The following is a 139,561-nucleotide window of genomic DNA, read 5'->3' on the forward strand; positions in this document are numbered from 1 at the left end:
CTGGACCCTGGTTTTATGGACAAACAGATTATCTACTGTGCAATATCTGTCCAATACGAAAAAACTGTTACATTTATTGGCCAAACTTTAAGGGCCTCAAAATGAGCAGCAACGCTATTCGGGGTGTAAACTCTGGATTTGGAGTGCTCATTGGATTTAAGATGTGCTCATTGGATTTAAGATGATTGGCAACAATAACCAATGTTCTATAATTGTCGCCATAATTATTAATTGAGAAAGTACACAGGACGGGACTCTTATTCTGAAGGACTCCTAAAATCTGTAACCCGGAAATAGTGAGTTATTCTTGCCTGCTTCACAGCGGTGTCAGTAAGAGATGACCCATAGTGAACAGCGAGAAACTACGACGTATCCTAGCTCAAGCATAGGAACCGAAACATTTCATACAACGACTGGTGAGTTTATGCATATATATTCCATACATTAAAACAGAGGCGTGACACGTCTTGCGATCGATAAACTGCGTGCATTCGATCAGTGAGTGGGCTAATAATGCCAGGTTCTAAAGCCAAACCATGATAAACTGCTGGTGCCTGGAAGGGGTGATCCATCCAGGATTATACCGAGATACGTCATTGTTACACCTGTCATGCTGAATATCAATAGCATATGTATCAGTATGATTATAATGGTAGATATTTCCTGTATTCAGCCATAAATAATTGTCATTGTCCACTGCGCAACCTTGGCTACTACTAACGTCGACTGTGAGGCAGGTTTTTAGAGATTAGTGGCTTGCTTTGCCTATGGCTAAATTCAGCTTGTAAACCAAAATTGCCTAACTTTCTTATGGGCCATAATTCTAGACTTCTAATTCGTGTTTATTATACATTTTGTTTAATTTGCAGGGTTTGAAATGTATATTAATAATCTCAATGTGTCGTCATTTCAAACGAGGCAGCGCCAAAGACTTGGGCATTCTGTCATCTGAGAAAGTGCTCCTCTGAATTGTCTGTCTACAGCAGCCAATAGTGGATTTACGAGTGATTTTTTTTTTCTTCTTCATTAGCCTGGCTGAGAGAATGGGAGGAGGAAGAAGGGAAAAGCCAGTGAAACCTTGCCCGGATCTAAAGTTGACCATCGCATAGATCCTTGTTTGCTTTTTCCCTCATGAGAACTTGCGTCTAAAAAGTTGACGACAGAGGTGGCCTCCCAGTGACCGCGTCACATGGCAGAGGGAGGGTACCTCTGCAGGCACCACGTCACGACTGATCTCGAGCCACCGCGCTGCCAAAATGCAAATAAACAATTATTTAGAATATCTGATAGCTAAGTATTTTTTTTACCTGTGGATGTTTGTGTTATATGAAAGCAACCTAGAAGATCTGGAACGAAGCCATTTGGACTTCTAAAGCCAGAAACAACTTCAAAAAGCCAGGCATTTTTGACAGCTGTCATCGCAGTTCGTTTCATTATCAGGATACAACTGTTGATAAGACTGAGGCGGATGTAAGTGTGGCAATGTCTGCTTGCTGTAATGCGGATCCGAGAAATTACCAATATCATGCAGGTTTGCTTGTCATGTAAAGTGGGAGGTTGATATTAAATGACTTTCTAGCGCAGCAGTTGCCACATACTCTCAGTTCGATAATCAGTCAGAAAATGCGGTGTGTGTGTGAGAGCCTATGCTCCATGCTATGGGATTGCTTTCTACTCCAACCTGAACTAAATGTGCTCATGCTGCTCTCTGTTTTGTTTTTGTTTCTCTGAACTTCCTGTAAGAACTTGCTGAGGAATTGTGAAGGGAAAAAAATAGTAGCCTACTGCTATTCTACTTGGGTTAGATTTTCAGCATGTGGCGAGCGTTCCACCTTTTCTAATTCTATAGGAGGATAATAGGCATAACACTGAGTGTACAAAACATTAAGAACACCTGCTCTTTTTCCATGACAGACTGACCAGGTGAAAGCTATGATCCCTTATTGATGTCACTTGTTAAATCCACTTCAATCAGTGTAAACAAAGGGAAGGAGACCGGTTAAAGAAGGGTTTTTAAGCCTTGAGGCAATCTTTTCAACCTCCTTTCAACCTCTTTCTTTAACCACCAGATGACAGAAAGTGAAAGAATTTAAACAGTATGTCAGTGGAAGGGAGAACAGTAGCAGGTGACCCAACTGTGGTTTGTGACTGCTATGTATCCAATTCAATTTGGTAACAGAATTTTAAGTTTTAATCGCTTAATTCATAAACAAGTTGATATCAGTAAAAACACTGATTTAATTGATAGGTATACATTTACATGTTACTTCTGTGAATTTTCATTTTCCTCATGAGGGCGAGAAATATGAAAATATCTTGAAGAAATGTGTGATTTTGGTAACAGTACTTCAAGGCAATGTTTCCCAAATTTACAGAAGGTGTATTTAAACAAAAAACAAAGTCCTAAACTGAACATAAGTGTTGATAGTAGTTGGCAGCAATGTTCCCTCTAAATTGCGTGCATAACCAAACATTTCTGTAAAAACCCAACAATAAAGCTTTGTTCCAAAAATGTTTTATTCGTTTTGGGCTGTTTTGTGGAAGGTGCACCCGATTCTGCTGCCCTGCGAACTGTTCCAATTTTGAAACATTTCATGTGACTGTAGGTCCAAATTCTACCTTCACGAGAGCCAATCAAGTGCACTGTAGGCCTACCGCTGGCCAGTCGGATGGCTCAGATTACCGTGTCTGCAGTAACGTAGCAAGCACAAGAAATCTACAGCAAAGTTGATACTGTGAGATTTCAAAACATGTAAAACCATGACTACAGGGAGATTGTCAAGGAATACAGCAAAAAGCTGCTGTTTTATGAGTGAGTTCATGTTCATTGCCACTCAGCGCTACAACAAGCAGTGCAGCAGTAATGAATGAGTAGGCAAGTGTATCTATAGGCTTGCGTTGTTATTATTAGCGACTTGGGTCTTTTTTTATATCAAGGAATATTTCACTTTCTCTGTTCACGGGAGTAACAACATGAATTTGTGCACGAGGCAGATATAATGCGGTGCGACTCAAGTTTCGCCATCCGCTGGAAGACGGTGTCCCTTTTTGGTCAGTGTCAGAGGAGGAAAGTCAGAGCGGAGGGATGTTGAGAGACGGACCCTCAGTCTGCTGCTCTCTCCCTCCGCTGAGACTGACCATCAGATGTAGGCACCATCAGCCCAGTAAAATAGAAAGCAAATTATTTAAATGTATGCTCACTCAGGGGTGCTTCATAAGTAATACAACAACGGATCTATTACTGGTGTTCATATAGCTCAAAACAATTTATATAATACAAAAGTTTACTATAGTTTACTGCACAAATCTCATTGCTACAGTACTGTTTTTCATTGGTTGATGTTGCATAGGTTTACATTTTAAGTCATGTCAACAACAAAAAATCTGAGTGGCAGATCTCCGCTTGCATTTTGACTCAAAGGGATCTTGGTTGGTGACCACTGTTCTAGAGTTTTCCCTGTTAACACTATCGACTTTTCCCTTTACTGTGCCAATTGTGATTGCATCAACACAATATTAACCACTTTCAATGTAACATACTGACACAAAACAAAGTTGTTTTAGGCAAAAAGCATTGGAGTAGGATTCTATTGCATTGACATGCTTGACTCAGCCGTACTCTACACAGACCGGAGTGGCATAAACAATCAGAGCTGCAGGAGGCCTATATGCAAATAGACCATTGCCATATATGGATCTGTGCCATTTACTTTTAACTGGACTGTGTTTACAGCATGAGCGGTTGTGAGTAGATGCGCTTGTTTTGAGATCAAAGCGAGAGCTGCATGTAGGCATGGGTACATTTTGTTCTTCTCCTTTGCTAGTTTGTTATTTATTAGTCAGTTATAGATCATTTGTAGTCGGCAATAGGGGAGTGATTGCTTCCAACAAGAGCACAAAATGTGTACATTTTCTAGACATCTTTGAAAAGCTAGTCGGGTAAAGAGATTCTTTTTTTGAAACGTGCAGTGTTGTATTTTGTGGCGTTCAAAGTAGGCCTGCAATCCATGAGACTTTCCATGAGACTTTCAAAAACAAACACGCAGGGCTTGACATTAACCTGTTTATCCACTTGACCTTCAGACAATGAGACTGAAAATGTTGTGTTTGATGCAAGAAATCACTTTACAAAATTAAATGTATTATTGCTCAATCTAATTCATGCTGATAAAAAAAAGAAAAATCCATAGGCCTAATGGATATGCTCAAACTCACACACGTTTGATTGCCCCTATAAGTGTATCTGTAGTTCTTACATCCAGTTTTGGGATTTACAAATTATTATTATTTACAAAGATATTATTATACGTAATAGAAAGCAATAGGTTATAAGAAGCCAACATAACCATCCCATAAAGTAAAATGTAACATCCATGTATGGCCATTAATGTAAACCTTAATATTGGTTAATCCTGCAGTAGATGTTGTTCAATTGGTAACATACATTTTGTCTTCTTCTAATGCATCTTAAGGGGAAAGTAATCTAAAAGTAACAATGTAATCAGATTACTTTACTGAGTTTTGGTAATTCAAAGGTTACGTTACTGATTGCAATTTTGGACAGGTAACTGGAACGGATTACATGTAGAAAGTAACCTACCCAACCCAGGTGTTTTGATGTATTTATAATGCCTTTTTTAAAAGTGTCAATCAGCAGTTCAAAATAATAACAGTGGTCCCCGCCCCTGTTTATATAAAAATTTGAGGGATTGGGCAGGGGAAATATAACTACCTTAAATACTAAATGTATCTACCTCAAATACTTCATACCCCTGCACATTGATGTGGTACTCGTACTCGCTGTATATAGTGCCTTCGGAAATGTATTCAGACCTCTTGACTTTTTCCACATTTTGTTACGTTACATTTTATTCTAAAATGGATTAAATAAAAACATTTCCTCAGACCACACCCCATAAGGACAAAGTGAAAACAGGTTTAAAAAAAACCCAGATACCTTATGTAAATAAGTATTCAGACCCTTTCCTATGAGACTCGAAATTGAGCTCAGGCGAATCCTGTTTCCATTGATCATCCTTGAGATGTTTCTTCAACTTGATTGGAGTCCACCTGTGGTAAATTCAATTGATTGGACATGATTTGGAAAGGCACACACCTGTCTTAAAAGGCCCCACAGTTGACAGTGCATTGGTTTTTACCAAGCCATAAGTTTGAAGGAATTTTCCGTAGACAGAGACAGGATTGTGTCGAGGCACAGATCTGGGGAAGGGTACCAAAAAATGTCTGCAGCATTGAAGGTCCCCAAGAACACAGTGGCCTCCATCATTCTTAAATGGAAGAAGTTTGGAACCACCAAGACTCTACCTAGAGCTGGCCGCCAGGCCAAACAGAGCAATCGGTGGAGAAGGGCGTTGGTCTGGGAGGTGACCAAGAACCCGATGGTCACTCTGACAGCGCTTTGGTGTTTCTCTGTGGAGATGGGAGAACCTTCCAGGAGGACAACCATCTTTGCAGCACTCATCATGCTGTGGGGATGTTTTTCAGCAGCACGGACTGGGAGACTAGTCAGGATCGAGGGAAAGATGAACGGAGCAAAATACAGAGAGATCCTTCCAGAGCGCTCAGGACCTCAGCCTGGGACAAAGGATCACCTTTCAACAGGACAACAACCCTAAGCACACAGCCAAGACAACGCAGGAGTGGCTTCGGGACAAGTCTCTGAATGTCCTTGAGTGGCCCAGCCCGAGCCTGGACTTGAACCCGATCAAACATCTCTGGAGGGATCTGAAAATAGCTGTGCACTGATGGATCTGCAGAGAAGAATGGGAGAAACTCTCCAAATACAGGTGTGCCAAGCTGGAAGCGTCATACCCAAGAAGACTCAAGGCTGTAAGGTGCTTCAACAAAGTACTGAGTTAAGGGTCTGAATAAATTTGCAAACATTTCTAAAAATATTTATTTGCTTTGTCAATAAGCGGTATTGTGTGTAGATTGATTGAGGGGGAGAAAAAAACAATTTAATCAATTTTAGAATAAGGCTGTAATGTAACAAAATGTGGAAAAGGTTAAGGGGTCCGTATACTTTCCAAATCCACTGCTTAATTTGTATGTATTTTATTCCTCTTTAAATCAGCATCATTGGGAAGGGCTCATAAGCAAGCATTTCACGGTAAAGTCTACACCTGTTGTCTTTACTGCATGTGACAAATAAATGTAATGTGCAAAACAAGCTTATATTTTGGGCTCTGATGGAGTACAACAGTTGATCTAAGCTCATTAGGCATTTATGTTGGATTCTTTTAGAATCAATGGGTTCATATCGTTAATTTATTAGTTCAAAAATGTATGTAGCAACTGCATTTTGGCCCTTTAAGACTTTTTCTGGGAGATGTTTTCGAAGACACCATCTGTTTGACAAGAAATCGAAGCCTTTGCTCATTCCTAATTATTTGGATGGAAAATGGTAGAAAAAAATGTATATATGCCTTTAGTTTTTATTTGACATGTTCCTATGAACTTCACACGTTGGTGCTTATGGGCCCTTTTACCAGTTACAAAAACGGACTTCTTCAAGAGCAAAAATATTATTGTTGGAAACTCTCCACATGTTGATGTCGTTTTTGAAAGGCCTTTTTCATCATGCGTGTTTGGTACCTGCTGACATTTTATGTTTTCAGAATTTAAAAAATCTTATCGAGGATGGATACAGATAGTTTTCAGCATAAAGACTAATAACCGTTGTAAAATGCAGTCCACCTGCTGTTCTGCTGTCCCTTCAACATTTGAAATGTGCCTTAACCACATTCCATCAGCACCTCACCCTATATACTATAAACAATGTTCAGAAGGAGAGTGCATGGAAATGAACGCTGAGGTCAGTGGCTGGAGAGACAACACCGACGACTCCTGTCAGGCAGATATTTAACCATGCTCATGATTCTCTCAAACAGAATTTCTGTTAACCCGAAGCCTGTTACAAGTGCTTATAGAACAGCCACTCATTACTATGTTATAAAACATCTCCGGGAGAACCTCTTTCTTCTAGAGGTCGACCGATTCATCGGAATGGCCGATTAATTAGGGCCGATTTCACGTTTTCATAACAATCGGAAATTGGTATTTTTGGGCTCCGATTATTATTGTTTTTTATACCTTTTATTTAACTAGGCAAGTCAGTTAAGAACACATTCTTATTTTCAATGACTGCCTAGGAACTGTGGGTTAACTGCCTTGTTCAGGGGCAGAATGGTTTTCCGGTCACAACTTGCAGGCTTGTTTTCGAATTGCTGTGCGTTTTGTTGCCAACCTATTTTGCTACCTGACAACTTTACGGGTTTCACTTTTTAATTACCGTTCATATATTTATTTATTTTTTCCTCAACTTTTTCACTCCGGACGCTTTATCTGGACACGATTCGTCAGGACCTCCAACAGCCGAAGCTAAGTAGTAACATTAACATGATGCCTTCTAATTGTAGTCGCTGTGCTCGCCTTACGGCGAGGATAGCTGTACTGCAAGCCCAGCTTCAGACGCAATCGTTAGGCAAGGGTAATTTCAGCGTAGGAAAGGATGAAACAGCGTCTGTGCCACCAGTAAGTACAGATAGTAGTATACATCCCCTGGCACAGTCCCCGCAGCCGGACAACTTTCTCACGGTTTCTGGAAGGAAATGCTGTAGGAACGCTCAACCGGTGTCGCTCATTCAGCAGACAGAAACTTTCAACCGGTTTTCCCCATTAAGCAGCGGGTCGGAGTCAGAGACCGAGTCTTCTGGTCTCTACTCCTCCCGTTACGGGGTCTGAGACGCCGAAGCTTCCCACCATTAGCTCTGACAAATTGAAAACTCTAGTCATTGGCGACTCCATTACCCGCAGTATTAGACTTAAAGCGAATCATCCAGCGATCATACACTGTTTACCCGGGGCAGGGCTACCGACGTTAAGGCTAATCTGAAGATGGTGCTGGCTAAAGCTAAAACTGGCGAGTGTAGAGAGTATAGAGATATTGTTATCCACGTCGGCACCAACGATGTTAGGATGAAACAGTCAGAGATCACCAAGCGCAACATAGCTTCTGCGTGCATATCAGCTAGAAAGATGTGTCGGCATCGAGTAATTGTCTCTGGCCCCTCCCAGTTAGGGGAGTGATGAGCTCTACAGCAGAGTCTCACAACTCAATCGCTGGTTGAAAACTGTTTTCTGCCCCTCCCAAAAGATAGAATTTGTAGATAATTGGCCCTCTTTCTGGGACTCACCCACAAACAGGACCAAGCCTGACCTGCTGAGGAGTGACGGACTCCATCCTAGCTGGAGGGGTGCTCTCATCTTATCTGCCAACATAGACAGGGCTCTAACTCCTCTAGCTCCACAATGAAATAGGGTGCAGGCCAGGCAGCAGGCTATTAGCCAGCCTGCCAGCATAGTGGAGTCTGCCACTAGCATAGTCAGTGTAGTCAGCTCAGCTATCACCATTGAGACCGTGTCTGTGCCTCGACCTAGGTTGGGCAAAACTAAACATGGCGGTGTTCGCCTTAGCAATCTCACTAGGATAAAGACCACCTCCATTCCTGTCATTACTGAAAGAGCTCATGATACCTCACATCTCAAAATAGGGCTACTTAATGTTAGATCCCTTACTTCAAAGGCAATTATAGTCAATGAACTAATCACTGATCATAATCTTGATGTGATTGGCCTGACTGAAACATGGCTTAAGCCTGATGAATTTACTGTGTTAAATGAGGCCTCACCTCCTGGCTACACTAGTGACCATATCCCCGTGCATCCCGCAAAGGCGGAGGTGTTGCTAACATTTACGATAGCAAATTTCAATTTACAAAAAAAATGACGTTTTCGTCTTTTGAGCTTCTAGTCATGAAATCTATGCAGCCTACTCAATCACTTTTTATAGCTACTGTTTACAGGCCTCCTGGGCCATATACAGCGTTTCTCACTGATTTCCCTAAATTCCTATCAGACCTTGTAGTCATTGCAGATAATATTCTAATCTTTGGTGACTTTAATATTCACATGGAAAAGTCCACAGACCCACTCCAAAAGGCTTTTGGAGCCATCATCGACTCAGTGGGTTTTGTCCAACATGTCTCTGGACCCACTCACTGTCACAGTCATACGCTGGACCTAGTTTTGTCCCATGGAATAAATGTTGTGGATCTTAATGTTTTTCCTCATAATCCTGGACTATCGGACCACCATTTTATTACGTTTGCAATTGCAACAAATAATCTGCTCAGACCCCAACCAAGGAACATCAAAAGTCGTGCTATAAATTCACAGACAACACAAAGATTCCTTGGTGCCCTTCCAGACTCCCTCTGCCTACCCAAGGACGCCAGAGGACAAAAATCCGTTAACCACCTAACTGAGGATCTCAATTTAACCTTGCGCAATACCCTAGATGCAGTTGCACCCCTAAAAACTAAAAAAATGTCTCATAAGAAACTAGCTCCCTGGTACACAGAAAATACCCGAGCTCTGAAGCAAGCTTCCAGAAAATTGGAACGGAAATGGCGCCACACCAAACTGGAAGTCTTCCGACTAGCTTGGAAGGACGGTACCGTGCAGTACCGAAGAGCCCTTACTGCTGCTCGATCGTCCTATTTTTCTAACTTAATTGAGGAAAATAAGAACAATCCGAAATTCCTTTTGATACTGTGGAAAAGCTAACTAAAAAGCAGCATTCCCCAAGAGAGGATGACTTTCACTTTAGCAGTGATAAATTCATGAACTTCTTTGAGGAAAAGATTATGATTATTAGAAAGCAAATTACGGACTCCTCTTTAAACCTGCGTATTCCTCCAAACCTCAGTTGTCCTGAGTCTGCACAACTCTGCCAGGACCTAGGATCAAGAGAGACGCTCAAGTGTTTTAGTACTATATCTCTTGACACAATGATGAAAATAATCATGGCCTCTAAACCTTCAAGCTGTATACTGGACCCTATTCCAACTAAACTACTGAAAGAGCTGCTTCCTGTGCTTGGCCCTCCTATGTTGAACATAATAAACGGCTCTCTATCCACTGGATGTGTACCAAACTCACTAAAAGTGGCAGTAATAAAGCCTCTCTTGAAAAAGCCAAACCTTGACCCAGAAAATATAAAAACTATCGGCCTATATCGAATCTTCCATTCCTCTCAAAGATTTTAGAGAAGGCTGTTGCGCAGCAACTCACTGCCTTCCTGAAGACAAACAATGTATACGAAATGCTTCAGTCTGGTTTTAGACCCCATCATAGCACTGAGACGGCACTTGTGAAGGTGGTAAATGACATTTTAATGGCATCGGACCGAGGCTCTGCATCTGTCCTCGTGCTCCTAGACCTTAGTGCTGCTTTTGATACCATCGATCACCACATTCTTTTGGAGAGATTGGAAACCCAAATTGGTCTACACGGACAAGTTCTGGCCTGGTTTAGATCTTATCTGTCGGAAAGATATCAGTTTGTCTCTGTGAATGGTTTGTCCTCTGACAAATCAACTGTACATTTCGGTGTTCCTCAAGGTTCTGTTTTAGGACCACTATTGTTTTCACTATATATTTTACCTCTTGGGGATGTTATTCGAAACATAATGTAAACTTTCACTGCTATGCGGATGACACACAGCTGTACATTTCAATGAAACATGGTGAAGCCCCAAAATTGCCCTCGCTAGAAGCATGTGTTTCAGACATAAGGAAGTGGATGGCTGCAAACTTTCTACTATTAAACTCGGACAAAACAGAGATGCTTGTTCTAGGTCCCAAGAAACAAAGAGATCTTCTGTTGAATCTGACAATTAATCTTAATGGTTGTACAGTCGTCTCAAATAAAACTGTGAAGGACCTCGGCGTTACTCTGGACCCTGATCTCTCTTTTGAAGAACATATCAAGACCATTTCGAGGACAGCTTTTTCCATCTACGTAACATTGCAAAAATCAGAAACTTTCTGTCCAAAAATGATGCAGAAAAATTAATCCATGCTTTTGTCACTTCTAGGTTAGACTACTGCAATGCTCTATTTTCCGGCTACCCGGATAAAGCACTAAATAAACTTCAGTTAGTGCTAAATACGGCTGCTAGAATCCTGACTAGAACCAAAAAATTTGATCATATTACTCCAGTGCTAGCCTCTCTACACTGGCTTCCTGTCAAAGCAAGGGCTGATTTCAAGGTTTTACTGCTAACCTACAAAGCATTACATGGGCTTGCTCCTACCTACCTCTCTGATTTGGTCCTGCCGTACATACCTACACGTACGCTACGGTCACAAGACGAGGCCTCCTAATTGTCCCTAGAATTTCTAAGCAAACAGCTGGAGGCAGGGCTTTCTCCTATAGAGCTCCATTTTTATGGAACGGTCTGCCTACCCATGTCAGAGACGCAAACTCGGTCTCAACCTTTAAGTCTTTACTGAAGACTCATCTCTTCAGTGGGTCATATGATTGAGTGTAGTCTGGCCCAGGAGTGGGAAGGTGAACGGAAAGGCTCTGGAGCAACGAACCGCCCTTGCTGTCTCTGCCTGGCCGGTTCCCCTCTTTCCACTGGGATTCTCTGCCTCTAACCCTGTTACGGGGGCTGAGTCACTGGCTTGCTGGGGCTCTCTCGTGCCGTCCCTGGGGGTGCGTCACCTGGGTGGGTTGATTCACTGTTGTGGTCGGCCTGTCTGGGTTGCCCCCCTTGGGTTGTACCGTGGCGGAGATCTTTGTGGGCTATACTCGGCCTTGTCTCAGGATGGTAAGTTGGTGGTTGAAGATATCCCTCTAGTGGTGTGGGGGGATGTGCTTTGGCAAAGTGGGTGGGGTTATATCCTTCCTGTTTGGCCCTGTCCGGGGTGTCCTCGGATGGGGCCACAGTGTCTCCTGACCCCTCCTGTCTCAGCCTCCAGTATTTATGCTGCAGTAGTTTATGTGTCGGGGGCTAGGGTCAGTTTGTTATATCTGGAGTACTTCTCCTGTCCTATTCGGTGTCCTGTGTGAATCTAAGTGTGCGTTCTCTAATTCTCTCCTTCTCTCTTTCTTTCTCTCTCTCGGAGGACCTGAGCCCTAGGACCATGTCCCAGGACTACCTGACATGAGGACTCCTTGCTGTCCCCAGTCCACCTGGCCATGCTCCTGCTCCAGTTTCAACTGACCTGAGCCCTAGGACCGTGCCCCAGGACTACCTGACATGAAGGCTCCTTGCTGTCCCCAGTCCACCTGACTGTGCTGCTGCTCCAGTTTCAACTGTTCTGCCTTATTATTATTCGACCATGCTGGTCATTTATGAACATTTGAACATCTTGGTCATGTTCTGTTATAATCTCTACCCGGCACAGCCAGAAGAGGACTGGCCACCCCACATAGCCCGGTTCCTCTCTAGGTTTCTTCCTAGGTTTTGGCCTTTCTAGGGAGTTTTTCCTAGCCACCGTGCTTTTACACCTGCATTGTTTGCTGTTTGGGGTTTTAGGCTGGGTTTCTGTACAGCACTTTGAGATATCAGCTGATGTACGAAGGGCTATATAAATAAATTTGATTTGATTTGATTTGAATGACAGATTTTCACCTTGTCAGCTCAGGGGTTTCAATCTTGTAACCGCATAGTTAACTAGTCCAATGCTCTAACCACTGCACTCCACGAGTAGCCTGCCTGTTACGCGAATGCAGTAGAAGCCGAGGTAAATTGCTAGCTAGCATTAAACTTATCTTATAAAAAACAATCAATCATAATCACTAGTTATAACTACTAATCCAGTTTAGCAGGCAATATTAACCAGGTGAAATTGTGTAATTTCTCTTGCGTTCATTGCACGCAGAATCAGGGTATATGCAACAGTTTGGGCTGCCTGGCTCATTGCGAACTAATTTTCCAGAATTTTACGTAATTATGACATACATTGAAGGTTGTGCAATGTAACAAGAATATTTAGACTTAGGGATGCCACCCGTTAGATAAAATACAGAACGGTTCCGTATTTCACTGAAATAATAAACATTTTGTTTTCGAAATGATAGTTTCCGGATTCGATCATATTAATGACCAAAGGTTCGTATTTCTGTTTGTTATAATTAAGTCTGATTTGATAGAGCAGTCTGACTGAGCAGCAGCAGGCCCGTAATCATTCATTCAAACAGGACTTTTGTGCGTTTTGCCAGCAGCTCTTTGCAAGCACAGCGCTGTTTATGACTTCAAGCCTATCAGCCTAATGGCTGGTGTAACCAATGTGAAATGGCTAGCTAGTTAGCTGGGTGTGCGCTAATACTGTTTCAAACGTCACTCGCTTTTAGATTTGGAGTAGTTATTCCCCTTGCGCTGCAAGGGCCGCGGCTTTTGTGGAGCCATGGGTAACGATGCTTCGAGTGTGGCTGTTGTCAATGGGTTCCTGGTTCGAGCCCAGGTAGGGGCGAGGAGGGGGACGGAAGCTATACTGTTACACTGGCAATGCTATAGTGCCTATAAGAACATCCAATAGTCAAATGTATATGAAATACAAATGGTATAGAGAGAAATAGTCCTATAAATACTATATTAACTACAACCTAAAACCTCTTACCTTGGAATATTGAAGTCTCATGTTAAAAGGAACCACCAACTTTCATATGTTCTCATGTTCTGAGCAAGGAACTTAAACGTTAGCTTTTTTACATGGCACTTTTACATGGCACACTTTGTTTTTTCATTATTTAAACCAAATTGAACATGTTTCATTATTTATTTGAGGTTAAATTGATTTTATTGATGTTTTATATTAAGTTAAAATAAGTGTTGATTCAGTATTGTTGTAAATGTCATTATTACAAATTAAAAATCATTAAAAATCGTCAGATTTAATCGGTATCTGCCTTTTTGGTCCTCCAATAATCGGTATCGGTATCAGAGTTGAAAAATCATAATCAGTCAACCTCTACTTTCTTCCCCCTCTCCCCCAGGTTGCTCTCTCGTCTGCCAGGGCAGTAGGGGGTCAGAGGGAGTGTCATGTTGAAGCTGCTCTTCCACATAGTGCTGGTGTTGACCTGTCTTCACCCTTCACCTCACCTCCCTCCCCACATAAGCTAACTCCAGCTGCTCTCAGTCTCCACCCTCTTCCACCAATTGGCCAGGAGGTAAAGGTAAATGTACTGTAAAAGATTGTGACCTTAACGCACGCAATTTAGCTGGGATTTACAGAAGAGATTGGGCTATTGCCTGGGGTAAGTGAACTGAATAGTCACGCAAGTTGAGCTTATTCTGAGATTGCTTCATTGGGCAGGTGATTGTCTTTTTAAAGAAGTGAAAACCACCAAACTGCAAAGTAGCCTAAAACTGATCTTTCTGGTTCCGCCCCATTTGTTTAAGTGAAAGACAGACAATTTATGGCAGTCAGAGCCTTTACAGAAAACAATCAAAATACAAAGACTTTCAGTACTGATCTTTCTGATTCCTCCCCTATGTGTAGGTGAAAGGCAGGCAGTATATGGTTCTTCTGTGTGGAAATAGCTCATTTACATTTTTGCAGAAGTGATCATCATTTTCGGGGCAACCAAAAATACTCCTGACTTGTCTATCAGACTTTAAAAAAAATAGACTTTTTACCACTTTTCTCCCAAATTTCGTGTTCTCCAATTGGTAGTTACAGTCTTGTCTCATCGCTGCAACTCCCGTACAGACTTGGGAGAGGCGAAGGTTGAGAGTAGTGCATACTCCGAAACACAACCCAGCCAAGCCACACTGCTTCTTGACACAATGCCTGCTTAACCTGGAAGCCAGCCGCACCAATGTGTTGGTGGAAACACCGTACACCTGACGACCGTGTCAGCGTGCACTGCGCCCTGCCTGCCTGTCACAGGAGTCGCTAGTGTGCTGTTGGACAAGGACATCCCTGCCGGCCAAACCCTTCCCTAACCACGACAATGCTGGGCCAATTGTGCGCCGCCCCATGTGTCTCCTGGTCACGGCCGGCTGCAACAGAGCCTGGACTTGAACCCAGAATCTCTAGTGGCACAGCGATGCAGTGCCTTAGACCACTTTACCACTCGGGAGGCCTCCTTTCAGACTTTAAATGTCAATCTCTGCTTAGCGCCTGGTTCGTGCCGGTGTTGAATTACATCAAGGTGGTGTAATGTTGTAGCCTGGAAATCCAGACTGAAGCATACTACGCTTCACTATTGTTTTACTATTGAGAGGAATTTGGTCTGGATTTCCAGGCTAGTAATGTTGTACAATCCTGACAACTGTTTCTGTTCTGTCCAGGTCCTCGGTCCTCGTGGAAAATGTCCTATGCATATCAGAACCTGTTCAGCTGGAGTCGACCTCGATTGACACAGCCACATCTCCTCTTCCTATCACTGAGCTTCTTGTGCCGCTTAGTTGCTCCCGCAGGTAAAACGCACCAATACATTTGTCTGGAATTATTTGCGATGTCACGATTGTCCAGGATGTTAGAATGAATGAGATCTATTCATTGAGTTGATTATTTTGTTATACTTACCTTAGGCTTTATGGAATCTGAGACATTGCAACATAAATACCAGTGTCTAACAATAGATGCTTGTCTTTATTACATAGTTTGTGTCATAAGTCATAGTTTGCGTCCGCATGCTCCTCAGCCGAAACAGTTCGGTAGAGTTCGTGCATACATTATGAGGACATTTTTGTGACGTTTTTGTACGTTTTGAACTTCGGTGAGGGTTATTTTAGCTGTTCGGGGAACACCTTTTTGGGGGTGATGCAAGTCGAAGTTCAAATCCGAAGACTACGCCCCTTCGTCAGTGATTGGTCAACAGTAGGAATTCTTCAATAAAGTTTTTGTTGTTGTTGAACAAGAGACGACTCGTTGGCATGCACATTTATTTATTGAAAAATACTTAGTTAAATGTAAAATTGTGTGACTAACATGCTGACTAGACCGGGCACGAGCGTGCGTCCGCGCATGTTGATTTTGTCCATCCACACCAGACCGATCAGGGCATGAATGTTGAAATATCAAAACGAACTCTGAACCAACTATATTCATTTGAGGACAGGTCAAAAGCATGAAACATTCATGACCATTTAGCTAGCTTGCTGTTTCTAGCTCATTTCTCCTGGGATATAAACATTGGGTTGTTATTTTATCTGAAATGCACAAGGTCCTCTACTCCGACAATTAATCCACAGATGAAAGGGTAAACCTAGTTAGTTTCAGTCTTCTTCAGACTTTATATGGAGGTTGGCAACCAACTTTAAGGTGCATTACCACCACCAGTTGAACTGGAGTGTGGACCTCAGTTCAGCTTTCGCTCACCAACGTGGGTATATGCTCCTATAAACCAATGAGATGGGAGAGGCGGGACTTGCAGCTTGTCCAATATAGAACCAAGTTTTATTTTAGTGCCTCGCTACGCAGACGTGTGCAAGCAGTTTGGATGAAATGATTGAATAACATGTACAGTTGAAGTCTGAAGTTTACATACACTTAGATTGGAGTCATTAAAATTCATTTTTCAACCACTCCACAAATTTCTTGTTAACGAACTATAGTTTTGGCAAGTCTGTTAGGACATCTACTTTGTGCATGACACAAGTCATTTTTCCAACAATTGTTCACAGACAAATTATTTCACTTATAATTCACTGTATCACAATTCCCGTGGGTCAGAAGTTTACATACACTAAGTTTGTAAAATTGTCATGGCTTTAGATGCTTCTGATAGGTGACATCATTTGAGTCAATTGGAGGTGTACCTGTGGATATATTTCAAGGCCTACCTTCAAACTCAGTGCCTCTTTGATTGACATCATGGGAAAATCAAAAGAAATCAGCATAGACCTCAGAAAAACAATTGTAGACCTCCACAAGTCGTGTTCATCCTTGGGAACAATTTCCAAATGCCTGACGGTACCACGTTCATCTGTACAAACAATAGTATGCAAGTATTAACACCATGGGACCACGCAGCCATCATACCGCTCAGGAAGGAGACGTGTTCTGTCTCCTAGAGATGAATGTACTTTGGTGCGAAAAGTGCAAATCAATCCCAGAACAACAGCAAAGGACCTTGTGGAGATGCTGGAGGAAACAGGTACAAAAGTATCTATATCCACAGTAAAACACCATCCCAACCGTGACGCATGGGGTGGCAGCATCATGTTGTGGGAGTGCTTTGCTGCAGGAGGGACTGGTGCGCTTCACAAAATAGATGGCATCATGAGGGAGGAAAATTATGTGGATATATTAAAGCAACATCTTAAGACATCAGTCAGGAAGTTAAAGCTTGGTCGCAAATTGGTCATCCAAATGGACAATGACCCCAAGAATACTTCCAAAGTTGTGGCAAAAGGGCTTAAGGACAATGAAAGTCAAGGTATTGGAGTGGCCATCACAAAGCCCTGACCTCAATCCTATAGGAACTTTGTGGGCAGAACTGAAAAGAGCGTGTGTATAAATATATTTTGCAACGCTCGCGCACATAATGCAAGCGGTGAGGTCATCATGTAAGATCTCAGCAAAAATGTGTTGATGACAGATTGGTTGAGTTATCTTAAATTATTTCGGACTGTTATGAGGAATTATATACTGGCTATGGGTCTCAAAATGGGCAAACGGTACAATTATGTTTTTTTTGTTGTTTTTTTTCAAGCGAAGGTCTATTTAAGGGAGTATGCGAGCACACTTGTTTGGTTCGCCTAGCTGATTTCAGCTAGACACCAGTCGAACTGAAGCATACTGTGTGTTTATCGGGTTGTTCGTAATTGTTTGTACTGCCTGCTGGTTCTGAGGCGTGCGTGCATATTTCAGTGGTACTTCCACTCCGAATGGCTGTTTTTACAGTGTGGGTGAGTGATGCCACAAGGCCTGGGGGGAGGAAATGACTAAACAGAGACAAAAGGGCCCATTCTCTAAAAGAAAGCAGAAAGGCTCAATCGCTGCAAGCAGTTTTACAGAGAGTTCAAGTTACACCCACATCCCATAATATTCAGCTCTGGAGCGTCTGGAGCTATGGCAACAATAGCCATGGGAATAGGTGCGCTTTCAGTGAGTTGATGGTTGGTGCCATGTCTTGTCTGGAGACACATCAAATCATATGTATCTATAAAGCTCTTTTTTAAATCTGCAGATGTCACAAAGTGCTTATACAGAAACCCAGCAATGCAGATGTACATTCGAAGCACGGTGGCTAAGGAAAACTCCTTAGAAAGGAAGGAACTTAGGAAGAAACATGGAGAGGAACCAGGCTTTGAGGGGTGGCCAGGGGGGGGGGATTATTAGAGTACCTGGCCAATAAGGCCAGATCGTTCTTCAAACGTTCATAGATGACCAGCAGGGTCAAATAATGATCAGTGGTTGTGGAGGGTGCAACAGATCAGGAGTAAATGTCAGTTGGATTTTCGTAGCCGAGCATTCAGAGGTCGAGAGAGAGAGGTCGAGAGAGAGAGGTCGAGAGAGAGAGGTCGAGAGAGAGAGAGAGGTCGAGAGAGAGAGAGGTCGAGAGAGAGAGAGTCGAGAGAGAGAGAGGTCGAGAGAGAGAGGTCGAGAGAGAGAGAGGTCGAGAGAGGTCGAGAGAGAGACAGAGAGAGAGAGCCAAAGGAACTGAATAATATTAAGAAATGCTACAGAAGGAAGGAAGGTAGTGTGGAAACCCACCAAAAATCAATTAAGCAACAACAAATTCAATCCCTTTTAGACAACGTCCGGGACAACTTGGCAGTAGAAAACCTAAGCGGTATATTTTACCTCTCAGCTTCCCTATCAAATCTAAAAATGTCAAGCAGGCAACCTAAGAAAATGAACAACAATGGCAAATGGTTTGATGAAGAATGCAAATGCCTAAGAAAGAAATTGAGAAACCTATCCAACCAAAAACAGAGACCCAGAACCTGAGCCCACACCTTCACCATGGTGAATCACTAAAACAATAGAGAAATACACTACGGAAAAAGAGGAACAGCACCTCCGAAATCAGCTCAATGTAACTGAAGAATCCATAGACTCTAACCACTTCTAGGAAAATTGGAACACACTGAACAAACACAGAATGGAGATATGGATAAACCACGACTCCAATCTTTTTGACCCAATAACAAAGAACAAACAGCAAAAACATATACATGATCAAATACAAATCTTAGAATCAACTATTAAAGACTACCAGAACCCACTGGATTCTCCAATTACATTGAATGAACTACAGGACAAAATACAAACCCTCCAACTCAAAAAGGCCTGTGGTGGTGATGGTATCCTAAATTAAATGATCAAATATACAGACTACAAAATTCCAATTGGCTATACTTAAACTCTTTTAACATCATCCTCAGCTCTGGCATCTGATCGCCCCAATCCACAAAGTGGAGACAAATTTGACCCCAATAACTACTGTGTGATATGCGTCAACAGTAACCTTGGGAAAATCCTCTGCATTATCATTAACAGCAGACTCCTACAGTTCCTCAGTGAAAAGAATGAACTCGTCAAATTGTCTTTTTACCAAATGACCATATGGCAGACCACGTATTGACCCTGTACACCCTAATTGCCAAAGAAACCAATCTAAACAAAAGCAAGGTCTTCTTTTGCTTTGTTGACTTCAAAAAAGCTTTAGGGCTCGGATATTTTCTGTATACTGCCTTTTTGTTTATGTTCTTGAGCGCTGGTGATAGGACTTTTGACCTTGGTGATAATGTAGCCTAATCTCTGTATTTTGTCAGGGAAAGGTCTCCTTTCCCTTTTACCGCTGTGACTTGGTTGAGCAGTTGAGCTCCATGCATTTCTGGAGTGTTACTGTATGTTAATAAATTGCGTTTGCAAGCTACATATGGCTATAGAAAGATAACATGCTAAGCTAAACGCTTGTTTCAAGTTTAAAATGGTATTGTTTAAAAAAACGCAACATCCATGCCTTAAATCTGTGGGGCGCAAAACCAGTGTCACCTGCTTTTCTCATCTGCCTAGCACATTAGTGTCACTGATTGCTCTGACTGCATGCAACTGGCTTTCCAGCGCTAAGCAAGAAGGAACTAAAAGCAACACACTCAGGGGCCCATGTATCTGAAATTACCATCCTTGACCCAGTTGGCACTGATCACATCCTCTTATACACACACTGTATCAACTCTCTTTCCCTCTCCAGGTGTATCTGCTGAGATCTGCAGGGTGACGGGGGGAGTGTTGGGGATCCACTGGAGCAGCGTGGTCGATTTAGGCTGGCGCCCCCTGGCCGTGGGGAGGGGCAGCGCCAGCTGCTGGGACTCCTGCTGCCTTGAGCCAGCCTGCAGCGCCGTCTGGAGCCTGGGGGGGCACTGTGTGCTGCTGAACTGCTCCAACAGAGGAGTCTGTGAAGTCACATCTCTCCCCCAGCCCCACACTGAGTCCCTGGGGCTCCTACAGCTATTTTCAAAGGGCACCACCACAGCTCGGAGGAGAAGGCTCAGGCGGGCACAAACAGGAAAGGGAAGTGAGGCCGTAAGCCAGAAACATGGGTCGGACCACAAACGTTCTAGCACTGTGAGTCAATGGAAAGTTACTGTTCTGTAGTTGAGTCATAAATGACGGTTTACCTCCGTTCTTCCTTCCAGGATCACTGGGACAGAGTAGATGAATGCACATACTAAATACCTTCATATACATTTCTACATGCATATGACAACCTTATTTCCCTGACTTGTGTGTTATGGAATATCATGCAATCTCTTAACTGCAGTGGTTGACGTCGTGAAGGCTATTGAAGCCTGTACAATGTAGCCAATGCCTTTAGTCCTCTTTCCATTCTCATCTGAAGTACATCCATGTCTTGGCAGGGAGTTTCCAAGGATGAAGAGCTTCCGGCTCCAACAGTCGGAGGCACCAGCGGAGTAGCTTTCCCTCAAACATCTAAGAATAACAGCCAGCTAACTGATGGAAGTGGAGAAGCGCCATCACCCTCACAGCAGAACTCTAAATCAGAGGACACCATAGGCCCAGCATCTTCCAACAGCAGCTCTGTGCTTCCCGCTAATGCTCCTACAATCACTACATCACCAACCCAGGCTGGTAAGGCAGTGGACACGGAAATCTTGACCTAGTATTCCTCAAAACCCACCCTCGGCAACTTTTGGGTTAATAACATACTAATCACAAAATGTATGTGTTGAGGTATGTACTCACGGCAGGTAAAGCATTTGCTCTAAACATCTACTCCAGCTCAAAAACTGGCACCTGCTGCAGATTTCTGTCTACTTTGAATGAACTGCTGTTTCAGTTGCTCCGTCCTCCAGTTTAGTCCATGTCATGCCTCTGGTTTCCATGACAGTCCGGGAATTGGTGGTGTCGGCAGGCGAAAGTGTGGAGGTCACGCTACCGCGCAACGAGGTAGAACTCAACGCCTTTGTGGTGCCAGCGCCCCAGCCAGGTACGACTACTCAACCTACCTGCCTTATTACTTTGTTTTACTGTATCATACACCTGTATTATACACACCCTCTGTAGTCCATGTGTCACCCCTAATTCTACATACGCTTATCTGTTGAAGTTGGCATGACGATGACAAAGGGGAGAGCTACTGCAGAAAACAGCCTGGTACTAAGGCTAGCTCTGTATCCCTGCATGTCATTCCTCGGCTTTGACTCGCCCCTCTCTCTTTCTCACTTCTCGAAAGGGACCGACTATGCATTTGACTGGCTCTTGAGGACTCACCCCAAAGACTACAGTGGAGAGATGGAGGGGAAACACAGCGAGACGCTCAAACTCAGCAAGGTGCAGCTCCTTGAATTAGTTCAACCGTTCTCTCTCTCTCTCTCTCTCTCTCTCTCTCTCTGTCTCTGTCTCTGTCTCTCTCTCTGTCTCTCTCTCTCTCTCTGTGTCTCTCTCTCTCTCTCTGTCTCTCTCTCTCTCTCTGTCTCTCTCTCTCTCTGTCTCTCTCTCTCTCTCTCTGTGTCTCTCTCTCTCTCTCTGTGTCTCTCTCTCTCTGTGTCTCTCTCTCTCTCTCTCTCTGTCTCTCTCTCTCTCTCTGTGTCTCTCTCTCTGTCTCTCTCTCTCTCTCTGTGTCTCTCTCTCTCTGTGTCTCTCTCTCTCTCTCTGTGTCTCTCTCTCTCTCTCTGTGTCTCTCTCTCTCTCTCTGTGTCTCTCTCTCTCTCTCTCTGTGTCTCTCTCTCTCTCTCTGTGTCTCTCTCTCTCTCTCTGTGTCTCTCTGTGTCTCTCTCTCTCTCTCTCTCTCTGTGTCTCTCTCTCTCTCTCTCTCTCTCTGTGTCTCTCTCTCTCTGTCTCTCTCTCTCTCTCTCTCTCTCTCTCTGTGTCTCTCTCTCTCTCTGTGTGTCTCTCTGTGTGTGTGTTCAAACTGAAATTGAATTTGTGACTAGAGCCATTTATACAGTACTGTAATACAATGAGAAACAATTCCTATAGTATTTGCTCTAATTCAACCTTTCTCTGGCTCTTGTTCCTGTGTTCAGCTGACGGTGGGACTGTATGAGTTTGAGGTGACCGTGGACGGTGACGGAGCACACGGAGAGGGCTATGTCAACGTCACAGTCAAACCCGGTGGGGGTTAAACTAACATGACTCGTATTGACTGTGTTTGATATGCTCATTAGTAGGAACGTGCAAACTGTAACATATTAAAGGGCACCTCCCCTGACTCTCCCATTAATGGGCTAATACTGAACTGTCGACAATGACTCATACCTGGGTCATGTTCATTCGAACCAAATGTAAGATAACAGACTGAAACAGTGATGGATTACCTGGAGTTGTCCAATAAGAAATGCTTATTTTAGTTTTCCATTGCAACAATGTTTTGCTACGCGTTCGCTAATGAACACAACCCAGCAGTACCATTCAGCCAATTAGCTAACCTCTTCCACATCACAGAGCCACGGGTAAACAAGCTCCCCGTCGCTGTGGTTTCCCCAAAGTTCCAGGAGATATCCTTGCCAACCAGCTCCACCGTGATCGACGGCAGCCGTGAGTACACCTGGCTTTTTGGTCTCAATCAAATCATATAAACTAGAATTGCACCATCTGTTGATGATGTCAAAAGGGGTCTTATGTTGCATCTTGTCTAGTTGTTTCCTGACAAAAAAAGACAGATTTGGTCAAGGGTGCCTTTATTTAGTTTATAGCTCTACTAGCGTACATTGAAATTATAGCTTGACCATTTTAGGTCAAGAACCGGTATTTGCCCTAGAATACTAATGTTGATCTTTAGCTTGGTGCAAAGGTCCTCCAAACAACACCCTGGGCAGTTTTTACAGTATCACCTTACATAAAACAATGGAAGAGAAACTTTAGTAGTCAGGGTTGAGACCGGGGCAAAAATATAGGCAGGGTAGCCTATACATTTAACCGGTTCTTTTCCCCTCTTCTTCCTCCTCTCTTCCTCCTCTCGCTGTGTGCGGTCCCTCAGAGAGCACAGACGACGACAAGGTGGTGGCGTGGCACTGGGAGGAGGTGAAGGGCCCGCTTAGGGAGGAGAAGGTCTCTGCAGACACCCAAATCCTCACCCTCACCGGCCTGGTCCCAGGGAACTACACATTCAGGCACTGTTACCTTGTCTTCTCGATGGGCAATGCGTCATCTTGTATATTCTCTACATATTGCTTTATATTCCTTGAGGTACTTCTTTCTATTTTTGTCCCTATGGGGCATGCTTTACCTTGTATTCCCCTTCTATCTCTTACTTGAGATGTTTTCGTCATACCATATCACATGCATTCGCCCACGCCCCTCACCCCCTCTCCCCATTTCAGCTGTAGGTGAAGGCTACTGTGGGTCTTAGAAGCAAGGAGGACGTTAGGAATTTGTCTATCTGTCATAAACTCGGACCTTCCTGCACGGTACTCAGATTAGCATCTCAGATGTACACATGCCTGGCACAGTACCAAGTAGTTAGAGATTAGGGGTTGGTTTAGAATTAAGAGTAAGTGTTCAATTAAAACCGTCCTCCTTCCGCATCCTTCAATATCACACCTTTTTACTTCACCTCCAAACAAATGAGTTGGTGTGTTTTTGAGTTTGTAGTTTTTATCTGTCCCCTATTTTCTCCCCTTTAGTCTGACTGTTACGGACTCGGACGGGGCCCAGAGCTCCACCCAGGCCACGCTGTCGGTCAACAAGGCCGTGGACTACCGGCCGGTGGCCAACGCCGGGCCCAACCAGGTCATCACGCTCCCGCGCAACGCTGTCACACTACATGGCAACCAGAGCACGGACGACCGCGAGCCGCTGGCCTACGAGTGGTCGCTCAGCCCCGAGAGCAAGGGCAAGGTGGTGGAGATGCAGGTGAGAGAGGAGCACCAGGGGACGCTTCAGTTTGTCAGAGACCATGCACAGGGCCTGTCTTAGCAATCAAGGGGATTCTGTCTTTTTTATTTTTATTTCATTTTCACTTTATTTTCATGATAGCCTTATTGTGGCAATTGTTGTTTTGAAGGTGGACATTTCTTTGTTTCGGGCACCAAAAAAAAAAAGTGAAATTCTTCTCTGCCGTCTTGATAGCATTCTCTTCGTTCGATAGGGAGTCCGGACTCCCGCTCTGCAGCTGTCTGCCATGCAGGAAGGAGACTACACCTTCCAGCTCACTGTCACAGACACAGCCGGACAGCAGGACACGGCACAGGTCACTGTTATCGTCCAGCCAGGTAAGCCAGCAGCATGTGTATCATGTGTGTCTATGGCTAATGTCAACACCAATGCTATTGTGTCACTTATCTGAATGTGTGTTGGCTTAACCTTGTTGAGGCTTACATTGGGAATAGCATCAAGAGAAATGAATGGAAAATGCTGTTACCTCCCTTGTGTGATCTTGCAGTTGCGTGAATATCATACCTGATTTACATGAAATAAGCCACACATATTTTCTCTAATTCTTTGCTATTATATAACATATCTGAATGGATGTTGGTTTACCCTTGATGAAACATACATTGAGAATAGAGACAGGCAAAACTAGCACGATTCTGTATGTGAAAATGCACTTCTATATGGATATTTTCCTCCCAGCATGTCACCAAAATCTATGTTCTCCTGAGCCTGCTTGTGTTCCATCCTCCTCAGAGAACAATAAGCCCCCAGTAGCAGACGCCGGTCCAGAGAAGGAGCTGACCCTACCTGTGGACCGCACCACTCTGGACGGCAGCAAGAGCACGGACGACCAGAATATCTCCACCTACAACTGGAAACAGAGCAAGTCAGTATTCGCAGACAGACAGACAGACCAGACCAGACAGACCAGACCAGACAGACCAGACAGACCAGACAGACAGACCAGACAGACAGAACCACCCACCCACCCAACATGCACATAGACGCACACGCACTCAACCACATTCATGCTCACTTTCGCTCACGTACACACTCGCATACGCACACACTCCCGAATAAACACAGAGCACCCTTTGGCAAATGACAGACTCGCTGTTCTCTGTATATGAGATTGACACTTGGTTCAACTCACAGAGGCAATATGTTGAGTGGGAGAAGACTCTTTGGAGCTCTCTTCTATTCCATCTCTCATGATGTATGGCCCAGTTCAGCGCTATGTGCTGACAGCGGAGAGTGGAACTGCTGTTTCTCCACTTGTCTGACTCTGTGATGGTCTGTCTGTCTGTCTCTCAGGGGTCCGGACGGAGTGAAGATCGAGAACAGCGATGGCGCCGTTGCCACGGTGACGGGGCTGCAGGTGGGCGAGTATGAGTTCAGTCTGACCGTGACGGACGAGAGGAAGCTGGCGAGCACCGACACGGTCACGGTCATCGTCCGAGAGGGTAATTCTCCCGTTGTGTGTGTTTTTGTTTAAATTCTCTTTCCTGATTTCGTAAGAGTAGGTTTTTCCTTAGCCTCTGATTTATTTCTGGGTGCTGAGATTAGTTTTTACCAGACAAACACAGTTATTATTTGAGTGTGCAAGAAAGGCATTTCACTGTACTTGTGACATTAAAAACTTGAAACTTTATTTAATGTAGAATTGCCGACAAAGAAATGTATCAGAGATGGAACTCTCTGGAAGCTTTCAGAAACAGGCTAGATGAGGTCTCACACGAGACGCACTCAACTATTCAAAACCCCTTTGAAGTATAACTGAAGCATAACTCACACACCTATATTATTACCAGGTGTATGGAGAGAAACAGCATTACGTAGTATTTCAGAATACTCTTTGGCACGGCAATATCCTTTAAAAGTGTCTGGTCTTCTCTTTACCAGAGTTAGACCAACCCCCAGTAGCCCATGTCCAGTCCAGCCCGGCCATCTCTCTGCCCCTGCGGACTACAGCCCTGGACGGCTCCCACTCCACAGACGACAAGGGTGGAGTCGGCTACTTGTGGACCCGTGACGACAGTAGTCCTGCAGCAGGGGTGAGAGAGAGTCCACTCCGTGGTACTATAACGGATAACAGAAATATTTACAGAACATATTATTAAGTGCTAGGGGAGCAGTGGCAAAAATACAAAGTACCTATAGTAAGTCAACAGAAAATGTACAATGTAGCATACATTTCCCTCTTCATTGTTGTATTAGGTAAAAGCATTATGATCAAATGCAATCTGCTCTTGCATTTCTCATGATAAACATTCTACTTAATAATATTTGCGTACAATGACCTACTACTGGAAATATTTTGAACAAGTATGTGTTCTGGTCAGACCAGTTTTCCACTTTTCTTTTTGCAGTAGTGTAGGCCATTGCATGCAGCTCGAAAATACAACGTTCTGCAATTATAACATAATTCAATGTCTTCAACGTCTTTGAATTAAGAAATGTGTCATCAACATAAGACAAGATATATTTGTAATTGATCAAATACAAATCAAATGCATCTTGTCTGAAGAGTTGTGTTGTCTTTGTCCCCCAGGACGTACTGAACAACTCTGACCACCAGGCGGTGCTGTTTCTCACTAACCTGGTGGAGGGAAAGTACAGCTTCACCCTGACTGTGACAGACAGCAAGGGCCAGAGCAGCTCAGACAGAGGGACTGTAGAGGTCAAACCGGGTTAGTGGGCTCCTTATGGACTACAAACACAGCCCCAAATCAACCCCTCGACACTTGGTCTGAAATAATTCAATGGATGTGGCTATAGCTACAGCTAGCCTGTTGATACACTAGGTTTATTTTCCATTATATTCCTCCCTCCCAATCCATTCAGATCTATGGGAAGAAGGAGAAATACTATATGGATAACACACACAGGCAAAGCAGAAATGGGTCCTACACATACTATCATTATCCTAATGTCTTCCTCTCCTCTCCCTCACTCTGTCCTCCACCCTCTCTCTCCTGTCAGACGTGTGGCAGCGTGACCTGGTGGAGCTGGTGCTGGAGGTGTCTGTGTCCCAGGTGTCCCACCGCCAGAGAGACATGCTCCTCAGACAGGTGGGCGTGCTGCTGGGCGTGCTCGACAGTGACATCATCGTACGGGAGGTCAGCGCCTTCAACGAGCACAGGTCAGCTCCTTTCCTCTGTTTCGGTCTCTTCATTTCAACTCACTCGACTTTATTGGCACAGTAAGTTACTTAATTTCAATGTAAGTGCAAGAACACAGGAATTCACTCTTTCTCTGACATACTCTTTCTTGTACACGTTTTAGCATGTGTTGTTTTGAACAATGTGTAATTTAAATTTTTTAAATTGCCACGTTTACAATGTGTAACTTTGTTACCACACTTATGAGAGATTCTTTGTTACAAAACTAGGAGTCAATGTTTATAATTACTAAGAATTATTCGTAATTAGGCTGGGTGTGGGAATCTATTAATTTCCTCCCATCTCCATTCCTCTCCTCTCAGTACTCGACTGGTGTTCTTGGTGTCTGGGGGTCCGGGTCGCCCCCCACTGTCCGGTCACAGTGTGGCTCTGGGGCTGCGCAACAAGCTACGCAAACAGAAGAACGACTTCCTCATCTTCAAGGCACGGCGGGTGGACACAGTCAGTGAGTATCCAGACACGTGACAAGAGAAAATCATGATATGGATGGAGAAATGTATTAGGAGACTTAGTTAATTTACATGACAAGCACTTATTGAGAGTTTGAGAGTTTGCTGTGAAATTAAACGTGCTCTATGAATGAAATATGTATTTTTTTAATATTGTTTTTACATTTGTGATATTTAGTATGGGCAATTTAGTTTATTTTGACTTACCCTTACCTCTCTTTTTAACTTACAACTTCAAGTTTGGCTTAATATATTTGTTTTATTCATCTCCAGGTTAGATAGACTAGTCTTAAAAGACAGTTAGGATACGATTATCGTCTTTGACCAAGAAGATGTCAAGAAGACTCTAGAAAACCTGTGGCCTGACGGAATTCGAAGTTCACGTCTCTTAACGTCTCTCTTCCCCTTGCAGTCTGCCAGCTGAACTGCTCCAGTCACGGGGATTGCGACTCGTTCACGCGGACCTGTATCTGCCAACCCTTCTGGATGGAGAATTTTATCAAAGGACAGCTGTGGGACCAAGAGAGCAACTGTGGTGAGGAGCGGAGTGGACACTCGTGAAATTGAAGATGATGACATTATACATTAGGATACTGTGAAGACTCATGTGACTGCATGAATTTACTTCCGAGTATGACACACAGTGGAAAGCGACGTAATGGAAATATCAAGTGCTGAATTTGCGCTTTCTCATTCTGACAACCTGCGACTTGTATTGACCCTCTCTCTTTCAGAATGGAGTGTGCTGTATGTGACCATAGCATCCTTCATGATCGTGGTTGCCATCGCGACCTTAGTCTGGGGAATGGTGTGTTGTTGCCGCGGGTAAGAGTGCCATTAACATTTGAGTTTGACATTTTTGTACATTAATATTATGTTGCTTTGTTTACATTGCATGGCGTGCAACTCTGTTTTAAATACGTGCTTGTTGTCCATCCAGTAATGTGGAATAAGCAGACTGACAGCACTGTGTGTTTTGAACAGGCGTAAGGGTAAAATGCGCCACAAGAGCAAAAGCCGCTATAAGATGCTTAATGGCGAAGAGCAGGACGGCCTGGAGCTACACCCACCCCGAGCTGGTAACACACACACTTTACATAGCCTCTGTGCCTTATCATCTTAGAATATGTTGAAAACAGCACATTCCTATTCCTTTCCCTTTCACCCCCACCAGGCCGAATGAAGCCGGCCCCCGCCCCCTCGTCCTCAGCCCTCATGCGCTCTGACTCAGACTTGGACAGTGACGACGGCCAGGGAGGGGTCCCATGGACAGACAGGGAACGAGGACACCTCCTCCGACCCCACAACGGCACCCTGGAAAACGGCCAGGGCCCCACCAGGAACAAAAAGCAAAGAGAGGAGCTGCTATAGCAACAGAGGGTGGTGGAACACCCCTCCCCACCCCTAATCCCTCACCACCCACTCTCTTTCACTCTTCTCCACCACACAAGCCGGACACCTCTCCACCCATAGGACACTCAAGACATATGGGTCCTGGAGAATGAGAGAAAACCCTGTTGGGCACAGGGTCAAGCCTCCCACCCACACACCCCCGTATTTAAACTTCCCTGCGCCCACACTGAGCCAAGATTAATGAAATTATGTTTAACCTCTGAGAAGGACAGACCATTTAAAGGAAAGATTTGTGGGGGGGGGGGGAGACACTGAGAAAGTACCCCCCCCACCCCCCAGGAGAAAACGGGAGACTGCTAGTGAAGACTAGCCTGAATGTTCCTACTCTACTCTGACAGGTTACAAAATGGTTGACAAGTGACTTGTCTAGATGAAAACAAATCTAGATATCTGTGCATGAGAGCACAGTTGTGATATGTATTCATGTTTGAATGGTGGTTAGGTCTGCATGAATTATCCATGTTGTGTGTGCCTGGAAGTGTCTAAAAATTGAAATATGTGCGCTTTTGGTAATTGTGCCAAAAGTTGTTTCAGTAAAGCTTTGTGTGTTTGACACTTAACCAGCATTGAGAGTCGAAACTGCTTTTGTTGCTGTCAGCCATGCTATTCAGAGGATCCTGGGAAATGCTGTTTTTTGAGAGCCATGCCTCATACTGTATGAACACACTGGACTACACAACATTGACGCCCCCACCCCTATTACTGGGAGATGATGATGAAGACACCAATGACACATGGGGAAGAAAGGGGCAATGCTTCCTACTCACCTCAGATACTAACGACTGTTCGAACCTGAAAGACCACTTACGGTCTTGTTTGTTTTTAAGATTTGTTTTGGCTGACCATTTTGATCCTGGCGCACTTTGTTTTTCACGCTCACTGTGGCCATGTCTGTCTGCATCTCCACTGCTCTCACAGGCTGCGAACTGAACAAGTGCTGATCCACACACATTGATCAGATTAGCAATTTATTCAGTTCAGCCGTAGATACAGAGCGGTGGGATTCTCCATTGCCCGACACGTACCTCCTCCAAACTCGAGTGGTGTTGTCACTTTGCATGAAGATTACTGTGAACCTGACCCTTCAAGTCTGACTTTAGAGATGGTTTTTTTGGTTGTTGAATGTTTAAGAGGAAAGCCCCCCGATCTAATCGGAGGAACGCTCTGTGAAATAAGCAATCATTTCTTTACCAAACCTTTCTCAGTGCAAAGTCATCTCATGCTATTCCTCCAATGCGCTAGTTGAGCACATTTTTATGAAAAATTGGCAGCATTCTGGGAGTCCACTGTGGCAGCAGAGAGGGCGCAGCCACGAAATGAAAGGGATTCTGTGTTCATTTCATTGTTAAATAACAGTCATTTTAGTGAAGGATTCTCCTCACTATGAGACCAGACCTTATCAAACTGGATTATCTGTAAATTAAAATCAAATATGTTTTACTTTGTCCACCTTTTATTTTATTTTTTTGTCAAGACTCCCAAAGTTTTTAAAGCTATGGCTAATCTAAAACATCCGCAAAAGTCTAAATATGTCATTAGCTCTCTGACCAAGGAGAGACCAACTGTGAACCGCTGAGAAAACACTGCCGCACAGCTATCTATTCTATTGCCACTTACAGACTTCACATTCTCTTTTATGGCTGACCATTACTGACGGTGGTTCCCCTTTAGTGCTTCATAACACTAAATGATGAGATGAAGCCATCTGAGACGTTGGCCGCCTGTGGTCTCGTTAATGTTATTCCGCCTGCTTGACATTGATCTCTCCATAGACTAGACAGGGTGCAGTTTGTACATCTGTTTAATCATCACACCACTGAGTGTTTACCTAATTGGCTTTCAATACCCACTCCGTAATGAGATTGAGAGTTCGAGATTCTCTGGTACTTGTGTATGCTTTTTAGCCAGTAGTTCTGAAAGTAGTGCTCATGAGCCCCAAAACGGAAGAGTGAAAAAGACTTGGTAGTTGCCAAAGTTCCAGAGCATGCCTTTCAATCTAACTCCCATCAGAGATTTTGAGTGGATGGGCTAACAACCAAATTGGTACTTGAAAGTATCAATTCGACAGTCTCTGATCACTGTTATTTGGATGCAAGGTGATTTCTAGATCAGCCAGTCTGTCGCTAATACTTTTAAACACTGCCGTTGTTTCAGTTGGATTGGTGTGTCTTGTTATCCCCTAACCTGAAACAGCTACACAACAGAGATGTGTTCAGACAAGAATTAGGGGGAGAACGCTGTGTTCAACTATTTGATTTGACTTGTTTTGATTTAAGAGACTACTTGTAACCAATGATGTTTATTAACCAATTTATTGCAACCTGTGAAACTACTAACACCAAGCAAATCTTGGCTGTGATACTGATCAAATATATTTACTGGTTGTTATGGCAGCCTAAGGTGAGAAGGGCAGTGGGGATCTATATGCTGCTGTCTGGGTTTGAACCTGGGTTCAACAAGACTGTTGGCCAATAAAAAAAAAAACATTTGAAAATTAAGCTGATTATCTTGATGCCTTCTGAGCTTAGACCTGACCTCTTCAAGTTAAAGGTTAGGTGTCACACTGCAGGCCTCCTCTCCACATTGACCCCGTGATATGCTGCATCAATTGACCGAATCCCTACTCTTTGTACATTCATCAATTATTCTGCACTCTCTTATCCTTATATTTCAGGGAAAGGAATTGTTTGTTCTATTTCATGCGAATAAGAAATAAGAGCGGAAATTCCGCGCGGTGACAACTGGGAACGTCCACAATCATTCCACAGAGTTTCTAAACCCAGAGGCGCAACATCGAGAGACTTTCGGGAACGCGTGCGTTACAGACCAAACAGAGCAGGGTCGGGGTTTTGGGTTTGAGAAGTCAATGAGAGAAGGGAACAATTCTTCCTTAGTTGTTAATTTTGTCGAAATCTAAAAGCACAACTTAGATTTCGAGCCAATGTCTTAAGTAGTTGCACATGTTATTACTCCAACCGTGTGAAAGTGTCAAACTGACACGTTTTCATTTTCGTAAAAACTATTTTATATCGAAAGAATGCCTTTGATTTGACGGCTTGCACGTGCGCAGTTTGACACGAGACGACCGTTAGACCCGATGACGTGTTTCTGCGCATGACCTTAGCTAGCCAACGTCGCCATGACATCGCCTGCAAGCGTGATCTGGGATTTCTATTGGAGAAGCAGTTTTAGCCCATCTTCATACTGTACTGTCTGTTTTATACTGGAAGAATAGGCAGAGCAGTAAGTCTGCTAGCTCCTACACACAATTGACCGTGATTAAAGACCTAATCAGTGCTTGTCCAATTTAGCAGGTAAGGATGAGGTTTTGTTACTCTGTGGGACTATGCTGCTTTATATTATTCCTCTGTAAATTGTTTTAGGTGCATAATAGTCCATATGTCATAATGCGCCCTCATTGCATGAAGGAATCGTTCCGAAATTATCGTTATGATTTAACATTATGATTGCTGTCTTGATGTCAAATTGTATTAGCTAGACATTATTCCATGACGCATTATTGAAATAGTGTTGTGAATTTCAGTATGTTAAAACGACTCAACCCAAATGTGAAGTTATTTATTTTCGCAGACTAGTGTGCAACACTACAAGGGAGGGGTATGCATTAAAATACAGGAATGCCGAAAGACAGGGAGGGGGATCGAGCTGACTAGCTAAATCGTTAGAGGTTGTTGTTAACCAACCCATACTCTTACTGTCAGAACAGGGTGTTGTAAGTATACATTGCGGAAACCGTTTACGTTACCGTTTAAGAACCAAAGAGTAAACCGAGAGTTTCTATTGGGACAAATTCAGGTTTCAAATCCCGTTTCGTTCGGTTTGCTTCCTTTCAATTAAGGTTTTGCAACAAAATCTGCATAATGAATACGCCACAGCTAACGTTAGCTATTTCATTGTTTCCAGCTAGCTACCTAGCATAGCTACCTCGGTCGACTCCCAATCTCATTATCATCGGCTTGTGAAGATTAGCGGTGCTTCGCTAGCGAGCTAGCCATGATAGCTTTATGGAACATTGTCTAGCCCAAACGGTGTGTAAGACTCTGGATACTGGTAGGCGCAAGACGCCGGCGTATATTTGCCATAATTTTCTAATTACTAAAGCAGAAAAGTGTTGTTTTAAAAAAAAATGTAATCCTTGACACAGCGCAGACAGACTGCGCCTAAACTCCTTCTCCCTAGTATGTCTGAACGCACGTCTACCCCGAGTGTGTTGGGAAAATTGTGTAACATACCAAAATCCCTCATTCACAGGGTCTGATATCTATGCTGAAAAGTGAAACAATGTGTTATTGCCAATGATCCCTTGAATAATAGAACGCTCTTGAAACCTGCAGATGTATTTTCCTTGGACAGGCTAGTTTCCAGGTGCTCATCACTTGGAGGACTTCCAACCGTCCGTAGCTGCAGTGCGCAATTAGGCAATTAGAAGATGTCTTCTTCTTACTTTCCATGTGCACTTTAAGCACTGTTTCCTAACTGTCCATATAAGCAACACAAGTTGACCCACCCTGCTTTAACCACAGCAGCAGGCCTAGGTTGAGTCATTGCATGGAAGTAAAATAAATTGGACTCGGGGTCCACCAGCCCTTGAAGAGCCTTTTTTTACAAGCACAATGCCTAGCCCATAAATTTAGGTCAAGGGTATGCACTGACACCAAATTTGACAAGATAAGATTACTTTATTAAGCACATGGGGAAAGTTTGGTTGCGGTTCTGCATACATAACACATTTAAAGATGGGCAAATGATATACAGTGCATTCGTTAATGATTCAGACCCCTTGACTTTTTCCACATTTACGTTACAGCATTCTAAAATTGATAAAATTGTGTTTATTCCTCAATCTACACACAATACCCCATAATGACAAAGCAATAACAGGTTTTTAGAAATGTTTGCAAATGTATATAAAAAAAAAATGTAAAAGACATTTACATAAGTATTCAGAACCTTTACTCAGTACTTTGTTGAAGCGATTACAGCCTTGCCTCTTCTTAGGTATGACGCTGCAAGCTTGGCACACCTGTATTTGTGAACTCCTACTTTCTCCTATTCTTCTCTGCAGATCCTCTCAAGATCTGTCAGGTTGGATGGGGAGCGTCGCTACACAGCTATTTTCATGTCTCCAGAAATGTTTTATCGGGCTCTGGCTGGGCCACTCCACGACATTTAGAGGCTTGTCCTGAAGCCACTGAGTGGTCTTGACTCAGTCTGCTCTGGAGCAGGTTTTCATCAAGGATCTCTCTGTACTTTGCTCCGTTCGTCTTTCCCTCGATCCTGACTAGTCTCCCAGTCCCTGTAGCTGAATAACATCCCCACAGCATGTTGCTGCCTCCAACATGCTTCACGGTAGGGATGGTGCCAGTTTTCCTCCAGGCGTGACGCTTGGAATTTAGCCAAAGAGTTCAATCTTGGTTTCATCAGACCAGAGAATCCTGTTTCTTATGGTCTGAAAATATTTTGTGCTTTTTGGCATACTCCATGTGCCTTTTACTGAGGAGTGGTTTCCATCTCGCCGCTCTACCATAAATGCCTGGTTGCTGGAGTGCTGCAGAGATGGTTATCCTTCTGGAAGGTTCTCCCAGCTCCACAGAGGAACTCTGTGACCATCGGGTTCTTGGTCACTTCCCTGACCAAGGCCCTTCTCCCCAGATTGCTCAATTTGGCTGGGTGGCCAGCTCTAGGAAGAGTATTGATGGTTCCAAACTTCTCTCATTTAAGAATGATGGCAGGCCACTGTGTTCTTGGGGACTTCAATTAAAGTTAAATAAAAATGCTGCAGACATTTTTTGGTACCCTTCCCCAGATCTGTGCCTAGAAACAATCCTGTCTCGGCGCACTACATGCACTGTCAAGTGTGGGACCTTATATAGACAGGTGTGTGTGCCTTTTCAAAATCATGTCCAATCAATTGAATTTAACACAGGTGGAATCTAATCAAGTTCTAGAAACAGTCAAATCAATGGCAACAGGATGCGCCTGAGCTCAATTTGTAGTCTCATAGCAAAGGGTCTGAATACTTACACTACCGTTCAAAAGTTTGGTGTCACTTAGAAATTTCTGTGATTTTGAGAGAGAAGCAATTTTTTTTGTCCATTAAAATAACATGAAATTGATTAGAAATACAGTGTAGACACTTTTAAAAAAAAAAAATGGAATATCTACATAGGCGGCCTATTATCAGCAACCATCACTCCTGTGTTCCAATGGCTCGTTATGTTAGCTAATCCAGGTTTATAATTTTAAAAGGCTAATTGATCATTAGAAAACATTTTTAATTGTTAGCACAGCTGGAAACTGTTGTACTGATTTTAAATGAGCAATAAAACTAGCCTTTAGACTAGTTGAGTATCTGCCGCATCAGCATTTGTGGGTTTGATTACAAAATGGCCAGAAACTGACGTATTTCAGAAGAAAGTTCTTTGTTTCTAGCCATTTTGAACCTGTAATCGAACACACATGCTGATGCTCCGGAAACTCAACAAGCCTAAAGGACAGTTTCACTGCTTCTTTAATCAGAACAACAGTTTCCAGCTGTGTTAACATAATTGCAAAAGGGTTTTCTAATGATCAATTAGCCTTTTTTAAATGATAAACTTGGATTAGCTAACACAACATGCCATTGGAACACAGGAGTGAAGGTGGCTGATAATGAGCCTCTACGCCTATGTAGATATTCCATAAAAATCTGCCATTTCCAGCTACAATAGTCATTTACAACATTAACAATGTCTACACTGTATTTCTGATCAATTGAATGTTATTTTAATGGACAAAAAAGTTGCTTTTCTTTCAAAAACACAGACATTTCTAAGTGACCCTAAACGTTTGAACGGTAGTGTATATAAATAAGGTATTTCAGTTTTTATTTTTAAATTAGCAAACATTTCTAAAAACCTGTTCACTTTTTTCATTATGGAGTATTGTGTGTAAATTGATGAGGGGGGGGGGGCATTTTAATCAATTTTAGAATAAGGCTGTAACATCACAAGGGGTTTGAATACTTTCCAAATGCACTGTATACAGTCAGTAAATACAGAAAGTGCAGTTTGAGTGATCAATGATCATCTGTACACTATACAGAACACAAATGTTTATCTCTAACCAAATCAAGAGCCATTGAATCATTTGGTAGCGTTTTGCATACCCTGTCCTATGTCACAAGCATTGCTTTGCTCTGGGAAAGTGAATGGTGAGGGTATTATCCCAGGAGAATAGAGCGACATGGACCCATTGTCATTAATGGGATGAAGACTGTGTTTCCACTCAGCTGACAGTACCTGAGACAGTCAGTCCGATGAAAAGGGGATCCGTTTTCTATTACACAATGTCAGCCTATAGGGTGTGTCTGTGTGTGTCTGCACTCCTGCAAGGGCATTTCACAACAGTAGAGAGGCTCTAACAACACTTATCACTTCCCACTTTGTCAACACAGAGGACTGTTGATGAGTATAGATTTAGCTGTGTTCAATTAGCCTAGACATGCATCAGGTCCCATTGAGCATGTTTAGGATGTTCTGGATCGGCGTGTACGATAGCATGTTTCAGTTCCCGCCAATATCCAGTAACTTCGCACAGTCATTGAAGAAGAGTGGGACAACAGGCCACAATCAACAGCCTGATCAATTCTATGCGAAGGAGATGTGTCGCACTGCATGGGGCAAATGGTAGTCACACCAGATACTTACTGGTTTTCTGATCCAAGCCCCTACCTTTTTTCTGATCCACGCCCCTACCCTTTTAAGCTATCTGTGACCCAACCGATGCATATCTCTTTTCCCAGTCATGTGAGATCCATAGATTTAGGACCTAATGAATTTATATCAATTGACTGATTTCCTTATATGAACTGTAACTCGGTCAAATCTAAAAATTGTTGCATGTTGCGCTTGATATTTTTTGTTCAGTGTAGTTATGAGTGGTTGCTTTGGTGTAATCTGGCCCAGGTGAAGGTTGTGTAATGGGAATGACAGGGAGGGAAGGCCAGTATTATTCCCTGCATACCTGTACTCAGGAGGTCTTGTCCCCAAACCCCATTCCAGTACTCATTGTTTAATCACTAGGTTGGTTAAAGTTACAATTCGTCTTCCCCCTTTTGGTCGTTCTCTGTCCAGTTGGATCTATGGCCATGATCTCTGATTTGTATTGCCAAAATAGCAGTAGGCTGCCTATTTTTTTTTTTATAGACAATGTATGAGTAACGGAATGACAAAAGACAGACTAACATACCGAGACAAGTAGGCGTACTAATGCACAACTTAATGAACAACTTTAAATGAAAAGCCAACATGATTCAGACAGTCTCAACCACTTGCTGTCAACGACCGCTTGTGATACTTTTATAGTAAAACGAGCAGTGACCACTGAGCCCATCAGCTGATGTGTCATCTGTCCCCAGGAATGGCGGCGTTGGCAAGTCTGGTGCAGCGGCTGGAGGTGGCTGTGAGTCGTTTGGAGGCGGTGTCGGGCGGTGGAGGTGGCGGTGGCTCTGCTGGAGGCTCTACTGGAGGCTTTACTGGAGGCTCTGGAGGTAACCTTTAGGATATTTCATATTGTAACCCTTTTCACGGAAACACGGATGCGAGAAGTCAGGGAAAGACTGAGACTGAATTGCGAGTCCTGGTCCTAATAATGCTAAAGAAACTTCCACAGTACCAGTTGTCATCGTTTGTTTTGTCTTAGATAATGGAGGTAAAATTAAAACATGACTCACAAGCAGAACAAACATATCATTTTAACATTGGTATCTCTGCCCGTTGCCACCCATTCCTTGCAGTCGTGGCAGCTTACGTGGAGGCCTATGATGCCATCATCACGGGATCTGTTGGCCAGTACATGACCCTCAGCCAGCAGATAGGGGGCGACGTCCAGAAGCATGTAAGTTGAATTGCACTAGAGGGAAAAGTTGGCTAGTAATGCTCCTCAGGTCTCATGTCACGCTTATTGGTGGATGTGTACGATTCAGTTAGCCAAACCTGGACCTTTTCTCATCCCTTTCTGTCTCTCCCTCTCTCAGGCGGACATGATGAAGCAGGCGTTCTCATGTCAGAGACAGCTCCTTGTCACCGCCTCCGGCTCCCAGAAGCCCTCTGATGTGAGTTGGTTCACCCGTCAGCGATCACCTTGACCCTGGACATGACATAGTTTTCAACAGAATGTCATTATTTAGATCAACTCAACAGTGCATTTACTGTAGTTGTCTCATTAACGGACATATTGGTATTGAATCAGCAGTGTAGCAATTAGGTTAACTGATTCCAATGGCATGGCTTTCCTACATTCTCTTGCCACATATATTATTCAAAGTAATTCATTGCACGTTATTCCACCCTGGTTGGTGATTTATATTTGGTCTTCAGGTGCAAATACATTCCTTTATTTGCATCTCTAGGATGTTATGATTTAAGTAATGGTTATTTTCCCTCTATAGGCATCCTTGACTGCTCTCCTGACCCCCGTCTCCAAAGTGATCCAGCAGGTGCAGACGTTCCGCGAGCAGAACCGCTCCTCGCCCCTCTTCAACCACCTCTCGGCCATTAGCGAAAGCGTGCCTGCCCTCGGCTGGGTTGCCATGGTGAGTGGAGGGCCTTGGCGTTGTAACCTGTGTGTGTGTGTGTGTGTGTGTGTGTGTGTGTGTGTGTGTGTGTGTGTGTGTGTGTGTGTGTGTGTGTGTGTGTGTGTGTGTGTGTGTGTGTGTGTGTGTGTGTGTGTGTGTGTGTGTGTGTGTGATTGCTGGAAACAAGCACGTCTTTCATTCTGCGGAAGTCCTGAGACGGTTGTTTGGCAGTGAAATTGAAACAGTCCCTTTTAGCAACAGTGCATCAGTGTTGAAACTCTGGAATTCTGCTGATAATTTTGAGTAATGAAGATGAATGAGAACTGCTGCATTTTAGTCTGATCAATAATGAACCAAGTTAAACCTAGACTTTGGTATGCCAGTGGATGCAATGCACGCATCTAATAAACGCTCGTAAGCCACACAGGCTGTTTTGAAGAGCAATAAATCTCCTGCGACGTTCTTGCTCTTCCAGGCTCCTAAGCCAGGTCCCTATGTGAAGGAGATGCAGGATGCTGCCCAGTTCTATACCAACCGGGTGCTCAAGGACTACAAGGAGAAGTAAGGACCATCTGCTGTTTGTTGGCCTTTTAACCTTTTTCTGACTGCCAAGTGGGTGGCAGGTAGCTTAGCGGTTAAGAGCGTTGGACCAGTAGGTGAAGAATCTGTCGATGTGCCCTTGAGCAAGGCACTTAATCCTAATTGCGCGCCGTAAGTCACTCTGGATAAGAGCGTCTGCTGAATTAAAACCAAAACCGCATAAGGTTTTGGTTTTAATCTCATAGTTGAATACTGTATATTTTCTTCATCTTTTTGGTCACCCTCCTGTTGTGCTAAGCTAAATTGTTGTGTGTCCTACTCCTCAGGGACCAGAAGCATGTGGACTGGGTTAAGGCCTACCTGTCTATCTGGACTGAACTTCAGAACTACATCAAACAGCACCACACCACCGGACTGGCCTGGAGCAAGAGCGTGAGTCATTTTTACCCTATTCTCACTCTCTCTTTACTTCTCATGTCACTACAGGAGGGATACACGTTATCAGCTGCTCATAAACAACAGACTTAGTGCTGGGGGTTATCGGCTGCTCATAAACAACAGACTTAGTGCTGGGGGTAGGGAAAGGTGATCCAAACCGTTACCATATGAGTGAAGTAATGACATGGGCGTGTTTAGGAAGGCGGAACGGATGCAAATAGAAACTTTCTAATTCTGTTTATCTAACATATGTAGATCTGTCATGCAGAGTCAGACTGGGCTCTGTTTGACTTGTCTATCAGCACAGTACTCAACATCCCACCCAGTTGTCAAGTAATGTCTTTAGTTTTATGTGCAACAAGAAGTCTGTTTGTGTGATAGAGAGGGCGGATGGTAAAATCACCAATGTGTTGATTTCTTGTCAGCCGTTACTATTCTCGCAGTTCCAAACATTGCGCCTTATTGGATTAGACCCAGTTGTTAAGAAAAGGAAATGACCATGTCTGGGCATGTGTATAACCAATGTGCTGTCTGTTTTTTGTCCATCCCAGGGTCCAGTAGCCTCGGCCTCTGCAGCTCACCCTGCCGGTGGCGCTCCTCCTCCCCCCGGCCCTCCTCCCCCTCCCATGGACTTCAGCGGGTCGTCTGGCGGTGGCGGAGACCAGGGGCCCGACACCCGTAACGCCCTCTTCGCCTCCCTCAACAAGGGAGCTGACATCACCAAGGGTACATATCGAATAATGCATCAGCAAAAATTCAAGAATCAGAAGCTCAATTGATTAAGAAGTACTTTGAAACATACAGGGCTCACTTGAAAAAGATGTGGATCTCAATGTGACTTACTTGGTTAAATAAAGGATCGAGAAAATAATACAATGTGAGAAGCAAATTGACCCCAGCCCTTACATTCATTACATAGTCTTCCATTATGTAAAGGCATTTCTCCTTGTCTACCAGGACAGTAGCACCATGTCTGACCCATCTTACAGTATATTTGTGCTTACTATACTGGATAATAGCCTCTGGTAAATGTCAGTATTTGTGTTCCCCTCTCCTTTCTACCTTTACTTTTTGTCCCTAGGCCTGAAGCACGTGCCCAAAGACCAAATGACTCACAAGAATCCCAACCTGAGGACCCAGACCGGTCCGGTGTGCACAGGGCCAAAGCCCTTCAGCTCCCCCAAGACAGAGGCCACCGCCGCCCCCTCTCGCAACCTGCCCCCCGTTCTGGAGCTTGACGGCAAAAAGTGGAAAGTGGTGAGATATTGGTCCTTGTCAAGTCGTTTACACTGGTATACAATAATTTAACTTGTATAGCGCTTTTCATTACAGAAAAAAATCTCGAAGCACATAAAAAGCAAAACAAACAACATTTTAAATTGATATGGTAGAGATGGAGATTGAATGTCTATATTTGGCTTCAGATGTAAGGCTGGGAGTTGAGGCAGTTAGGATTGGAAAGGCAATGTAGCTTCAGTGGAGCGGCCTTGACGGTTCAGCCAGAGAGAAACAAAGACAGTCTGACAAACAGGCCCAGAATGCTGCGTCAGTGCACCACATCGGCTTCTCTGACAGCCAGTTCCTCCTATTGGAAAAAGGTTCCTATGGGCAATGTTCTCTCTCCAGAAGCCCTTAACCTCTACAGGATCGATGTCCCCCCCTCCCTCCAATGGTTGAACTAATGTGATTTAGCATGAGATTGAAAGTAACAAAAAAATGGCCCATGACATCGACATATCTGATATGGGCAGAAAGCTTAGATTCTTGTTAATCTAACTGCACTGTCCAATTTATAGTAGCTATTACAATGAAACAATACCGTGCTATTGTTTGAGGAGAGTGCACAATTATTAACTTGAAAATGTATTAATAAACCAATTATGCACATTTGAGCAGTCTTGATACAACATTGAACAGATATGCAATGATGCATTGGATCAGTCTAAAACTTTCCACATGCCCTGCTGCCATCTAGTGGACAAAATCAAAATTGCGCCTTGGCTGGAATAATACATTATGGCCTTTCTGTTGCATTTCAAAGATTAATTTCAGTGAACTCACAAAGGGCGCATTTCAGATAAGTGGGCTGTTGGTTTACCCCTGAGCTGAATGCACAGGTTTCGCATGCACTGATCACTACAGTCCTGAGACATTTGCATTTTCAGGAGTGGAGTGTATTTCCTCTCTAACCCCTAACCTCTTCCTCTGTGTAATGACAAATAGGAGAACCAAGAGGGTGTCCAGGGCATGGTGATCAGCGACACAGAGCTCAAGCAGGTGGTCTACGCCTTCAAGTGTAACAACAGCACCCTGCAGATCAAGGGCAAGATAAACTCCATCACTTTAGGTAAGGACGTACCCGTGTGTGGACACATTTTAAAGTCAAAGGTCAACGAAGGGCATTTGTTAATAGGTTTCCTCTCTTGTAGACAACTGTAAGAAACTGGGTCTGGTCTTTGACGACGTCGTGGGCATCGTAGAGGTTATCAACTGCAGGGACGTCAAGGTTCAGGTGTGTATTTCTAATCTCCATCAATGAGAAAATGGACACCGTGAAAGAAGCTGGTCGTACAGTCAATGAACATGGCGATATCACACAACGGTGACAACTGATCAGAATAGCTTTTGTCTGATTTAATATGTGAATGACAAAGTCTCCAGTTTGATTGTGGGTGTGACATTTTACAGATTACTTTGCATGTTTACTAAACGTATGGCTGTTTTATCTCTGCACGGTACCAAACAGATTTATTTAATCATAGTAGAATCACACTTGACCCTCTGGTGTGTTCAGGTCTTGGGCAAGGTTCCCACCATCTCCATCAACAAGACTGACGGTTGCCACGTGTACCTGAGCAAAGATTCGCTGGAGTGTGAGATCGTCAGCGCCAAGAGCTCAGAGATGAACGTGCTGGTACCTGGTAACGACGGAGACTATGTGAGTACATCTATGGGGGAATCTTGTCTAATTGGCATTATAAAGGCAATTATGGAACAACATGGTAATACATGTGATGTGGAAAAGTGATGATAAACTACCATTTTTCCTTTGTCTCTCAGACTGAGATCCCTGTTCCTGAGCAGTTCAAGACTGTCTGGGATGGCAAGAAGCTTGTCACCACTTGTACAGAGATCGCTGGATAGAGGCGCAGCACTCGAAACAGCCTCCCCTTTGCAAATGCCTACCTGACTGATCAACCGACCAGCTAACCAAACCACAAAGTAGACTGAGATGCCAACCGCACCCATATTTTTCCATTCTGCCAATCAAAGCTTTAGCGGTTTCCTCCTTTCAGCCAATGAGAGGACTGCTTGTTTTATCTGGAGCATTCCTTCAGCCAATTGCAGGGAGCGGCTTGTTATTCGATTCGGTTATCCTCATGACCAGTGAGTGTATTCAAATGGGTTTGCCAACAGCCAGGTTGATTTTTGATTTCTTGCTAATGATAAACGTAATAGCGAACGTGAGGGAGCAAAGCTTTTATCACACCTGTGGTTAATGCATCAGCCAATATTTCCTAAAACCAATCGTTAATTGGCTCTGGTCAGGGGGAGGCATGTGTTTAGGGGTCCAAGGTTTCAGTTCCATTTATGCAATTCAGCCGTGAAGCACATGTACAACCAACCCCTCTTTACAGTCGACAATGGTAGAGATTGACTAAATATAACATTCGTGTCATCACTCTTAAAATAGGTCAAATGACAAGTTACGTGCAGGATCACTGTCTTTTTTTATCATAACACTGAAGCAAAATGGTGAAAGATGAAATGTAAAAAAATAAATGTTAATTCCTTGCTCAACCTCCAAGACACATTCCATATTATTCAGACAATATGGAGGTGAATGATGTGGAAGTGGTTTTAGCGACAAGACGTCAAAATACTGTTTGATCGGTAATGGTTAAGTTTGGGGTTGCCATGATTTTTGGATTATCTGCTGTAATCATCTGTATAGACATTTCTTTTTAATGCTAGTTGTCTTAACCCCACTGTCGCCATCATCAACCCACCTATCCACTTATGTCTCTACTACAACCTCTGTGGTTATCCTGTTCTTGTAGCTGTCATGCTCTGATGTGGAGTTTATTTCATTTGGGTCAAGAATCTAAATTTTGCTCATTAGCACTGGAGGAAGACATTAAAATAATGTTGCAATATAAGTCGGTCTTGAGTCTGATAATGTGGGGGATTTTTCTTTATTGGCTGACTGGACAGTAAGAGCAGGCCAAATATGGGGATGATGAGCCCTTATGTTTTGCTCTATCTGGGAAAACGTGCCACAAGGAGAGCTTGATAATTAACTCTGTTCAGAACCAGTGATTTCTTAACATATTAGTTCCATGTTATTTACCATTACACTACTGGCAAAGAAACACCCACCACACTTTTATTCCAAAATACAGTGCTAAGCAAATGATCCTACATTTAAACTTGAATAGAGATCTCCAAATTAGACTCATGCATCTCTGAGAACCAACTAACACCAACTTTATTTCGCTGTGGTAGTACGTTAACTGGGTAAAACAGTTTTTAAAATCATAAATAGTGCATTATTTGATTTAAACAGCAGGATGGTATCGGAATGATCAGTGCAATAGTAATGTGTGCGTACGTCAACTCATGTCAGTGTAGCTAGCTAGGTGGTTTTAGTGCAGGTATGGCACTAGTTTGGCATTGAACCACTCATCGGTGAACTGAAGGTGGTCTCCTTCTGTGGCCAGGAAATCCAGCTTCCCAGCTGCCTCCATCGCTGCCAGTCCCAGACGATCCTTAAAACCGATACCATTTATCAACACAATATCACAATCTGTATTAATGAAATACGTGTCTGTTTGAAGATGCGTAAACATGATGGGGTTTTACCTCTTTATACAGGACACTCTCCTGAAGGGTCTCGGTCTCTTTCGCCTGACCAGTTTTCAGAAAACCAAACCACTACGACAAAGAGATTGCAAATGGAAAAACATCTTGTTCATAAGCAATTACAGTGTAGGAGGAGGACGACAGTACATCAAAAGAGATTGTCACGATGTGTCCAGTATTTACCTCGGTGTCAACTGGATCAACAACGCTGTCCTGCAAGAACTTGACCATCACAAACTTGTCCAGCAGTTGGAGGTTCTTCTTGTAAGTCTCGTTCACCACCTGTGAGGTGAAATGCAGCAGATTATTTGAATTAAATTGGAATACAGTTATGGAGAGTTCTCAGGAGAATGAAGACAAACAGCACTGTATGAACAATCAAATAACGTCCAATTCTGAAAACGAGCACCATACTAACCCGCTCCTGATTGATATCAGCCAGGAATAGGCTGTGTTTTTTGTACAGGTCGTCATTCAGTGGGTCGTGCCAGTACTGTGCCTGCACCAAGCTGATAAAGACAAGGATTCCAAATGTACCACTAGATAACAGCCACAATACACAAAGCACTGTCTTTTCTTTGCGCATCCTCTCAAAAACATACAGTAACCATGTCATACTGATTACCTGGGTACTGCAGACTTGTCTCAAACATAACAATTTCCTTCTGAGTTGAAAGCCTACACTCACTGTTTTTGCACAATATCGGTATAGGCTCCTGAGTTGAGTTCCTTGCGAATCCAGTCACAGATATGGGAGCTCTCTCCAGGGCATCTAGGGAGACCATACACCCCTGTGAATGTAGAGAATAGAATCATTACACAACTGTCAGGAAGTGAATGAAAAACAATGTTGCTGAATAGAGCCAAGGCACTGTTGCCATGGTGCCGTTACCTTGTTGTTGTCCCCCAACAGAGATCAGGGTTTTCATTGGAGGAGATGGACAGCGCTGCGCCACTGCCCTCCTAGGGGGAAAAGAGGTGGAAAGGTGAAGAACTGAGAATGACAGCTTCTTGTATAAAGTATATTCCTCCGCTTACCAGGGATGGGCAACTCCTTGAGGACCGGAGACTCCGCAGGCTTTTGTTCCACCTCGGCTATGAGACACCTGATTTAACTACATTGGTTGAATAGGTGTCAAAGTGTACTGCAGCTCTCCAGAACCGGAGTGGCCCTTCCCAATCTCTAACATTCTATTTAAAAAAAACATTCTGAGAGGCTTTGCGAGTACGGGTCCAGAGATACTTACAGGAACTGCCCTCCCTGGGAGAAGCCCATGGCATTGTAGCCATCCTTCAGCTTGGGATCCTGGGCCAGCTGGCTGCACACCATGGACACCTGCTCATTGACATCCATGAAGAAACCATTCTCTGTGTCCTGAGGGGTAGATATGAGGCAAGAAAGTTCATGGTGGGAACGTAACAAAGTTGGCAAACAGGAATATCACATTTCAGAAAATAGGTCAGAGGTGAGCTATTTTACCCTACAAAGGCCGGTGAGTACAAGCACCGCAGTAACACACTTGATTCTACTAATCGACTTAAATCAAAGCTTTCATTAGTAGGAACGTGTGCGTTACTGCTTGGCTGGAGAAAAGGCAAGCATCCACACCGGTCACCGCAGGTATTGACTGTCCACCACTGAGCAGGGCCGGAGTTACGGACAGGCCTTAGGGGGCCTGGCCCACCTTACCGTACCTCCTTGCCAGTCTAAATAATTATAATTTTTTTGACCGAGATGTGCGCCGACAGAAGACGGTTCAATCACAGAAAAAGCATCTTCAACTGTACAGGGTTTACACATACTGAGGCCATGCTGTCTCAGTATGTGTAGACCATGTACAGTTGAAGTCGGAAGTTTACATACACCTTAGCCAAATACATTTAAACTCAGTTTTTCACAATTCCTGACATTTAATCCGAGTAAACATTCCCTGTCTTAGGTCAGTTAGGATCACCACTTTATTTTAAGAATGTAAAATGTCAGAATAATAGAGAAAATTATTTATTTCAGCTTTTATTTCTTTCATCACATTCCCAGTGGGTTTAGAAGTCTACATACATTCAATTAGCATTTGGTAGCGTTGCCTATAAATTGATTAACTTGGGTCAAACGTTTTGGGTAGTCCACAACATGTTGGGTGAATTTTGGCCCATTCCTCCTGACAAAGCTGGTGTAATTGAGTCAGGTTTTTAGGCATCCTTGCTCGCACACGCTTTATCAGTTCTGCCATTTTGCCACAACTTTGGAAGTATGCTTGGGGTCATTGTCTATTTGGAAGACCCATTTGTGACCAAGCTATAACTTCCTGACTGATATCTTGAGATGTTGCTTCAATCTATCCACATAATTTTCCTCCCTCATGATGCCATCTATTTTGTGAAGTGCACCAGTCCCTCCTGCAGCAAAGCACCCCCACAACATGAGGCTGCCACCCCCGTGCTTCACGGTTGGGATGATGTTCTTCGGATTTTTGTTTAATCAGACCAGAGGACATTCATCCAAAAAGTACTATCTTTGTCCCCATGTGCAGTTGCAAAATGTAGTCTCGCTTTTTTATGGCGGTTTTAGAGCAGTGGCTTCTTCCTTGCTGAGCGGCCTTTCAGGTTATGTCGATATAGGACTTGTTTTACTGTGTGTGTGTGTGTGTGTGTGTGTGTGTGTGTGTGTGTGTGTGTGTGTGTGTGTGTGTGTGTGTGTGTGTGTGTGTGTGTGTGTGTATATATATAATTTTGTACCTGTTTCCTCCAGCATCTTCACAAGGCCATTTGCTGTTCTGGGATTGATTTGCATTTTTCGCACCAAAGTACGTTTATCTCTAGGAGACAGAATGCATCGCCTTCCCGAGCAGTATGACGGCTGCTTGGTCCCATGGTGTTTATACTTGCGTACTATTGTTTGTACAGATGAACGTGGTACCTTCAGGTGTTTGGAAATTGCTCCCAAGGATGAACCAGACTTGTGGAGGTCTACCATTTATTTTCTGAGGACTTGGCTGATTTCTTTTGATTTTCCTATGATGTCAAGCAAAGAGGCACTGAGCTTGAAGGTAGGCCTTGAAATACATCCACATCTACAATTGACTCAAATTATGTCAATTAGCCCATCAGAAGCTTCTAAAGCCATGAATTTCCAACCTGTTTAAAGGCACAGCCAAATTAGTGTATGTAAACTTCTGACCAACTGGAATTGTGATACAATGAATTAAGTGAAATAATCTGTCTGTAAACAATTGTTAGAAGAATGACTTGTGTCATGCACAAAGTAGATGTCCTAACCAAATTGCCAAAACTATAGTTTTTTAACAAGACATTTGTGAAGTGGTTGAAAAACGAATTTTAATGACTCCAACCTAAGTGTATGTAAACTTCCAACTTCAACTGTATCTGATACTGTCTGGATCAAAAGAGTATGGCATGTCATACTATTTCTGGCCAAACAGCATCAGATACATGGGCTACATATATTAAGACAGAGGGGCGCTGTTTCGCTAACAGATGCTTTTGCCGGTGAGAAAGTTTCAGCAGAGTAAGAGAGGGCTCACTATTTGCGAAAATCTGTCCAAAATAAGCCTAATGCGTTTCTATGGGCATAATCTGCAGACCTAAGCTTGTCGCCTGCCTTCCTGCCTCTGGGACGACTCCCGTTGTTAGGGCGGAGACATGAGGATCTCGTCATAATATACAGATCTCAGGTTTCAGCCTCTTCAAGAGGAAAGGAAAGTTGCCATGTGCACAGTGCACTGTTCGGACAATGGCTTCCCCTAACGTATGTTTTGCCAAAATTATATAATTACTCCTGTCTAAATACAATCATTCAAAATCCATCAACCACAGAGCACGACTTAGCCACAGGGGATGATTAGCTTCTTAGGCACATGCCTATTTAGGCAGCCAGTATTTGGGCAGCACGCGTGACAATAAGCCTAGCTGATTATTGAGTTGTCAGTGAACAGCATCTAAATGATGTGTTTAGATAATGTCTTGAGTATCATTTTAAAATGTTGAGAGAAAAAAAAAGTGGAGGGGTATGGGATGAAGATATGGCACGTCTTGCTCAAACGAATGTACTTGGTTCTCTAGGATGCGCGCAGCTGTCTCCCGTCAATTCTTGCGCATTTCCTTGTGTGAATTGTTTGCCCATTGATTGGGAATTGATCCAAATAAACAATTACATACAGTGCATTCAGAAAGTATTCAGACCCTATTTTTGCTATATTATAGTGGCCAGTATAGACATCGATCAAGTGCACAAGATTACATATGTGCAAAAATAATGTTCACTGAGTAAAAACATATATAATCCCTCCTCACTCTCACACACAGTTCAACACAACAAAAACTATATATTTGAGCTACACTGCACATTATTACATTGTACATTTTTTGCTTGTGGACATCTGTTCTACAATGTGCCAGCAGAAGTGAGAAAGTGTGTGGTGTTCCTTTCACCTCCATAGTGGCATCCAGCTTAAGCCAGGACCGGCATCAGCTACACTTGATCCCTGAATCGACTTGTTTAACAAGCAATGCCTCATTTTCACCTAATTCTCTCATTCTGAAAATGAACCACACACTGTAGAGGGAAAACATTAGTTAACAGATAGTGGTTAGTTTGTTAGCTTGTTAACATTTCACACAGATTGCCAGGGTCCAGTAAGCAACTAAAGCATTATAACTTGAGGAACGATGTTGTGCCGAAAAGCTCCTCCCTGCCAAAATCCCCCCCCTTCGCGTGAACGCGCACGCACTCAATTCTTCATTGCTGAAACTGGCTTTCTAGTTGAGATTTCTGATCACGTTAGACTGCGTTTAATTTGATATGTTGGTTTGATCGTGGGGGAGGCACTGGTAATGTCTGCAGTTTTCGGTTTGACTAATTGTTTCAACAGTATTAGTCTATAAATAAAATTCATCATCTCTCCCATGTCTTATTCTACTAGTATATGTTCTGAAATGTTTATTGCTTGCCTACATTTTACACCCTCTGTTTAATATAACACACATACATTAATTATTCATTTTGGTTGCCTACCCTGACGAAGTTTGTTCTATAGAACGTTTTTGACTCTGTGCGCCACAAAGTATTTTACTCTAGCCACAAAATTAAGGAAATTGCATCAAACCCTTCGTACGCAGCCTCTGGTCCACATTTTATAAACCGACATTAAGTCAACAAAGTCCTTTTTGTTTTGAGTCATTGGGAATGATAATAGTTCCTCACAATATTTGAAAAATCTTCACTAGCTATAGCTCAAGTCAAGACAGATGGTAAGAGAGGCAGGGTACAGAGATGAATGCGATTGAAAGAACCTGAATATAATCAGGATTTTTTTCTGTTTTTATTTGTTTGCTTTAGGTTTTATTTTACTTAGTTGACAATGGAAGTTACAGGCCTACTGCTGCATTGACCTACAGGCAATCTCTGAGATCCATGCGCTCATTTCTTTAGCTGCCAACGGCTCACGGTGTATCAATGTGTCCATACAGCTCTCGCATTAGTTGAATTTTAACTTTGAGATTTGTATCATTTTTAATTATGATTTTTATGATTAACTACGTGACAATGATTTTGAGAAACAAAAACATTATAGAAATATAACTGTTCCACAAAAATGCACATATAAAAATAATCATAACTGGCACACAGATTGGTAGAAATGGTAGGGTAAATTGTAAGCTTCACCAAATTTGAAACTGGTCTTTACTATAACAACCATTTAAAAAAATAAAATCACATAGGAAGTTCGTCCGAAAAAACTAGCCTGCCTATGGAAATCAAATGCCCGTCCAACTTATTCATTTTGGCGCTAGCCCTGCCACAGAGATAGGTTCAAGGAGAGTGGAAAGTACCTGAATGACAGTCTTGCCAATCATCAGGGACAGGACGTCAATGCCAGGGATTGCTTCCTCGATCATCTTCTTTATGGAGCCCATGCTGAGAGGGTTGCAACAGCTGTCTCCTGTATTCAAACAGAAACAAGAACAGGGTCTATATACACTATCTGACATAGCATGACTTATCTAAGGGCCACAGGCAAATATAGGAAGTGGCCTCCCCTTCCTTGCTTAGCCATTCTGCCAAACTGAGAAACATCATTGCTGTATGTGAAAACATAATGTTCTAGTATTATGCATCTAAGTGCTTACCCATTCCATGCCACATAACCAATGGGAGGGTGGCATTGTCAGATCCATGTACTGGGCTGAGGACAAGTTGTGACAGCAGGGGGCCGGCCCCCAGGAGCAAGCGGAGAAGTGTGGTCATCTTGAACCCTGAAATCAATATGAAGAAGAGGACCAGAAGTGAACTAATGCAAATTCAAGGCTATCTATGTAATCAGTCATGTGATACAACAGGAAAGTTAGTGGGCTATTAGCGGTGTTAAACGGAACAATATGTGTTAGTGTTAAAAGGCACAATGTGTAATTGTGTAAGTGTAATTGTTTGGTAAACTGAGCGATGGGGCTGAGGGAATGTAATCTCTCAGATGCAGACGTAGTTATTATGAATGCAAGGTCTGGCAGAGTGTGCCTTTAAAGCCGCGATTCTTGTTTGGTAGGGGTCTTCCATGTTGTCAAAATCATGGAATATGCCTGCGAGAGCTTCCCAAAATCAAAGACAAGTTTGGGAGGTGCCTTTCTTTTATAACAAACCAGTTAACGTTAGCTAGCACGCTACGCTAGCTTCCCAAATGTGGGAAACGAGGGACGTTATTTTCCTAGCTTGATAGGTATCTATGTCTGACCAAGCAACTGTGTACATTTCTTGCTAGTCGTGTTTCACTGAATATTGAAACAATACACATTTGTTGAGCAATAAACACTCAATCTGAAACCGAGCAATAAACTACTACTTACTTTTCAGAATCGCCACAGTTTGTCACATGACATGCTAGGTACCCGGAAGAAACTTGAGAAACAATCATCAACTTCCACATCATACGGAGCAGCATATCCTGCGATGTGTACATTAGTTTAGTTTATCTTGTGTTGTAGAGTTCAGTGTAAATAAAAAATAACGTCACCGAATAAAAAAATATTATTTATCATGTGACTACCGCTTTCCCTGAATCGCAAACAGTGTACACAACACTTTTACCAGTTTTTACTTGGTCTGTGCCAAGTGGAAAGGCTACAAGCAGTAAGGACGCTACACCGCTATAAGGCAAAACAAAGAGCTCTTTACACATTTATTAAACACGACAGGTGCAACGTAAACCAGAGGTTTGTGTTGAAGAGTCCATTCGTTCTAGGTAGGTTTGCTCTATAGCTCAAATTCAAATAAAATGCACTAGCAGCTGTACTATTTTGGATCTACTTATGAGACCTATCTAGCTATCTATTCTCGTTATGTACCAATGTGGCCAGCTGTTTCAAGTTAATGTTTCGATTCACATGCATGACTGACTGCTTATAAGCCTCCAGTGTTGTAATAACCTTGTTTTATTATTTTTATTTTATTTAACCTTTTCTTGGCAAGTTAGTTCAGAACAAATTATTATTTACAATGACGGCCTACCAAAAGGCCTCCTGCGGGGACGGGAGCTGGGATTATAAATACAAATAAATTTAAAAAATATATATGGCAAAACACACATCAATACAAGAGAGAGAGCAGAACACTACATAAAGAGAGCCCTAAGACAACAACATAGCATGAGAGAAACACATGAAAACACAGCATAGTCAGAAGCCATAGAAGTCAAAGAAATTCCTATATTCCTGTCGGTCTGTCATGTAAAAGAAAACAAGTTGTCACGTAATGAGGCTATTGTAATGTGAGCATAATTCATTGCATTGTTTGTTGTCATTATAGACAGTGATGGCGTGTGATACCCATTAGTTATGTCGAACGGGTTGGATTTAAAATCCCCTTTCCCAAATCTAATGTCAGAAAATGGAGAAGTTATGATTGAAAGAAGAAGCATAGAGTTACTAAAACTACACACAGTTATTATACCAACTTTGGAAGAAGTGAACTTTACAGATAACACACAATCACATACCAATTCCCATGTTTATTTTGACTGTGTCCGTTTGTAATGGGAATTTCCAGGTGAACAAAAAGGAGAGCAGTCGTTGATCACATCAATCAAAATAATGTTGCTTTAATTACAAGATGCAACAGGGAGACACCTCTAGTACAGAAGCAGAGAAAATGTCTAACGGGCCTCTTGGAGACAGGCCCTTTATATTCAGACAGTGCCAAATGTTCTCTTAACATCAGTCCGAGAGGCTTGTGCGAAGTCAAAACAAAAGACAGTGACTTTGCCTGCTGCTACAGAATCACACAGTGCATACTGTGCATAATGCAATCAATACAATTAGAATCAGTGTCCTCGGTCCTTTTGCAATCTGTAGCTCTGGCGTCAATCACTATCAAACCATATGAGAAGAATCCATAACATTCAGTACAAAAATCTAGTGACTATCAACTCAGACACAAATATGTCACAAATAGAACACTGGAAATTATGTATATTACAGAATAGCAAAAACATATAAATATGCTAAGCATTGTGTTAATCACTCTAAACTGAATAAGAACTCGGGCTCCTGAGTGGGGCAGCAGTCTAAGGCAATGCATCTCAGTGCTACAGGCATCACCACAGACCCTCGTTCAATTTCAGGCTGTATCACAACCGGCCGTGATTGGGAGTCTCATAGGGCGGCGCACAATTGGCCCAGCATCATCCGGGTTAGGGTTTGGCCGGGGTAGGTCATCAGTGTAAAGAAGAATTTCTTCTTAACTGACTTGCCTAGTTAAATAAATCAAATCAAATCAAATTGTATTTGTCACATACACATGGTTAGCAGATGTTAATGCGAGTGTAGCGAAATGCTTGTGCTTCTAGTTCCGACAATGCAGTGATAACTAACAAGTAATCTAACTAACAATTCCAAAACTACTGTCTTATACACAGTGTAAGGGGATAAAGAATATGTACATAAGGATATATGAATGAGTGATGGTACAGAGCAGCATACAGTAGATGGTATCGAGTACAGTATATACATATGAAATGAGTATGTAGACAAAGTAAACAAAGTGGCATAGTTAAAGTGGCTAGTGATATATGTATTACATAAGGATGCAGTCGATGATGTAGAGTACAGTATATACGTATGCATATGAGATGAATAATGTAGGGTAAGTAACATTATATAAGGTAGCATTGTTTACAGTGGCTAGTGATATATTTACATCATTTCCCATCAATTCCCATTATTAAAGTGGCTGGAGTTGGGTCAGTGTCAATGACAGTGTGTTGGCAGCAGCCACTCAATGTTAGTGGTGGCTGTTTAACAGTCTGATGGCCTTGAGATAGAAGCTGTTTTTCAGTCTCTCGGTCCCAGCTTTGATGCACCTGTACTGACCTCGCCTTCTGGATGATAGCGGGGTGAACAGGCAGTGGTTCGGGTGGTTGATGTCCTTGATGATCTTTATGACCTTCCTGTAACATCGGGTGGTGTAGGTGTCCTGGAGGGCAGGTAGTTTGCCCCCGGTGATGCGTTGTGCAGACCTCACTACCCTCTGGAGAGCCTTACGGTTGAGGGCGGAGCAGTTGCCGTACCAGGCGGTGATACAGCCCGCCAGGATGCTCTCGATTGTGCATCTGTAGAAGTTTGTGAGTGCTTTTGGTGACATGCCGAATTTCTTCAGCCTCCTGAGGTTGAAGAGGCGCTGCTGCGCCTTCTTCACGACGCTGTCAGTGTGAGTGGACCAATTCAGTTTGTCTGTGATGTGTATGCCGAGGAACTTAAAACTTGCTACCCTCTCCACTACTGTTCCATCGATGTGGATAGGGGTGTTCCCTCTGCTGTTTCCTGAAGTCCACAATCATCTCCTTAGTTTTGTTGACGTTGAGTGTGAGGTTATTTTCCTGACACCACACTCCGAGGGCCCTCACCTCCTCCCTGTAGGCCGTCTCGTCGTTGTTGGTAATCAAGCCTACCACTGTTGTGTCGTCCGCAAACTTGATGATTGAGTTGGAGGCGAGCGTGGCCACGCAGTCGTGGGTGAACAGGGAGTACAGGAGAGGGCTCAGAACGCACCCTTGTGGGGCCCCAGTGTTGAGGTTCAGCGGGGAGGAGATGTTGTTGCCTACCCTCACCACCTGGGGGCGGCCCGTCAGGAAGTCCAGTACCCAGTTGCACAGGGCGGGGTCGAGACCCAAGGTCTCGAGCTTGATGACGAGCTTGGAGGGTACTATGGTGTTGAATGCCGAGCTGTAGTCGATGAACAGCATTCTCACATAGGTATTCCTCTTGTCCAGGTGGGTTAGGGCAGTGTGCAGTGTGGTTGAGATTGCATCGTCTGTGGACCTATTTGGGCGGTAAGCAAATTGGAGTGGGTCTAGGGTGTCAGGTAGGGTGGAGGTGATATGGTCCATTTAATAAATATACTTTATTAACCTTAAATGGCCACTACACCATGTCAAAAGGCACTACATTATGTCATTCTATTCCACCCCCCTCATCAGCTGACTTATGTAACACACTCTCTGTTCCTCCAATTTTAACCTTTTGAGTGTGAACGTTTTATTAGTCAGCAGATACACTAGGTTCACATCTGCTTTTAATCAGTCTGCACAAGTCACAGTCAGAGTGAAGGAGAGGCCAAGACCACTGGTTTATTTCATTTAGCGGACAGACCTGTATTCTGAGATCAGATTTATTGCGTACTACTGGTCCAGTTCTAAAAGAGGTAGCTATGAAAAATCATTGAATTCATGATTCTGTGACTGACTTTACATAGGCCATAATTCACAGACTGGTATTTGTTTTCCATCTTGTTTTTTTCTTCAGGATCAACATGTATAAGCCACACCACCAGCCAGCCTAAAACTATTTGGAGCATCATCTGAAGAAGAATGTATAATGCTCCCCAATCCTATGATCTAGGTCTAGAAATTCAATAACAGCAAGTGAGTAACATTCTGGTCCAACCAGTCCTACTTGTGATAATTGGTCAAACCTTTTTCTCTATCTAAACCAGGGCTCTCCAACCCTCTTCCTGGAGAGCTACCATCCTGTAGGTTTTTGCTCCAACCCTCATCTAGCGCACCTGATTCTAATAATTAGCTGGTTGAGATGCAGAATCAGGTTCGTTACAACTGGGGTTGGAGTGAAAACCTACAGGTGGGTAGCTCTCCAGGAACAGGGTTGGAGAACCCTGAATTCTGAACATTCCTCAATATAAAGAGCTAAGTCTACTGTTATAATGCATGTCTACAGTATATTTGATTTCTTTGACTTAGTCAGGTGTTTTGTAATGGTTGCTCAAGCACCCATGGATTTATTTGAACACCATAAGGACCATTGACCTGTCAGGTCATGGTCATTCTCATATCCAGCCTGTGTGTGTGTGTGTGTGTGTGTGTGTGTGTGTGTGTGTGTGTGTGTGTGTGTGTGCTTGCGCGCTTGCGCATGAGACTGAATGTCTAGCCATTTTTCCTGCTGACTCTTGCTCTCTGTCTGTCCTGCATATTTTCTTAGGACACTATGGTTAGGTGACCTCAGATCACAACCACTTCATTCCATCTCTGGCTGTCACCTGACTGGTGGTTGCCATGGCTTTACAAAATGGATTCTCCATCAACTCCACCCCACTGGACGAGAGTGGAGAGACAACACCCCTACTTAAAAAACAAGTGGTGGATGTTGATGATTCAGGTGTCTACTATTTTTGGGTTGCTCTTTTGCATAGTCAGCACTCAGCAGCATGGATGTGCAAGAGGGTGATTTATTATGTAATGATAACTTTTTATGATAGTTGAAGGAAGTCATATTAAGTGAAAATTTGACCTACCTGGAAGTTTGGATATGTCCCTCCCTATGCTTTAGCTTAGTGCTAGTGAAATAGGTCATTTAAGTGTCAAGTACTCCTCGTTTGGTAGTGTAGATGTTCTACCAGCGCTGTTTAAATAGTCATCTTTAAAGTCTAAGTGTTTTCAGATCGATTGTGAGGTGTGATCGTGCACTTGTTGTCATCATGTCTACCAGTACCTCCACAATGTTGCTCTGCACGCTACAATCTGGCCATCATGATGTTCTTCGGATTCTCTGTTGTCTACGGTCTCCGTGTCAATCTAAGTGTTGCCATGGTCGCCATGGTCAATGGGACCAATAGCCAACCAACTCTCAACAGCTCAGTTGGCCATGAGTGCCCAGTGTCCTCCCACGGGAACAACAATGGCAGCCAAACCCCAGACCAACCAGACGGGGTAAGTACCAGCTTTTCCAAAGTATCCACAACTAGACCTATAGTATACTGTACATCCATATTAAAGCTCATATATTACAGTACATCAATATGCTTCACATAAACATGATGCATGCGTACTGGACATACTGCACATGCAAAGTATGCACAGTAGATACAAAACACTCACAAACTAATACGTAACACTATTGCTCATTTACCCCTGTCTCTCTCTCTCTCTCTCTCTCTCTCTCTCTCTCTCTCTCTCTCTCTCTCTCTCTCTCTCTCTCTCTCTCTCTCAGATACCTCAGTACTCGTGGGATTCTCCAACTCAGGGCCTGCTGCTGGGGGCGTTCTTCTTTGGTTACCTGGTGACTCAGATCCCCGGGGGTTACCTGGCCGGCCACTTTGGAGGGAGTATCTTCTTGGGGGGAGGGGTGCTTGGCACCGCAGCCCTCACCCTCCTCACCCCCCTGGCAGCCCAGCTAGGACCCTACTGGCTGTTTGGCTTACGGGCACTGGAGGGATTTGGGGAGGTAAGAGGCTTCATGTGTGCAGAGTAGGGGTCAATCTCATTCTGTTATCAGCATTGAACTGGATTAGCTTAGCATTCGATTTATGGTATACTTACAGTATAGCCAATTTGGCCATGTGGTCATTATTTTCTCTAAAACTCCAAGGTATATTGTTAATTTAAGTGACATATCAGTGTGTATTGCTCTGTGTTTGTGTGTCGTCAGGGGGTGACATTCCCGGCCATGATGGCCATGTGGGCTCGCTGGGCTCCCCCTCTAGAGAGGTCTCGTCTTATTTCCCTGTCGGGGTCAGGGGCAAACTTTGGGGCTTTTGTAGCCCTGCCCCTCACCGGCTTCATATGTCACAGTCTGGGCTGGCCCGCTGTTTTCTACATGTGTGGTGAGAGTTGGATAGCAATTACACTCCCCAAACATTTACACTGAGTGTTCAAAACAATAAGGACACCTTCGTAATATTGAGTTGCACCCCCCAACCATATACATTCCCCCTACACACACCATTATCTGCATTGTCAGCTCTTATTTTATTCTCCTGTTTTCACACACATTATACTTTCCTATTTTTGGATCATTCACAATTCTTCTCTGTACACTCAATCAATCAAATGTATTTATAGAGTATTTCTATTTTTTTACAACAGTAGTTGAGAAGAAAAAAAAAGGTGCTTATACAGAAACTGAGCCTAAAACCCCAGAGAGCATGCAATGCAGATGTAGAGGCACAGTGGCTAAGAAACACTCCCTAGAAATACAGGAACCTAGTTCAGCACAAACACTGTTCCTACATATCCTCTTGCTTTATAAAGATGTCAACATAAACAGTCTTTTCTCTCATTCCCTCCCTCTCTCTCCCTCTTTCTCTCGTCACCAGGGGGTGCTGGTTGTATTTGGGCAGTTTTCTGGTTCATTCTGGTGTCTGACCAGCCTGGCACTCATCCACGAATCAGCACAAGAGAAAAACATTACATCATCAACTCCATAGGAAAAGATGTAACAACAATATATCTGTGGTATCCTTTATGCCACTTTATCAAACATTTGTCAATCACTTTACAGTCAATCCCCTTTCTCTCTCTCGCTCTCTCTTTCTCTATGCCTCTTAACCCAGGGTGGTGCCCATGGCTGGTCAGTGCCTTTGTTACCCATGGTGCTCTCTGTTCCCCTGTGGGCCATCATAGTGTCTCAGATGTGTGCCAACTGGGGTTACTACACTCTGCTCACCTCACTACCCACCTACATGGACACTGTGCTTCACTTTGACCTCCGACAGGTGAGACCCAAAGAAATTGTACATTAAGTCATACATCATAGATATGGACATATGATTTCTATGGATGATGCCAGAAGAGGGGAGAGACAGAGTGAGATGCTCAATTCCAGAGTGCGGTCAAGACTAGATAACTATAAGAATATGGTAATAGCTCTACTGGGTGGCAAACTACCTGCCCTCCAGGACACCTTCAGCACCCGATGTCACAGGAAGGCCAAAAAGATCATCAAGGACAACAACCATCCGAGCCACTGCCTGTTCACCCCGCTATCATCCAGAAGGCGAGGTCAGTACAGGTGCATCTAATCTGGGACCGAGAGACTGAAAAACAGCTTCTATCTCAAGGCCATCAGACTGTTAAATAGCCATTACTTGGTGGCTTCCACCCGGTTATGTAACCCTGCATGTTAGAGGCTGCTGCCCTATATACAGAGACTTGAAATCACTGGCCATTTTAATAATGGAACACTAGTCACTGTAATAATGTTTACATATTTTGCATTACTCATCTCATATGTATATACTGTATTCTATTCTACTGTATTTTAGTCTATGCTACACCGTAATGGTTCATCCTAATATTTATATATTCCTTAATTCCATTCTTTTACTTTTAGGTTTGTGTGAATTGTGTGTATTGTTGTGAATTGTTAGATACTACTGCACCGATGGATCTAGAAACACAAGCATATCGCTATACCCGCAATAACATCTCCTAAATATGTGTATGTGACCAATACAATTTTATTTGATTTTGATATAAGGGAAAGAGGGATAGCTAGTCAGTTGTACAACTGAATGCCTTCAACTGAAATGTGTCTTCCGCATTTAACCCAACCCCTCTGAATCAGAGAGGTGCGGTTGGCTGCCATAATCGACATCCAGGCTCCATAGATAGAGTTGTGTCATATTTCTTAGACAAGTGTATACATACTTTAGGTGGTAGGACTAGAGAATGACTGACTAAGATTTAATGTCGTATCAGTATATCACACTGTACAGGGATAGTACAGGAGTCTCTGGACTTGAATCATGTTGTGTTGTTACCAATGCCTGTGCTGCTGTAGCAATGTTTGAATAAAACATTGGTGAAAGTGACGCCATCTTATCGGGATATTTTATTCCTACAATGTAGTTGCAATTCTTTTTGTCGTTGGTTAATATTGTCTATTTCTTTCTGTTTCTCTTTGTAGAATGCCTTTCTCTCAGCTCTGCCCTATCTGGGTGGCTGGGCCTTCTCAGTGATATCAGGTGTAGTAGCAGACAGCCTCCTGGAGAAGGAGCTGTTGAGTGTAACAGCGGTCCGCAAGATCTTCACTATCACAGGCAAGGAGGGGACTTTTATTTTTAAAGGAATTGGTCTTGGTTACTTATGGAATGGGCTTTACCAGATGTTGATTGATTGGCTGTTAAAACGTAAAAAAGTTTGCAACAATTTTTTTCGGGATTCTTTGGTACTATTTCATACTATTTCGTTGATATTTTAGTCTGTAGAAATATGTTTATTAGCAAAATATGAATTTATAGAGTTTTACATTTTATATTGACATTTTAGTGATTTATCAGAAGCTCTTATCCAGAGCAACTTACAGTTAGAGTATTTTATATATATATATATATATATATATATATATATATTGTGTGTGTTGTTGTTGTTGTTAATTGAATGAATGAATGGCCACACTTATATGTCTCTTATCAATAGAAAGTAAGTGCAGTGTTTGAACATTCAACATGTGTATTGATGTATATTGTTGACTCCTCCTCCCTCAGGTCTGCTGCTGCCTGCAGCGTTCCTGGTTGCTGTGGGCTTCTCCGGCTGCAGTGGGGTGTTGGCTGTGACCTTCCTCACCCTCTCTACCACTGTTGGGGGCACCAGTGCAGCCGGGGTCTTCATCAACCAGATAGACATTGCTCCACGGTGGGTGTTTCTCTATTTGACATGTCGTCTCTTCACTTGTTTCTCTTCACTTCTCTCCTTTACTCACCAGTCTTTTCTGGCATATTTTGGACCTTCACTGAACTCTCTTGCACTCATTCTATCACACTCTCAGTCACTTACTCAGTGCCTTTTCACTGCTTTTGGATGTATTTGAACCTCTTTGTCTCACTCTTCCTCTCATATTCAGGTATGCGGGGGTGCTTTTAGGAATCACCAACACTTTCGCGACTATCCCAGGTGTTGTCGCGCCCATCATCACAGGTTATCTCACCAAAGATGTACGCTTTAGCTTTTCCCTCATCATCAAATTGATTAATTCTGAAACTGCTTTTCAAAAGAATTCTATATATTTAATATAGCTACTTAAATACTTGTTTCTGTAAAAAGTATTCGACCGAGGCTGCGTCTACACAGGCAGTCCAATTCTGATCTTTTTTTCACTCATTGGTCTTTTGACCAATCAGCTCTGAAAACGATCTGATGTGATTGGTCAAAAGAACAATTAGTGGAAGACAGATCAGAATTGGGCTGCTTGACACGAGGACAATGCAATGGCTCATTTCTAAAAGTTACTGCACCCTTGAAGACTGTTATACATACGACTGTGACTCATGTCTCCCCTCCCTCCTCAAACAGCACTCCTTGGCGGGATGGAGGAATGTGTTCTGTCTATCAGCCGGGATCAGCGCCGGAGGAGCGCTTGTCTTCACCTTGTTTGGCAGCGGGAAGGTCCAGAAATGGGCCCTGGCAGAGGAGGAGCAGGAGCAGGCAGAAACAGAGAGAGATGGGTTAATCCCTACATGACAGACAGACAGACATGACCTAAAGGGAATAGGGCCTGTAAGAAATAAGCTGACCTCAGGTTAACTTAACTCCCCATCAGGTGGTTTTAAAAAGGATGGACCAGTGCATTTTAATAGTCTCTTAGTACACTGTGTTGGGAATGGGACCCTATAAATAATACATTATTCATGATATAATTAGGGACTTTTTAAAATGGCTTCTTTATATTCCAAATGCCTTTCTTTAGTATTGTTTACAACAATCTGTTTCTGACCACGTTTCGTATTTATACTGAACAAAAAAATATAAATGCAACAAGTAAAGTGTTGCTCCTATGTTTCATGAGTTTAAATATTTCTCAGATATTCTGCACAAAATTTGCCAAAATAATCTATCCACCTGACAGGTGTGGAATATCATGAATCTGATTAAATAGCATGATCATTACACAGGTGCACCTTGTGCTGGGGACAAAATGCCACTCTAAAATGTGAAGTTTTGTCACACAAATGCCACAGATGTCTCAAGTTTTGAAGCAGTGTGCAATTGGCATGCTGACTACAGGAATGTCCACCAGAGCTGTTGCCAGAGAATTGAATGTTCATTTCTCTACCATAAGCCGTCTCCAACGTTGTTTTAGAGAACAGCCTCACAACTGCAGACCACATGTCACCATGCCAGCCCAGGACCGCGACATCTGGCTTCTTCCCCTGCTGGATCGTCTGAGACCAGCCACCCAGACAGCTGATGAAACTGAGGAGTATTTCTGACAATAATACAATTATTTTGTGTGGAAAAAAAGAATTCTGATTGCCTGGGCCTGGCTCCCAAGTTTGTGGGCTTATGCCCTCCCAGGCCCACCGATGGCTGTGCCCCTGCCCAGTCATGTGAAATCCATAGATTAGGGCCTAATTAATTTATTTCAATTGACTGATTTCCATATATGAACTGTAATGTTTTTTTCTTCAGTGTATATATATATACAGGATGAGTCATTATACATTTTTTTACTTAAATCAAAGAGCTTTACATTTAATAATGGGCTACCCCTAGTGGTATAAGGAAATACACAGGCAACTTCTAATAAACTAGATTATTCTTTAATTGATCACTTTTAAGTGCTCTTATACTTTTATCTGCCACATTTTATTAAAAAAATACCTGTGCTCTTCCCAGGATTCATTGCCTATGATTAGCCATTGTCTGGTCTGTTGGCTATATAACAATTACTGCCCCAAACCATTTGTGCTTTGAATATTTTTTTATTGAACGACAGACAGAGGTACTTACAGAACTTGAACAATTTATATTTTACCGCTACCTACTTGACCTCCCGGCACTTTGCCCTTAATTAAGGACATTGCTGCACAAAAAAAATGTGGTTACCAAAAATATATAATTTGAGGAAATGTACATTCATGTAAGAATGTTTTGTTGGTCAATGTAAATTCATGCAAGAACATTTTGTAAGTGTTAGGTAAAAACAAATCAATGTGAATGTTCATAACAGAAAAAAATCAGTGAAATCAAAATGTCATGCTATTTCCAGTAGCCTACTGGTTTAACTTCCCATTAAATAATATACCAAATGTTCACATACGGGCTTTTTGGGTTGTCATGTGTTGTCATTTTAATACTTTTGAATAATATATTAGTGGCAATTTTATCCTAATTGTGCTATACATTTTTTATTCGCATTTATATTGCGTCAAATATTTTTATTTTGAAGTTTTCAAGCTCCATAACCTGGTTCCCATTTTAACTTCCAACCCGGATGTAGTTAGTTGCTAGCGTGAACGTGACGGAGTGAAACGAGTGCTTCCTTTACATTTTCAGACTGCAGGGCAATAACATTTTTGTACGTTGTTTTTTTGCGGGGAGGCAGTTTTCGGAATACTCCAACTACTAAAAAGGCATCACCTTAACCCTGAGTATAGACATTATAAGAAGGCTATACGAAAACGCGCAGCTGAGGCTCATGAAATGCCCCCAATATTGAAGACGATTTAGATTCCAGCAGTGAATCTGAGCCTGACAGTGATGTATTTTGGACTAAACTTCGTGAATGTTCCACTGGTAGTGAGGACAGTGAGATGGAAGCGCCATCAACCGAGAAACCTCGGCTGAAGAACCCAGTCACTTCAACAGGAAAACCGGTTCCTCCAACAGAAAATGGGGATCATGAGACTGGCAAAGATGGCACCGTTCCGCGAGGATTAAATCCCATTGGAGAGGCAGTGGGCCAGAGAGTAACATGTTTTCATGGTCGCTCCAGGGCCAGCAAAAAGCGACATAGACAGCAGCCCACTCAGCGCCGTTCATTGCCTGTTTGACATCAACATGTTGCTCCACATCAAAGACTGTACAGTTGAAGAAGCGCGCAGATGCACTGATGACAGTTTTTATGATGTCTTTGGATGAGCTTCAAGCCTTCATTGCGCTCCTTTACGTTCGTGTGGCAATTGCGCGAAGATGGAGAGCTTTTGGAATGACCAGTGTGGGGTGATTCTATTTGGACAAACAATGCCAAGGAACAGATTTAGAGACATCATGCGATATTTATGTTTTGGCCAAAAATAAATAAAGATTGAATGTGTTAAAAATGACAAATGTTCCCCCTTGTCACACGTTTTGAACAGTTTTGTCAAAAATAGCATCACCTGCTACAACACAGGGCCGAATATTGCTGTTGATTCGCAGTTGTTTCCTACAAAAGCACAGGGCGTTTTCTCGCACTTCATGGGAAACGAGCTCGACCGTTATGGAATCAAGTTCTGGCTGGCAGTGGATGCTGACTCCAAATACATCGTGAATGCTTTCCCGAACTTGGGGAAAGAAGATGACTTCCAGACAACTGGACAGCGCCAGTGTGGTGCTGAAGCTGATGGAAAGGAAGGAATGTGACCACTTCAGTTCAACTGGCAAATAAATTGCCGCATGACGCGAAGCTGTGTACACGTGTAAGCCAATGAAGACCATCAGTGTTCTCAGCACCCTGCACCTGTCTGTTGGCACAAGTACCTGCAGAAAGAAAACCCCAGAATCTCTGCCTTTCAACAACTTCACTAAAGTCGGGGTGAATGTGTTGGATAGGCATGCGCGCACGTAGTGTGAAGGGTGGCTCCCAGTGTTGGCCGAAGGCCGCCTTCTACAACGTCCTGGACTTGGCAGCCATCAATGCCTATGTGCTTTACAAAGAGTGCATGTGGGACACTATGCGATATATCCGGAGAGAGTTTATCCTGAACCTAGCATCAGCGCATCGGGCAAACTATGTGATGCTAAAAGGAGCTATAAAGTCAGATCCCGATCCCCGCCCTGCCAACGAGGTAGTGAAAAGAAAGAGTTGTCAGGGGGCTAGTACTCAATGTAGGAACGTAACTCTTGAGGGATGTTCAGAATGCAGGAGATATGTTCGTGGGAAGTGCGCGAAGACGGTAAAGAAAATCATTCTCTGTCACAGATGCTTGTCGCAGGACACTTTACAAAATCCCCAAATTTGCGGCATGTGGTAAAGCGGGCGCCCACGAACTGTGAAGACATATGTTAATGCGTTGGCTGCATTTTCATCGACATACTACCTACCTCAACATGACTTCAGCATATATATTTGGCAACGCGTCATGAATATAAAAATACAGTATAGGCTACAGTGTTTGATGGAAGAAGTTATGTGTTCATGGTTTACATTGAATTTACTGACTGTAATTTGTAACCAAAACGAGTCAACAAAATGTATTTGATTCCATTAATGTTACGCATTTAAAATCAAAGGTGTTGTAGATTACTTTTGACTAATATTCATATTTTAATCTCTCCCCCCAAAAAAGAGATTAAAGAGTTGACACCAAAAAATGAAATAGTTTAATCTCTGACGAACTGCACATTATAAAATAAAGATACATTTTGAGTAATCAAGAAATAAGATATGCTCAAGGTGGGCAGCAAGGCTTCTGTCTTTCCAAATTCAAAAGTGTGTGTAATTTTGAGATGGTTAGTGCTATTCGGGACCCTACCCTAAACCTTAACCATAACCCTTACCTAACAATTTTAAATGTCTACTTCAATGGGTTGACGTCAGAGTTGCGACAGTTGCTAAAACTCTCAAGCGGGCTATGAATAAATACATTTCTATGGCTGTGCATCAGGCACTTGCCTCAGATTTAGTGTGAATGATCTGGATGTACATTGCGGTAAACTTCACTGAGCTATAATTCAGCAATAAGGCCAGAGGTGTGGTATATACCAATTTAACATGGCTAGGGCTATTCTTACGCATGATGCAATGCGGAGTGCCTGGATACATCCATTAAATGCGCTGCATGGTCAATCCGATGTCTGCAGTGCCCATACAGCATTTTCTGCCATACAACCTCTGCAGAAGTCAGGGCATTCATACTTGTTGAGTTTCGCATAGCAAAGCTGTTGTGAAGGAAGTTGTCAAGGAAGTGAGTTTGTGTTTATACTGGACCCCCGCCCCCACCTACCGTCAACCAATCATGGCAATGCAGAGAGTTATATGGAGCCATCCACATTGTTACAAATAAATTGGGCGGTGCCCATGCAGTACAGAGCTCAATTTGGCCTCTGCATGCCTCCAGAGGCTTCACACCATCCATATGGCACATTCAACCACATTTTGATCAAGCATAAATGGTCTTTTAACCATTGGTATATTGGCCATATACCACAAACCCCAAGGCTCCTTATTGCTATTAAAAACTGGTTACCAACGTAATTAGAAAAGTCAACCATTTTTGTTTTTGTCATACCCCTGGTATATGGTCTGATATACCACTGCTTTCAGCCATTTAGCATTCAGGGCTTAACCCACCCAGTTTATAATCATAAGAAAAAATGCATAAGCTATTCGTATTATATTGACAAGACAGTGGAGTGACCTCTCTAACAATGAAAATACAGTGCCTTTGGAAAGTATTCAAAACCATTGAGTTTTTCCACATTTTGTTACATTACAGCCTTAACATAAAATGTATTAAATAAAACCAAATCATTAGCAATCTATACACAATACCCCATAATTTACAAAGCGAAAACAGGTTTTTAGAAATATTTGTAAATCCATTTTTTAAAATTAAAACAGAAATACCTTATTTACGTAAGTATTCAGACCCATTGCTATGAGACTCGAAACTGCTCAGCTGCATCCTGTTTCCATTGATCATCCTCGAGATGTTTCTACTTGATTGGAGTCCACCTGTGGTAAATTCAATTGATAGGACATGATTTGGAAAGGCACACACCTGTCTATATAAGGTCCCACAGTTGACAATGCATGTCAAGAGTATAAACCAAGCCTTGAGGTTGAAGGAATTGTCCGTAGAGCCCCGAGACAGGATTGTGTCGAGGCACAGATCTGGGGAAGGGTAGCAAAACATTTCTGTATCATTTTTTAAAAAACCTTTTAACTAGGCAAGTCAGTTAAGAACAAATTCTTATTTACAACGACTGCCTACACCAGTCAAACCCGGACGACACTGGGTCAGTTGTGTGCCGCCCTATGGGACTCCCAATCACGGCCGGTTGTGATAAGCCTGGAAGCAGTAGAGAATGTGAGGTGTTGGTACTCCGCTCCGGTGAGCTCCTGCCCATGTCAAGCACTGCCTGTCACGTATTAAACCAGATTCACACTACAGGCAAATGGTTACATGGATGTCATCAATAATAACAGAGAATGTGACTGCACTTCCTGATTTGGCATGGTTTTAGTTCTGGTCAGAGAGGAAGAGTTGACACACGAGAGGATTTATTCTGCCAAAATTTGTCTGCGTGAGAAAAGCCCTTTTTTTGTATGGAGGTCGATAAATTAGTGCCAAATTACGTGAGGTTTACTTGATCGGGTATAAGTTTTGTAATGTTTAGGCTGTTACAAATGTACTGTTAAGTGTATGCATGTTGCATTCTGGCAATTTTGAGAAATAACTTAGTTGTGCCTGTTATTCACACGCGTATCAACCCTCTCATTGGCTAGAATGGTCCCACCTGACCTCACTTGCTTTTGCTGATTGAGGACATGTATTTCCATTGTTGGAGCGGTCATTCGGCAAGATTGGCAATATAATAGATCATCTTTGATTTGGTTCATTAGGAAATGCTCCTTTCATTCCGACATACCATTTTTTTCCTATCATCTTACAAATCTCCGCTTTGAACACAACCGCAAGCTGCCCAGTGACACGAGCCTACCAGATTAGATAAATGCCATCTATGCTCGCTTCGAGGAGAGCAACACTGAACCATGCATGAGAGCACCAGCTGTTCCGGATGACTGTTCACACTTTCCTTAGCTGATGTGAGTAAGACCGTTAAACAGGTTAACATTCACAAGGCCGCAGGGCCAGACAGATTGTAGGATGCGTACTCTGACATTTTTCTTTTCTTTTTCTCCCCAATTTTGTGTTATCCAATTGTTAGTCTTGTCTGCAACTCGCTGGCACTCCTGTGTGGACTGGGGAGAGAAGGTCGAGAGCTGTGCGTCCTCCGAAACACAACCCTGCCAAGCCGCACTGCGTCATACATTTACATTTAAGTCATTTAGCAGACGCTCTTATCCAGAGCGACTTACAAATTGGTGCATTCACCTTATGACATCCAGTGGAACAGCCACTTTACAATAGTGCATCTAAATCTTTTAAGGGGGGGGGGTGAGAAGGATTACTTTATCCTATCCTAGGTATTCCTTAAAGAGGTGGGGTTTCAGGTGTCTCCGGAAGGTGGTGATTGACTCCGCTGTCCTAGCGTCGTGAGGGAGTTTGTTCCACCATTGGGGGCCAGAGCAGCGAACAGTTTTGACTGGGCTGAGCGGGAACTGTACTTCCTCAGTGGTAGGGAGGCGAGCAGGCCAGAGGTGGATGAACGCAGTGCCCTTGTTTGGGTGTAGGGCCTGATCAGAGCCTGGAGGTACTGAGGTGCCGTTCCCCTCACAGCTCCGTAGGCAAGCACCATGGTCTTGTAGCGGATGCGAGCTTCAACTGGAAGCCAGTGGAGAGAGCGGAGGAGCGGGGTGACGTGAGAGAACTTGGGAAGGTTGAACACCAGACGGGCTGCGGCGTTCTGGATGAGTTGTAGGGGTTTAATGGCACAGGCAGGGAGCCCAGCCAACAGCGAGTTGCAGTAATCAAGACGGGAGATGACAAGTGCCTGGATTAGGACCTGCGCCGCTTCCTGTGTGAGGCAGGGTCGTACTCTGCGGATGTTGTAGAGCATGAACCTACAGGAACGGGACACCGCCTTGATGTTAGTTGAGAACGTCAGGGTGTTGTCCAGGATCACGCCAAGGTTCTTAGCGCTCTGGGAGGAGGACACAATGGAGTTGTCAACCGTGATGGCGAGATCATGGAACGGGCAGTCCTTCCCGGGAGGAAGAGCAGCTCCGTCTTGCCGAGGTTCAGCTTGAGGTGGTGATCCGTCATCCACACTGATATGTCTGCCAGACATGCAGAGATGCGATTCGCCACCTGGTCATCAGAAGGGGAAAGGAGAAGATTAATTGTGTGTCGTCTGCATAGCAATGATAGGAGAGACCATGTGAGGTTATGACAGAGCCAAGTGACTTGGTGTATAGCGAGAATAGGAGAGGGCCTAGAACAGAGCCCTGGGGGACACCAGTGGTGAGAGCGCGTGGTGAGGAGACAGATTCTCGCCACGCCACCTGGTAGGAGCGACCTGTCAGGTAGGACGCAATCCAAGCGTGGGCCGCGCCGGAGATGCCCAACTCGGAGAGGGTGGAGAGGAGGATCTGATGGTTCACAGTATCGAAGGCAGCCGATAGGTCAAAATAACTTTGTCATGACACAATGCCCACTTAACCCGGAAGCCAGCCACACCAATGTGTCGGAGGAAACACCGTACACCTGACGACCGTGTAAGCGTGCACTGCGCCCGGCCCACCACAGGAGTCGCTAGTGCGCGATGGGACAAGGACATCCCTGCCGGCCAAACCCTCCCCTAACCCGGATGACGCTGGGCCAATTGTGCGCCGCCCCATGGATCTCCCGGTCGCATCCGACTGCGACAGAGCCTGGACTCTAACCCAGAATCTTCAGTGGCACAGCTAGCGCTGCGATGCAGTGACATTTTCAACCTCTCCCTTACCCAATCTGTAATACCTACAGGTTTCAAGTAGACTGCCATAGTCCCTCTGCCCTAGAATGCAAAGGTAACCTTAAAACCATAGTGCGTTCAAAGCTATTTATTAAACTAAGGACTCTGGGATTAAACAGGTCCCTCAGCAGCTGGATCCTCGATTTCCTGATGGGCCGCCTCCAGGGGATGAGGGTAGGCAACAACATCTCCACCACGCCTACACTCAACACAGGGGCCCCTCAGGGGTGCATGCTTAGTCCCCTCCTATATTCAGTGTTCACCCACTCCAACACCATCATTAAGTTTGCTCACAACATAATGGTGGTAGTCCTGATCACCGACAATGATGAGACAGCCTACAGGGAAGAGGTCAGTGACCTGGCAGTGTTGTGCCAGTACAAACACCCCCGATGTAAGCAAGACAAAGGAGCTGATTGTGGACTGCAGGAAATGGAAGCCTGAGCACGCCCCCATTCACATTGACGGGGCTGTATTGGAGCGGGTTGATAATATAATAATATAATAATATATGCCATTTAGCTGACGCTTTTATCCAAAGCGACTTACAGTCATGTGTGCATACATTCTACGTATGGGTGGTCCCGGGAATCGAACCCACTACCCTGGCGTTACAAGCGCCATGCTCTACCAACTGAGCCACAGAAGGACCAAGTTGAAGGAGCTTCAAGTTCCTCTGTGTCCACATCACTAAGGACCTATCATGATTCAAACACACCAACATTGTCGTGAAGAAGGCATGACAACGTCTCTTCCCACTCAGGAGGCTGAAAATATTTGGCATGGGCCCTCAGGTCCTCAAAAAGCACACTGACTTGGTACCCGCACTCATTGTTTATAGCCTCATTTAAAAATATACAGTTGAAGTCGGAAGTTGACATCACTTAAGTTGGAGTCATTAACTTGTTTTTCAACCACTCCACACATTTCTTGCGAACAAACTATAGTTTTGGCAAGTCTGTTAGGACATCTACTTTCTGCATGACACAAGTCATTTTTCCAACAATTGTTTACAGACAGATTATTTCACTTATAATTTACTATCACAATTCCAGTGGTTCAGAAGTTTACATACACTAAGTTGACTGTGCCTTTAAACAGCTTGGAAAATTTCTGAAAATTATGTCATGGCTTTAGAAGCTTCTGATAGGCTAATTGACATCATTTGAACGGTTTGCAACTGCACATGGGGACAAAGATCGTACTTTTTGGAGAAATATCCTCTGGTCTGAAATAAAAATAGAACTGTTTGGCCATAATGACCATCGTTATGTTTGGAGGAAAAAGGGGGAGGCTTGCAAGCTGAAGAACACCATCCCAACTGTGAAGCACGGGGTGGCAGCCTCATGTTGTGGGGGTCCTTTGCTGCAGGAGGGACTGGTGCACTTAATAGATGGCATCATGAGGCAGGAAAATTATGTGGATATATTGAAGCAACATCTCAAGACATCAGTCAGGAAGTCTTGGGTCTTCCAAATGGACAATGACCCCAAACATACTTCCAAAGTTGTGGCAAAATGGCTTAAGGACAACAAAGTCAAGGTATTGGAGTGGCCATCACAAAGTCCTGACCTCAATCAAATAGAAAATTTGTGGGCAGAACTGAAAAAGAGCGTGTGAGCAAGGAGGCCTACAAACCTGACTCAGTTACACTAGCTCTGTCAGGAAGAATGGGCCAAAATTGTCTCAACTTATTGAGCTTGTGGAAGGCTACGCAAAACAATTTAAAGGCAATGCTACCAAATACTAATTAAGTGTATATAGAATTCTGACCAACTGGGAATGTGATGAAAGAAAAAAAAAGCTGAAAGAAATCATTCTCTCTACTATTATTCTGACATTTCACATTCTTAAAATGGTGGTGATCCTAACTGAACTAAGACAGTGAAATTTTATCAGGATTAAATGTAAAAAAAATTAAAAAAAATAAGAGTTAAACAAATCAAAATATATTTTAGAATTTATATTCTTCAAATAGCCACCCTTTGCCTTGATGACAGCTTTGCACACTCTTGGCATTCTCTCAACCAGCTTCATGAGGTAGTCACCTCAATCATTTCAATTAACAGGTGTGCCTTCTTAAAATTACATTTGTGGGATTTCTTTCTTTAAAGCGTTTGAGGCAATCAATTGTGTTGTGACAAGGTAGAGGTGGTATACAGAAGATAGCCCTATTTGGTAAAATACCAAGTCCAAATTATGGCAAGAACAGCTCAAATAAGCAAAGAGAAACAACAGTCCATCATTACTTAGACATGAAGGTCAGTCAATCTGGAAAATTTCTATAACTTTCAAGTGCAGTTACAAAAACCATCAAGCACTACGATGAAACTGGCTCTCATGAAGACCGCCACAGGAAAAGAAGACCCACAGTTACCTCTGCTGCAGAGGATTAGAGTTACCAACTTCAGAAAGTGCAGCCTAAGTAAATGCTTCACCGAGTTCAAGTAAGACACATTTCATTAACTGTTCAGAGGAGGCTGCGTGAATCAGGCCTTCAAGGTCGAATTGCTGCAAAGAAACCCCCTACTAAAGGACATCAATAATACGAAGAGACTTGCTTGGGCCAAGAAACATGAGCAATTGACATTAGACCGGTGGAAATCTGTCTTTTGGTCTGATGATTACTAGTTTGACATTTTTGGGTCCAGCCGCTGTGTCTTTTTGAGATGCAGAGTAGGTGAACGGGTGATCTCCACATGTGTGTTCCCACAGTGAGGCATGGAGGAGGTGTGGGGGTGCTTTGCTGGTGACGCTGTCAGTGATTTATGTAGAATTCAAGGCACACTTAACCAGCATGGGTACCGCAGCGATACGCCATCTCATCTGGTTTGCAGTCCCAGTATCATTTGTTTTTCAACAGGACAATGACCAAACATACCTCCAAGGCTGTGTAAGGGCTATTTAAATATGCTCCGCATATTTGGGAATTCCTTCAAGACGGATGGAAAAGCATTCCTCATGAAGCTGGTTGAGAGAATGCCAAGAGTGTGCAAAGCTGTCCTCATGGCAAAGGATGGCTACTTTGAAGAATCTCAATTTTAAAAAATAGTATGATTTTGTTTTAATGTTTTTTTTGGTTACTACATGATTCCGTATGTGTTATTTCATAGTTTTGATGTCTTCACTATTATTCTACAATGTAGAAAATAGTACACAAATAAAGAAACCCTTGAATGAGTAGTTGTGTCCAAACTTTGTCTACTTTACACAAAAATACTAAAACAAGCGTATACTTACAGACACATGCAAACAATGGCTACATTTCTTCTGCTCAGACCTGCATGCTCACACCCCCATCCCTAGTGCCTGCATTATAGTTTGCCACTTGGTCTTAAATTGTAACGTAAAATGTTTAAATACTACATCATTAGATTTTTCCATTGTGTCAATGATGGCGGATTGATTGACTTCCAAGTATTTTGTATACGTTTTTTCGTAATGAGAAAATAATTGTCCAGCCTCCTGGGTATCTCACTCCACCCCCATATGTCATGTCTTGAAATATGCAGACAGACGAACTGAAAGTTTACATTGCAATACTTCTATTTATTGAGTCATTCTTTTTTTACTTGAGAATTGACTCTGCAGTCATGCTGTGGAATTTGTGAATTTTGTCTCTTGTATAATAAATTCTATACATTTGTTTATACTGGATCAAACATCCTTTTTTTCTCTTAAAAAAACCAACTAATTTCATTAGTTATGCTCTAACTTTCCCTCCATCTTGTGCCAACATCAGCACAACTCTGCATTGTTGGGAAAGGGCTCGTAAGTAAGCATTTCATGGTTAAGTCTACACCTGATGTATTTGGCGCCTGTGACACATTTGATTTGACTGACTTCATGATCAAAATATATCCTATTTACACTTTGTAGTCAATTTTGACCTGTTTCGGATGTATACATTTTTCTGACTCATGTCTGTCACGTAGGCCATTTTCAAAACAAGAAGTTGCTTTTTAGGAGCAGTCACTCTAAGAGTACAGTTACATGAAGGCTATGAATGAGTGTCTTTAATGTCCTTTTATTCTTCACTTCTTGTGACAACCTTTTTTATTATGCATAAAATCATAGTGAAAACATCATAGGCTATTGATTTATTTTCATCAAGAAAAGTATGCAAAACAGGACATTGACATAACTTGTTTAAATAATAGGCCTACCTAATTTGTGGGAGTTTTTTGCATGTTGATGAAATTATATTCTTCTCTTGGCAGACATCTCATAGTTAGATAATATTCAATTTTTTTCTCATGGTCAGTAGATTCATCCTTCTGATACTTTGCTCAGACACTTCCCACTGGACAAAAATGTGTTTTGTGTCATTTGTGATGACATTGAATTCATGTGGAAAGCTGTTTGGATTTGCAAAAGGTCCTCAAAAAAATGTTTTTCTCCAACCAAATTGTAACCTAAATCCAATGTCATGGTGACATATAAAAAATACATGTTTATTCACATTGACATTTTTGCACATTTATAAAATATTGCATTTACTTGTACACAGTATAGGCCATTTTATACATGTTACCCAGTCATCTTCAACTAGGCAAACTTGACATTTTTGCTATTTTAATTGGATATTTAAAAGTGGGTATTTGAGACAAATGTCCAGATATGATTTTCTAATAATCCTCACATTTTATTCAGTTTAATTTAAATTCCAATGCCCCCCCAGTCTTTCACTCACATTTGAAACACATGTGAAGGTGTTCTATTGAGCTCACCTCTTCCCAAATGTGCAATCAAGACATGGTACAACTGGTGCCCAGAGTCATATGCATGTGTTTAGACTTTCTCCCTTTCACACTTGGCCTGAGGCCAAACCAAAGAAAAGGCTGACCAAAAGGACTTTGTTTGCAAGTGTGAACCAACTACTTTAGATTGCCAGAGGGTGACAGGAAATCACTGTCTTGCAAAATATTCTATTTGCATTAGCAATTCGCCCCCTGAAGGTAGAATGACACTGAGTACCTTACACATACAGTATATTTAAGATATCAATCATTTCATTTTGTGGCTTTATCAGTAGACTTATTTCACTGACCATTTTGTGCTGACACAATTTTTCACTTTTCATGCCTCAGTTTTGTCATGACTAATGTTTATCTTCCTTTAGAGATTGGAATCTACACTAAACAAAAATATAAACTCAAAATGCAACTATTTCAAAGATTTTACTGAGTTACAGTTCATATAAGGAAATCTATCAATTGAAATAAATAAATTAGGCCCTAATCTATGGATTTCACATGACTGGGAATACAGATATGAGTCTGTTGGTCACAGATACCGAAAAATTAGGGGCGTGGATCAGAAAACCAGTCAGTATCTGGTGTGGCCACCATTTGCCTCGTGCAGCGCAACACATCTCCTTCATATGGTTGATCAGGCTGTTGATTGTGGCCTTTGGAATGTTGACCCACTCTTTAATGGCTGTGCGAAGTTGCTTGTACCCTCAAAGCTCATCAATAAGCTAAGGATCCTGGGACTAAACACCTCCCTCTGCAACTGGATCCTGGACTTCCTGATGGGCCGCCTCCAGGAGGTGAGGGTAGGTAGCAACACATCTGCCACGCTGATCCTCAACACTGGAGCTCCCTAGGGGTGCGTGCTCAGTCCCCTCCTGTACTCCCTGTTCACCCACGACTGCATGGCCAGGCACGACTCCAACACCATCATTATTATTATTTGCAGACGACACAACAGTGGTAGGCCTGATCAACGACGAGACAGCCTATAGGGAGGAAGTCAGAGACCTTGCTGGGTGGTGCCAGAATAACAACCTATCCCTCAACGTAACCAAGACTATGGAGATTATTGTGGACTATAGGAAAAGGAGGACCGAGCATGCCAACGTTCTCATCGACGGGGCTGTAGTGGAGCAGGTTGAGAGCTTCAAGTTCCTTGGTGTCCACATCAACAACAAACTAGAATGGTCCAAACACACCAAGACAGTCATGAAGAGGGCATGACAAAGCCTATTCCCCCTCAGGAAACTAAAAATATTTGGCATGGGTCCTGAGATCCTCAAAAGGTTCTACAGCTGCAACATCGAGAGCATCCTGACTGGTTGTATCACTGCCTGGTACGGCAACTGCTCGGCCTCTGACCGCAAGGCACTACAGAGTGTAGTGCGTACGGCCCAGTACATCACTGGCGCTAAGCTGCCTGCCATCCAGGACCTCTACAGCAGGCGGTGTCAGAGGAAGGCCCTAAAAATTGTCAAAGACCCCATCCACCCAAGTCATAGACTGTTCTCTCTACTACCGCATGGCAAGCGGTACTGGAGTGCCAGGACAAAAAGGCTTCTCAACAGTTTTTACCCCCAAGCCATAAGACTCCTGAACAGATAATCAAATGGCTCCCCGGACTATTTGCATTGCCATCGATAAAATGAAATTGTTTGTTGTCTGTAGCTTATGCCTGCCCATACCATAACCCCCCCGCCTCCATGGGGCACTATGTTCACAACATTGACATGAGCAAACTGCTCACCCATATGATGCCATCTGCCCGGTACAGTTGAAACCGGGATTCATCTGTGAAAAGCACACTTCTCCAGCGTGCCAGTGGCCATTGAAGGGGAGCATTTGCCCACTGAAGACGGTTACAAGGCTGAACTACAGTCAAGATCCTGGTGAGGATTACAAGCTTGCAGATGAGCTTCCCTGAGACTGTTTCTGACAATTTGTGCAGAAATTCTTCAGTTGTGCAATCTCACAGTGCAAACCCAGCTGTCTGGGTGGCTGTTCTCAGACAATCCAGCAGGTGAAGAAGCCTGATGTGGAGGTCCTGGGCTGGCATGGTAACACATAGTCTGCGGTTGTGAGGGCAGTTGCACGTACTGCCAAATTCTCTAAAACAAAGTTGGACATTCAATTCTCTGGCAACAGCCCTGGTGGACATTCCTGCAGTCAGCATGCCAATTGCACACTACCTCAACTTGAGACATCTGTGGCATTGTGTTGTGTGACAAAACTGCACATTTTAATGTCCCCAGCACAAGGTGCACCTGTGTAATGATCATGCTGTTTAATCAGCTTCTTGATATGCCACACCTGTCAGGTGGATGGATTATCTTGACAAAGGTGAAATGCTTATTAACAGGGATGTAAAAAAAATGTGCACAACATTTTGGGAGAAATACATTTTTTGTGCATATGGATCATTTTTTAATATTTTATATCAGCTCATGAAACATGGGACCATCACTTCACATGTTAGGTTTATATATTTGTTCAGTTTATACTGTCTATTGCTTATTGAGACACACTAATATAAAAACAAGACTGTTGCCAGTGGTCACAATCTTAACTGCCTGTTAAGCCATCAGGAAGATTCAGAACTGATATGAGCGGACAACCAGCACCATGACACTCTGCCAAACACAGCCCACACTCTCTTCCCGAGTTAGTGTGTGAAATAAGACTTCAGCTGTTGCTTGTTGTAGCTGTGTGTGCTGCTGACATTAAATCAAATCACAACTTCAGCACTGAATGGGAATCACTGTCTGAGGTTGACTTATCTGTCTCTTAGTCTGTGCCGCTCTGACATTGCTCGTCCATATATTCTTATTCATCATTCCTTTACTTAGATTTGTGTGTACTGGGTATATGTTGTGAAATTGTTAGATATTACTGCACTGTCAGAGCTAGAAACAAGTGTTTCGCTACACCCAGAGTAACATCTGCTAAACATGTGACCAATCGAATTTGATTTTATGTATAATAGCGCTACTACTGTGAGGCAATCTGAATTTCATGAGATTCTCATCTACAGTGGCTACCGACGGGGAACAAAGGTTGTGTGATATATTTATATGCTGGTGTGAGCCACTCCGGGACATGGTGAGTAATTGGTGAGTGTAAGTATGTGTCTAGGAATGGGGAGGGGTGTGTGGGTTGGATAGCCAGCCACACGGACAGCTGCAGTTATTTCTTTCAACTGCCTCCAATCTCCCTGAGTCAAGTTATCCGCGGCATTTCAGTGTGTGTGAGTGTGTGTCGTTGTAGATGACTGTGTGTTTTATGTACATGTTCTTTATCTGGGTGTCACTGAGTGAAGAGGTAGGGTTTCAGATGTTTACAGAAGAGGTTGGACTGGGCTGAACGGGAGCTGCCCTCCTGTAAGGACTATAGGAGGGCCAAGAGACCAGAGGTGACAGAACGGAGTGTTTGAGCATAGCCTGAATGTACAGAGGGGCAGTTCTTCTGGCTCCTGTAGGCAAGTACCATGGTCTTGTAGTGGATGCAAGCTTTGACTGGAAGCCAGTGGAGTGTACAGAAGAGTGGTGTGACATGGAGAACTTGGGACGGTTGAACACCAGGCGGTTGCAGCATTCTGGATAAGTTGCAGGGGTTTGATGGCATAAGCGGGGAGCCCAGCCAACAGCAAGTTGCAGTAGCCCAGACAGGAGATGATAAATGCCTGGATTAGGACCTGTGACGCTTCCTGTGTGAGGTAGGGTTGTACTCTGCGCATGTTGTAGAGGAACCTTCCCCGGGAGGAAGTGCAGCTCTGTCTTGCAGAGGTTGAGCTTGAGGTGGTGGGCCGACATCCAAGCTGAGGTATCGGCAAGGCACGCAGAGATGCGTGTCACCATCTGGGTGTAGGAAGGGGAGAGGTAGTGGAGTGTCATCCGCATAGCAATGATAGGAGAGACCATGTGAGGATATGACGGAGCCAAGTGACTTGGTGTATAGAGAGACGAAAGGGTCTAGAACCGAGCCCTGCGGGATACCAGTAGTGAGAGCACAGTGCAGACACAGACCCTCTCCACGCCACCTGGTAGGAGCGGCCTGCCAGGTGGGATGCAATCCATGAGTGTGCAGAGCCTGAGCCGCCCAGCCCTGAGAGGGTGGAGAGGAGGATCTGATGGTTCAGTGTTGAAGGCAGCGGATAGATCTAGAAAGATGAGAACAGCGGAGAGAGAGTCAGCTTTGGCAGTGCGGAAACAGCACGCTCAAGTGTTTTGCAAAGAAATACCAGGATACCGGTCTGTCGTTTTTTTTTTACTTAAAAAAAAGTTTTACTCTGGCCATTTAAAAGTTAGAGGGAACGCAGCCAATGGTCAGGGATGAGAGAAATTAGGAATGGGAGAAGGTCTCCAGTGATGGTCTGGAGGAGGGGATGGGGTTGTCGGGCGGCCGGATTTAACTAGTTGCAGGATTTCATCTGGAGAGAGAGGGGAGAAAGAGATTAAGACATAAGGTAGTTCTGTGTGAGTGGGACCAGTGGACTCAATAGGCTGAGTTAATGAGGAGCAAATGTTGTCAACCTTCTTTTCAAAGTGATTGATAAAGTTGTCCGTAGAGGGAGAGTTTCCTAGGGTTAGAGGCAGAGGCTTGACATTTTGAATGATAGAGGCTGGCTTTAGCAATAGCCCCAGAGGAACATAAGGTAGAGAGGAAGGACGGAAAGGATGATAGGTCCTCCAGAATTTTTTTCAATTTTTGCTCAGCTGCCTGTAGCCCTGTTCTGTAAGCTTGCAATGAGTCACTCAGACACAGAACAGGAGGGGAGGGGAGTAGACTCCATGGGGGGAAACCTGTAATTAATGTGGCACTCCAGTCTCCTTTTCACCTCCATTTAACACCTGCTTTACTTAACAAAAGGTGGTACAGGTAAAGTCATCAGCATATGCTTCAGTCCTAACCCGGCTAGCCGAACTACATACTCCCTTAAAATACCTTCACTTGAAAAACGAGAAAAAAGCGACAATTGTACTGTCTGTCCCTTAATAGTCAGAATTAATCTAAGATCACCCAGGAAATCTGTCATAAATTGGAGGGAGGTTGATGACATCGACTTCCCATCAAACCAACTCCTTGATTGCCATACTCATTGAAGTTTGCTGTTGTGTCTGGAAAAAAAAGAAAAAAACTTTCTCAAAACGCTATTTAATTATTTATTTATTTTACCCTTTTGTGTGTGTGCTTTAATGTATTTATACTTGGGATATTGCTTTTCAACAGTAAAAGTTCAAAAGTCACTGGAGGATGCCTTACAGCATAGTTTTCTCCTAGTCCCTCTTTGTCAGTCATACCTGCTCTTATCCCCTTCCCCTTTCTAGTGGACTGCATTTATTCAGTCCTTTAGCCTGTAATCATTGCACTACAGTGAATGCTCAAGCACCTCCTAACTACTTCCCACTTTGTTTCACCTACTTGTAAAATAAACGTAGCTGAATATTCATAACACAACATATTATTGTCATATTTTATATGTCACATTTTAAAGCTGAATGCTTATTGTTGTCACTGCGTCCCTATTAAAAACGGGAATAGATCTAGGAACCGAGAGTGTCTTCATAAGATTGTTGGGTGTGGTTTAGCAATGGTTTCATTTTTCAAGTTTGGGTAGCATTGGGCGTCAGCAAGCCAACCCAAGGGTGTAGATTCAACAAATTGTCCTTTTGTGAAGACTGTAGTTAAGTTCCATTCGCCTGCTCTTCTGGTTTTAGTGCTGAAACCACCCTTTACTTGTTGGCCTTTTTTACTGTGTTATTCTGTACTAGATCCTTCCTCATTCTTAAAGGAAGATGCAGTACTGTATCATCTTTGGGGATTAGGGACAACCAGGGCACATTTCCTGTGATTAGTTCATTTATGACAAATGTGCTAACATTTTTGACATGTAAAACCCAGCCAAATATGTGGGCCAAAGTAATGGAATGGGGAAACGTTAATGGAATAAACCATTTGTCCTGTTTTCTGATATATCAGGCCAACACTTCTTAAAAGATCCTCCTGAACCTTCTGAGGAAGGCGATTGACACGCTGAAATGTAAGCCTATTAGTTTGTCCTGAATAAACCTAAAGATCCATGCAGCTTTCTGAGTGCTCCTCTTTCTTCTTTGGGATCGTCAACTTATAGCTGGCAGGGTAAGATGTTTTTTTTTTCTGGTCCCCTGAAATCCTGTTCCTGGCCAATGCATCTGCGCTTTCATTCACCTTTGCTTCCCCCTGTTTTTTTTTCAACCTCTTCCCGCTTCCCATCCTATGTCTCCTCTCTTCCTCGGACACTATCTGTGCATTCGCCCACTATCTGTAACGTGGTTTGTGAGTACCCTTCTCTCTCGCACTCACTCTCTCACCCACTCTCTCTTTCCCCCTCTCACTTGTGCTGTGAGCTGATTGAAAGCAGCAGCTGAGCTCTGTGACTGTTACCTGAACTGAGGAAAAGATAGTCGGGGAGTGCCGTCAACACGCCAAGGGATGCCAGCTGTTCTATGTCAGGCATTCAACGGTGATGGGAACAGTATGGAGACTGCAGGGCCCTGAGTCGGACCTCTGTGACCTCTCCACAGCACCCAAAACACAGAATGGACTTCCACAGCATCCTTTGGAATAGGCTCAATAGATCAGAATATATTGATCATATATTGGGCAAATGTCAATATCCACATCATCAAATCTTTGTGGTGCTGGGAATTAAATAAATCAATGTTTATATTGTAGTTTGTTTGTTTTTTGGAAAAGGTTGACTGAAATCTAAAAACATGCATTTTCCTCACTAATATTTATCATAAAATACACTCACTGACTAGGCTATGGGGGAAAGGAACTGTAGAATGTAGAACTGCAATTAGGTACATCACCCAACTTTGATCCAGTGTTATAGAATTTAACATTGCTTGTGGACTGGGTGGGCAACTCAACAGAGGTTTAACATGTTGAGGTTTAACATGGCTTTTGCTATATTTATTGGAGAATTGGCTTGATATGATCATTATGTAAAGCACTCAGTGTTAGCATTATACTCTGCGAATGTGAGTGGAGAATCTAGCAGGACTCCCTCACACTCATTGATCACTGTGGTCACTCATCTTGGCCTTGTCTGAACGTCTTTAGAATCTGAATGTGTGTGAGATGTGGTGGAGGTGCCCCCCAGGCCATTGAAACAATGAGCCTGGCTCTCCCTTTTCAGTGCACTGTTTGAGCGAACATCTCTGGATTTGTTATGCTGATTGGGTCATCGAGAGTCAATACAGGTGGATGGTGATAATGAGAAACTCAAGGGCATTTATTTTCTGTCTAGTGTAGCCTGCTCCTGAGGCAATAATCCAAGAAATGTGATTCTCTTCATTGACAGTTTATGGTCCACAGAGGAAAAATGTATCATATAAATTTGATATGACAATTGTGTAAACACTATGTACTAATGTTGAAAAAAATGTATGAAATAATAGATTTTCCTTTCTAGAAAACAGGCTTTGATCATCTCACTCAGGTTTATGAGACAGAGTGGGGATTGGTTTGTTGAGATAACTAATCACATTCAACATACAGTGGGGAGATTTATTTTCAGATTACAGTTTAACTCTGTCAATTGAGTTATTGAATGAATCTCTGGTTTATTGTTCATGTTTTTCTAATGCCAATAAAGAGTGTGTTTGAACAGTGTTATAGGGAAAAAGACAGAGACAACATATTAGATTGTATACAAATAATTATAAAATTCGAAACATTTTAGGTGAAGTAGAATGGTTTGTATTGACAATTTTTGTTTCGTTGTAGAAGAAAAGCCAGAGTGAGGCTGACAATTAGGATGGTAATGCAGCAATGTATCAAGTAGCCCCTTATGGGAATCATCAATGTTCTCAAACCTCCAGCATCATCATTGAATATGATAGATTTTCAAGAAGAAGCAGACATCCAGAAAATCAAAATATTTGAGGTCCAATGATAAGCAAGTCTTGACCACTTGGGGTTATTTAATCAATGTATCAATTACCAAGCTATGTTCTTTTTAGATTATTTGATTGAATCAGAAAGGATTACTTTCAAAATTGAAAAGATTTTAAATCATGACATATTAAGACAAGGATCGTTTTTCTGGTTTCGGCTAGAAGGGAGACAGTTTATGTATGATCAGAAATTACTTTTGTTGAAGGTTATGAGAATTTACGCAGCAGGTTATGAGAATTAACGTGGTCAATTCTGAGAATTTAGGTAAAGGTTCGGAAAGGGGTTAGCGAAGAGCTAAAAAGAAGACAGAAAATCAACTTTTGATGTAAACTTGAAATAACCTGTATTCCCTCTATCCTTGACCAGTTTTTCGCTGAATTGTGTGTGATTTGCGGATTCGAATAGGGAGGGGAAAGAAAGCGGGGGTGCAACCCAATCTGGCCACCTCCCCGTGTATAAAACTCCAACTCAACCATCATTCTTTCTCTTTCTGTTACCTGGTTAAGGGCAACAGCAGTGGTAGTAGCAGTGTGATTTCGTAGTGACACCGGTAAGCGCGTTTATCATCAAGTAGTTTAAAAAATGGGCCTAATCTGTTCTTGAATTTACAAGTGGTTATGTTTTTACATTTTTTTTCTTCATAGCTAACCGTATTGCGAAAATGTACTATAGCGAATACATTTGTTAGCCTTCTGTCTGTCGTTTCAATTAACCTGTGGATTTGATGGTGTAACGTCAAGGATGCTGTGATTAGTTACTTTATACAAATGGCCATAATGTTGTCTTTACTGAAGTTTTTAGTTTGTCAGAAAATTTCACTTTTTCGGTTGGGGGAGGGGAAACTGGGGGGGAGAACAAAGGATACTAAAGCAGTGGTCTGTGTGGCTTGAGTAGCTAAATGGAATGTCTGTCTTCCATTAAAGTGAATTGCACGGTAGCCCAGGCGACAGTTGTCGAGTTGTGATAGCTAAATTCCTCTCGGATATTTGGAAATCTTTCTGTAACTTAACACGACGTGGCTCAGAAGTAACACGTGTCTCGTTTGGCCCATGGCGGACTAAGGCCTACGTGGTCATGGCTCATTCACCCTTTGTCAAATCGCATCGGATGAGTTAACATTGTCGAGTGGTGACTTTTTTAAAACATTTTTTTTATGGGTTTAAAAAAAAAAAAAAAAAATTATGGGGTTTTTTCTTAATGGGATATGTATTATATTTTTGGACCATCGACAAAAGATTGTTAGTGACCTGCGTTTTATTTGCAGCCATATTCCAAGAGGCAATGTGGCTTAGCTAAATGGTTTCTCATTTTATTTCAGAAACTTAAGTAAGCGACCATGGGAAAGGAAAAGATCCACATCAACATCGTGGTCATTGGCCATGTCGACTCCGGGAAGTCCACCACCACCGGCCATCTTATCTACAAATGCGGAGGCATTGACAAGAGAACCATTGAGAAGTTCGAGAAGGAGGCTGCTGAGGTAAGCATTTCCTAAACTCGTTGGTTACAATACTTTGGATTAAATGGCGACGCCAGCATGGTCTTTGAACAGCGAAGCCGGTAGGGTGTGTAACGAGTACGCGCATGTGGGGTGGCGCTTGCGCGCGGGCCGAGCGTCCGGGTGATGACGATGCACTTTGTGTAATGGTGGCTGAGGCCTTCGTGGCTAGAAGGGTACAACATGTGTGTGTGTGTGTATATATATTTGTAGCTAATAACTTACTGAACACCGGCTACGAAAAGCCAACTCTAAGAAGTTGTCCCATCTCTAGTTCACAGCCTCTATTTCCACTTCATAAAATGCATAAATTACGTTTCTGAAAGTAGACTGAACAATCTGTTTATTTTAGTTATTGTTTTTTAATTATTGGCTTAGTATCCCATAACATTCTAGGCTTGACCCTGAATGTTGTACTTGCTCACAATGCAATTTAACATGTAGCTTGGTCACATGATGTGATTTAATGTAAGAATTATTTTAACTTTCCATTTTTTAGATGGGTAAGGGCTCTTTCAAGTATGCCTGGGTGCTGGACAAGCTGAAGGCTGAGCGAGAGCGTGGTATCACCATCGACATTTCCCTGTGGAAGTTCGAGACCGGCAAGTACTACGTCACAATCATTGATGCCCCTGGGCACAGAGACTTCATCAAGAACATGATCACCGGTACATCTCAGGTAAGTGGGGCCCACTGCAATTGGGCTGTACTGTTAATCTACAGCCTATTAGTTTAAGGTGGTGGGCTGACCAACCTTAACCCCCCCCCCCAGGCTGATTGCGCTGTGCTGGTCGTTGCTGGTGGTGTTGGTGAGTTTGAGGCCGGTATCTCAAAGAACGGGCAGACTCGTGAGCACGCTCTCCTTGCTTTCACTCTGGGAGTGAAGCAGCTCATCGTTGGCGTCAACAAGATGGACTCCACAGAGCCCCCTTACAGCCAGAAGCGTTTTGAGGAGATCCAGAAGGAGGTCAGCACCTACATCAAGAAGATCGGCTATAACCCTGCCACCGTCGCCTTTGTGCCCATCTCTGGATGGCATGGGGACAACATGCTGGAGGCCAGCGCCAACGTGAGTAGTCCATCCCAACAGTACACTACTGTGAAATAGTTGCCTGTCATTTGCATACATATTACTGTTTCTAAATGCTTTTCTCTTATTCCAGATGGGCTGGTTCAAGGGATGGAAGGTCGAGCGTAAGGATGGTAACGCCAATGGTGTGACTCTGCTGGAGGCCCTGGACAGCATCCTGCCCCCATCCCGCCCCACAGACAAGCCCCTTCGTCTGCCCCTCCAGGATGTTTACAAAATCGGAGGTAAGAATCTGTTAAACTTCATGAAAGTGACTGACCCGCAAAGGTTTGGTTCCGCTTGTTGGTTAATCTACTCCCCTGGTTTCCTCAGGTATTGGAACTGTACCTGTGGGCCGTGTGGAGACAGGCACCCTGAAGGCCGGTATGATCGTCACCTTCGCCCCCGCTAACGTCACCACTGAAGTAAAGTCTGTGGAGATGCACCACGAGACCCTGGAATCGGCTATGCCCGGTGACAATGTCGGATTCAACGTCAAGAACGTGTCCGTCAAGGATATCCGTCGTGGCAACGTAGCTGGGGACAGCAAGAATGACCCTCCAATGGAGGCTGGCACTTTCACCGCTCAAGTAGGCATACTGTTTGTAGTTGGGCGGGGCAGGTTACTTCCCAACAATTGTTCTTGTGCTAATTGACCACGCCTTGTTTTTCCAGGTAATCATCCTGAACCACCCTGGCCAGATCTCCCAGGGCTATGCCCCTGTGCTGGATTGCCATACCGCTCACATCGCCTGCAAGTTCAGTGAGCTCAAGGAGAAGATCGACCGTCGGTCTGGCAAGAAGCTTGAAGATGCCCCCAAGTTCCTGAAGTCTGGAGATGCTGCTATCGTTGACATGATCCCCGGCAAGCCCATGTGTGTGGAGAGTTTCCAGGAATACCCCCCTCTTGGTAAGTTATCCACATGCTCTCATCACCAAAACATTGATAATCCTTAAGGTCCTCTATGCTTCTGGCAAAATAGTAACGCTGCCTTTTCAATCTCCTGCAGGTCGTTTTGCTGTGCGTGACATGAGACAGACAGTCGCTGTCGGTGTCATCAAGGCTGTTGACAAGAAGGCCGCCTCTAGCGGCAAGGTCACAAAGTCTGCCGTTAAGGCCGGTAAAAAGTGAATTCCCCTCCCACAGGACGTCCCTCAGGTAGCGGGGTCTGCTGCCCTAACTCCTGCGGCGTCTCAAAACCTAAGCTCTATACTTAAGGACTGGTTAATGCTGATTAAAACTCATCGTAAAAGTTTCCGCAGGAAAGGAACCCAACGTGGAGACACTTGTGGATTCTTCATTTCAGGCGGTGCCTCTTTCAGTTAAATTGTGTAAATGGTTGAACGGAACCTGTTATGATTCTACTATTAAATTGGAAGGAAACTGCTGATAACTAATAAAGGTCTTTAAATGTCTTGACCAAAAATCCTGCTGTCGTTTTCCTTTGTCCTTCGTGTGCTTCGTGTTCAGTAGGAGCTGCTCCATAGGGTAGGACAAGTGCAATGCTGTATGTAACTGGTCTTTGCAGCTGTTTTGACACATCCTATCCCTGACAGCTGCAGGGCTGTGCCCAGTGCTGGGTTTTTGCAGTCCAATCACCTTGGTGGGTTACACTGGTGCAACCAATAGCACCCTATTTTATTGATGACCGCAGTGCTTTAGCATTTGCTGTTCTCCCGCCCCTCACAGCACCGGTATAAAAAGAAATGTGAGATCAAATTCTTCCCTTTTTCTCCGGTCTAAAGCAGGGATAACGGTAAACCTATCGCAGGTTAGTGTAACAGAATGCTTATTTCAGGATATACTGGTCGTTAATGGCTTGTGGCTAAGCTACTCTTAACACTGTTCGCTTAAAATTGTGATAATGGGATGGTCATGAGTCGTGCTAGCCTAACAAGTATCTCATCTTCACGAGCATGATTAAGGACCGGTCTAATTGTACTAGAGATGGGTGTTTCTATCTGCTCGCTCATTTGGATTCATAAATGGTCATGAGTCATCTGCTCGGTCCAACATAGTTGACCGCATCATGTTCAGTGGTTAACTAGCTACCAGCGAACTATTCGCCTGAACTAAAAGGTTAACTAATGGGTTCGACGTGTGGACCAACTCCACAACTAGGCGGGGTGTATGACTTTGGCTGTGGTAACTAGTGACGACCCAACATGGCCGGCTCGCTAGTCCCCCGATTTAACATGGAGGACGATTTGCGGATAGCACATGGTGCATGAGTCAGTGGTGCCGCTGGGCGTCAAAGGCATCAACATTGCATCTCCTGCTACCATGTTATTTGCATGCGTATTTTGTGTAAATGTATTTGTGCATCGGTAGTTACGTCAGTTTCCTTTCAATCAGTAAATCATGGGAAAGGAAAAGATCCACATCAACATCGTGGTCATTGGCCATGTCGACTCCGGGAAGTCAACCACCACCGGCCATCTTATCTACAAATGCGGAGGCATTGACAAGAGAACCATTGAGAAGTTCGAGAAGGAGGCTGCTGAGGTAGGTTTGGGCGCCCTGACATTTCTCTTATTTTTTTTTTTTTGTTTGTCTGCAGCTATGAATAGCGACATAACGGGCGTGGTTACAGCTGAAAATCATTGGAAAGATTGCTTTGACACAAGCGACACCTACTGTACGAAAGTGTGTATCGCTGTCAGTTGTGGCCAGTCATTCTGCGGTAACTAAATGCAAAAATGCCTTCTAAAAATTGTTTAATTGAGTCATTGAACTGCAACTTGTTTAGTCAAGGAATAAGAACTCAAAATGAAGATATGCAAATGATATGGTGGTCAAACGTATTTGGGCATCAGCAAATTGCTGGGAAAAAACTTGCTCAACTAGCAGAATAATCTTATCTGATTTGGCAGTCATTTTGTGTTATGGATTTAAATGACAAAACTGCCAAAAAATTATATGCATTTGTAGTAGGCATAATTGGGTAGATATGATCTAAAAAATATTACAACCGTGTAGGCAATAGACTTAGGTGAAATAAACGCAAACTCAATTCTCTGCTTGTGTAGATGGGCAAAGGCTCTTTCAAGTATGCCTGGGTGCTGGACAAGCTGAAGGCTGAGCGAGAGCGTGGTATCACCATCGACATTTCCCTGTGGAAGTTTGAGACCGCCAAGTACTACGTCACAATCATAGATGCCCCCGGACACAGAGACTTCATCAAGAACATGATCACTGGTACCTCTCAGGTAAAGAAAAGCTTTAATAACCATTGCTGGTTTCCTGTTTCCTAATTATGAAATGATCAGTAGTGGCATTTTACCATGTCGTTTGAAGTGTGTCATGTCTTTGTCTCAGGCTGATTGCGCTGTGCTGGTCGTTGCTGGTGGTGTTGGTGAGTTTGAGGCCGGTATCTCAAAGAACGGGCAGACTCGTGAGCACGCTCTCCTGGCCTACACTCTGGGAGTGAAGCAGCTCATCGTTGGCGTCAACAAGATGGACTCCACAGAGCCCCCTTACAGCCAGAAGCGTTTTGAGGAGATCCAGAAGGAGGTCAGCACCTACATCAAGAAGATCGGCTATAACCCTGCCACCGTCGCCTTTGTGCCCATCTCTGGATGGCATGGGGACAACATGCTGGAAGCCAGCCCTAACGTGAGTAGTTTATCCCCACAGTCCACTCCTCCGCTGCAGTGTAGTTTTAGGTGGTCATATGCCTAAGTGATTAGGGCTGGAACATTATAGAAGGTAAAGCACTGACAGGTCAGCAAGCCTCATCTGAATTTTGATCCACACAAGAACAGTAACATTGTTTCTTCTGTTTCCCATTGCAGATGGGCTGGTTCAAGGGATGGAAGGTTGAGCGTAAGGAGGGTGGCGCTAATGGTGTGACCCTTCTGGAGGCTCTGGACTCTATCCTGCCCCCCTCCCGCCCCACCAACAAGCCTCTCCGTCTGCCCCTGCAGGACGTCTACAAAATTGGAGGTAAGAACCAGTTATAGATCAATATGTTTCAATATACTGGTTATTTCCTTTAGACATGACGAGGTTTGGCTCTTGTGGGTAAATACTTGTTTCCCTTTAGGTATTGGAACAGTGCCCGTGGGCCGTGTGGAGACTGGAACCCTGAAGGCCGGTATGATTGTCACCTTCGCCCCCGCTAACGTCACCACTGAAGTCAAGTCTGTGGAGATGCACCACGAGACCCTGGAAGCGGCTCTCCCCGGTGACAACGTCGGATTCAACGTCAAGAACGTGTCCGTCAAGGATATCCGTCGTGGCAACGTGGCTGGAGACAGCAAGAACGACCCTCCAATGGAGGCCGGCAACTTCACCGCTCAGGTGAGAGATGGGACGGATTTTAAATATTTCCAAGTCTACTTTCCTTCATGTCTCGTTTCTGGCCAAACATTTGCACTTTCATTAAACGTTTTTCTAAATTCAGTTTACCCACATTCCAACCCCCTGTCAATGTAGTTCTAGATTCTATCCCATCCTTACCCAACCTTTACCCCAATCCTCAGGTCATCATCCTGAACCACCCGGGCACCATCTCCCAGGGCTATGCCCCTGTGCTGGATTGCCATACCGCTCACATCGCCTGCAAGTTCAGCGAGCTCAAGGAGAAGATCGACCGTCGTTCCGGCAAGAAGCTTGAGGACAACCCCAAGGCCCTGAAGTCTGGAGACGCCGCCATCATCGTCATGGTGCCAGGAAAGCCCATGTGTGTGGAGAGCTTCGCCGCCTACCCTCCCCTCGGTGAGTCACACACCAATTCCTTATGATGACGATTATGGGTCTTATTGATGCAGTGCTATTGAAAAACTGAATGTGATGTGGGGGGGGGGGGTTGTTATCATCACTGTATAGGACCCATCTGGGTAATGTAGCCGTTTGGTGTTGAAAGAACTCGCCATACATTTACTGTTGATTGCTTGTAGGAAGGTGAAGAGATCTTACTCGCCTCAATACCTTACAACGTCACTTACAAAAACTCTTTAGGAACTACAATGACTTCTGGAATATTCTGACACTCCATTCCAGTAACCATATCTCTTTGTTGCTGCATCGTTGCAGGTCGTTTTGCCGTGCGTGACATGAGGCAGACCGTGGCTGTTGGTGTCATCAAGGCCGTCGACAAGAAGGCTGCCAGCACTGGCAAGGTGACCAAGTCCGCCGTTAAGGCTGCCAAAGCTAAATGAATTCCTGCTCCAGACATCCAGCAACAACAAAGCATGTCACCGGCATCCCATCCTGCAGTGTCTCAGAACCTGAGCTCTCTACTCAAGGACTGGCTAATGCTAATAAAAACCCATCGCAAAAATTTTCGCAGGAAAGGAAAGCAAATGTTCGAAGAATAATGCTTTAGGGAAAATTATGATAAAATAAAAAACCATGAACATGAACCGCCAAAACGCTGCTGTTTTCTTGATTCTCATAAAGCCAAAACGCTGAATCAGTTACTGTTGGATCCATACTGCTATCTACCATGAAATAATATGTTGTGTTAGAATATTCAAATAAAGTCTGGTTTCTGTTGCTGTGAAACATTGAGCTAATTGTCAAATTTTGGATTGATTTGCTGAATACACTCCATTGGTTTACAATATTGGCTACAAACAAAATAATAACAACTTAGATATCATTCACTGCCTCCATTTGAAGCATTCTCTCCTTTGAGTTACATCAGAAATGTACGTGAGAAATGTCAGTACTGTTGATTCCTATTTTCAGAGAAGAGTGATTTCTCAATAGGGGAAATTGTACCCCGCTAAATGTTGGCTACTGTCAAGGTAAGGGGTTCTGACAGAAGGAGAAACTAATTGCGTGGTTTTTATATACAAAAGCCTTCACAAGCCAGGTAGAGCATAACAAATCTTTATGGAATGGCGTCACATGAGTGAAACCTCTTCCTTAATGTGTCCCGAGCAACACCGCACCTAGAATTCAGTTGTGCAATCCATGATCCACTGCTACAGAGACAGAGGGAGAAACGATCTATTATCTTTGAGTGATATGTGACATCACAGTTTGGAAATAGAAAGGGAATAGTGTCCGGAACCAGAAATACTTCAGCTGACACAGAGATGAGCAATGGAGACGTTTCAATGTCCCCCTAGCAAGCTGCAATTTTTGTCAACGACTGGGCAATAGGTAAGTCTTAACAACCCCTGTAAAATGTCACAATGGTTGAATGATTCTCTAACAATCAGTCTGGGATTATGAGGAAATGGTTGCAAGCGAAGTTGTCGAGAGTAACATGTAGCCTGGTTTAGGTAAGGTCTAGGAAATCACAATTACATTCATTCCTCTGGGCAGGGCCTCAGCATTTCAGTCATTGTACATTGTATGTACCGTGCTTAAAATGACATAGAACTTAGTAACATCTCTGATACTACGTTACTATGCACCCACTAAAGACTGAGCAAGGTTGTTTTTGTTATTGCGCGGTCCCGTCCCATATACTTTCAACCTAAAAGGAAGAGGATATTCAAATTCCATTTATGTCATTCTCCTTTCTCTGAATCGATTGATGTGTTTGTGTGCGTGTGTTGATCACAGTAGAAAGATGAACAGAACCACACCTCAGAGGAGGTCATCCTCCAGGAGACAGACCTCAGTTCCATCCACACCTCCTAGAGAGCCCCAGACAATTCCTCAATCATGGGCCCACGCCAGGACCTCGTCCACCCCCGTCGACCTCCAACCAAGCCTGGGCAGAGAGGCAGAGGAGGGTGAGTATCTGGACAGACAAGATGGAGATGGAGGTAGCCCCATAGAGGACTCTCAGACTGGGGCATCGTTGGGTCAGGAGACTGATGGAAACTCCAGTACCCCAGCCACACACAACTCACCCCTCCCTAGGCAGAGACCACACCTGACAGGTAATAGCACGGTCAACCTGCTCGCTTCAATGGTATTGTTGATTGTCCTCATCTGATGTGGGTATCATTGTATGTCAAAGATGCTAAGACAATCAATCAGTAACATGTTACATTCATTCATCTTGCCATAATCCATATTCTGAGTTGAGTGACTTTTTGCATCTGCAATGTTTTGGAGGCAGGACACCCATGAGGCAGCGCACAATTGGCCCAGTGTCGTTTGCGTTAGGGGGGGTTTGGCCGGCTGGGATGTCCTTGTCAAGTTGCTCTTGCAACTCCTTGTGGTGGGCCAAGTGCATGCACGCTGACTTCGGTTGCCAGTTGTACAGTGTTTCCTTCCTCTGTGAGCACCGGCTTGGCAGGGTCGCATGGCTCTCGACCTTCAACTCTCCCGAGTTCGTACGGGACTTGCAGCAATTGGACAAGACTGTAACTACCAATTGGGTTGAAAAGGGGGTACAAAGTACAAAAAAAGATTTGTTTTGGAGATGAAGTTCATGTGTGCATAATCCTGTAAAATGGGGTGAAAATTGCACCACTCATTCAGAAAACTTTAATGTCCTCAGAGGCAATTCATCTTGCAGCAGTCATAAAACATACAACATCTAAAAATGTCAAATAAATCCCAAAGGATATTTTACAAACAAATAGGCAGGGCGTTTGCCATATTCTGAATGCTCAACCAGGCCGACCCGAGAGTCTCCCTGTAATATTATCTGTTGCACCTTATTCTTGTACTGGCATCTCACCTTTTTTAAAATCTCTTTGTTCACTCTCTATGCCTCTTGTCCACTTGTTTCTTCTTATTAAGCACCACTTTCAATTCTTTGGTCACCCATGGTTTGTTGTCAGGAAATATGCTCATCTGAGACAGTCCTGCCAATACTTTGATCTGTCCACAGCCCAGAACCCCACACCAGGGTACGAGCTGGCCCCTATCACCCCAGAGCTGGCCCGCTGGATCAGGCTTCGGTCACAGAACCTCAAGCTCCGCCAGAGTGACCGCCAGTGGGCCGTGGACTTGGTCAACCATCTCCGGGACAGCCTGCTGGTCTTCCTCAAGAACAGTGATGAGCAGCCCTACTTCCAGTCAGCCTCTGTGCTCAACAGTGGTTCATATTACGAGATGGTTAAGATAACTCACACCATGAGACGGGAATTGTCTCTGGCTGGCGGCTCAATTAAAACCCATGAACACAAAATAATTACCGGCAGCAAATGATCCACATTTTCACTAAAGGTGTGTTTTGATAAACATGGATGAACATTGAGCGACTGATTAGGCAGTATCTATGAGTCAATACTGAAGCTTATCTCTGACATACTGTACATAATAGGAAACATGACATGCAAACATGGAGGTCATTGTTCTTCTTGTGTTGAATGCTAAGTGTTGCTGTTTGTAAGTCTTCTGGATTTACAAATCTGGGTCAAACCTGCCTTTAGCATTCAGTGAGTATACTTCACTGTTATTAGAATCCTGTGAACGAAAAAAAAATAGCATGTAAATAATGCATAGTACCTTTTACCATTGTGTGCCAACAGATACACAACCCAAATGAGTTTGACATGATGCTGAAGCTCCAGTCTCCTTCCCGCCTCAAAATGACTGAGCTGGACCAATACCACGGCCTGTTCTACGAAGTCGCCCTATCCCGACCGACGCGTGCCCACATACGGTCTTTCCTATTGGAAGATGGGCTCACCATCTCAGCCAGCAAGATCATAAGGGAAATGCACCGTCTGGTCCGAAAGTTCATCAGCACCTACAAAGGTGTGGTAACAGGTCTATATTCACCTGATTGTTTGGAAATGCAGTCATACAAGTGCTCACCTACCCATACTGTGTGTTTATATGCTGTATCTTGTCCGACTGGTTTATCTGTGGATGCTATGTTGTTGAGGGGTCAATATGAATCCTTGAGTCCTTGAGAGGTCAGTGGTCGGTGTCCACATCTCCAGCCACCTATATATATATTAGTAATATAAACTGTTTGTCTAAATATGACGTGGCACATACCTGTAGGCTTTTGTGTGTTCTTTGATCAGCAGTGCCTGGAAATAGCTGGCGTTGGGTTGTGAAGAGGAAGCGTCCAAACTCCCCAGCGGTGACCCTTTCCCTGTTGGAGGTGGATAATGGGAAAGAGGAACTACTTTCTGTGGATGTGGTGCCCGCCTTGGAAGTGCCCTCCTCACAGAGCTGGCCTCTGGCTGCCCGCGCAGGCCCAGATGTGAACAACTGGCTGGGGAAGAAGACCCGGCGCTCTCTCACCCACCAAACTTGCTTCTTTGTGCCCAAGAAACCGCCAGGGCGTAACCTCAGTGAGGCAGCTAAAGGTGTGTGTAACATTACATTGTTCTTGTGCCAGAGCCATAGATGTATGTGGATAGATTTTGTCACGATTGATACAGTGAATGTGAATGCTATTTTTCCTTTTATTGAAAATGATTCCCTTTTATTTGTGGCTGCTTGTCTGCTGCAGAGAGTTGGAGGATTTCCTTTTCTCACATAGAAAAGGAACTAATCAAGACTCACGGGAACAAGAGGACCTGCTGTGAGAGCTCTGCAACCAAGTGCTGCCGGTCAGAATTCACTCTACTACAGCCTTTACCAGCACCTGTGACTCATTTATCCCTAATATTGAACAAATACCTTTATCTGAAGTCATCAACATCATGAACAATACCTCTCTTTCTCTCCTCCTCTTCTTTAGTAAGCAGTGCTTTAAGCTCCTCAAGTGTCTGATCGAGGGACTGAAGAAACGCTACCCTCAGGAGCTTGATGCTCTGTGCTCCTACCATGGGAAGACAGTCTTTCTACACACTCTTTCCATCGGGGCCCAGGACTCCCTGTGGACACCGCATCATCTGCCTGCCTGCTTCATGCACCTCCTAGGGGCCCTGGAGGGCCACGCAAGGAGTGGCCTGCTACCCCACTTCTTTGTCCCCAGCTCCAACCTCTTCGCCGCACCGACCTTCCCACGCAAAGCTCTGGTGTTTCTGACTGAGGCTCTGGAGGAGCAGAGGAGACAGGGGCTTCCCCTTTTAATGCCCCCGGCTCCTGCCCCACCACTGGCAGTACACTCCCCCAGTAACTCCCAGTCCCAGCCATCCATTGTTGTACAGCAGACTCATGTTATCCAGTCTACTATTTTTCAGCCAGCCAAAGTTATTGAGACAAAAGCTTTAGTGAAAATGTTCAACATTTTAGCTTTGGTTGTGGCTTTGGTCTGTGTTGTTTGTTACCTCTGCCCATCAGTGGTAGGAAGGTAGCAGAGACAGTCCAATCTACAGCAGAGGGCGCTAAAATGTTATGCAGATGTAGAGAATGATAAGCCATTTTTAAACAGATTTTTATTTATCTCTAAATGATGTCTTTGCTCTTAATAATAAACACAATGAAAAAAGTAACATTTCTGTATTTGTATGTAAATGCTAAATATATGCAAATGACCAAGAATATAGTAGCTATACAATGTATTGTTTACTACTTCTGTCCACTACCCCAATGTACCCCAAACTTTTAAATAAAATATATTATTTATCAATTAAATACTTGTCCATCATGTATGCTCCTATATGATTTATTATAGTGTGTGTTTGTGAGTGTGTGCATGCGTGCGTGCGTGCATGTATAAAATCCTTGTGCGTTGCAGTCCTTCTATAAATCAAATCAAATCAAATCAAATTTATTTATATAGCCCTTCGTACATCAGCTGATATCTCAAAGTGCTGTACAGAAACCCAGCCTAAAACCCCAAACAGCAAACAATGCAGGTGTAAAAGCACGGTGGCTAGGAAAAACTCCCTAGAAAGGCCAAAACCTAGGAAGAAACCTAGAGAGGAACCGGGCTATGTGGGGTGGCCAGTCCTCTTCTGGCTGTGCCGGGTAGAGATTATAACAGAACATGACCAAGATGTTCAAATGTTCATAAATGACCAGCATGGTCGAATAATAATAAGGCAGAACAGTTGAAACTGGAGCAGCAGCAGTCAGGTGGAATGGGGACAGCAAGGAGCCATCATGTCAGGTAGTCCTGGGGCACTGTCCTAGGGCTCAGGTCCTCCGAGAGAGAGAAAGAAAGAGAGAATTAGAGAGAGCATATGTGGGGTGGCCAGTCCTCTTTTGGCTGTGCCGGGTGGAGATTATAACAGAACGTGGCCAAGATGTTCAAATGTTCATAAATGACCAGCATGGTTGAATAATAGTAAGGCAGAACAGTTGAAACTGGAGCAGGAGCATGGCCAGGTGGACTGGGGACAGCAAGGAGTCCTCATGTCAGGTAGTCCTGGGACATGGTCCTAGGGCCCAGGCCAGTTGAAACTGGAGCAGCAGCATGGCCAGGTGGACTGGGGACAGCAAGGAGTCATCATGTCAGGTAGTCCTGGGGCATGGTCCTAGGGCTCAGGTCCTCCGAGAGAGAGAAAGAAAGAGAGAAGGAGAGAATTAGAGAACGCACACTTAGATTCACACAGGACACCGAATATCACACAGGACACCGAATAGGACAGGAGAAGTACTCCAGATATAACAAACTGACCCTAGCCCCCCGACACATAAACTACTGCAGCATAAATACTGGAGGCTGAGACATAACAGAGTTGCTGGTCTGTTTTGAAGTCTGTATTAGGGCAGGACCTTCCAAAATCTGTATGGAAGGAAAGGTGATGGCAATTCTTTAAATCAAAACTAATGTAATGACATAACTGAGATGGATGACTAACTGATGGACGTCCTAACTGATTACATTACAATTTTCCATATTTTTTCTTTAATAAAGATTTTGAATTCTTGAATCTAAATATTATTATATAAGCCTAATTTAATACTGATAGATACAGTTTTACTGTACTTTATTATTGACTTTGGGCGCTTATGGAACCGTCCTTCAAATTCAGTATGTTACGTAGGGCCCATTTATTCGAACACTTCCCTATAAATATGCTGCGCCGGAAACGTCTCGTCCTCTTCTAGTGATTAAACATGGCGGTAAGTACAGCGTTTACACATAAAATGGCGAGATTTCTCGGTTTACAGTTTAAATCCACAATCATCAGCGTGATATGGCCAACATCTCAATGTTTTTATAGTCAGATATGAGTAGATTCATGTGCAGCATTGGAATGACGTTGTATTACGGCCAAGATGTTATGGACCACTGATTTAATTGAAGCATCAGTAAGTGCTAGCGACATAGCTGTTGTAGTTGAGGTCTCTCCCCGAATACGTTTTTTCAATGCTTTGTTAGTTACCGCTAAATAGGTAACTGGAACGTCCGTATGCGAACCGTGCGAAAATATTGTAAATATTCTGTAAGAAGTTGTGACATTTGGTTCCGCAACATTTTAATAGCTAACTTTCTATTAGCAGTCGGGGATATGCACGGGCATGTCCGTGTGGGAGGTTTTAGTAGTTCACTGAGGAAGGTAAATACACACTGAATCACGTTTTTGAAGGGATTTAAGTCGGTGTGAACACGTATGGCTTTTTGGGAACAGCTTAAAGATGGACTGTTGTCTATTGACCTGGATTTATTAGCTAGCTAACTAACGTTAACTGTAGTTAGCAACATGTTGCTAGTTCGGCTGCCAGCTAACTTAACCAGCCTGCATAACAGGCAGCTGATGTATCCAAACAGAAGTTTCGTTATTGGCTACAGTGTGTAAATGTCAACCTTCCAGCCTCATGATATCTGTATATTTCAACAGGAACAGGGCGAGAAAAAGGAGAACCCCATGCGTGAGCTTCGCATCCGCAAGCTCTGTATGAACATCTGTGTTGGGGAGAGTGGTGACCGACTGACCCGTGCTGCTAAGGTGCTTGAGCAGCTGACAGGACAGACGCCTGTCTTCTCCAAGGGTAGGTAAACTGTCTTGATTCTGTGCTTTTAATCAGTGGCAGGGTGTTTGACTGTTAGGTAACAGACTGACACGTTCTGTTTGTCAGTGAAATGTGTTATGATTACAATTTCTTTCACCTGTCCCCCTCAGCCCGCTACACTGTGCGATCCTTCGGCATCCGCAGAAATGAAAAGATTGCTGTTCACTGTACCGTACGTGGAGCTAAGGCTGAGGAGATTCTGGAGAAGGGACTCAAGGTGCGCTTTCAATATTAAGGGAATGTTTCTGACACCTTTGGTTGGGGCTTAGTGTAGTGTGGTAGCCTTCATAACATTGGCTGCTGTTCCATGCGTTATTGAATTATGCATACTTTTAGGGCCTCAGGTAGCCCAGCGGCTAAGGGCGTTGTGCCAGTAAACATAAGGTAGCTGGTTTGAATCCCAGAGCTGACTAGGAGAGGTTTGTCAATGTGCCCTTGAGCAAGACCCTTAAACCCAATTTGCTCTGGAGAAGTGTCTGCTAAATGACACATTTTGCATTGTATCACTCATGTTCAACTTCAACCAATGGTGCTTTATCTAGGGTGTGAACTTTGTCCACATGGTTAGGAATGTATTTAGTCAGATTGCTTGTAGTTGCAATATGTTGCCCTTCCTAATCGGTGTAAGGCATCCTTCCAAAGGTGCGTGAGTACGAGTTGAGGAAGAACAACTTCTCTGACACTGGGAACTTCGGCTTTGGCATCCAGGAACACATTGATCTGGGAATCAAGTACGACCCCAGCATCGGTATCTATGGGCTGGACTTCTATGTCGTGAGTGGCTTCAAATGCTTTTTAAATAACTTGTCTTTACATGGCTGTTGGTATACAATAGTTTTTTGCATGCCTTCTAATCTCAACCACCCTCTTTCTATCCTTTCATTCTGTCAGGTCCTTGGCAGACCTGGCTTCAGCATCGCTGACAAGAAGCAGAAAACCGGTCGCATCGGTTTCAGGCACCGTATCCGCAAAGAGGAGGCCATGCGCTGGTTCCAGCAGAAGGTGAGGCTGTTTGAGCTATGATCTGACTGATTCTTTTTGGTTTCTCTAAGGGTGGTAAATGGTACCAGCAAATGGCTGGTGTTGATTTTTATTACAAGTACATCAGAAAGATGAATGTGACATGTGTCTGAAACCCGTAGTTTACCAGTAAGTTTCAGTCCCCTATTCCTAGGAGCAGTAATGCTTGTCTTTTAAAGCTGCAATGTCACTTTGGCAACCTGACGAAATTCACATACATTTTAAATCTGTCATTCTCATTGGAAGTCTGAAGTGGTAGATGTGTTCTATTTACAATATTTCTATGCTTCCTGTTAAGTTTATGCACAATTGACATTTTGTACACCAGCTGAAAATATAATTATTTTTAGTGTCATAAATATTTTAAAGCAGTTTAGATGGTACAATGATTCTTTATGCTATACTTGCTTGTTTTGTCACATTAACTGACATAGGTGAAATATTAGAATTTTAGCAATCAATAAATGGTGAGCTGTAACTGCATAGCCTGTCAAACAAGCTTTGAGGCAGGTGTTGCCATTTGGCAGGAATGAGAACTGCATTCACACTGCCTATTTGCCTTTAAGATTGCCAATACCTGCTCTAACGCTATTGGAAGAGAACTGTCAGTTGACCCTTCAACATTTCTGTTGCAGGGCTATTGGTTCAAGATTATGTACTTCATTGAACATTTTGTATTTTGTCTGGATTTTTGACACGTCTGCCATTCTCCTGATTTGAAGTGACTACTTTTCTGAGCATTGTAAGCTAATTGTTCTCTTCTTTACAGTATGATGGGATCATCCTCCCCGGGAAGTAAAGGATCACCATTGGCCTTGTTCATAACAATAAAATAAAAAAAAATAACTTTGTTCTGTGATTATTAAGTAATGTGTTATGTAGCTTATGCTGGCTTTATAGTTAAGTGAATCCAGTTTTAGTTTAATCGTTCATTAATGGAAATGTATGTTTTAATGGGGTTACAGTAATGTGTATTAAATTGGAAGAACGGCGCTTGCTATTTTAAGGGTAAATATTAATATGCAACATTAGTGCTGTGGTTAAGAGCAGGCTGTATGGGTCTGTATTGCTGTTTTTGCCTCGGAAGCGTCCATTGTAAAATAAGCTATACATGCAACAATATTTGCCCAGTTTGAGTAATCTAACTTTAATTTGTATTTAATAGAATATGAGCTGTAGCAAAGATAAGACCGGCAATATTTAAGTTTGGTTGAAGTTCTACAGCTGCACCATGGTTGCATCATTGCCTGGTATGGCAACTGTTCAGCCTCTGACCGCAAGGCACTACAGAGTGTAGTGTGCAGGGCCCAGTACATCCCTGGGGCTAAGCTTCCTGCCATCAGGAGCTCTACGAGGTGGTGCCAGAAAGGCCTGATAGTCACATGGTTCTCTGCTACTGCACAGCCAGCAGTACAAGAGGCAAGGTCCTAAGGTCACTTTACCTCACCTACATGTACATTGACTCTACCAGTACCCCATGTATATAGCCTTGCTACTTTCATTTTATTTGAGTAAGTAACATTTTTAATTGCATTGTTGGTTAATGGCTTTTAAGCATTTGGCGCATGTGACAAATTAGATTTGTTTGCATGCAGTTCAGTCATCTGCCAAATGATGGCATTAATTTGAATGTCAGTATATTGAGTGTCAGAAGTAGATACTAGTTGGTTGTCTAGTTCAACCCCCAGTCTCATCACTTAAGAATGCCATTTGGAGTAAAGAATAGCTGTTTCCCAATGCTGGTCCTGGGGACCCAAAGGGTGTGCACATTTTCTGTTTTTGCTAGGGCAAAAACTAAAATGTGCACTTTGGCATCCCCAGGACCAGCATTTGCAAACACTGGTTTTCACCACTTAATCTGAGTTTACCATGGTTGTCTAGCTAAATATGACATGGACAAATGTGGTTATCCTGGTGTGGCAGCTTGTGTATACATTACCTGTGAGGGTTGATGTTAAAGAGACAAACACCATTTAGATCCAATTGGCTTTATTCAGTGAAACACCAAGGTTAGAGCCTCTGGCACCAGACAACACACTTTAACCCCCTGTGCCAGCCTCTGCTCACCTAAAATCAAAATTCAGTGATTTCTCCATTCAAATTAGCCTCATTAACATCAAATTGTAATGGTTGAGTCCTCAGCCCGCCACAACCCCTAGGTCTGCCTATCTTTAGGCGTTTCACTGATTCCATACCCTGGTAGCTTGTCATTGTATCACCTGGATGGAGGACGCTGATAGAACACACACGTGAGCAGGAGCTGAAATTCAGGGCCTAATTACAAAACGACCTGAACCAAATCTCTAAAGAGAAACTCATTTAATTTCCAAATCTGACTACTTAAGTCTGCCAAATATTACCAAAAAGGTCTGCTTTATTGTTATGTTGGATGTCTTTGGTAGGTGGGAATTCAGAGATCTATGAATCTGGGCCATAAATGTATCATACTAGTTTGCCAGGCCATGGTCTTGCTCATACATTCTCTACCTGTTTAAGTCAGTGGATGACATTGTAAAATTACTTTGCCTTATAAAGTTGTCTCCAGCAGTCATTGCAACTCTTGTATTACATTGCACTTAACATGTTTAAATACTGTTAATTTAACTTTACTTTTATTGAGCTAAACTACTTAATTTTACTGGAAATATTATTGCAATATTTGTCAAAAGCTTACGTCTCCATTTTAACACCGAAACACATTCACTCTATGTACATTTGCGTAATCATATAGTTCCACCTTGCTAACTGCAATACATATTTCATACATACCGCAAATGGATTGTCATTTTCACATTCATCAACCATAGGTTGATGCCTTCGGAAAGTATTTAGACCCCCCCCCCATTTTCTAAAATGGATTAAATAAAAAAAATCCTCAATCTACACACAACCCATAATTAAAAAGTGAATACAGGTTTTTAGCAAATGTATTAAAACAGATACCTTATTTACATAAGTAATCATACCCTTTCCTATGAGACTCGGGAGCTCAGGTGGATCCTGTTTCCATTGATCATCCTTGAGATGTTTCTACAACTTGATTGGAGTCTGCTTGTGGTAAATTCAATTGATTGGACATGATTTGGAAAGGGACACACCTGTCTATATAAGGTCCCACAACTAACAGTGCATGTCAGAGCATAAACAAGGCCACGAAGTCGAAGGAATTGTCCATAGAGCTCCAAGACAGGATTGTGTCGAGGCACAGGTCTGGGGAAGGGTACCAAATAATGTCTGCAGCATTGAAGGTCCCCAAGAACACAGTGGCCTCCATCATTCTTTATTGGAAGAAGTTTGGAACCACCAAGACTCTTCCTAGAGCTGGCCGCCTGGCCAAACTGTGCAATCTGGGGAGAAGGGCCTTGGTCAGGGAGGTGACCAAGAACACGATGGTCACTCTGACAGAGTTCATCTGTGGAGAAGAACCTTCCAGAAGGACAATCATCTCTGCAGCATTCCACCAATCATGTCATGTCTGCTCCCGCTCCCCCTCTCTGGTGCTCGAGGGCACACCTGTCACCATTGTTACGCGCAACAGCGCTTCTTGCTTCTCGTCTCCCAGCGTCTGTCCTCACAAATCAGGCCTTCGTGGTAGAGTGGCCAGACAGACTCCACTCCTCAGTAAAAGGTACATGACAGCCAGCTTGGAGTTTGCCAAAAGGCACCTAAAGGAGTCTCAGATCATGAGAAACAAGATTCTCTGGTCTGATGAAACCAAGATTGAACTCTTTGGCCTGAATGCCAAGCGTCAAGTCTGAGGAAACCTGTTACCATCCTTACGGTGAAGCATGGTGATGGCAGCATCATGCTGTTGGGATGTTTTTCAGCGGCAGGGACTGGGAGAATTGTCAGGATCGGAGCGAAGTACAGAGATACTTGATGAAAACCTGCTCCAGTGCGCTCAGCACCTCAGACTGGGGCGAAGGTTCACCTTCCAACAGGACAACGACCTTAAGCTCACAGCTAAGAAAATAGAGGAGTGGCTTTGGGACAAGTCTCTGAATGTCCTTGAGTGGCACAGCCAGAGCCCGATCGAGACCTGAAAATAGCTGTGCAGCAACGCTCCCCATCCAACCAGACAGAGCTTGAGAGGATCTGTAAAGAAGAATGGGAGAAACTCTCCAAATACATGTGCCAAGCTTGTTGCGTCATACCCAAGAAGACTCGAGGCTGTAATCGCTGCCGAAGGTGCTTCAACAAAGTACTGAGTAAAGGGTCTGAATACTTATGTAAGTGTCATATTTTAGATTTTATTTTTAATAAATTAGCAAAAATGTCTAAAATCCTATTTTTGCTTTGTCATTATGGGGTAGTGTGTGTGTAGATTGATGATAACAAACATGTAATACATTTTAGAATAAGTGAATAGTTATCCCTTCCATCTTTCCTGTTCTACGGCTCTGCTTCTCTATGGGCAGCTCTCTGTTCCTACCTCTCCTCAACTTCTTGCTCTCTGTCACTCCTCCCTTCTATCAACCTCCCTTCGCTCTCTTCACCTCTCTTCTTCTAAATCTCTCAGGCAGTGATGGGCTGTGGGACCACATGGCTCTTTCTCTGTGGCTGCTCCTCCTTGGTTGCTGGAGTGTTGTGGTGCTGTTGCCTGCGGGGGGTGTGGCGGGGTGGGAGGGTCAGGGCGCAGCAGGATACACCCACAGTGGCCTCGGGCAGATCCTCCCCCATGGACCAGCTGTCTGTTGCCGGGGTGTACTTCTGCACGGCCGCCTTGTAGCGCTTCTCGGCCTCGTTCCAGCCACCCATCAGGTAAAGCTGTTCCCCGAGGGGTGACAGGCCTGCCGTGCTCACGCCCAGGGGCAAGGGGGAGGCCCGGCTCCACTCACCGTTCTCTGGGGAGAACACCTCCATGGACAGGACGTCCACGCGGTCTCCGCTGGGGCCCAGCTGGCTACCACCCACCACGTACACCTTCCCTCCCAGGGTGGAGGAGCAGTGCCATCCTCGGGGGCTCGCCAGGCTGGCCTTCTCACTCCAGGTGTCCGTCTCAACGTTGTAGCAGGCCACGGAGCGCGAGTAGGCGCAGTTGATGTAGCCGCCGGACACCAGGATGTCTCCGGAGGGCAGCACGGCACTGGCGTGGCAGCAACGTGGCACCTCCATGGGCGTCTTGAGCTGCCAGGTATTGGAGGAGGGCAGGTAGCTCTCGGTGGTGGCCAGCAGGCCCTCCACGTTGCGGCCGCCAATGGCGTACAAGCGCCCACCAGTGGCCACCAGGCTGAAGTGGGTACGGCGCTGGCGCATGCTAGCCAGATGCAACCAGGTGTTGAAGCGAGGGTCGTACCTGAGGAGCAAGAGATGGACAGTGATTTGTCTAAAGTGAAATTAAATCTACCCATAATCAAGGAACAGTCAAGTATGCCACATAACACTGGCTCATTATATTTACAGTATGATACATTTACGGTGTACCTGCTGAGGGTGCTGACAGCGTGCTTGGCCTGGTTGCGTGCATCGTTCTGGTCCTCTCCTCCGGCTACGTACAGGAAGCCGTCCATCACAGCCACACACTGGTTGAAGCTCTTAGCGGGCAGCTGGGACAGGTGGCGCCAGGTGGCCACACCCTCACGTGGGTCTCTCCATAGCACCTGGAAGGGAACCAACGTCAACAACGTAGCACTTCTCATGTTGGATAATACGGTTGATTCACGGATGATACTGTTGAATCACGGATAATACTGTTGAATCAAGGATAATAATGTTGAATCATGGTGATTGGTGGTGCAGAAGTATTCTAAAATGTTGGTTTAATTCTTCATCATGCGTTTGACCTCTGCCTAATGTTTAGCCCACCATCAGATCTCCCCCACACTCACCACTCTACTCAGTGCCCGCTCGGTGACGGAGGGACGCCCCCCAACAGTCAGAAGGGTGGCCTGTCCGCCACGCACCTGCGTGCGGCGAGACTGCAGCGTGTTCTGTTGGTGGGGCAGCAGGTGGTAGTTCATGGCGTCCACCAGCAGGCGGTGGCAGTGAGGGTCCATCATCATTCTCGCCACAGGCTGGATCTCGCTGACCAGCTCGCTGGCAGGGATGGTCTCGAAGCGCACGTGGGACAGCAGTTCGGCGGCGTGCACCTGACGCTTGGGGTCGAAGTCCAGCCATTTCATGGCCAACTGTGGTCGAATGAAACCAGTTCTACACTTAGAATTCTGTTTGTTTTATAAATACCGCTCCCTCTCTGCCTCCTTGCTATGTCTCTCATCCCTACTGGTATTGTGTATTAATAACTATACATACAGTGAGTTATACTGACTGAGTATTTCTATTCATAGTAGGATGTCACAGTCTGGCAAGTGTCTGTGTACTAAGGTCATGTGGCTATATCATGTCCTTAACAGCTGGTCTGAGGCTGGATTTAGGTTGAGCTCAAAATGGCTGCATTTGGGGGTAGGGAACGAGGAGACCTGATCCTAGGTCAGTTATTACAGGCAGAAAAAGTAGGGTTAAAGCGTGGTGAGCGGAGCTGACCTGGAAGGCGGTGACTTCAGATGGCAGCAGCAGGCTGTCCTCCTGGAGGAAGGCTGTGATCTGTTCCAGGGTCAGCTGGTTGAACAGGGGCGTCTCGGTGAACGCGACAAAGTTCTCCAGCACAAAGCGGCGGGCCGCGTCGCGCACGGGAAACAGGCCGTAGGCGGCGGCGATGTTCCACACGTATACGCACGTCTGCACGTTCATCTCGGCCAGCAGGAAGTCCATGCACATCTGGAGCAACTGGGGGATCTGGAGGGTGGCAGCGGCGGACACAGTGCAGCCGATGGTGTACAGGGACATGTGGACGCGGCCCAGGTAGGCGAAGGTGATCACGTTGGCCAGGCCTGGGAATAAGTGGAAAACATCATCGCTTTATCCATGTGTTTTTGTCTATTGATGCGGACTTTGAGAAATATTTGGACTGAACACATAGTCCCTTAAGTTCCCAAACAAGACTCTTGCTGCTGCCTCTAATAGATAGATAATAGATACCTCTGATAGATAGCAGCTATATGTTAGGCGGGTTAGTTTGAAACCTACCGAGGGGGGAGAGTGAAGGTAACTCTAGACGCTTCATTCCGGGGTCCTTGGCCAGGATCTCCCGGAAGTACCGGCTGACGGAGGAAATGACCAGCTTGTGCACGTCGAAGGCCTTGGTCTTACAGGCCAGCTCCAGGTCGGTGAGGAAGCGCTCCTGGCGCATGCGGCTCACCTCCTCCAGCAGGGCGTTTCCGTGGAGGGGGCGGGTCACTTCACAGCCCAGGCCCAGGCCCTTCTCTCCGGGCTTGATGACAGGAGGGGGCAGGGGGAGGTTGAAATGGTTAAGCTGTACGATGTCCAGTGCGGCCATCTCCTCGATCTTCTTCACACCTTCCACCACCACCACTCCTCCTGCCATCTGTGTGGTGACAGTGGTTACCTGGGAGACGACTGGCTCCGGGGTAATCTTCTTTGTGCGATTGGCCTTCTTCTTGGGGGCCATGGCGACGGTTACTTTGACAGTATGGTTTTAAAGGTTTTGGTTCTTGAGCGCTGACTGAAGCACTGAGGGATGAGGACTCTTACTCACTTGCTGACGGACCAACTAATCAACAAACTGACAAAACGGACTCTTTACTGACTGTGATAAGGTGGACTTTCTTTACTGATGAACACAACCACTGAAACACTGAAGAACAGTCAGACAGATTAGACTGGCTGGAGGGTTAACTATGTATTCCTACTGCTGACAGAAGGGGTTCGAAGAGGACAGATTGACAGACACGGTGTTTAGGTGGGTTTGTTTGTTTGTTTCAGTGAGACAGCACACAGGACCTGAAAAAAAAGAGAAAAAGCACTGAGTATCACAGAGAAAAAGACCATGGCAACACAATAACATCATACTGTATACTCTTTAAAAAAGAGGGGGATGTGACTGACAGGTGCGGGTGTTGGGGGGGGGGCTTCCGGCTTCCAGAAATCCAGTGTCAGGTTCATGGTTTATAGCAGCCAGATGTGCTTGTATTCGTACTCACACACCGACTCCCAGTGTATTTCAGCAGCAGAACAAATGGGAATCTAATTAATGTTTTAAATGACCCTATAGAAGAACTTGAGAAATACGAGGGGAGTTTTCCTGAGGTAAGTTTAGCCACACTATGTAAGGCTCTGCTTAAATTAGCCAACTTCCCTTAGAACCGTAGATTGTTGTACTACTAAGCACATTTGAAAAATATGACTATTTATATTCCCTTAGTTTCCTCTGACTCTTTTAGTAGTTTTGAATTTGAAATTCTGTATAAAAGTTGTTTATACATGCTGTGTATACATGTTTCTTCCAAAAAAATGTAAACTTAATTTCAAAGTTTCACTCATCACAGCAAATTAAGCAACACATACCTGGAAAAATACACACATCTCGCTAGCTCAAATGTATTTAGAAAGCTATTTTTACATCAGCTGATGTCACAAAGTGCTGTACAGAAACCCAGCCTAAAACCCCAAATAGCAAGCAATGCAGATATAGAAGCATGGTGGCTAGGAAAAAACTCCCTAGAAAGGTAGGAACATAGGAAGAAACCTAGAGAGGAACCAGGCTCTGAGGGGTGGCCAGTCCTCTTATGGCTGTTCTGGGTGGAGATTATGGCACATTCAGTCACAGACACACAAGATATGCTCATGTCACCTAAAAACACACTAAGGACAAAGCAAGCATGACAGCGTCCCTGTTGCTTGGATTATTACCCAGTATACCCCCTCTCTGGTTCCTCATCATACCCTCCCAGTGATTTGACTCACTACACCAAAATAACCTTAATTTATCACTTATCACTTTGTAAACAAACACAGAAGGACAAGCTGTGGCTGTGGCCTTCATCGACATAAAACTCTGATCTCTATGGTGGCTTTGCCTCCCTGTTACAGGATACAGTCCAGGCCCAGTTACCATTGACACTCAAGCAATTCACCCCATTCGCTCTGACAACAGGACAGGCAGGGACATATACAATCACTTTGTATTCAGAGGCAATACAAAAAGGATCCCAGGCAATTAAAAGGGTCATACGGAGGAACAACGTAATCATGACTCGCCCTTTGATTACAAAAAGGTATGGATCATTATCATCAACATTAAAGGACCAAAGCTTGGAAATGCTCCTGCTACTCTGTTATTTAAAATATATATATATATATATATATTACCTATCCTGATGCCTAGTCACATGCCTTACCCTGCCTTCGTGTACATATCTACCTCAAATACCTCGTACTTCTGCACATTGATCTGGTACTGGTACTCCCTGTATAAAGCTTCATTCTTGTGTATTTTATTCCCTGTGTTATTATTTTTAACTATGCATTGTTGGGAAAGGGGTCGTAAGTTTGTATTTCACAGTAATGTCTACAGCTTTTGTATTCTGCGCATGTGACAAATAAAATTAGACTTAATTTGATTTGTTGTGAAATTGACCCGAGTGTTCTACTCTGGGCAAAGAGTCTCATTTTGCTCCATGCCTCTGTTTTTAATTTTTTATTAATCTGCTGTGAAATATCACTAGGTTTGTAAAAAGCATGTTGAATTTCTGTTTCCATTCGTACATGTTTGTGTGAAAAGACATTTTTTTACTCTCTCTCAAAAACCAAATCAGATGTTTCACTCCATGCTGCTGATGTTCTCAGTAAACAGAATATATTTCCATGGCTAGAGCGTATAACAGTATGTCAGAGTGCAGGTGCTTTCCACCACGTGCGTAATGAAAACACGAAAAAACGGAAATCAACTCTCAGCCAACGCTATTTATGTCCAGACTGTTGTTTAAAGATCACCCGCAGAAACAGTGGATATATGGGTCACCGATCATCCTTGACCTATCAAAATGGTGTACATCTCCTCAATGTGCTATGATATATTAAGTACCAGTTTTAAGTGACAGGCTTAGGCATTTCATTTAATAAATAGATGTGGTGCTATTGTTGGTTCCCTTGATGACGTCTGATTTTGTGATACTGTTTTGTCTTTGCCATGGGGCGCCCAGTGTGGAGGATGACACAGCAGCTGTGACTCCCACCAACCTTGGTTCCAGATATTTGTGAGGGTTATGTGCCATGTGAAGGTTCTTTTCATTTGATGCCATCCCATCACATTGTTAGCTACACTGGTAGAATTTTGTTGAATATTCTAAGGCCTTTGTAAATGGCTTCCTTTGGTGGTCAGGTTCTTGCACACCAGGAGAGACGATCTAAGAAAGGGATCTCAGATATATCAGGTACTTTCTTAAGCAGCCTAAACTTGCATTGTTGACGTTTCAAGGTGGATGCTTATCTTAACTTGCACTTTTCTCAATGCCTGGCAGATGAACAATTTAGGTCAGACTCTCAGGGATCTCTTTCCCCCATCATTCCAATAGCTCTCATCTCTGGACCAGCTATAGGTCAGTAACGGTAGGCTATAATTTTGGTACCCAGAACAAATCTTACGTAAGGGGTGGCCTTTCGCCTCTGGCCATCTACTCGATTTTGTAAAGTCTTTTACTACTAGTAGTAGTGGTATAGTACATCACTGGTGACTGCTGTTTCATCTCTTTGGGGGGGGTCTGACAGTTCTAATTCCTGATTCTAGGGTTGGCGACATCCTCCTAGGTGGCTCCTCACACCCTCCCTTTGGCCTGTAACTAACTCTAACTGTGTCAGCTCTCTTTCATATGACACCAGCAACAGCTGCTATCCTGTCCCCATCTCCATGTGAGGGGAACACAGCTCAGTCACAGGCATCGTTCACTGGACTGACCGGGGCTATTTTAAAACACAAAGTTCAGAGAAAAACTCTACAAGGTAGTTGAGGTCTGAGGCAGAGTTTATTGTTGGGAGGATGGGGTGTTGGCTACTTCTCAAATGTGTATTGGTGTGTGCAGAGCCGGCCCTAGCTACTAAGCAATAGCTTGGGGCCCGACCAAAAGAAACCAGGCAGGGTCTCAACTTACTGTTGAGAGTTAGAATAGTTGAACACACAAGGTGCGATTTCTAAATTTGGTTGTGCATCAGCAGTTTTTCCCTCGTTATGTCAGCAACTGACAGTCACTCAATTGGCCCATGTCAGCCACAATTGCTTAGATTGGTAAATTAGTCTTGCCAGCTATCTGAACTTGTAGTAATCATGGTTGAATTACCGACCGGGCACACTAGGGGTCATGTAAAAATTTGCTTCATCTGCCAATCCGGACTCGTGCGTCAAAGTGCTGAGTTTTGATGTGTGGAGATTTTTTGAGATTGCAAAGACTTGGCTCTACTTTTTCAATTGAAAGTATTTTTCCCACATTTAGTTACGTAACAGCCTTATTCTAAAATGGATCAATCTACACACAATACCCCATAGAATGTTAATATTATGTAGAGTAATAGTGACGACATGAAAACTCTGAAATAACACATATGGAATAATAAGGTAACCAAAAAAAGTGTCAGAAGATTTTAGATTCTTCAAAGTAGCCACCCTTTGCCTTGATTACAGCTTTGCACACCCTTGGTATTCTCTCAATCAGCTTAACCTGGAATGCTTTTCCAACAGTCTTGAAGGAGTTCCCACATATGCTGGGCACTTGTCAGCTGCTTTTCCTTCACTCTGCGGTCCAACTCATCCCAAACATTTCAATTGGGTTGAGGTCAGGTGATTCACGCAGTCTCCTCTGAACAGTTGATTTTGAGATGTGTCTGTTACTTGAACTCTGAAGCTTTTATTTGGGCTGCAATCATAGGTGCAGTTAACTCTAATGAACTTATCCTCTGCAACAGAGGTAACTCTGGGTCTTCCTTTCCTGTGGCGGTCTTCATGAGAGCCAGTTTCATCGTAGCACTTGATGGTTTTTGCGACTGCACTGGAAGATTTTTTGGGGGATCGAATGACCTTCATGTTTTAATGTAATGATGGACTGTCGTTTCTCTGTTTATTTGAGCCGTTCTTGCCGTAATATGGACTTGGTCTTTTACAAAATAGGGCAATCTTCTGTATACCACCCCTACCTTGTCACAACACAACTGATTGGCTTAAACACATTAAGAAGGAACTAAATTCCACAAATGAACTTAACAAGGCACACTTGTTAATTGAAATTCATTCCAGGTGACTACCTCATGAAGCTGGTTGAGAGAATGCCAAGGATGTGCAAAACTGTCATCAAGGCAAAGGGTGGCAACTTTGAATAATCTCAAATATAAAATATATTTAAATTTGTTTAACACTTTTTTGTTTAATACATGATTCCTTACGTGTTATTTCATAGTTTTGATGTGTTGACTATTATTGTACAATGTAGAAAATAGTTTTAAAAGATAAAGAAAACCCCTTGAATGAGACTTGAAATTGAGTTTAGGTGCATCCGGTTTCAATTGATCATCCTTGAGATGTTTCTACAACTTGATTGGAGTCTGCTTGTGGTAAATTCAATTGATTGGACATGATTTGGAAAGGGACACACCTGTCTATATAAGTTCCCACAACTAACAGTGCATGTCAGAGCATAAATAAGGCCACGAAGTCGAAGGAATTGTCCATAGAGCTCCAAGACAGGATTGTGTCGAGGCACAGATCTGGGGAAGGGTACCAAAAAATGTCTGCAGCATTGAAGGTCCCCAAGAACACAGTGGCCTCCATCATTCTTTATTGGAAGAAGTTTGGAACCACCAAAACTCTTCCTAGAGCTGGCCAAACTGTGCAATCTGGGGAGAAGGGCCTTGGTCAGGGAGGTGACCAAGAACACGATGGTCACTCTGACAGAGTTCCAGAGTTCCTCTGTGGAGAAGGAAGAACCTTCCAGAAAGACAATCATCTCTGCAGCATTCCACCAATCATGCCTGCTCCCGCTCCCCCTCTCTGGCGCTCGAGGGCACACCTGTCACCATTGTTACGCGCAACAGCGCTTCTTGCTTCTCGTCTCCCAGCGTCTGTCCTCACAAATCAGGCCTTCATGGTAGAGTGGCCAGACAGATTCCACTCCTCAGTAAAAGGCACATGACAGCCAGCTTGGAGTTTGCCAAAAGGTACCTAAAGGTGTCTCAGATCATGAGAAACAAGATTCTCTGGTCTGATGAAACCAAGATTGAACTCTTTGGCCTGAATGACAAGCGTCAAGTCTGGAGAAAACCTGTTACCATCCTTACGGTGAAGCATGGTGGTGGCAGCATCATGCTGTTGGGATGTTTTTCAGCGGCAGGGACTGGGAGACTTGTCAGGATCGGAGCAAAGTACAGAGATACTTGATGAAAACCTGCTTCAGTGCGCTCAGCACCCCAGACTGGGGCGAAGGTTCACCTTCCAACAGGACAATGACCTTAAGCTCATAGCTAAGAAAATAGAGGAGTGGCTATGGGACAAGTCTCTGAATGTCCTTGAGTGGCCCAGCCAGAGCCCGGACTTGAACCTGATCGAACATCTCTTGGAGAGACCTGAAAATAGCTGTGCAGCAACGCTCCCCATCCAACCAGACAGAGCATGAGAGGATCTGCGGAGAAGAAGGGGAGAAACTCCCCCAAATACAGGTGTGCCAAGCTTGTAGCGTCATACCCAAGAAGACTTGAGGCTGTAATCACTGCCAAAGATCCTTCAACAAAGTACTGAGTAAAGGATCTGAATACTTATGTAAATGTGATATCTGTTTTTTTTATTTTATAAAAAACAATTTAATCAATTTTAGAACACGGCTGTAACGTAACCAAATGTGATAATAGGAAATGTGGAAAGAGTCAAGGGGTCTGATTACTTTCTGAATGCACTGTATTCAGGCTCGTCACACTGCTGGGGAAGGACTTCTACTTCATCTCAGAAGTTATGTTCTGTGAGGTAATGCAATGTGGTATTGGATATTTTTGTGTTTTATAAGTGTACATTTTTTCAGTCAATGCACCATCTCTGTGTGCATTCTTATGTTACAGGTCACATTGTGGATTATGCAGAAGCATGAGGGGTTTAGTTTGGCAAGGCTGTACTTAGTTATCCTTACACATATTGCCTCCCCATAACTTTTTAAAATGTTATTTCACTATTTGGTTGCATCTGCATGTTCATTTGAGAGGCTAAGCGGTCCATATCGGAGCTAGCCAACATTCTCTGCCTTGTCCGATGTACTGTACATCGTGTTCAACTGTAATCATCATTAGTGTGGTTAGGTAGGTTCAACCTAAAATGTATTGTTCCTCTATCGTATTGAAGTCCAGGTATCTTGATATTCAATTGTCTTGAAAGGGAAAGATGCACATCCCCATTGACATGTAGGCTTTTTATTTTGTATGTATGCAATGCCATCGTCATATTGAAGCACCAGCACACCAGTCTTACAGTATGTCTCGCTCATCACGTCACGTACATCTCGTCAATGTGTTATAGTTGCACATAGGATTTCATAACTGTTTTGTTTTCTTAAAATATAGCCTATATTTCTTATTTTCCTCTTACTGTTTAGGGGTCTGCTTCTTGTTACTTTGTTAGCACTTGGCTCAAAGTAGCCAAAGGGTTTGTTTACTTACATAGTAATAAGGTCAGACACGCAGTGTATACTCTAACCATTTAATGCACATGTGCTCTAGGGCCTCCATGGAATGAGTTTGCCACGTGCTCCAGGCCCTCCATGGAATGAGTTTGCCACGTGCTCCAGGCCCTCCATGGAATGAGTTTACCACCTGCTCTAGGGCCTCCATGGAATGAGTTTGCCACGTGCTCCAGGCCCTCCATGGAATGAGTTTGACACCCCTGATTGAATGGAAAGAACCTACATTTCAGCACCTTTTTCAGGGAGGGTTGAGGAACCCACATTGGCTGCTTTTACACAGGCAGCCCATTTCTAATTATTTTCCTACTAATTGGTCTTTTGACCAATTATTATTTATGGAAATAGTTTAGAATTGGGCTTCCTGTGTTAAAACAGCCATAGTGCTGAACCTTGGTTAATTATATTACCCTAAATGGTTGGAAGTATACAGAAATGTATTACTTAATTTTTGTAGGTCAGCATCTCAATTTGGTGTGGGGTGGGGGGCATATCTACTCATTGTATTTGTTTTCTAAAGTGTCAAACATCTGCTACACGATAGCAGATCACTGAGACGTGACTTTTTTACAACAGCTAATTATTTTGGTCTGGTATCTGCCAGGAGGGACGATGATAGTTTTCTTTTGGATAGCCTGTAATGTCTCTTCCCTGTATACAAGGAAATAAAATCTGTTCGCTCAAATATTTCACTGTCATTTTCAGTTATCAACCTACGGATACAGGACATCAAGGACTTGCTTTCGCCTTGGTAATATTCTGGCGACAAACTTCAGTTCCACATTATGACAGTAGAGCTCACTCACCCAAGTGACAAATGACAGCAGAAACAGATGCTTTTCGAGAAATTGCAGTACCATGGGTTAGATATATACATCTTTGATAGCTGAATTGGCTTTACCACGAATTAGCATTGCATTTATTTGCAGTGCTGCCATTTACTTTCCACTCAAGGTTTGCTTCAGCAGAGGCTACCACTGTGCTGTAGGCTTTTGGTAATGTGAGAAGCTGTGGGTACATTTATAAGCTCGCTAGTTGTAGAGCAAACGAGTTGTGCTAGCTAGTTATGCAGCCTATCATGTGATATACGGAATGGCAGATTGCTAGCTCAATACGTTTGTTATCAAAAGTAACTAGTGGAGATGTGAAACAGTTGTTTATACTTTGGCTAAAACCGAGCTTTTATATTAGTTTTTTTTTTTTTGCTATACAGACAATCTAAAACCGCACACCTCTGAAAACAAGCCATCTTGACCAACTAACAGCTAATTATAATAGCTAGCTAGCTAAAACAATGATGAGGGAGGGTGTGAGCTCAGACATCCACACAGAGACGTTTTTCACACTGTGAGCATTTTTACAACATGTGGTCACAATCACAACACAATCAGAACGACCGGGAAATATTTCACGCTGGGAAGATTTTTACATGTCACAGGGCACGTGCCCAGGGCCCCTGACCTCCAGGGGGTCCCCATTGAGTTTGTTTGGCACTCTTACTCAGATATCATATTAACATAGCATAAGTCGGGGCAAAATGTGTAGAATTTTAGAACATTTTCTTTAAAATTGCTAAATGTTCACTATGCCCCATGGCAAAATGTGTAGAATTGCAGGCAATTAGCTGTTAAACTGCAAATTATTTTCTCCACCCCATGGCACAATGAGTAGAATTCTCTCCACACAATGGGAACATGTTTAGAGTAACAGCAAAAGTGCTTTAAAATGGTAAAAATCTTCTCTATGTTCCATGGAAAAATGTATAGAATTGCAGGAAATTAACTCTAAAGCATAGGGCCTCCAAAAGGCTAGGGCTTGCTCTGGGACTGTGCCAAAACATCACTGAAAATGTGTCTTGAGGATGAGGAGAGTCAGAATTGGAAGACAAGAAGGATCATAATATGAAGGAAAGATTTACTACCAAATCCTATGAAAAATATCAAATGGTTTATATTTTAAATTTAACTAGGCAAGTCAGTTCAGAACAAATTCTTATTTACAATGACGGCCTTACAGGGGAACAGTGGCTTAACTGCCTTGCTCGGGGATTGGATCTAAAAACCTTTCGGTTAATGGCCGAAAGCTCTAACCACTAGGCTACCTGCCTTCCCTCTGTTAGCAACCTTTCAGTTACTGACGCAATGCTCAAACCACTAGGCTACCTGCCGCCCCCAGACGTTTTGTTTAGGAACAGAGAACAGTTTATAACTCTAAGGCAAAAGGAGGAAAGAAATTAAAATGGGGCATGAACGTCTGAAAAATAGCAGAGATGGAATAAAAGTCGGCGGGAATGATATTGGAACATGGCCGAGGTATCTGAGTAGGTGACACCATGACAAAACATCTCTGTGTGGTACACAATGCCATCGTGTGCCTGACTCCCACCTCCCCAGTGTCAGAATTCCTTTGTGTATCTCCAGAGTCCAGAGATTATTTATAGATGTTGAGGTCAGAGCTGGAATGAGTTACCCCTCCCAAGTAGGCTATCACTTGTATGCATCCTGATATCAATTTGACCTCGCATTAAATGTGTTTGTGCTGTGAGTGTTTGTGAAAAAAAAATGCAATTTCAGATTCTACATGGTGCCTAGTTGAGGCTAAAATGAATGCGTTTACATCCACTTTTTTTTAGGTGATTAAGTGCTTGAAAGGGGACTTATTTGGGTGTCTGCACACTTTGTATTTTGTGTTACTGGCGATGGTTAAATTGTACAGTTCTGGTGAAATTCAAAAGCTCAGCAGTTCAACTTAAGCATATTACATATAAATGCTTTATGATTAGGCTGTCTAATCAAGTTGGATAAATCATTACTCAAATTAGACATGCAAATAATTTGATGAAAAATTCAGTCAATATGCTTTACCTCTCTCTCTCTCTCTCTCTCCACTCACTCTTCTTCCTTATCTTTCCACGTTTCTCTCTTCGCTTTCTTTCGCTTTGTTGATTTTTGCTCACAGGTTACTCTCTCTTCCTCTTTCCTCCGTCCCTCCGTCCGCTGTCTGTCTGTGGACTTTGGTTCAGTGTTTGAGTGATTCAGGGTCCAACCAAGTCTATGAAATGAGACACCCTCCCTCCCTAATTTCTAGCTCCCACCACCTACAACTCCAAATACAGGCACCCCCTCCCTACCCACCAAAAATACTCCATATGTGGCCAGCCCTCTGCTATCCTGCCCCCTTCAGTCACTCGGGTGGGCAGGCAGGAGAGGGGCTATTTTCTCTCTGTATGCTCAAGTTTCTGTGTTTGAACGGTTGTCTCACAGTCTCTCTCTCTCTGTGTTGTGTGTGTGTGTAAGAGGCTCTGGTGCTATTTTAACAAAGTAGAGGAAAAACTTGGAGTTGTGTTATGTTGACACACCGAACATGGCAGAGATTATATCAACAAGAAAGGATACATGCACTATGACACTGACAACAATATTATTTTATTTGTATTGATTATGAACACATTATGAATACATCTCAATACCAGTATTGTAAGGGTAATAATTAATGATGGTCAAATTAATTTCATGTTACATTTCTATCGGACCATAACAGTACATTATCACCAATATCATTATGATGACACAAAGATTATTAAAGACCCAATGCAGTAAAAACATGATTTCCTGTGCTTTATATACAGTTGAAGTCGGAAGTTTTCATACACTTAGATTGGAGTCATTAAAACTAGTTTTTCAACCACTCCACAAGTTGCTTGTTAACAAACTATAGTTTTGGCAAGTCGGTTAGGACATCTACTTTCAGCATGACAAGTCATTTTTCCAACAATTGTTTACAGACAGATTATTTCACTGTATCACAATTCCAGTGGGTCAGAAGTTTACATGCACTAAGTTCACTGTGCTTTTAAACAGCTTGGGAAATTCCAGAAAATGATGTCATGGCTTTAGAAGCTTCTGATACACTAATTGACATCATTTGAGTCAATTGGAGGTGTACCTGTGGATGTATTTCAAGGCCTACCTTCAAACTCAGTGCCTCTTTGCTTGACACCATGGGAAAATCATAAGAAATCAGCCAAGACCTCAGAAAAAATATGTAGACCTCCACAAGTCTGGTTCATCCTTGGGATGGGAGCAATTTCCAAATGCCTGAAGGTACCACGTTCATCTGTACAAACAATAGTATGCAAGTATAAACACCATGGGATCACGCAGCCGTCATTCTGCTCAGGAAGGAGACGCGTTCTGTGTCCTAGAGATGAACGTACTTTGGTGTGAAAAGTGCAAATCAATCCCAGAACAACAGCAAAGGACCTTGTGATGGTGCTGGAGGAAACAGGTACAAAAGTATCTATATCCACATTAAAACGAGTCCTATATCGACATAACCTGAAAGGCCGCTCAGCAAGGAAGAAGCCACTGCTCCAAAACTGTCATAAAAAAAGCCAGACTACGGTTTGCAACTGCACATGGGGACAAAGATCATACTTTTTGGAGAAATGTCCTCTGGTCTGATGAAACAAAAATAGAACCGTTTGGCCATAATGACTATAGATATGTTTGGAGGAAAAAGGGGACGGCTTGTAAGCCGAAGAACATCATCCCAACCATGAAGCAAAGGGGTGGCAGCATCATGTTGTGGGGGTGCTTTGCTGCTGGAGGGACTGGTGCATATCATACAAATAGATGGCATCATGAGGAATTAAAATGATGTGGATATATTGAAGCAACATCTCAAGACATCAGTCAGGAAGTTAAAGCTTGGTCGCAAATGGGTCTTCCAAATGGACAATGACCCCAGGCATACTTCCAAAGTTGTGGCAAAATGGCTTAAGGAAGCTGTGCCACCAGAGACTCTGGGTTGGAGCCCAGGCTCTGTCGCAGCCGGCCGCGACCGGGAGGTCCATGGGGCGACGCACAATTGGCCTAGCATCATCTGGGTTAGGGAGGGTTTGGCAGGTTGGGATATCCTTGTCTCATCGTGCACTAGCGAGATCGCTAGGTGTACGGTGTTTCCTCTGACACATTGGTGCGGCTGACTTACGGGTTGGATGTGTGCTGTGGTAAAAAGCAGTGCGTCTTGGTTGGGTTGTGTTTCGGAGGACGCATGGCTCTTGACCTTCGTCTCTCCCGAGCCCGGACGGGAGTTGTAGCAATGAGACAACAATTGGATACCACGAAGTTGGGGAGAAAAAGGGGCTATTTTTTTTTTAAATAATAAAAACAATTTTTTTAAATGGCTTAAGGACAACAAAGTCAAGGTATTAGAGTGGCTATCACAGAGCCCTGACCTCAATCCCATTGAAAATTTGTGAGCAGAACTGAAAAAGCATGTGCGAGCAAGGAGACATACAAACTCGATTCAGTTACAAACTCGATTCAGTTAAAAAAGCTTTGTCAGGAGGAATGGGCCAAAATTCACACAACTTATTGTGGGAAGCTTGTGGAATGCTACCCGAAATGTTTGACCCAAGTTAAACAATTTAAAGGCAATGCTACCAAATACAAATTGAGTGCATGTAAACTTCTGACACACTGGGAATGTGATGAAAGCAATAAAAGCTGAAGTAAATAATTCTCTCTACTATTATTCTGACATTTCACATTCTTAAAATAAAGTGGTGATCCTAACTGACCTAAGACAGGGAATTTTTACGAGGATTAAATGTCAGGAATTGTGAAAAACTGTGTTTAAATGTATTTGGCTAAGGTGTATATAAACTTCCAACTTCAACTGTATATTTCCATACTATGCGGTTGGAATAATACTGTTTAATTGTGAAAATTATGATAATGCCCTTTTAGTGTAAGAGCTATTTGAAAAGACTGCCTGAACGTTCAGCCTGTTTTGGTGGGATGGAGTTTGGCCAACCTGGTGACATCATCACCATGCTGTAAATTAGTTAATCAGATCAAATTTTATTGGTCACATACACATGGTTAGCAGATGTTAATGCGAGTGTAGCGAAATGCTTGTGCATCTAGTTCGGACCGTGCAGTAATATCAAGCAAGTAATCTATTTCACAACAACTACCTTATACACACACAAGTGTAAAGGAATGAATAAGAATATGTACATATAAATATATGGATGAGCGATGGCCGTGCAGCATAGGTAAGATGCAGTAGAGTACAGTATATACATATGAGATGAGTAATGTAGGGTATGTAAACATTATATAAAGTGCCATTGTTTAAAGTGACTAGTGATACATTTATTACATCCACATTTTAATTATTAAAGTGACTAGAGATTTGAGTCAGTGTGTTGGCAGGAGCCACTCAATGTTAGTGATGGCTGTTTAACAGTCTGGCCTTGAGATATAAGTTGTTTCTCGGGCCCAGCTTTGATGCACCTGTACTGACCTTGCCTTCTGGATGGTAGCGGTGTGAACAGGCAGTGGCTCGGGTAGTTGTTGTCCTTGATATTTTTGGGCTTCCTGTGACATCGGGTGGTGTCGGTGTCCTGGATAGCATGTAGTTTGCCCCCCGGTGATGCTTTGTGTAGACCGCACCACCCTCTGGAGAGCCTTACGGTTGTTGGCGGAGCAGATGCCGTACCAGGCGGTGATACAGCCCGACAATTGTGCATCTGTAAAAGTTTGTGAGTGTTTTCGGTGACAAGCCATATATATTCAGCCTCCTGAGGTTCACCACGCTGTCTGTGTGGGTGGACCATTTCGGTTTGTCCGTGATGTGTACGCCGAGGAATTAAAACCTTCCACATTCTCTACGAATAATTGTTTGGCCGAAATGATTTGATATTGAGATGAAAACGGCTGCATTGGATCTTTAATCCTCAAAGAGGTGTCTGGTTAATACTTTGTCAGCTGTTTTATTACGTAGTTCCGCCAATCTCCAAGTCAACTGTAGACTGCTGAGTGAAGCTGTGGAGAGGATGGCACTGACCCTATTCTGCTGAAATGAAGCAGCTTCCGGGCACAGGGCACCAGCAGTAAACATGGCGGAGGAGCTGTTGGAAGCGGTGGAGAGACTTCAGTCTCGGCTCTGCGAGAACTTAGAGCCTCGCAAGGTAATAATCGAAAGGCCCAGAATGAAATGGCAAGGTTGAAGCGGATGACTTGCGCCCACTAAACTGTTTTGAAATATTGTCGCATGGGAGGTAGTTCCGCTAATGTAGGTAGTTGCTGCTTTTTCTAAGAGCACGTCACGATATGTAGCCTAGCCAACTAACTGGGTTTCTTAACCATAGTTCATGTTAAGTTTAACCTAGTCCTCGAGCTACCTGCCGAGTCCGCAGAACTGTACTTTATGCCATGGAGTTATTGTAGCTAACGGACATTGACACTGGTAATAAAGTGCTAATAATGTAGTCAGCTAGCTAGTGTTAAAGAAACAACCACAAAAAGCGAAAGCGAAGAGCGGGCATGGCTAAAAGGGATCCAGCTTTTGTCAAATTAACGTCAGATTTGATTTTTCGAAGCAGGTTATGAGAATTTACGCAGCAGGTTAGAATTGACGTAGTAGGTTAGGCGGATTATGTTGTTTGTGAAAGGGGTTTAGAGTGAGTTTAAATGTAAAACATTTAAACTTTTGACGTTAATTTGACAAAAGATGGATTATTTCTAGACATGACCCCACAGCGATTGTATAAACTCCACAATCGAGCAACAGCAGCACGGGCCTAGTTATTAGATTGTTGCACTTCACTCAATGGATCAGTCCAAGTTTAAGGACAACAACAATACATTTGGTCGTAGTGCCTTACTGTGATATCGGCTGTGTCTCATTGAACAAAGCAATCCCTGCACACACTTCGATGTCGTGGTGGGTTTTTGTCAGCTGATCAACTTTAGTAAACACAACCACCTCTCCATATATGTGTAGTCAGCCTACCCCCACAACCCCCTTCAAATAGGCCACGGCAAGTCCTGATGACTCCATGACTGTGCAATTTAGGCAAAATTGGACTACACAAATATGAATCAAGCAAAGTCTGAAAGTACTACACAGTTTGACAGCCTACAAAGTCAAACTATCCATAAGCTTACACTTTTACACATACAGCACACACTTTTACACAGTAGACAAATGTCATCAATACTGTGATTATGTAAATATTGTTATGTGTCTTTATATTTCCATTCATTCAAAACATTGAATGAACCTGACCCGTTACCTTTCACAAACTATATCCTTCCCTTTGGCATACCTGAAGTGTGTGCTCTTTGCTAATGTGCAGACTGTTTGGCTCTTCTCAGAATCAGGCAAGCTAGGTCGATCAGTGCAGAGGATGTAGTAAGCACTCTGTAAATCTTCTGTATTGGTGCTATCTAGCTCCAGAAGACCCTCAAAAGGCTGGGGGAGCTGCCTATGACGGTGGATATCCTTGTGGTAAGATTTTGGAAACAGTGTATGCTCATGTCATGCTTATTCTTTCGTTAGTGCAAAATTGATCGTATCTCTTTCTTTAGTCTCCAAGACTGCACACATTGATTGCATTGCACCATAGTTCTTCACTCACCGCAGTGTTATTTAGAAGAGGAATCCAAGTACAGGCTCTGGTTTTACAGCAGGATGATGTGACCCTCTGCTCTACAGGAGTTGATTGTGCTGTTCAATATTGTCACGCAACCTTCAGAGCATGCTCACTTCCTTTTTATGATGGGCAATAGCGCTAATATGGTCTGTTTTATGTGCACTACTAAGTGTACAGGCCTGCTCACTTAACCATTAGAGTGCCTGAATCTATACAAACCACCCACGTTGCTCTCCAAACATGACCCACACGACACCAGTGTCAAAAACATAATGTACTGATAATGAGGACACCCGACTACTATCTATGGCATGCTTATATTTTATTCTCGCCGGTGCAGGAAACTGGAGTAGGAAAAACTGTGAATTCGTTCCGGAAACATGATCTTGCTGGAGATCTTGCGAAGAGCCTTGTGGCCAAGTGGAAGAAACTGGTTCCCACCCCGTCTGCTGAAAGGTACGTTATTACTGAGGGATTGGGGGACTTCTTCTGATTTGTCTTCTTCGTCTTATTCTCAGCGTATCGTCATCTGAATTCTACTGAAGTGTAGCTTTGTTTTTTGTTCTTCCTCACAGACCCGGCAACGCCAAGGACGTACGGACACATGCGCACTCTCACAGCTCTGAGGGAAGGGACGTAAGCCACAAACGTGTCCGGGAACTATCCCCAGAGGAGCCTCCTCATGTAGAGGAGGATGATGAAGAGGAGGAGATGATGATAGAGGAGGAAGAGGAAAGAGGCTACCGCACCAACTACTCCCCCTCCCCCCCCCAGCACCACTACAGCCCCCCACAGCTCAGCCATGGTGGCCAACGAGTGGGATACCAGTCTGAGGGCTACGAGAGCCCCATGGAGGAAGAGCCAGAGCCCGCGCCCAGCCTCCTTCACAAAGAGGTCCGACACACCAAACCACACAAAGAGCCTGGCAGGGAGCATCACGGTTCCCACGGCGACCGAGACGAGGAGAGGCGGCGACGTCATGTCCAGGCGAGCGGTGGTGGCGAAGGGAAGAAGCGCAGCGCGGAGAAGGAACCGCAGCACACTGGCAAGGCCTCCAAGCACAGTCGGCACTCCACCCCGCACGAGAGCAAGAAGGACAAGAGAGGTGGAAGTGATGGTGAGTGTGCTGCCAACTGAGTTGGCTGAGAATTTCGCTGTGACTTCTGTGTCATTATGACATTTACAGAGAGGGTGGTTCTCAAATGACAGCCTATTCCATAGATGCCTCTTTCAAGCTTTGAGTCAGTGTTGGGTTGCTGGCTTGTTAATAGATGGTTTTCCAGTCATGTATTATTTATTTAACCATGTTGGATAATGAGAACCATTTTCCCATTAACCTGTTCCCTAAAGATGTGGGTTGTCTCTCACCCACTTCTCTCTTTTAAAAAAACTACATCCCATTAACATCATTCCCTCCTTGTTCTCCTTAATCTCTAGGGAGGTCACGTGAGCCTAGGGACTCCCCTGTATTAGTCCAAGTGACTGAGGAGCAGGCAGAAGAGGCATTTGATACCCCCACCATGTCGTTTGAATCCTTCCTCACATATGACGCCCCTACACCCACTAAGAAGAAGAAGAAGCCCGGCAGCAGCAGTCGGCCCTCCTCCCACCACCACACACCTCCTCGTCCGCCTGTCCAGCCCTCGCCTGCTGCTCCTTCCTCCTCCAAGGAGTCCAAGCCCAGCAAGGCCAATGGGAGCCGCAGCAAAAGGGCTGATCCAGCCCAGAACCCGACAGCAACGACTCCGGTGCCTGAGAAACGGCGGAAGGTAAGAACAGACCTACATTGACCTTTTCTTCTCGCAAGATGCGTATGTTCAATTGGAGAACGTTATATTTGCTGTCATATTTTTGGGCTGCGGGACAGTAAGTCCTCACAATCCACCTTTCTGTATGTTTTTATTAACCAGGTGCCCTGACCCTGATGTTCTCATTATGAGAGTCCTTGTTCTCAGGTTCTTGACTGCACTCTTTCTTTTACCTCAGGTGGTCGAGGTTGTGTCCATGCTTCCTGATATATCTCTGCCGGCCATCCAGCCTTTCTACAGACCTCTGCCTTCCATTGATCTCACACCATTGTCTCCTCAGCGGCGTAAAGGTACTTATTGTTTTTTTATGTTGGTTCTTTCGCACTGTGTGGGTGCGTTCTAATGTCCATACAAGTGTACAACTGAGAATGCATTGGTTCATTCTATGTAGTATGCTGGAGTGTAAGTACAGTTTGTGTTTTGGACTTGTCTGTCCTTTGGGGACATTTATACATTTGTGTTTATTCTCTAGGCCTAATAAATGTATTTGTGATTGTCAGCAATTTTTCATGTTTAACTTTTGGCTTCTTTCCTGCAGGTCCTGTGTCAAATGACGCCGAGGAGGACACCGGCTTCACTGGGAGACGCTTTAACTCTAAAATGACGGTCTACTCGGGTTCAAAGACGTCCTATCTGCCTAAGATGATGAGTCTGTACGAGCAGTGCATCCGGGTGCTTCAAAACAACATTGACTGTGAGTGTTGTCTCCTAGCGACACTGTGAATGCCATGTAATGGCGTCGTTATCATAATGCTTAGGTTTTATTTCAGTTTCTGTTACCACATTTGGTTAGTTTAGTCAAGTGTACATTTTTTGTTAATGTAGTACACCTAACATCTCTCAAAAGAGAGAAGGCAAAGGCATGGATCACTGAACCCATTTTATAATGGGCTGTTGTTCAAACACCACCAACTTTTTTTATTTTTATTTTTATTTTTTTTAACCTTTATTTAACCAGGCAAGTCAGTTAAGAACATATTCTTATTTTCAATGACGACCTGGGAACAGTGGGTTAACTGCCTGTTCAGGGGCAGAACGACAGATTTGTACCTTGTCAGCTCGGGGGTTTGAACCTTCCGGTTACTAGTCCAACGCTCTAACCACTAGGCTACGCTGCCGCCCCTTAATTGTCTTGTGGATTCTTGTGGCTGCTGGTCCACTTCGATCCACTTTCTCACGGTTTTAAAATAATTTAAACCAAAACTAAGAGCAACACGTGACTTCCTCTTTAACATTACACCCACATTGAACACTGACTGTTAGTGTGACTGTTATGTATTCTAACCACAGTGCTGTCCATGCTATATCCACGCTATCATTCTTTATCTGCGAGATACTTAACACCCTGCTGATTGTGTGAGTCTGTATAATGAGATGCTTACTGTATGTTTTTTTCCAGCAATTGATGAGGTGGGAGGTGTGCCATTTGAGATTCTGGAACCAGTACTAGAGCGATGCACCCCAGAACAGCTTTACCGCATTGAGCAGTGCAATCAGGTAACACACACAATCAAAGTAGCGTCTCACACATGAACGCACAAACCGTCACCCAGTACGAGATGGTCAGTGAGCATGTAGTACACAAGCTGTCATACTCTGCCAAGACACACTGTATACCAGGAACAACCTAGGTGAAGTGTAAAAACAAAAACATGACTCCTAACTGTTAGGCTTTGAACAATGAATGGTGTTTACTCTCCCTACTAAATTGTAGGATATATTTCATGTAAAAACGTGATCAATTTGAACCCTTTTTCTTTTCCCCTCAGTGTTTTATGGAGGACTCTGATGAGCTTTGGCATCGCCACTGCCAGCGGGACTTCAAGCGTGAGACGCCCCAGGAGTACGAGTCGTGGCGGGAGATGTACCTGCGGAAGCACGACGAGCGGGAGGAGCGCCTTCGCAAGCTCACCCAGAACATCAGTTCGGCCCATGCCAACAAGCCCAAAGGTTCTTTCCCTACATCCTATCTATGAGCTGAATTCTACTATAGCGTAGTTATTACTAGGAGTTATTGTTATCAATGAAAGTGTACAGAGGGTGTTGATTTTGAGTGAGCATGTGTTTTATGTGTGTGTATTTTTCCTGGCAGGTCGACAGGTTAAAATGGCATTTGTGAACTCCGTCGCCAAACCTCCGCGTGATGTCCGCCGGCGACAGGAGAAGTTTGGCACCACAAGCACCTCCACTGCCAGCTCCACCGCAGCTGCAGCTCCGATCAAGTATGTGGACACTAGTGTGCATATCACTATCACACACTGCATAGTAGTGCACACTCTTCATGTTGGCACTACCATGTTTATTTTTTCCTACTTACATTTCCATATACGAAGACATGATTGGCTGAGTGGTAACTTTATTTGCTAACACGTCATTCAGACTCTCAAACTTATTCTCAAAGGTCCACTAAATCATATTTTAATCTACAAATTGACCGTTCTGATTCTATGTGAATTGTTGCAATGTCATCATGGGGAACCAAGTTCACGCGGAGGGGTTACGATTCCTAACGTACATTGAATTAAAATGCGAATCTCGCCCTGACGTGTTCTGGACTATCCGACCTTGCAGGATGACACATAGCTTCAGGGATGCCAGAGTAGCCAGAGATATTGTTAAACTGAAAGGGCAAGAGAGAGAAGCCACAGATTTTCCGTTGTGAGGCTCGAAGAGCATATACAAACATTCTGGAATTTCTTTCATGTCCCCACCACCATCAAACACTTTGTTATATTGCCACTTACATTTTCATATACGCAGAAATGCTTGGCTGATTGCTAATTTAAGATGATATGTACTACATCATATTTGCATCAAAATTTGATCCAAATATGTTTTGTTTGAGGAATGAACAGTCATAAGATATTAAAAAGGTTCAACACAATGGAGGATGAAATGGAAGAGACATTCTGACGTGTTCTGGACGTTCCGACCTTGCAGGATGACATTGTGAAAGCTAGGTGGGGAAAATAAAACGAGACAGTTGTTCAATCTGAGGATATAGCAGCTATGCTACATGAGTAAAAAAGAGCGCATAGAAACTTTCTTGAAATGTTCCTCGCATTGCTTACTAGTTTTCTGAGTATTCAGAGATGGCGCATATAATGCCCCCCAGATTTGAAAAACACTATTAAAACTATACTGTTTTTTATTTTATATTTCTGTACACTGATTGGATTTACCTTCCTGTTTTTATTTGATTTTTTAGAATAAGGCCAGCCTTGTCGTATAGCTCTCACTCGGATGAGCCCAGCCACTCCTCCTCTCACGACAGTCCCCCTGAGACTTCTCGCTCCTCAGGCCCCAGCGGTGGGGGTGGCCCCAGCGCCAGAGACAACAAACCACAGGTCAAAAGTCAGTATCGTGTGTGTGTGTGTGAGAAAATATGTTCAGATATTTCTATCAGACCCAACATGCATGTAAAACAAAAGTACTTTCCTGATTTAAAACGTGTTGACTTTAATCTCTGAGAGGACATGTCTGCGTGGTTAACTTTTCTGTTTTAAAATGTCACGTCTGTTTGTCTTGCAGAAATTGCCCCCATGATGGCCAAAACTATCAAAGCTTTCAAGAACAGATTCTCCCGCCGATAGAGCTTGAGAGAGATGAATGTATGACGTGATTGAGAGGAGAGGAAGAGATTGTAGGAGCTAAGATCTTTTTAATTCAATGAATTATGGGTAATCTACAAATGCCCACCAGACATGTGCACACACATACAGTCGTGGCCAAAAGTTTTGAAAATGAATATACATTTTCAAAGTTTGCTGCTTCAGTGTCTTTAGATATTTTTGTCAGATGTTACTATGGAATACTGAAGTATAATTTCATAAGTGTCAAAGGCTTTTATTAACAATTACATGAAGTTGATGCAATGAGTCAATATTTGCAGTGTTGACCCTTCTTTTTCAAGACCTCTGCAATCCGCCCTGGCATGCTGTCAATTAACTTCTGGGCCACATCCTGACTGATGGCAGCCCATTCTTGCATAATCAATGCTTGGAGTTTGTCAGAATTCGTGGGGTTTTGTTTGTCCACACACCTCTTTAGGATTGACCACAAGTTCTCAATGGGATTAATAAGGTCTGGGGAGTATCCTGGCCATGGACCCAAAATATATATGTTTTGTTCCCCGGGCCACTTAGTTATCACTTTTACCTTATGGCAAGGTGCTCCATCATGCTGGAAAAGGCCTTGTTCGTCACCAAACTGCTCCTTGATGGTTGGGAGAAGTTGCTCTCAGAGGATGTGTTGGTACCATTCTTTATTCATGGCTATGTTCTTAGGCAAAATTGTGAGTGAGCCCACTCCCTTGGTTGAGAAGCATCCCCACACATGAATGGTCTCAGGATGCTTTACTGTTGGCATGACACAGGACTGATGGTAGCGCTCACATTGTCTTCTCCAGACAAGCTTTTTTCGGGATGCCCCAAAAAAATCGAAAAGGGGATTCATCAGAGAAAATGACTTTTCCTCAGCAGTCCAATCCCTGTACCTTTTGCAGAATATCAGACTGTTCCTGATGTTTTTCCTGGAGAGAAGTGGCTTCTTTGCTGCCTTTCTTGACACCAGGCCATCCTCCAAAAGTGTTTGCCTCACTGCGTGCAGATGCACTCACACCTGCCTGCTGCCATTCCTGAGCAAGCTCTGTACTGGTGGTGCCCTGATCCCGCAGCTGAATCAACTTTAGAAGACGGTCCTGGCTCTTGCTGGACTTTCTTGGGCGTCCTGAAGCCTTCTTCACAACAATTGAAGTTCTTGATGATCTGATAAATGGTTGATTTTAGGGGCAATCTTACTGGTAGCAATATCCTTGCCTGTGAAGCCCATTTTGTGCAAAGCAATGATGACGGCACATGTTTCCTTGCTGGTAACCATGGTTGACAGAGCAAGAACAATCATTCCAAGCACCACCCTCCTTTTGAAGCTAAGACAGCAGACTTTGTGAAAAATAATATTTGTGTCATTCTCAAAACTTTTGGCCACGACTGTACACACACACACACACAGATTTTCTCCATTATTTTAGCGTTTCTTAAATACACACACAATTATGTCCTCCATTTTTAAATGTTCCCAGATAGACCCTGGCAAACAAACACACAGACAAAATATTTCAAATGCGAAACTAGTAATTTGTTACAAGTTCATACACTACAGAGGAACTCTGACACAGACAGAACTATGCTTTATTATGGTACGCATAAGTTAAGACATCAAATGACAGTGCTGTTACAGGCAGCATGTTTTTACGTACAATTGAATAGACCCATTTTATTCCAGTGCATCCACACCTTGTTTTCTTACTGTGTTCAGTGTTGAACCACATGTGCATCCCTACTTTTATCTGGTTCACTGTGAGGAATGAAGTGAGTGCGGAAAGAGGAAAACACAAAAAGGGAGAAAGAGGAGAGAGGAAGTGATAGGACCCTGCAGCTTCACTCTTATGTATTTATTTTAATCTCTGGGACCTCTGGCTCCCCCTGAACCTGGATCCAAATGGATGTGGATGAAATAGTAATTTTAATAGATTTTAATAAATGTTATATGGACATTTTCAATAAAATTGACATTTTGCCCTCAAATGTATTCATGTTCTATTGTGTCTTGTGTTGATGTTGAAATGAAAGAGAAAACCACTGCTCAAATCTAGCAAGGGAGCCTGTCCACAGTGCACTGAATAAGTTGCTGTATGTAGTAGGGTACATTCTGTATTCCCAGCACTATTGAGAACATAGAGAATATGTAATTGTTCAACTTAATATTGTATCACTGACTGTAATAATGACTACTGAAAGAAACATGCGATGGATGTTGGGTCCAAAACAAGTGAGAGCAGCTTTCCACTAGACAAGGATCAAATATCAGTTATGAGTTTTACAGGTTTGTGTGCTTGGGTCATGGCATAAACCCTGTCAATTTCTACAATCTTAAAATGTGATTTTTAAACATAACCTTAACCACACTGCTAACCTTATGCCTAACCTTAAATATCAAAAAGCACATTTTTGTAGCCAATTTTGACTGGAATCTGATTTTTTGGGTATGAAAGCTAGTAAACAAATAGCTAGTGGAAACCCTGTGCTTGTTCATTGGTGTTGGCCAGGCCAATCAGAGAGCACGTTGATGTTCTGCATCTGTACGTCCATCTTGATTGGCTATTAACGTACATGTGGTTTTGAAAGGTTTCCTCTCCAGAATGTTGTGGAGAAGTGAAACCAGCCAGGTCAGTCTGAAACAAACAACTTAGCTAGTTCGACAGCTCCTATCATCACCAGCTAGGACGTACATTTCTCTAAAGTGCGATATTTAGTACCTGTGATGTCTGGTCACGGCCATGGTGGGCACAGCCACGGCTGCTGTGAAGACGAGCATGAGCCAGCGGAACGGGGCCTGGAGTATGCACTGTATCAGCGCATTGACATCGAGAAACTGCAGTGTCTCAACGAAACAAGAGAAGGCGATGGGAAACTCGTGTTTAAACCATGGGATCAACGGACTGACAGGGAGAAGGTAATGTTGTCGACTATTTGCATGTATAGTACATCTCAATGTAACCATTTTTGAGGGTGTAGAAGCCCTGAATTATCTGAAATTATGAAACTCAGCTGTGGCAGCTGCCATTTTGGCTCCTCGGTAAAACAAAACGTTGCAAAAAGGTATCGCGTAATCGTCAAGGGAAATTGGTATGCAGCGATACTGCAGTTGTCAAGTAAAGGCCAGACTGGATGATATGATGCGTCCTTCCAGAAGTCCATGATACACATTCACTTGTAATATTAAAAACCCATGTTGACTTGTTCTGTACACTGAACGAAATATGTAACTTACACAGGTGGTGGAACATTTTGGTGTCAGTGAACTTTTCTTTAGAGCTGATCTGGGCCTCTTCCATTAGTGAAAGCCAATTTCTCATAACCTTTCTAATGTGATTGGTTTAGGCTGGGTTTCTGTACAGCACTTTGATATATCAGCTGATGTAATGAGGGCAATATAAATGCATCTTATTTTAGATTTGATGAAGGCCCACTTAACTTTCTCATACCTGTTATGTGAAACGTTTTCTCTCATTTAATTCTCTGGAAATGGTCTCTAAACCTCTGTAGTTTGTTGAGAGTGATGCTGATGAAGAGCTCCTGTTCAACATCCCGTAAGAACCCCACCCCTCAACCCCCTTTTCACCCTTTCTAATCTTGTAATATTAACTTAAAACTTGTTTCATCATATTGTGTTTTATGCATCCTGTCACAAATCATATTTTTCTCAGGTTCACTGGAAGTGTCAAGCTGAAAGGGATAATCATCGCCGGTGAAGACGATGAATCGCATCCTGCTGAAATGAGACTGTGAGTACTGTTTCTGCCTTTCAGAAACACCTCGGGTCCTGACTGTGGGATTGCATTGAGCCAGTGTAGCATGTATCAACTCACTCTGAGATTTGATATGATGCATATTACTCAAGACTCAACCAGGGGAGTATTCGTTTTTTACAAAACAGGTCACAACAGAAAATGTTTTGCAGTGAGTTTCTATTGGACAGATTCAGGTCGTTTTGTTCTGTTTGCTTTTGTTTGGTTCATAGTGAATACACCCCCAGCTCTGGGCAAACTGAAAGAGCAAGTAGCTAACATATTGCTCTGTCATTGACATTTGACTCACTCTTCACACGGTGAGACAAGATAGCTAGTGACAATTAGCTATGTTCTGCTACATTGGCATGGAAATGCATGTATTTATTGTCACCATGTGTGGTTTTGATAACTGTTTGTCACTTTGTGTTGTTGCATTGTCCGTGTAGGTACAAGAACATACCCCAAATGTCCTTTGATGACACAGGCAGAGAACCTGAACAAGCCTTCCGTCTCAATAGAGATCCACTGGCTCAGCTGGAATACCCAACTAAGTAAGAGCAATAGTATTGTTTTCCCAGAAAAAAATGGTTTGGTCACTGCTCACCCATAGACTATTTCCGAGGCAAGATAACAAAACCTTTGTACATTTTTAAAATAAATAAATAAATAAATAAAAAATCACATTTCAGTTTACTGTGCCTGAGTACCCACCCAACCTAAAAACCCACTAAACGAATAAACCCTGAATTATCATTCTTTCCAGGATTGCCCGTTTCTCCAACGTTAATCACTTGTCCATTCACATATCACGGAACTTTGGGACAGAGTCCACACGGGTCTACTACATTGGGCTGAGAGGGGAGTACTCCCAGGTGAGAACAAATGAGACCCACCTCCAGTAAATTATCTGAGGTGCTGAATGTTTTATTTGTTTCTTATCGTTCTATTGATTTGCAGAATTATGTTTCACTTTTGTATCAGGCTTTACTTTGACTGTTCCATGTTGTCCATTTGTGAAATGGCAAAACACCTCACCTCTGTCTCATCTGTTTTGATTTCTTCCTCCCAGGCTCACAGACATGAAGTGACTATCTGCAACTACGAGGCGTCCGCTAACCCTGCAGACCATAAAGTCGACAGCATCATCCCACAAACAAATTTCATCTCCTGAGAGAATGGAGGGGTGGGAAAGTTGCATTGACAGATATGGGTCAAAAGGAAGTGGTGATGGATACTTAGGCCTGGTGGGTGAACTTTCTTATTGGAGGTCAGGTATGACTAATACTGAATATCAGTGTCTAATCTGGATTTGCTCAGTTGCACTTATTGTACCACAAACAGTGGAGGCTGAAAGGAGTGAGTCAGTTTTCATTTGGGTAATGACTACATTTAACGCCGCTCACTGGCAACCCTGTGATAAAGCATCAAAAGCTTCAGTGCTTTTATCTAAAATATATCTGGATACTGTGCCACCTAGTGGTTTGTTGTAATATGACAACTTGTCTCAGCAAAACTGGAACGACTCCAATGCAGTGGGAGATCACTCATATTCTTTCTCATCCAAGCTCTGAATGGTTTAGCAATAATGTGAACATTTTGACACAACCAAAGTAGATCAGCATAAGGTTTTCATTTGAATAGATTAGATTTGACCCATATACCCAAGTGACTTGCTCACTGTACCACACGGCTTCCTTTGACACTCGCCAAACACAAAAGCTGTTTCACTCTGATTTCATTGCATTATTAATGAGCTGTCACATTGCTGCCAGTGGCTGAATGTGATTGCTTTGTTCGACATGTTGGGAATTTGAGGAAAATGCTGTATGCCTAGTCTAAGGAATAGAAAATGTCCTCTGCTGTTGTGTGTGATGTAATTATTTGAAGAATAAAGATGTTATACATAAGAAAATAATAGTATTACATTTTTTTATTGTGAGAATAGAATCGTATTGAAATGTAGATTTTGGAGTGCTAAAAGGCTACAGTATTGTTATTTGTATTGAAAATATGCTCTTTGGATTTGGTAGTGCAATATGCACTAAGCAAATATTTTATAATCAATGGATCAATTGATTGCGGGGTGTACAGCGCAAGCAGGAGAAAGGGTGTGGACATGACGTCACTAAAAATAATCCCGCCCTTATACACCAGTAGCGGAAGTTCCGTTGAGATTCTGGGACAGCAAGTGGTGAGTGTATGAATTTGTATTAGCGGGCCTCAGTTTTACAATATTCCTTTACCCCATCCGAACCGAACCCATATGGGCCTTTTGGTTACCGCTTTGGTTGAAGGGCATGGGGAATGTGATGTATTCAAATACGTGGTCGAATTTAGCCCACATGTCAATCGAACCAAGCTCGAAAGATACCGGAGGGCATTGTACTACAGATTGCTGCTGTGTGATTAGCTTGCTGGTCATCTTTGAGGATGTGTAGCTAGTTAAACAGGATTAAGCTGACTGCTTGGATGTAGATGGCAACGTTTTGAAACAATCAACGTTGTGAAACAATCTAGCTGGCGGATTTGCACTTAACCTCTCCTGAATTTCCCCACCGGGTTGCACAACGCAACGGCTGTTAGCTAGCAGCGAGCTAAATTGCATCTCTCAGCCCCCATTGTTTCTTCCTACCCACCCCCTTCCTTTAGCTAGCTACAGTAGCTAATTAACAACATATCCGTACCCTCGATCGCTAGTTGTCAATGTATTGCCACATATGTCTACGTCAAATAATTTAACCAAACTAGCTAAAATATAAAAAAATATAACTGACGTGTTGCAGGTAGCCACACCAGCTCATGCGTTAGCTAGCATGCGTAACTTGGCTTACTAATAAAATCAGGTGTGTAAACTCAATAATCCAAATAGTTTAATTTGGCAACAAACGATTTTATATTGGAAAATTCCAGGTATGTCCCTCTCCGATTCGTTACGTTTTTAATAAACATTTAACAACATAATCAGCGGAATTAATAGAACCCAGTGTTGCTGGTGCTAGCTGGCGATACTAACTGCCGCATATTACTCGACGCTTGCCTGGTGGCTAGAATTTGCGCACCGGGTAAACCTTACAAGGTTTTTTTATTCCCAGTAACAATTGCGCTTGACTACTGAGAAAATGGAGCCATTATCTGCTGTGAATGCAAGTAAATAAAGGCGGCACATTGTTTTTACGCCATTCACTGAACCAGTCAAAGTTTGGTTTCTCAGTTTGATACCAGTCAGATGCGAACTCGTGATGTTGTAGCAGTGCATGGACGGCATTGTTTGTGTCGTTAATAGAAGGCTTGCTGATAGAGCTGACCGTGAAATCGGTGCATTCCCTTCCGTCCATGCTTAAGCTATTTAACAACTGCTGACAGGGTTGTGCAGGACAAGCAGCGATTTTGCCTTTATATTTGCAGGGACTGAGGATTCAAATACAATTACAGGCAGGCTAACGTTAAGTGACGGCATAAAGTCAAAGATTATATAGGCATGCAGGAACAAAGCCTTCACTTTGTCATTTATACTAGTATCCAATTCACCAGCGAGGGTTAGTGCTATCCGGGATACTTGGGACGTCCCTAACCTTTACATAGCCCAAGCCTAACCCTTACTTTAACCATTTTAAATGTTAACGTCAATGGGGTCGAGATGTCCCAAGGATCCCGGGTTGCAAGGACAGAGTGCTGTAGGCTATCCTGCATGGGGGAATCATATCGCTTGGTTGTTTTGGAGTGGGCCACAATTAACTAAACAAATATCAGCTATTCATCACCTCTTGAAGCTACAACATTTTTTAAAGGTAGGCACTAAGCCTATTAAAGTGTACAGTAGCTGACAGTGACAAGGAAATGAGGCAAAGGCATAATGAGCATGCGTGTCATTGCAGTGCAGAAAGTTATTGTGATGCGTGGCCCCACGGTCCTGTTCTTTCTCCCTATTGAGCCTGTCATTATCATTCCCCTGATTTGGCTCTTTCTCTGTCTCCCTTTGCTTTCACTAACTACAGGTCATTAGGTGGGTGGAATTGTAACTAACTCTGTGTTTAATCTCCCTGAAGGTTTATACATTAACCTCCTCACTTTCCCTTTTCATTTCTCCTCTCATTGTTTTTTTGTCTTTTGCTTGCCTCAATCTTTTTTCATATGTCGTTCAACCTGACGCTTTGAGGGTATTAAATGTTGACTTTGAAAACAATATGCTCTAGCTAGCCGATATCCGTTTTCAGTGTATAGGCAGTGGCGCCGATACTAGCTTATTTGCATTTTGGTTAATAACAGATTTGCAGTTAGGAGTGCATTTATTTGATGAGTTTCGGTACTCTCTCAGTACTCAGCCTGTCTCATTGGTTCATAGCAGCCATAAACTGTGGCATGTTCAGGTCTTTAGTCATCATGTCTGTCCCTGTGATGAATAGCAGCATTGATAACCAGCCACATCATTGATATGCCCTTCCCCCTCATCTCTAGCACTCCTTACAGTGTATGTGTGGCAACAACATGTCTGTGCCGCTGCTCGCCGAGGCTGTGACGGTGTCTGGGACAGAGAAGGAGACCGCTGCGGTGAGAGAGCACACCAACACCATAGTGTAACTTAGGGCATCCATCAGCAAATTTGGCCACTTCTTGCAAAGCTTGCCATACTGAAGCTAATTTGTTGTTCAGAGGTTCTGTGAACTAGGGCAGGAATGATACCAGTATCACAATAGTCCTATAAAAACCTGCTGTATATAAAATATTGTCTGCTTTGAATTGGAAAATAAATGTGACTCTGGATGACATCGTAAGGATGCTTGTTTCTAACATTAGGGCATTTTCTTTAAGTTATATCCGCTTTGTTTTATTTACTTGCCACGATACGAACTAATATTTTTCACTCAACTTTTTACCTATGTCCAACGAAAGGCTGGTAATGGCTCACATCAACACCATTATCCCAGAAACCCTAGACACACTCCAATTTTCATACCGCCCAAACAGATCCACAGATTACGTAATCTCTATTGCACTGCCCTTTCCCACCTGGACAAAAGGAACACCTATGTGAGAATGCTATTCATTGACCACAGCTCAGCGTTCAACAGCATAGTACCCTCCAAAGCTCATCACTAAGCTAAGGTACCTGGGACTAAACACCTCCCTCTGCAACTGGATCCTGGACTTCCTGACGGGCCGCCCCCAGGTGGTAAGAGTAGGTAGCAACACATCTGCCACGCTGATCCTCAACACTGGAGCTCCCCAGGGGTGCTTGCTCAGTCCCCTCCTGTACTCCCTGTTTACCTACGACTGCATGGCCAGGCACGACTCCAACACCATCATTAAGTTTGCAGATGACAACCGTGACCGATAGCCTGATCAATGACGAGACAGCCTATAGGGAGGAAGTCGGAGTCCTAGCCAGGTGGTGCCAGAATAACAACCTATCCCTCAACGTAACCAAGACTAAGGAGATGATTGTGGTCTACAGGAAAAGGAACACCGAGCACGCCCCCATGCTCATCGGCGGGGCTGTAGTGGAGCAGGTTGAGAGCTTCAAGTTCCTTGGTGTCCACATCAACAATAATAATATAATAATAATATATGCCATTTAGCAGACGCTTTTATCCAAAGCGACTTACAGTCGTGTGCATACATTCTACGTATGGGTGGTCCCGGGAATCGAACCCACTACCCTGGCGTTACAAGCGCCATGCTCTACCAACTGAGCTACAGAAGGACCACAACAACAAACTAGAATGGTCCAAACACACCAAGACAGTCTTGAAGAGGGCACACGACAAAGCCTATTCCCCCTCAGGAACCTGAAAAGATTTTGCATTGGTCCTGAGATCCTCAAAAGGTTCTACAGCTGCAACATCGAGAGCATCCTGACTGGTTGTATCACAGCCTGGTACGGCCATTGCTCAGCCTCCGACAGCAAGGCACTTCAGAGGGTAGTGCGTACGGCCCAGTACATCACTGGGGCTAAGCTGCCTGCCACCCAGGACCTCGACACCAGGCGGTGTCAGAGGAAGGCCCTAAATATTGTCGAAGACCCCAGCCACCCCAATCATAGAATGTTCTCTCTACTACCGCATTTCATGCGGTACCGGAGTGCCAAGTCTAGGACAAAAAGGCTTCAACAGTTTTTACCCCCAAGCCGTAAGACTCCTGAACAAGTAACCAAATGGTTACCCAGACTATTTACATTGTGTGCCCCCCCCTCTTATGCTGCTGCTACTCTCTGTTTATCATATATGCGTCGTCACTTTAACTATACATTCATGTACATACTACCTCAATTGGCCCGACCAGCCAGTGCTCCCGCACATTGGCTAACCGGGCTATCTGCATTGTGTCCCACCACCCGCCAACCCCTCTTTTTTACGCTGCTGCTACTCTCTCTTCATCATATATGCATAGTCACTTTAACCATATCTACATGTACATACTACCTCAATAAGCCTGACTAACCAGTGTCTGTATATAGCCTTGGGACTTTTATTTTCAAATGTCTTTTTACTGTTTTATTTCTTTACTTACTTACACACACACACCTTTTTTTCCCCGCACCATTGGTTAGAGCCTGTAAGTAAGCATTTCACTGTAAGGTATTAGGCGCACGTGACAAACTTTGATTTGATGACGTGATATTTTCGTTGATTTCACATTGAATTCACGTTAGTTGACAACTCCACCAAATGTAAATAAAAAACGAACTGTGCTTTGGTTAAAATGTTGTCCCTGACAGGGATAACAAACCGATTACACCAAAGTTGAGGGTCTGCAAGCACTTGTTAGGTCAAAACCAACTCCATTAATTTGAAGGTGTGTATTCAATGTTTACGTAGTGTACAAAAAATCTATATGGCTCACCAAATTCAGATGTTCTCTTATGATGCCTCTGATAAATGCTATTCTCTAGAGTTGACAAGCAGTAATATAAACTGAGAGTCGTCTTGGCAACAGCAGGAATTTTCCCTTTTTTTTTTGCTGTTGGGCATGATTCACTAGAACCTGGTGTTCATATGCAAATACAGTGCAGTAGCCAGTAAACTGGCATGCTCTTTGATGTTCATAATGCACCATTACCCAATGTAGAACTGTCAATCTCCCTCCCTATCTCTACCACAGGTGATCTTCCTTCATGGTTTGGGTGACTCAGGGTGAGTTTCCTGTCTTAAGCCTGTCTCAGGCTTCCCAGCATTTCACACTTTTTTTCCCCCTGAGGCAATTCAAAGTTCAGTAGCTGAAGTCGAAGCTCCTTCGTGGGTGATTTGACAACAGTACTACTCCTATTAGGTTTGGGAACCATGGACGGGATTCTTTAAGGAACTGTTTGTCATTCAACAAAAATCTCTTAGTTTTCATGCAAATGTTTTCACTAGAGAAATACTGCGCCAAACATTTTAGTTAGATGTAAAATGGAGTGACTAAGACCTCACGGGCAAAAGCGTCAAAATGAATTGCAGATTTCCTGATTTATTTTTTACTAATTCAGACTTCTGAGGAATTGTATATCAACACTTCTATGGTCATTGATGTATACTGCCTATGTTGCTACAGCGTCTCAAGGGGGACAAACAGTACAATTTCATTTTAAAAAAGAATTGCCTTTCAAGCGAAGGTCTTTTAACGGAGTATGCGATGCACAGACGTTCGCATCGCCTAGCCAAGTTCTGCTCGGAGCAAGCCTAACCTAGTATGCTGCGCCTTTATTCTCTGTATAAATCTAATAGCCTAATCTGTACAGAGTACCACTTTCTCTCTCTAAATTGCTCTTCCTCTTTTCAGACATGGCTGGGCAGAAACCCTGACTGCTATCCGACTGCCACATGTAAAGTATATCTGCCCCCACGCGTAAGTCTTTGTATTCTTTTTCATATTTTCTTGCATGTTTATTCCTCTTCTTGAGTGCCTCAGTTTCTGGAGTGTTGCAGTCGGAGTCGAATCTTGTCTTTGGTCGTCTCTTATCTTTCTACACAACCATTTAGTCCTCTAACCTAGTATAGCATGTGTCCATTGATTAATTTGTTTCTCCACAGGCCCAGAATCCCTGTCACTCTTAATATGAAGATGACCATGCCTTCATGGTGAGTCATGTTTTCACTGATCTAAAACATTTGCCATTGGCCAATGGCTTGACTATAAACTACACTTCAGTGGAAAAGAGATTTCCTTTTGGTAAGAGATTTTGTGAACATGAAATTCCTTCAAGGACACGCACACTACAAGGATACCAGGGGCACATAAGATGTACAGTGAGCGCCAAACATATTGGGACAGTGACATTTTTGTTGTTGTTTTGGCTCTGTACTCCAGCACTTTAGATTTTCAATTATACTATGACTATGAGATTAAAGCTGACGGTGCACTTTAATTTGAGGGTATTTTCATCCATATCGGGTGAAACGTTTCGAAATTACAGCACTTTTTGTACATGGTCCCCCCATTTTAGGTGGCCCAAGGTATTGGGACAAATTCACTTATGTGTATTAAAGTAGTCAAGTTTTGTATTTGGTCCCATATTCCTAGAACACGCAATGATTACATGAAGATTGTGACTCTACAAACTTGTTGGATGCATTTGCTGTTTGTTTTGGTGGTTTCAGATTATTTTGTGCCCAATAGAAATGAATGGTAAATCATGTTGTCATTTTGGAGTAACTTTTATTGTAAATAAGATTAAAACAAGTTTCTAAACACTTCTACATTCATGTGGATGCTACCATAGTTACGGATGGTCCTGAATAAGTTGTGAATAATGATGAGTATGATATTAATACGTCTAACTTTCACTCATTTCAAATCAAAAGTGCTCGAGTACAAAGCCAAAACGACAACAAGTGTCACTGTTCCAATATGTTTGGAGCTCACGGTTTGAGATGAGTATTACATCGTCTGAACATGGATCTGTGTGTTTCTGTAGGTTTGACCTGATGGGTCTCAGCCCAGATTCTCCAGAGGACGAGGCTGGCATCAAG

General features: G+C 43.4%; 12 protein-coding genes and 1 long non-coding RNA gene across 25 annotated transcripts in view; 10 read left to right on the forward strand and 3 right to left on the reverse strand.

Annotated features, from left to right (window-relative positions):
* Positions 1-256: 256 nt before the first annotated feature.
* Positions 257-30,657, forward strand: LOC118399233 (dyslexia-associated protein KIAA0319-like protein). 4 transcript variants are annotated; one of them, XM_035795150.1, is made up of 23 exons: positions 282-416; positions 1,031-1,470; positions 13,870-14,049; positions 15,170-15,298; positions 20,029-20,402; positions 20,696-20,927; positions 21,187-21,285; positions 21,532-21,629; positions 22,325-22,412; positions 22,743-22,835; positions 23,278-23,410; positions 23,924-24,152; positions 24,388-24,511; positions 24,927-25,059; positions 25,488-25,636; positions 26,076-26,227; positions 26,725-26,863; positions 27,156-27,315; positions 27,658-27,800; positions 28,217-28,339; positions 28,539-28,629; positions 28,789-28,883; positions 28,979-30,657. In XM_035795150.1, the coding sequence occupies exons 4-23, from the start codon at positions 15,190-15,192 to the stop codon at positions 29,173-29,175; spliced, it is 2,961 nt and encodes a 986-aa protein (XP_035651043.1). In that variant the 5' UTR covers positions 282-416; positions 1,031-1,470; positions 13,870-14,049; positions 15,170-15,189; the 3' UTR covers positions 29,176-30,657. The 4 variants fall into 4 exon arrangements, with proteins under 4 accessions (XP_035651042.1, XP_035651044.1, XP_035651043.1 ...); XM_035795149.2 differs by lacking the exon at positions 1,031-1,470 and having other exon boundaries at positions 257-416; XM_035795151.2 differs by lacking the exon at positions 1,031-1,470 and having other exon boundaries at positions 257-416; positions 13,870-14,043.
* Positions 30,658-32,345: 1,688 nt separating this feature from the next.
* Positions 32,346-43,932, forward strand: LOC118399240 (adenylyl cyclase-associated protein 1-like). Of its 2 annotated transcripts, none has more exons than XM_035795161.2 (13): positions 32,346-32,531; positions 37,637-37,768; positions 38,015-38,115; positions 38,255-38,332; positions 38,669-38,812; positions 39,270-39,355; positions 39,661-39,766; positions 40,324-40,498; positions 40,854-41,029; positions 41,996-42,119; positions 42,202-42,284; positions 42,567-42,710; positions 42,833-43,932. In XM_035795161.2, exons 2-13 carry the CDS (start codon positions 37,639-37,641, stop codon positions 42,914-42,916), a joined length of 1,431 nt encoding a protein of 476 aa, XP_035651054.1. In that variant the 5' UTR covers positions 32,346-32,531; positions 37,637-37,638; the 3' UTR covers positions 42,917-43,932. The 2 variants fall into 2 exon arrangements, with proteins under 2 accessions (XP_035651054.1, XP_052327899.1); XM_052471939.1 differs by lacking the exon at positions 32,346-32,531 and adding an exon at positions 34,569-34,587.
* Positions 43,933-44,138: 206 nt separating this feature from the next.
* Positions 44,139-51,622, reverse strand: LOC118399244 (palmitoyl-protein thioesterase 1). Its single transcript, XM_035795168.2, has 10 exons — positions 51,494-51,622; positions 50,783-50,908; positions 50,486-50,595; positions 45,883-46,010; positions 45,528-45,598; positions 45,324-45,426; positions 45,054-45,144; positions 44,819-44,917; positions 44,636-44,707; positions 44,139-44,541 (listed from the first exon to the last, which is right to left on the reverse strand). The coding sequence occupies exons 2-10, from the start codon at positions 50,898-50,900 to the stop codon at positions 44,419-44,421; spliced, it is 915 nt and encodes a 304-aa protein (XP_035651061.1). The 5' UTR covers positions 50,901-50,908; positions 51,494-51,622; the 3' UTR covers positions 44,139-44,418.
* Positions 51,623-51,721: 99 nt separating this feature from the next.
* On the forward strand, positions 51,722-62,973 carry LOC118399239 (sialin-like). 6 transcript variants are annotated; one of them, XM_052471934.1, is made up of 13 exons: positions 51,723-51,888; positions 55,445-55,563; positions 56,135-56,311; positions 56,642-56,862; positions 57,143-57,376; positions 57,581-57,755; positions 58,248-58,366; positions 58,485-58,646; positions 58,798-58,932; positions 59,840-59,972; positions 60,420-60,567; positions 60,776-60,866; positions 61,225-62,973. In XM_052471934.1, the coding sequence occupies exons 3-13, from the start codon at positions 56,209-56,211 to the stop codon at positions 61,390-61,392; spliced, it is 1,689 nt and encodes a 562-aa protein (XP_052327894.1). In that variant the 5' UTR covers positions 51,723-51,888; positions 55,445-55,563; positions 56,135-56,208; the 3' UTR covers positions 61,393-62,973. The 6 variants fall into 6 exon arrangements, with proteins under 6 accessions (XP_052327897.1, XP_052327898.1, XP_052327894.1 ...); XM_052471936.1 differs by having other exon boundaries at positions 58,830-58,932; XM_052471935.1 differs by lacking the exon at positions 51,723-51,888 and adding an exon at positions 55,218-55,343.
* Positions 62,974-82,597: 19,624 nt separating this feature from the next.
* On the forward strand, positions 82,598-86,184 carry LOC118399242 (elongation factor 1-alpha, oocyte form). Its single transcript, XM_035795163.2, has 8 exons — positions 82,598-82,740; positions 83,509-83,670; positions 84,188-84,367; positions 84,461-84,757; positions 84,852-85,002; positions 85,091-85,347; positions 85,433-85,667; positions 85,768-86,184. Exons 2-8 carry the CDS (start codon positions 83,527-83,529, stop codon positions 85,887-85,889), a joined length of 1,386 nt encoding a protein of 461 aa, XP_035651056.1. The 5' UTR covers positions 82,598-82,740; positions 83,509-83,526; the 3' UTR covers positions 85,890-86,184.
* A 179-nt stretch (positions 86,185-86,363) lies between these two features.
* LOC118399241 (elongation factor 1-alpha) lies at positions 86,364-90,272 on the forward strand. Its single transcript, XM_035795162.2, has 8 exons — positions 86,364-86,529; positions 87,114-87,263; positions 87,788-87,967; positions 88,077-88,373; positions 88,553-88,703; positions 88,804-89,060; positions 89,243-89,477; positions 89,796-90,272. Exons 2-8 carry the CDS (start codon positions 87,120-87,122, stop codon positions 89,918-89,920), a joined length of 1,389 nt encoding a protein of 462 aa, XP_035651055.1. The 5' UTR covers positions 86,364-86,529; positions 87,114-87,119; the 3' UTR covers positions 89,921-90,272.
* Positions 90,273-90,725: 453 nt separating this feature from the next.
* On the forward strand, positions 90,726-95,169 carry LOC118399243 (cyclic GMP-AMP synthase-like). 3 transcript variants are annotated; one of them, XM_035795166.2, is made up of 7 exons: positions 90,726-90,872; positions 91,281-91,603; positions 92,506-92,843; positions 93,149-93,377; positions 93,653-93,940; positions 94,087-94,186; positions 94,318-95,169. In XM_035795166.2, the coding sequence occupies exons 4-7, from the start codon at positions 93,173-93,175 to the stop codon at positions 94,874-94,876; spliced, it is 1,152 nt and encodes a 383-aa protein (XP_035651059.1). In that variant the 5' UTR covers positions 90,726-90,872; positions 91,281-91,603; positions 92,506-92,843; positions 93,149-93,172; the 3' UTR covers positions 94,877-95,169. The 3 variants fall into 3 exon arrangements, with proteins under 3 accessions (XP_035651059.1, XP_052327900.1, XP_035651060.1); XM_052471940.1 differs by having other exon boundaries at positions 91,281-92,843; XM_035795167.2 differs by having other exon boundaries at positions 91,281-92,843; positions 93,656-93,940.
* A 1,345-nt stretch (positions 95,170-96,514) lies between these two features.
* Positions 96,515-99,350, forward strand: LOC118399250 (60S ribosomal protein L11). 2 transcript variants are annotated; one of them, XM_035795179.2, is made up of 6 exons: positions 96,515-96,593; positions 97,313-97,463; positions 97,595-97,701; positions 98,127-98,258; positions 98,376-98,486; positions 99,274-99,350. In XM_035795179.2, the coding sequence occupies exons 1-6, from the start codon at positions 96,588-96,590 to the stop codon at positions 99,301-99,303; spliced, it is 537 nt and encodes a 178-aa protein (XP_035651072.1). In that variant the 5' UTR covers positions 96,515-96,587; the 3' UTR covers positions 99,304-99,350. The 2 variants fall into 2 exon arrangements, with proteins under 2 accessions (XP_035651072.1, XP_035651071.1); XM_035795178.1 differs by lacking the exon at positions 96,515-96,593 and adding an exon at positions 96,968-97,030.
* A 1,126-nt stretch (positions 99,351-100,476) lies between these two features.
* LOC118399236 (kelch-like protein 31) lies at positions 100,477-116,039 on the reverse strand. The gene is made up of 6 exons (XM_035795154.2): positions 115,870-116,039; positions 105,531-106,304; positions 104,988-105,334; positions 104,333-104,632; positions 103,929-104,104; positions 100,477-103,800 (listed from the first exon to the last, which is right to left on the reverse strand). The coding sequence occupies exons 2-6, from the start codon at positions 105,970-105,972 to the stop codon at positions 103,020-103,022; spliced, it is 2,046 nt and encodes a 681-aa protein (XP_035651047.2). The 5' UTR covers positions 105,973-106,304; positions 115,870-116,039; the 3' UTR covers positions 100,477-103,019.
* Positions 116,040-116,411: 372 nt separating this feature from the next.
* Positions 116,412-119,657, reverse strand: LOC127909836 (uncharacterized). The gene is made up of 2 exons (XR_008072483.1): positions 119,321-119,657; positions 116,412-117,121 (listed from the first exon to the last, which is right to left on the reverse strand). It is a non-coding gene; the product is annotated as an uncharacterized LOC127909836 (long non-coding RNA).
* Positions 119,654-128,851, forward strand: LOC118399237 (elongin-A-like). The gene is made up of 12 exons (XM_035795155.2): positions 119,654-119,987; positions 121,253-121,309; positions 121,795-121,910; positions 122,030-122,571; positions 122,892-123,223; positions 123,441-123,552; positions 123,801-123,956; positions 124,662-124,759; positions 125,032-125,212; positions 125,355-125,484; positions 126,471-126,616; positions 126,794-128,851. The coding sequence occupies exons 1-12, from the start codon at positions 119,916-119,918 to the stop codon at positions 126,853-126,855; spliced, it is 2,004 nt and encodes a 667-aa protein (XP_035651048.1). The 5' UTR covers positions 119,654-119,915; the 3' UTR covers positions 126,856-128,851.
* A 581-nt stretch (positions 128,852-129,432) lies between these two features.
* Positions 129,433-132,528, forward strand: LOC118399251 (PITH domain-containing protein 1). The gene is made up of 6 exons (XM_035795180.2): positions 129,433-129,775; positions 130,369-130,412; positions 130,530-130,607; positions 131,060-131,164; positions 131,377-131,485; positions 131,683-132,528. The coding sequence occupies exons 1-6, from the start codon at positions 129,584-129,586 to the stop codon at positions 131,782-131,784; spliced, it is 630 nt and encodes a 209-aa protein (XP_035651073.1). The 5' UTR covers positions 129,433-129,583; the 3' UTR covers positions 131,785-132,528.
* Positions 132,529-132,729: 201 nt separating this feature from the next.
* Positions 132,730-139,561, forward strand: part of LOC118399249 (acyl-protein thioesterase 2-like) — an 11,434-nt gene continuing 4,602 nt past the window's right edge. The window contains exons 1-6 of the mRNA XM_035795175.2: positions 132,730-132,804; positions 135,069-135,161; positions 137,712-137,743; positions 138,372-138,437; positions 138,623-138,670; positions 139,507-139,561. The exon at positions 139,507-139,561 is cut by the window's right edge and continues 16 nt beyond it. Of these exons, the coding sequence (XP_035651068.2) occupies positions 132,730-132,804; positions 135,069-135,161; positions 137,712-137,743; positions 138,372-138,437; positions 138,623-138,670; positions 139,507-139,561 (369 nt within the window). The remainder of the gene's footprint in view (positions 132,805-135,068; positions 135,162-137,711; positions 137,744-138,371; positions 138,438-138,622; positions 138,671-139,506) is intronic.

This window comes from Oncorhynchus keta, chromosome 20 (genome assembly GCF_023373465.1).
Source record: "Oncorhynchus keta strain PuntledgeMale-10-30-2019 chromosome 20, Oket_V2, whole genome shotgun sequence".
NCBI lineage: Eukaryota > Metazoa > Chordata > Actinopteri > Salmoniformes > Salmonidae > Oncorhynchus > Oncorhynchus keta.

Bases quoted from the DNA above. Each gene is read 5' to 3' on its own strand.
- LOC118399244 (XM_035795168.2), bottom strand. From the start codon at position 50,900: ATGACCACACTTCTCCGCTTGCTCCTGGGGGCCGGCCCCCTGCTGTCA. The intron at 46,011-50,485 runs GTACTTTCCACT...TCTACCCCTCAG, and splicing joins TTGGCAAGACTGTCATTCAG to GACACAGAGAATGGTTTCTT. The intron at 45,145-45,323 runs GTGAGTGTAGGC...TGTCTTTATCAG, and splicing joins ACCGATATTGTGCAAAAACA to CTTGGTGCAGGCACAGTACT.
- LOC118399251 (XM_035795180.2), top strand. From the start codon at position 129,584: ATGTCTGGTCACGGCCATGGTGGGCACAGCCACGGCTGCTGTGAAGAC. The intron at 130,413-130,529 runs GTAAGAACCCCA...TATTTTTCTCAG, and splicing joins GAGCTCCTGTTCAACATCCC to GTTCACTGGAAGTGTCAAGC. The intron at 131,165-131,376 runs GTAAGAGCAATA...CATTCTTTCCAG, and splicing joins CAGCTGGAATACCCAACTAA to GATTGCCCGTTTCTCCAACG.
- LOC118399243 (XM_052471940.1), top strand. From the start codon at position 93,173: ATGATGCTGAAGCTCCAGTCTCCTTCCCGCCTCAAAATGACTGAGCTG. The intron at 93,941-94,086 runs GTGTGTGTAACA...TGTCTGCTGCAG, and splicing joins CCTCAGTGAGGCAGCTAAAG to AGAGTTGGAGGATTTCCTTT. The intron at 94,187-94,317 runs GTCAGAATTCAC...CCTCTTCTTTAG, and splicing joins TCTGCAACCAAGTGCTGCCG to TAAGCAGTGCTTTAAGCTCC.
- LOC118399239 (XM_052471934.1), top strand. From the start codon at position 56,209: ATGGCTTTACAAAATGGATTCTCCATCAACTCCACCCCACTGGACGAG. The intron at 57,377-57,580 runs GTAAGAGGCTTC...GTGTGTCGTCAG, and splicing joins CACTGGAGGGATTTGGGGAG to GGGGTGACATTCCCGGCCAT. The intron at 60,867-61,224 runs GTACGCTTTAGC...CTCCTCAAACAG, and splicing joins CAGGTTATCTCACCAAAGAT to CACTCCTTGGCGGGATGGAG.
- LOC118399250 (XM_035795178.1), top strand. From the start codon at position 96,983: ATGCACGGGCATGTCCGTGTGGGAGGTTTTAGTAGTTCACTGAGGAAG. The intron at 98,259-98,375 runs GTGAGTGGCTTC...TCATTCTGTCAG, and splicing joins ATGGGCTGGACTTCTATGTC to GTCCTTGGCAGACCTGGCTT. The intron at 98,487-99,273 runs GTGAGGCTGTTT...TCTTCTTTACAG, and splicing joins TGCGCTGGTTCCAGCAGAAG to TATGATGGGATCATCCTCCC.
- LOC118399236 (XM_035795154.2), bottom strand. From the start codon at position 105,972: ATGGCCCCCAAGAAGAAGGCCAATCGCACAAAGAAGATTACCCCGGAG. The intron at 104,105-104,332 runs GTGAGTGTGGGG...GTTCCCTTCCAG, and splicing joins AGCGGGCACTGAGTAGAGTG to GTGCTATGGAGAGACCCACG. The intron at 103,801-103,928 runs GTACACCGTAAA...CTTGCTCCTCAG, and splicing joins GCTGTCAGCACCCTCAGCAG to GTACGACCCTCGCTTCAACA.
- LOC118399242 (XM_035795163.2), top strand. From the start codon at position 83,527: ATGGGAAAGGAAAAGATCCACATCAACATCGTGGTCATTGGCCATGTC. The intron at 84,368-84,460 runs GTAAGTGGGGCC...CCCCCCCCCCAG, and splicing joins TGATCACCGGTACATCTCAG to GCTGATTGCGCTGTGCTGGT. The intron at 85,003-85,090 runs GTAAGAATCTGT...TGGTTTCCTCAG, and splicing joins GGATGTTTACAAAATCGGAG to GTATTGGAACTGTACCTGTG.
- LOC118399241 (XM_035795162.2), top strand. From the start codon at position 87,120: ATGGGAAAGGAAAAGATCCACATCAACATCGTGGTCATTGGCCATGTC. The intron at 87,968-88,076 runs GTAAAGAAAAGC...TCTTTGTCTCAG, and splicing joins TGATCACTGGTACCTCTCAG to GCTGATTGCGCTGTGCTGGT. The intron at 88,704-88,803 runs GTAAGAACCAGT...GTTTCCCTTTAG, and splicing joins GGACGTCTACAAAATTGGAG to GTATTGGAACAGTGCCCGTG.
- LOC118399233 (XM_035795149.2), top strand. From the start codon at position 15,190: ATGTCCTATGCATATCAGAACCTGTTCAGCTGGAGTCGACCTCGATTG. The intron at 22,413-22,742 runs GTGGGGGTTAAA...TCCACATCACAG, and splicing joins CAACGTCACAGTCAAACCCG to AGCCACGGGTAAACAAGCTC. The intron at 24,153-24,387 runs GTGAGAGAGGAG...TTCGTTCGATAG, and splicing joins GCAAGGTGGTGGAGATGCAG to GGAGTCCGGACTCCCGCTCT.
- LOC118399237 (XM_035795155.2), top strand. From the start codon at position 119,916: ATGGCGGAGGAGCTGTTGGAAGCGGTGGAGAGACTTCAGTCTCGGCTC. The intron at 121,911-122,029 runs GTACGTTATTAC...TCTTCCTCACAG, and splicing joins CCCACCCCGTCTGCTGAAAG to ACCCGGCAACGCCAAGGACG. The intron at 122,572-122,891 runs GTGAGTGTGCTG...CTTAATCTCTAG, and splicing joins CAAGAGAGGTGGAAGTGATG to GGAGGTCACGTGAGCCTAGG.
- LOC118399240 (XM_052471939.1), top strand. The intron at 41,030-41,995 runs GTGAGATATTGG...AATGACAAATAG, and splicing joins ACGGCAAAAAGTGGAAAGTG to GAGAACCAAGAGGGTGTCCA. The intron at 42,120-42,201 runs GTAAGGACGTAC...CCTCTCTTGTAG, and splicing joins GATAAACTCCATCACTTTAG to ACAACTGTAAGAAACTGGGT.